This window comes from Capra hircus, chromosome 5, assembly GCF_001704415.2.
Source record: "Capra hircus breed San Clemente chromosome 5, ASM170441v1, whole genome shotgun sequence".
NCBI lineage: Eukaryota > Metazoa > Chordata > Mammalia > Artiodactyla > Bovidae > Capra > Capra hircus.
The window spans coordinates 30,195,730-30,339,908 of record NC_030812.1 but is presented as its reverse complement, the minus strand read 5'-3'; the positions used below and the strand labels follow the sequence as shown (position 1 = coordinate 30,339,908).

At 42.3% G+C, this 144,179-nt stretch overlaps 3 protein-coding genes, 1 long non-coding RNA gene and 1 pseudogene across 4 annotated transcripts; 3 read left to right on the top strand and 2 right to left on the bottom strand.

Annotated features, from left to right (window-relative positions):
* Positions 24,228 to 24,777, bottom strand: LOC102191496 (annotated as a pseudogene).
* Positions 33,575 to 38,000, bottom strand: TUBA1A (tubulin alpha 1a). The gene is made up of 4 exons (XM_018047843.1): positions 37,652 to 38,000; positions 35,404 to 35,626; positions 35,119 to 35,267; positions 33,575 to 34,767 (listed from the first exon to the last, which is right to left on the bottom strand). The coding sequence occupies exons 1-4, from the start codon at positions 37,652 to 37,654 to the stop codon at positions 33,787 to 33,789; spliced, it is 1,356 nt and encodes a 451-aa protein (XP_017903332.1). The 5' UTR covers positions 37,655 to 38,000; the 3' UTR covers positions 33,575 to 33,786.
* On the top strand, positions 37,787 to 90,395 carry LOC106502096. Its single transcript, XR_001918044.1, has 6 exons — positions 37,787 to 37,898; positions 46,041 to 46,146; positions 74,242 to 74,322; positions 76,475 to 76,550; positions 82,103 to 82,256; positions 89,671 to 90,395. It is a non-coding gene; the product is annotated as an uncharacterized LOC106502096 (long non-coding RNA).
* On the top strand, positions 120,243 to 130,521 carry TUBA1C (tubulin alpha 1c). The gene is made up of 4 exons (XM_018047844.1): positions 120,243 to 120,391; positions 124,423 to 124,645; positions 127,209 to 127,357; positions 129,440 to 130,521. Exons 1-4 carry the CDS (start codon positions 120,389 to 120,391, stop codon positions 130,412 to 130,414), a joined length of 1,350 nt encoding a protein of 449 aa, XP_017903333.1. The 5' UTR covers positions 120,243 to 120,388; the 3' UTR covers positions 130,415 to 130,521.
* Positions 135,447 to 142,997, top strand: LOC102178426 (tubulin alpha-1C chain). Its single transcript, XM_018047842.1, is given in 5 exon segments — positions 135,447 to 135,595; positions 139,325 to 139,547; positions 139,690 to 139,838; positions 141,921 to 142,283; positions 142,285 to 142,997. Coding segments are annotated over 5 exon segments (1,350 nt in total). The 5' UTR covers positions 135,447 to 135,592; the 3' UTR covers positions 142,897 to 142,997.

Genomic DNA, 144,179 nt, shown 5'->3' with positions numbered 1-144,179 from the left:
ATTTCTCACTGGTTATAAGTGGTGATTAGAGTATAGTTGCTGGGGCAGGGAGGGATCTGCCTTCCTTTTTTTTTAAAAGGAAGAGATGAAAATAGCAGGAGATGAAATACCTGTGTTAAAATGTCCTCTCTCATACCTTAAGAGAAGTAAAATTCTTATCTTCCTTCTCCCCGCTGGTTATGCAGACTGCAACTGGTGCTACATGTACTAAGAGTCCCTCCTTCAGGGCTTCCTGACTCCATTTAAAATGAGGTTTCCTTTATTTATGTTCACATTTACGACTTCACTTTCACTTTTCACTTTCATGCATTGGAGAAAGAAATGGCAACCCACTCCAGTGTTCTTGCCTGGAGAATCCCAGGGACAGGGGAGCCTGGTGGGCTTCCGTCTATGGGGTCACACAGAGTTGGACACAACTGAAGTGATTTAGCAGCAGCAGCAGCAGTTACCCCTTTTGATCAAGATCTTTCCTCAAAAGCATTGCTGATCAATGCAGATGTAATATAAAGAAAACTTAGTATTATTTCTTATTTGAAAATGCTTTCCATGTAATTTAACATATCAAATAAACCTAATTACTCTAATATCTTTCTTTTTATAAGGAGAGAGAACAGATCCTTTGAGATGCTCCAGGACTCCTCTGGGAAAATGCCAGTTAGTCTAAGGTCAAAAAGGCTTAATTTAGAATTTGATTTTGATACTGTTTGTCAAAAATATTAGAAGGTTCAGACACTTAATTAAATAGGATCACAGTTAATTATGAAATAATATTTAAATATTCATTTTACCCAAGTAATAAAAAGATTTCAAAAGCAATTATAGAAGGTTACATAGCTACAAGAAGCTTTAGTTCTTTTACAAATTGATTTTGGCAAGGGATCTTCTACAGCAATCTGTATTTTTAAGAATGTCTTTTTTCCCTCATAAATCCAGTTAGTTCAAATATTGTCTTCTCAAAAACTTACAAAGCTTATCTAGAGAAGAAATGATGCAAGGCAATTGTTACAGAGTAAGTTCAGGTTTATTCTTGGAGGAGAGCATATTTACCTATATTTGTTTGTGAAGTCGCTTCTTGTGTCTGACTCTTTGTGACAGTATGGACTTTACCTCACCAAGCTCCTCTTTGTTCTCTGGATTTGCCTGACTCCCCATAACTTGCCTGTCCAGGGTATTCTCCAAGCAAGAATACTGGAGTAGGTTGCCATACCCTTCTTCCTGACCCGGGGATCTTCCTGACCCAGGGATGGAACCCTTGTCTCTTACATCTGCATTGGCAGGTGGGTTCTTTACCTCTAGAGCCACCTGGGAAGCCCCATAGGTAAATATGCATTACATTAAATGATTATAAACTCCTACATAATATAGTTAAAATAAGTCATATGCTTTTTGGAAATTACAATGTAGTTTCATTCTGAAATGTCTCTGCTATACTGGGAATGATAGGACAGGGAGGGGCAACAGGATCCCCATGTTATTGCTGGAAAGGGTTGTTCTAATATGAGTAGGCAGAATAAAAGTTTGAAAGGTGGGACAACAATTTCTAAACTGATGGCAGATTTACGAATATCTGGGAAGCTACCAGCAGAGTTCATCAGCCTTGCAAACAGTTGTAAGAAATGGAGGATGTTCTTTTAAAGAAGGACCGCTGCTTGGCTCTAAGTCTAAAAAGACAAGGCAACAAAGTATGGGCCTACCAGAGAGTGACTACAGCTTTGAGTTGTCATCTGCGTATGTATAAGGCAGCAAGAGTGGTGGTTCTTGTTTTAGCCTTTTCAGCTGCCTACATAGACCCTTTTTGTTGCTTAATTTACTGTGGCATAAGAACAGCAACCTTCAAATGAGTTGGATGATTTCACAGTAAGAAATGAAGTGTATTTGTGGCCCAGCACATACTTACGTATATAAAGCCATGTCGGTAACTGAAATGAAAGTTTAATAAGCTGACATGTATCTCCTATTTTTAGTATATGCCATGCATGTATTCTAGTTTGCATTTTATGAAATCATTCTCTTTTTTAAATAGATAATAAATGTAAATCTATCTATAAATTATAGGTAAATTGAAGACACATAGTGTCCATTTGTCTATACAGATAAATATAGATAATATATATATTTTATATTTAAATACATGCTAATCTTAATTCATCAATGTTCCATAATCACAGTTTGAAAAAATAAGGGAATTACAGTAAATCCTGTAAAATCCTCCCACAGTGGTAGGAGAAAACTTTCATGGGCATTCCACTGTTTCTTAGCTTCCAAGGGAGTGCTTGTTGCTTTGCCTTCATTTTCTCAGTATCATTCCACATAGTTTGTGCAGTTAATTTCTGCTTATTACTCTAAATGTTTGACACTTTCTCTTTGATTAATTTTGTATTCTCCGTCCTTTTTCTGACCTTTTAAACTGTTTGTAATCTTTGCTTCCCACTGAAAACTAGAAAGCAGACAGTTGTGAACTATTTATCATATATGAGTATCCTGCAGTAGATTAGCAAACTTACAAACACATTTATAATTTTTATTTATTTGTGCTTGTGCTAGGTCTTCTTTGCTGTGTGCAGGCTTTCTCTCCAGTTGCAGTGCAAGAGCTTCTTACTGTGTTAGCTTCTCTTGTGGTGAGCACAGGCTCTAGGGTGCAAGGGCTTCAGGAGTTGCAGCTTGCAGGCTCTAAAGTGCAAGCTCAGTGGTTAGTTGCCTTGTGGCAGGTGTCCTGAACTGGGGGTCACGCCCTCATCCCCTGCATTGGCAGGCAGATTCTTAACCACTTGACACCAGGGATGCCCATATATACATTTATAAATGCTTCCTCATAATAAAACTTTTCAGTGTGGCATAAAACATTTGTTAATGGACCTAAATGTTTTTTTGTCTCTGTAAAAATTAAAAAAACAAAAGTAGATACATTTATGTTTGCCATTTAATATTTATTTTAGTTGGAAATGATTTAGATGATTTAGATATTCAATGGAAATCCATTATTTTGTTTAGCTCAGTATAAACTTTTATATTCATATAAAATAAGTTGTTTTTAACAGTGATGCTTGGATTAGATGTTAAACAGCTAAATATCATCTTAGATTTTTGTTTTGTCTTTTGCTGTTGACAAATTCTGTAACAGAAATAGCATGGGGAGGAGAAGGAGATGACAGAGGATGAGATGGTCGGATGGCATCACCAACTCGATGGACATGAGTTTGACAAGCTCTGGGAGTTGGTGATGTACAGGGAAGTCTGGCGTGCTGCAGTCCACAGGGTCGCAAAGAGTCAAACATGACTAATTGACTGAACTGAACTGAACAAAAATGGTAAACATAGACTGTAAAAATTCATAGTTCATATTGTACGGTTTTCTTATTCAGATTTGGTGAACGCTTTATCAAATTAGAATAAGAAAAAAAAATATATATATATAAATTTTTTTGCCACTCCATGAAGCATTTGGGGTCCTAGTTCCCCAACCAGGGATTGAACCTGTTCCCCCTGCAGTGGAAGCACAGAGTCCCAACCACTGGACCACCAGGGAAGTCCCTCTAATAATTATTCTTGTGGTCATAAACCTTTAAAATGGTTTCCAAGTCAAAATCCAAATTTGTGCACATGTCTCTAATAGGGTCATAGGAGACAGGAGTGTATTTGAATATTGTCTCACTTTTCTTAAAAGAAGATGGCAAATAATTAGCTTGATGGAAAGATGAGTGTTAGCGAACCACACTGCTGAACTCCGTTTTGCTGTCTGCTCTGGATGAAAGCCATTTGAAAGCAGACAACTTCCTCCTCCTAGCTTTGCAGAACCTTAGAGCGCTCGTTGCAGAAAATATCTCCTGTGGCCCCATATGTTTCCCCAGATACCTTTCTAAAATCATTAGCTTTGCTAACCTTTTAATCTGTGAATTCCCCTGCTATGAATGAGGAAGTATTTGAGTTTGTTTTTTTTTTTTCTTTTCAAGATCCCTGATAATACCTTAGATTTCAGAGAGTAGCAGAGCCATAAGAGACATTTAAATATGATCTTGTCTGGTATCTTTATGCCAGGAAAATTTTGAATAATGCTAAGGTGGTTTATATTGCTACCTTTTAGTATCTGTGAGGAAAGGCTGACTTTTTTTTCTTCTTTTTCACTCATACTAAATTTCCATTCAGTTCCGTCGCACAGTCATGTCCACCTCTTTGTGACCTCATAGATTACAGCATGCCAAGCTTCACTGTCCATCATTAACTCCTGGAGCTTGCTCAAACTCATGTCCATCGAGTCGGTGATGCCATCCAACCATCTCAACCTCTGTCATCCCCTTCTCATCTTGTCTTCAATCTTTCCCAGCACCAGGGTCTTTTCCAATGAGTCAGTTCTTCACATCAGGTGGCCAAAATATCAGAACTTCAGGTGGCCAAAATATCAGCTTCGCCATCAGTCCTTCCAATGAATATTCAATGGACTGATTATTCAAAGGACTGACTTCCTTTAGGATGGATGGGTTGGATCTCCTTGTAGTCCAGGGGACTCTCAAGAGTCTTCTCCAACACCACAGTTCAAAAGCATCAATTCTTCAGCACTCAGCTTTCTTTATGGTCCAACTCTCACATCCATACATGACTACTGGAAAAACCATAGCTTTGACTAGAGGGACCTTTGTTGGCAGAGTAATGTCTGCTTTTTAACATGCTGTCTAGGTTGATCATAGCTTTTCTTCCAAGGAGCAAGTGTCTTAATTTCATGACTGTAGTCACCATCTGCAGTGATTTTGGAGCCCCCCCAAAATAAAGTCTGTCACGGTTTCCACTGTTTCCCCATCTATTTGCCAAGAAGTGATGGGACTGGATGCCATGATCTTAGTTTTCTTTTATTTATTTATTTATATGATCTTAGTTTTTTAAATGCTGAGTTGTTGTTGTTGTTGTTTAAATTTCTGGCTGTGTTGGATCTTAGCTGCGGTGTGTGGGTTTCTCATTATGGTGGCTTCTCTTGTTATGAAGCATGGAAGAGCCCAGACCAGAGCTGGGCTCAGTAGTTGTGGCATATGGGCTTAGTTGCTCTGTGGGACATGGGATCTTCTTGGGCCAGGGATTGAACCTGTGTCCCCTGCACTGGCAGGCAGATTCTTATCTGCTTTACCACCAGGGAAGTCCCTGAATGTTGAGTTTTAAGCCAGCTTTTTCACTCTCCTCTTTCATCAAGAGGCTCTTTAGTTCTTCTTCACTTTCTGCCACAAGGATGGTGTCATCTGCGTATCTGAGGCTATTGATATTTCTCCCAGCAATCTTGATTCCAGCTTGTTCTTCATCCAGCCCAGCATTTCACATGATATACTCTGCATTAAAGTTAAATAAACGAGGTGACAATATACAGCCTTGATGTACTCCTTTCCCAATTTGGAACCAGTCTATAGTTCCATGTCTGGTTCTAACTGTTGCTTCTTGACCTGCATACAGATTTCTCAGGAGGCAGGTAAGGTGATCTGATATTCCCATCTCCTGAAGAATTTTCCACAGTCTGTTGTGATCCACACAATCAAAGACTTTGGCATACATAGTGCAATTTATTTATATTATATATTGATATGTATACTTTGTCTATATTTAACAACTAAATAGTAGTTATCTACCACTTGAATATAAACAGTATTATCTGCTGTCTTAACTTTTTAACTGATTTTGTAGGTCTTTTTGTCAGAGTGTTTCAGGACCTGTAGCTATTCGATCTGAGTCTAATATAGTGGGAAAACCCTGTGTTGCTATTTGAGTCTCCTATCTTTGCTACTTAATATCGTGGCCATTTGCTACTGTTCTAACAGTCAGTAATGGGTGGTGGTGTTTTTTTTTTAAGTCAGTAACATTTTTAATAGTTCCATATTTGGTTTAGACATAAAACTTTACGAAGTATTTTGTTCATTTTACCAATCCTATAAGGAAAGACAAAAATAATAAATAGAAACAAGTTTATAAGCATCAACTATTTTCAAACACTTGACTTTTTATTCTTTTTGTTACAGTGTTATAAATTTATATATGGCATTTTGTGTATTTTCCCCCCCACAGATAGATGTATAGAGGAGAGAAAATTGACTTGGATTTCAGATAGTACTAATTCTGACTTATCAGTTAATAGTGGTATGACTTTAGACTCATTATTATCTTTCTCAAGCTTCATTTATGAATGGAAATGAGTTATTACCTTTGGTGTCATTTTTTCTGTTTGAGGTTGTTGTCTGTTTGTTTTGGAAATGTTTAAATCAGTGCAATGAAACTGAATTTTAGAGACACTGGATGTCATTAATTTGGATATCATTAGTTTATTATAAAAGGAAAACCTGGTAATTATTTACATGAAAGATTTAAAACTTCCCTGGAATTGACAGCTTCACGTGATACCATTTCAATAGTAGTTTATTTCCGTTTACTTATTTTCCAAGAATGTCATCATCTCTAATAAGAAATAATTCTTACTGTCTAGAACTACTTTAATGCCTCCATATTCTGGGGGAAGAATTATCTCTAACTTTATCTCTAAAACCAGAAGCTCGTTTTCTTTAGATCTCCAGCCAACAGCTACTACTGTTGCTTGCAATACTTTTCCTTGAGGTTTTTCTGGAAGCATAATGCCTCCTTCGGTTACAGTTTCAGTTGTGCTCATTTCAGCTAAAATTGGCCAAAGAGAGGAAGAAACTTTCTAAATCCCTGTGATGCCTTGACCAGCCCCCATTGTGATTAGTACTCTGTGCCTCTGCAATGAGGAGAGACTCGCAGTTGAAATCATCTTTTTATCAGGCTGTCATGTTCAGTTCCACTAGTAAATTCTATCAGCTTTACCATCAAAATATGCCCATTACTTTTTTATCACATTGCCTGATTTCATAGCATTTATAGAATATGAAATTACCTTGTTTGTATATTTATGTTTAAAATTTCTCCTTAATTAGAATGCAAGCTCCATGTCTGTTTTTGTGGAAATCAGTTTTGATTGCTGTCTCTGAAACCACTTTTCTCTCTTATTTGTTGCCAAGATAACTCCCCTCTTTTTTTTAAGGGTATGCCTGTGCTCAATCCCAGGGATTGAGGGAACCTTGTTTCACTTTGCCAGATGCTTGCTTTCTCGGTCTCCTTCATAATTGGACCCAGTTCTGGCCAAAGCAACATAAAGGGAAGTCTGCTAGGGTGTTTCTGGGAATGAATTTTCTCCCTGATCAAAAAAGATTGCAACTTGAGGAAAGCCCTCTTGTTTCACTCCTATCCCTTGCTTTCTGCTTTTGGAAATGTTCTGTGAAGGTATGATGCCTGGAGCCAGTTTAAGACTTGAGCTTCTTAATGTAAACAGAATCAGCGATGCCAACTGGTGCTCTAACACTGTGAAGCTGCTTAGCCAATTGTAAAGCCACTTTTCTTCAGATTTTTTACTACATACTAGGTGCTTCGTATGAAATTGGTTGTTGAAATGTTGAACTTGGTGATTGATTGGCTGGACACAGGGTGTGAAGAAAACTGAGAAATGAAGGTTAATTTTCAAGTTCTTGGTTTAAGTAACTGGTTGAATGGTGGTATTTTTCAATGAGATCAGAATCCTGAAGGAAGAAGTGGGTGGGAACTGAAGAAGGGACAGAGGAGAAGCTCACAGTTCAGTGTTTGACACATTTTGAGGTTCAAGTGTCTGTGGCACATGTTCTTGGAGATATTCATTAGTCGGTCATATATGCAGGTATGAGGAGAGAAGAGAGAGGTACAGATTTGAAAAGTTTTCAACCTAAAGATGATAAATAAACCATGAAGATGATTAAGACCAGTCAGGGGAATATATAGAGCTAGGAGAGTCATGGTCTTTTTTTTTTCTTTCCTTTAATATTTATTTACTTGACTGTACCAGGACAAAGAATATTCCAACTACTGCACAATTGCACTCATCTCACATGCTAGCAAAATAATGCTCAAAATTCTCCAAGGTAGGTTTGAACAGTATGTGAACCGAGAACTTCCAGGTATTCAAGCTGGATTTAGAAAAGGCAGAGGAGCCAGAGATCAAATTGTCAGCATCCACTGGATCATAGAAAAAGTAAGGGAATTCCAGAAAAACATCTACTTCTGCTTCATTGACTACACTAAAGACTTTGACTGTGTGGATCACAACAAACTGTAGAAAATTCTTCAGGAGATGGAAATACCAGACCACCTTACCTGCCTCCTGAGAAATCTGTATGCAGGTCAAGAAGCAACAGTTAGAACCAGACATGGAACAACAGACTGGTTCTAAATTGGGAAAGGAGTATGTCAAGGCTGTATATTGTCACCTTGCTGATTTAACTTCTATGCAGAGTACATCATGTGAAATGCTGGAGTGGATGAGGCACAAGCTGGAATCAAGATTGCTGGGAGAAATATCAATAACCTCAGATAGGCAGATGACACCACCCTTATGGCAGAAAGTGAAGAAGAACTAAAGAGCCTCTTGGTGAAAGTAAAAGAGGAGAGTGGAAAAGCTAGCTGAAAACTCAACATCCAGAAAACAAAGATCATGGTATCTGGTCCCATCCCTTCATGGCAAATAGATGAGGAAACAATGGAAACAGTGACAGACTTTATTTTCATGGTGACTGCAATCATGAAATTAAAAGGTGTTTGCTCCTTGGAAGAAAAGCTATGACCAACCTAGACAGTAGATTAAAAAGCAAAGACATTACTTTCCAACAGATATAAGGTCTATCTAGTCAAAGCTATGGTTTTTCCAGTAGTCATGTATGGATGTGAGAGTTGGACCATAAAGAAAGCTGAGTGCTGAAGAATTGATGCTTTTGAACTGTGATGTTGGAGAAGACTCTTGAGAGTCCCTTGGACTACAAGGAGATCCAACCAGTCCATCCTAAAGGAAATCAATCCTGAATATTCATTGGAAAGACTGATGGTGAAGCTGAAGTTCCAATATTTTGGCCACCTGATGTGAAGAACTGACTCATTGGAAAAGACCCTGATGCTGGGAAAGATTGAAGACAGGAAGAGAAGAGGATGACAGAGGTTGAGATGTTTGGATGTCATCACCAACTCGATGGACATGAGTTTGAGCAAGCTCCAGGAGTTGATGATGGACAGGGAAGCCTGGCGTGCTATAGTCCATGGGGTCACAAAGAGTTGGACATGACTGAGTGACTGAACTGAATTGGGTCTTAATTGTGGCACATGAAATCTTTGGCCACTGTTGTGGCATGCAGGATCTTTAGTAGTGGCTTTCAAACTTTTAGTTGTAGTATGTGGGATCTAGTTCCCTGACCAGGGATTCAACCCGGGCCCCCTGCATTTGGAATAGAAAGTCTTAGCCACTGGACCAGCAGGGATGTCCTGAGAGTTGTGGTCTTTAATAGAGAACCTAGCTTTAGCAGAGAATCTGAAGAATGATCTTATTTGAAGTAGAGAAAAGGGTCCTCTAAAAGGAGTCTGGGAAGCAATGATGAGAGAAGGATAACTAGGGGAGTTTCACAATCCAAGGAGAGAGTTTCAGACAGAGAAGTGGCAAAATCTCAAATGCTGCAGAGAAGTTAATTAAAGACTGGAAAGTGTACGTTGTGTGCTTGTAGAAAACAATGTGGTTTCTGTTTTTATTCATTTATGGGACAAATATATATTGAGAGCATATGATGGCGGGTACTCCTTTTAAGTGTTAAGTAGTTATAACCTGGGCTTTCCAGGTGGTTCAGTGGGTAAAAATTCCACCTGCCAATGCAGGAGACATAAGAGACAAAGGTTAGATCCCTGGGTCAGGAAGATCCCCTGGAAAAGGAAATGGCAACCCACTTCAGTGTTCTTGCCTGGAAAATCCCATGGACAGAGGAGCCTAGCAGGCTACAGTCCAGGGGTAACCAAGGGGGTCACAAAGAGTAGGACACGCTAAGGTGACTGAGCATGAAGCACACAGATAAAACAATGAATAAAATGTCCTTTCTTCATGGAGTTTATATTCTAAGAAGGAGAAAGAAAATTAACATATAGCAAAGACATGAAATATGTTAGGTATTAGGTGCTGTGAAGAAAAGTAAGTCTGGAAAAGAGATTGAAGTTAAAGAAGAGTGCTACTTTATTTTAGTTTTTCGAGGAGTGCTATTTTAGATAGAATGATTTGAGAAGGCCTCTCTGAGGAGGCAGTTATTTTAACAAAGACCTGGATGAAATAACAGAGTGGGCATTTCAAGCAAAGGGAACATCAGGTACATAAGCCCTGATGTTAAGCATGTACATCTTTTTTAAGCATCGATAAAGTCAATGAGATCAGAGCAGAGTAAATAAGGAGGAGAGTATTATAAAATGAAGTCAGAGAAGTAGCCATGTAAATAGTCTAGGTCATGTTAGGGTCTTTCATACTAGCCGCAGAAAGACTGTTTTATTCTAAAAACCATGGGAAGCCATTACATAGCTTTGAGCAAAGATATGACATATTCTGCCTTATCTTAAAAGGCTTATTCTGGTTTTTGTGAGAATAAACTATAGGGGGTTAAGAGTGGAGTAAGGAATAGGAGCTAGAAAGGGATTACAATACGCAGATAAAAGATTTCTTGGACCAGTGGACCAGTCAGTGGGGGAGGTGGTAGAAAGTGATGGGTTTCTGGATATATTTTCAAGGTAATGGTGACTGGATTTATTAATGTACTGGATGACGGTGAGAAAGAGAGACACCAATCATGACTCCAAAGGTTTGGGCCTGAGCAACAATGTGAAAGTGGAGAGTGAAAAAGTTGGCTTAAAGCTCAACATTCAGAAAACAAAGATCATGTCATCTAGTCCCATCACTTCATGGGAAATAGATGGGGAAACAGTAGAAACAGTGGCTGACTTTATTTTGGGGGGCTCCAAAATCACTGCAGATGGTGACTGTAGCCATGAAATTAAAAGACGCTTACTCCTTAGAAGGAAAGTTATGACCAACCTAGATAGCATATTGAAAAGCAGAGACATTACTTTGCCCACAAAGGTCTGTCTAGTCAAGGCTATGATTTTTCCAGTCATCATGTATGAATGTGAGAGTTGGACTGTGAAGAAAGCTGAGCGCTGAAAAATTGATGCTTTTGAACTGCGGTGTTGGAGAAGACTCTTGAGAGTCCCTTGGACAACGATGAGATCCAACCAGTCCATCCTAAAGGAAATCAGTCCTGAATATTCATTGGAAAGACTGATGCTGAAGCTGAAACTCCAATACTTTGGCCACCTTATGCGAAGAGTTAACTCATTGGAAAAGACTCTGATGCTGGGAGGGATTGGGGGCAGGAGGAAAAGGGGACGACAGAGAATAAGATGGCTGGATGGCATCACTGACTCGATGGACAAGAGTCTGAGTGAACTCTGGGAGTTGGTGATGGACAGGGAGGCCTGGCATGCTTCGATTCATGGGGTCGCAAAGAGTCAGATACGACTGAGCAACTGAACTGAACTAAACTGAACGCTGGGGAATACTGAAGAAGGAGTAGGTATAGGGAAATGGAAGGAATCAAAAGATCAGTTTTAAGTTTGAGATGCCGTATAGAGACAATGATTAGGCAAAAGGCTAAAGTGCAGAGAAGTCACATTGGAGATAAATTTAGGAATCATCAGAATAGAAGCTGGATGAGGTCACTGAGGAAGAAGTGTAGGTTAAAAGAGGTCCCAGGACTAAATCCTGGAGCACTCCAGCTTTTAAAGGTTAGAAAGAGGATCCAGTAGTTGAAAGTGAAAAGGACCAGATAGTGGTGTAGAAAAAAAATCATTAAGAATGTGGTGTTCTGGAAATCGAATGAACTAAGTGTTTCAAGCAGGAAAGTGATAACCATGTCATTTTTTTCTGGGAATCTGGGTTAGATGAAGTCTCAGAACCAGCTAGAAGATGTGGCATTGTGGAGGTCACTGGTGACTTGGGCAAGAGTGGCTTCAGTGGAAGGAATGGTAGGGATGAATGTAAGACTAATTGGGATGGGTTCAAGAGAGAATGCAAGGCGAAGAAGTGGAGAAAATGGAATAAAATCTGTTTGTTTTTTTTTTAGGAATTTTGCTTTAAGAAAGCAAAGGGTTATATAGCTGGGATAGCTGGATAGGGATGTTCAATAAGGAGAGATTTTAAAAAACATATTTTAGCATGTTTGTTTGCTAACAAGAATAAACAAAAGAGAGGGAAAACTGATGTGTGGAGAAAAGAGGGGATAGTTTAAGGAGCAAAGTTTTAAGTAGTAAAATGGGTGCATGACTGAAGGGGTTAGCCCTGGAGAGAAAGGACTTGGATAGTTCATCCACTGACTTGGGGGGAAACCAGAGTTTATGAGTTTGGATTCAGGTTGGCAGTTAGATTTGGTGGTAGGAATAAGTGGAATTTCTCTTCTTTCTATCTTTTTTTTTTTTTTTTTTTACTTTATTTTACTTTACAATACTGTATTGGTTTTGCCATACATTGACATGAATCCACCACGGGTGTACATGCGTTCTCAAACATGAACCCCCCTCCTACCTCCCTCCCCATAACATCTCTCTGGGTCATCACCGTTCACCAGCCCCAAGCATGCTGTATCCTGCGTCGGACATAGACTGGCGGGAATTTCTCTTCTAATTGCTTCTTTTCTCTCCCCAACCCAGTGAAATAAGATGAGAGGTAATTTGTCCTTATTCTCCCCTCATTTCTTTATAAGAACAGAACCCTGATTTTGTTGAGAGCAGGGTGCTGAGCTTCTGTTCCAACTATTTCATGGACATTCATGTGACTAAATTCTGGTAAGTTATTAGTAGAAGTGGTTTGATGAGGTTTCTGAGAAACAGGATTTACTGAGCTGTTGTATGTCTTTGCCCTTTCTCTTTGTCTTACCTAGAATGTGAACATGATGACTGGAGTTCTAGCGACCATCTATGATAAAATAATCTTAAGCGATTGCTAAGGACAGAGGAAGTTAGACTCTAGGTCCCTGATTACATTGTGGAACTGCTCCACAAACCCTGGATTGCCTACCTCGGGACTTCTCATTATGGTGGAAAATAAAACAATTTGTTTACACTTTACTAATTTTTTTCCTCCCTCCCCCTTCTTTGGGTGTGTGTGTATCTGTTATTTTCAGCTGATCCATAACTGAAGCATAACATCAGTTAATTCATAACTGATGTGGTGGTGGAACCATGTGGAATTTTCCTTCTTAATTTATTTTCCTTTTCTTTTTTAAAAAATAAAATAAGGGGAGAGGTCACTGGCTGTGTGAGGATTGAAGAGGGAGTGTTGGAAGTTTGAGGGGAGAAAATGTATAAATTAGTCATCTGTGAGAGTGGAAGAATAAATTAACTAGGGAAATAGCGTAGAATTTTCAGGTATTGTTGAAGGTATAGTAGGTTTTTTAGGCATTTGTAGTTGTAAGTATAAAATGAAATCAGTCATCCTGCTTATATTTTTCTCTAGTCAGATTCCGCTGCTTAGGTAGAAAGTTGGATTTATCTAGGAACAGTGCTTTGATAAAACGACTAGGTCACCACTGTGAAACAGAAGACAAGGTAGAGTGGAGTCACTGGAAAGGTAGCTGAGTGTCTTAATGGATTTTTAAGAACATGTAATGAAAACAGACTTGAAAACAAAACTTAAACACATTTTTAATAGATAAAAATTTCCATGATTCAAAAATTGAAGAAGTGAGAAGATATATTGAGAAGTTTTGATCCTACCTTGTGATGGTTAATTTTACATGTCAACTTGACTGGGCCACAGGATGCTAAGATAACTGGTTAAACATTATTCTGGGTGTGTCTGTGAGGGTGTTTCTGGAAGAGATAAACATTTGAATTGGTGAACTGAATAAAAGCAGATCACTCTCTGTAATGTGGGTGGGCGCCATCCAATCTGTTGAGGGCCTAAATAGAACCAAAAGGCAGAGAATGGTTGAATTCACTCTCTGCCTGACTTCTGACAGAGCTGGGATCTCCTCCTGACCTCTGTGCTCCTGGTTCTCAGGTTTCGGGTCCAAACAGGAATCTGTATCTTTGGTTCTCCAACCTTTGAACTACATCCCTGGCTTTTCTGGGTTTACAGTTTGTAGATGGACGGCAGAGTGAGACTTCTCAGTTTCTGTAACCAATACTTTTTAAAATCTCTCTCTCTTTCTCTCCTCAGCCTCATTCCCACCTTAACACCAGTTCTGTTTCTCTAGCGAATACTCATTAAAATATATACTCATGTGCTCAGTCATCTTATTCCTACCCACTGTCCACTATTGACAAGCATTTGTATTACTTTGTTGTGAATTCTTTTGGTGTTTCTTTATGAAAGTGCATATTACCAAATGATTAATCTGTTTATTCTTATTTCATTCTGTTCTTACATACAAAAGGGTAGTAGCAAACTATTGTGCATGCTGTTCTATACTTTGCTTTATTTTAGAAAAATTTATTTAAATTTATTTGGCTGCACCAGGTCTTAGGTGCAGCATGCAGGATCTTTAGTTGCCGCCTGTGAGATCTAGTTCCTTGACCAAGGATCAAACCCAGGCCACCTGCATTGGGAGCTCAGGGTGTTAGCCACTGGACCACCAGGCAAGTCCCCTCTACTTTGTTTTTTTTCACTTTCAGTATATGCTAGGTATCTTTTCCTATCAACACCTGGTGAATATTCTCATTATCTTTATTTTTCATCTACAGAATACTCTGTTGTCATAGGTGTATCATAATTTAGTAATATTTTGAAAGCAAGGCCTTTATCTGCAGGAACTAGGTTTTGTTAAGGGTTTGTGGATTTGAAGGAACTAGTGTAGCAGGACTTCATATTTAAAGTTCCTACCAGGATCCACAAAAATGTGAAGAATGCATGATGATGAAAAAAATCATTCTCTCTCCAAAAAGAAGAAAGAATTCAACCAACAGATAGGAAGTGGTGAATCTAAGGCAGAAAGATTAATGTTTAGCTGCTTATGGATTACTGTGACAAGATCCAGTATTCTTATAGCTTACTCGACTGGGCCTTGACCCTGGCCGTTGAGGTGAGGGTAGATTAGCTGGTTGAGGAGATGTTCTAAGCAGATAAAATTTGTGTTTCACTTTCTAGGGTATAGCATGGAGAACTGCAAGTCTCTGAAAGAAGTACAACATAGTGCCTGAGCAGGGAAGTAGCCACAGCTGAGGGAAGTGCCTAGGCAGACTAAAAGCAACCTTACAAATTCCTTCCGCATACCCTACTGTGATGGGCAAAGCAGCTGAGAGATCCCAAGTACCCAGTGGGATGTGGAAGTTTTGAGATGGCTGGCAATCTGAAAGAGACTTCAAACTTGAGTAAAAAGGACTTAGACTAGAGGTCAAGGCAGGAACCTGAGATATCAGCACAGGAAGTCTAAAGACAGGTGTGGTGAACTACAATTCAGCAAAGGCCAGCAAGGACAGAAGACAGTACAGGAGTCAGATTCCCTTCCTCCAATTTAAGAATAATACCCAAGCCCCTCTAGGAACTTAAATCACTTTAGAAAATAAGAGAAAGAGAGGATAGAAGAGTTTAAGCCTTGATTTTGACCAAATATTCACGCAAATGAGACTATTCTAAATAGGAAGTAACTGATTTATCGTAAAAGTAGTATTTAAGTTTTTTTCAGTTGCTGGGGGTTTGTGAGATGATGAATTTCAGTTATAGAGAAGGGAAATCCAGATGAACTAAAAAAAAAAAAAAGGACTAACGGGCATTTGGCAGAGATGTGGGAGCATTTTGAAAATTTTATATGGAAAATCAACCAAAAAAGGAGGCAGTTATGAAATTCTGCAAAACAAAAATTTGTGTGAGGAAGGAAGCATGATTATAATGCACTATTTCTTCAGCAATGAGTAGTACTTAAATAATCATAGTAACATAAACACTAGCTTGTTTAAATCGAAACTTTGTCAGTGAAATAATAGCCAGGAAGCGAAATGTGACAAGTATAAAAGAACTAAGTTCTCAACCAATATGGTGAAAGATAAAAAATGTCTAAAACTGATAAATCAAGATATTCCAGCATAGGCAAATTATTTAGAAAGTGAAAGTGAAGTTGCTCAGTCGTGTCCGACTCTTTGTGACCCCCATGGACTGTAGCCTACAAGGCTCCTCCGTTCATAAGATTTTCTAGGCAATAGTCCTGGAGGGGGCTGCCATTTCCTTCTCCAGAGGATCTTCCTGACCCAGGGATCAAACCTGGGTCTCCAGCATTGGAGGCAGATGCTTTAACCTCTGAGCCACCAGGGAAGACCAATTTAGTTTCTCAGCCACTTAGCTACTGCTTTCTGCTCACCTTCTCAACCTCTTGTTACTACTTTTGAATCAGTAATTCCTTGAAAGGAAAAGAAGCATTGAATGTTAGGCTTATCTCTTCAAACTCCTTTTCTGTCTGAGATTTTAGCCCTCAAGTCCTTGCTGCCTTGGTCCCTCTTTGATATCTACAAATAGATTGTTTTAATTTTAAATTTTGTTTATGTTTTCCAGTTGTTTTTTTGCTGTAAAATTGGTATGCAAGAAACTGCACCCTTACTGAGAACAGAACTCCCTACAGAATAACTTTAAAAATAAGACAACCGATGCAAGACAAGGATACTCAGAGCCTACCTTAAGTTATTTGCCTTTATGTAAACACTACGTCAATGTCAGCAGTTTATGTTCTATTTACCTTTGAGATGCCTTGACTTTTAAGGGCAACAAGTGAATTTTTCCTTAGGAATTTCTTCTCTGGTCTTATTTCTACCATATTTACTGTTTTCTTTGTTCTTTCCCCCACTACTTCCCTCATAATTCCGAGTCTCTATTTGACTCAGGCAAGATGTGTCTGAATTGTTCCATTAAGTTGTATCTGCAGGTGATAAGATGATGGCTCACTGTCTCCCTTTAGCTCTAGAGAATAAGCCAATCATCAATGAGACTGAATGAAAACATTCCTTAGCTTGATTTCCCAATACTAAATCTCAAGTGACCTTTAGTTTTTATATAGTTGTAATAATAACTTGATAGTGTATCTTTGTAACAAGCTTTCATTTAACTAACAAGCCTTTAACAATTTCCTATTCTCTAGAAATATCTAACAATAATAAAATGTATTACATGATCTTGCCCCATCTAGCCAAGGCTAACTGACCCACAGGAGAAATCCTAACCCAAACTGGTGCAGTCCGATCCTCCCTATCAGAAATTTGACATCTGTGACAATTAAATATAGAGATAGAGTTTTTAGAGCTACATAATATAATACACAGCTTCTAAGGTGGGTTCCCCATTGTAGCGCTCCTTCTAGGAGTCATGTCCTTATGTAATGTTTTCCCCTTGACTATAGGCTGGACCTGGTGATTCACTCCTGACAGACTACAGCAAAAAGTAATAAGGTGGTTGTTTCTGAGATTAGATTGGGAAAAGATTTGGGTTCTACTTTGAGGGTTCTTTTTTGCTTGCTCTCTCTCTCTCTCTTTTTTTTTTTTCTCTTTTGCTCTCTTGCTCACTTACCCTGAGGGAAGCCAATTGCCATGTTATGCTGCCCTTTGAAGAGGTCCATGTGTCAAGAAACTCCATGCAGGAGGTCTCTAGCCAAGAGGCAGCAAGGAACTGATGCCCTCGATTGAACAGCTGTCTAGATACTAAATTCTGCCAACAACCATGGGAGTGAGCTTGGAAAAGAATCCTCCTTCAGGTGAGTCTTCAGATTAGACTGCAGCCCTGGCCAACAGCATGACTGAAACCTCATGAGAAATCTTTTCTAGTAGAACCCATCTTGGCTGCACTCATTTTTCTGACACTCACTTCATCTCCTTATCTGCTTGCTGCTCTAGTCTTTCTAGTATGGCATTACAATTGATCAGCTTCTTTGGTTCTTGTTTTCTGTTGTTTGCTTAATCAGAGTTTTCCCCATGAGTTCCAGTATTAACTCATTTGGTATGTTCTCTTGTATATTGTCACTGGGCTGTGTCATTCCTTCTGTGATATGCTACTGCAAGGATTTCTATGAACGCCACCCAGAATCCTGGGTTTGTCTTTCATCTGTAGGTCAGACCTTGGATGTCTTGGCCTTCTCAATATCCTGGATACTTGATGAAACATTTAGCTGTTGTTTTCCTAAATAATGCTTAACACAGGAGCCAGATAGTCTGCCTAACAAGCCTTGCCTGGGTCCCTGATATATTCTCTTTGAACACTCTGGGTACCTTGCCTGATCTTTTCAAGTTTCTTTTTCTAGGGTTAGCTTCTCACCCTGGTGGCTCAGTGGTAAAGAATCTGCCGGCAATGTGAGAGACCCGGGTTTGATCCCTGGGTTGGGAAGATCCCCAGGAAAAGGAAATGGCAACCCACTCCAGTATTCTTGCCTGGAGAATCCCATGGACAGAGGAGCCTGGCATGGGGTCACAAAGAGTCGGACGTGACTGAACGACTAAGCAGCAACAGCAGCAGCTTCTCTTTGCCATATTATCTTGGACCCTTCTGATGCATTGTGCCTGTTATTTGATAGGAACTAGTTGTCTACAATATTACTATTCTCCTTCTAACCCTCTTTATCCCATCTCAGTCATCAGATGGAAACCATGCCCTATGTCTCAGTCAATTTTTACCCAGATTCTACCCAGGTAGGTTGTAGCTCAGTTTCAAATCACACTCACTTCCCACCATGGGTACACTAGTTATGATTGCAGTTGAATACATTTGGCTATTTTATGTATGCAGATATATTTTTACTATACTTTATGATAGAGAACTTTGGTTCATTTGGTTTGCTTTTGTTCATTCCTCTGCATATAATTTTTGTGTGTATTATTCCACATGTTCATCTGTATGTTTTTTAGTAAGGAATTTTGAAGAACTTTAAAGTAGTTCTTGAACTTGTTTCAGAACAGAGGAGGAATGGTCCCATAAGTTTTCTCACTTTTCGCTTTAGCTTGTCAGTTGCATTAGATTGTAAAGCATATGACCTTTCATTTAATTGCCAAATTCAGTAGTTATCATCTACTAATACAGGGCAAAAGATTATAATCTTAAGCACATTGCTGATAATATCTATCAAAAACACTGGAAAAAAAATTACCAGGTGTTTCCTAAAGAATATTCACTCTTTCATTCCTCTAGTGGTTTTAACTATTTTGGAGGATCTAATAAAAACTATGTTTTCTCTCCAGATGTGTGGGTAAGCAGGTTCAGGTATCTATTGCTGTGTAACAAACTACCCCAAAACTTGTCGACTTAAAATAAAAATCACTTACTATTTCTTATGATTAACTGAATTATGTACAGTTCTGTTCCTCATGGTGTCTGTCATCTGGCTAACTCATGTAATAGTTGCATCCAGCTGGGATTTTAGCAGGGGCTGGACTGCTTAGGATGTTCACATTCCCATGTTTGGGGTCTTTATGTTTGCTGTTGGATGGGGTATCCTGTTTTTTTTTCTACATGACCTCTCTGAACAAAAACAAGCTGCCAGACTTCTTAACGGCTTGACCTAGATCTGTCATAGCTTCTCTTCTGTCACCTTCTATTAGTCAAAGCAGTCATAAGTCCGACTGAGTTATAAGCGGAGAGGAATAGACTCCACTTTTTTTTTTTTTTCACTTAAAAAAAAAATTTATAACTGTATCCATCAGCTCACTGGGCCCTATGTAACTAATCCTTGATCTTTTTATTTCTTTATTTATTTTTGACTGCATTGGGACTTCATTACTTTGCACAGGCTTTCTCTAGTTGCTGCAAGCAAGGGCTACTCTGTTGCAGTGAACAGGCTTTAGGGTGCACAGGCTTCAGTAGTTGCAGCACACAGGCTCAGTAGTTGTGGCTTGTGCGCTTTAGAGTGAGCAAGCTTAGACTCCACCTCTTGATGGGAGATATAGCATGTACCAACAGGGATGGGATAAATGGTTAGTGACTATCTTTGGTGACAATCTACCATTAGCATATTCACACAGAATTTTGCATATAACATCAGGGAGTTCATCAACCCATGAGAACCACCTATGAAGTATCTATGCTTGTCAGAGTCCTAGGTTAAGAATCTCAGCTCTAAAATATAAACCAAGTATAGTGTATCCAGAAATGCAAGTTTGGTTTCATATTTAAAAGGCAATGAACCCAGTTCTCTGTATTATTAATAGTAGGATAAAAGAAAAAAACTCGCTCGATCATTTCAGTGGATGCATGCAAAAAAAGATTTGACAAAATCCAATATCCATTTATTAAAAAAAAATCAGCAGACTAGGAATAGAAAGAAACATTAATCTGATAAAGGGCATATATGAAAAACTGACAGCTAACATTATGCCTACTATTGTGAGGTACAGTCTACATTGAAAAGTATATAATATGACTCAAATGGTTTTTTTTTTTTCTTTTTAGATTCTACTTTATTTGGCAAAATTCAGAAAGTAATAACCAATTCATATCCTCCTATGTCCTCTCTGAAGAAGGTAGTTCTCCAGAGACAAAAACTGTGACTTGGAGATCATCTATCATCTTTAAGCTTTACACTCAGGCAGCTGATGGCCTAGTGGTCAGGCCTCCAGATCCAAAGCTCTCAGAGACAATAGAAGAAAGCAAAAGGAAACTCTGATTTCAAAGACACTAAAGCCTTCCCATCCCTCCTTTTCCCACCCACCACCTTCCACACTCCCAACTTAAATAGATAATAGAGGACAGTGTATGAATGTGAAAGATACTCACACACAGACCTTCTTTTCAGTTAAGGAGCTGCAAAATCGTCCCCACCCCCGGCCCCCTCCAGAAGGAGGACGATTGGAAACACCACTCAAGGCTTAGTGGCACAAGGTGAGACTGGTAAAAACCCAGGGAGAGAATATTTTACCTTCAGCCCATTCTCAGGACTCTAGTGAACTTACACTAAAAATAATATAATGCTGGTAGGAGTGAAAACTCGCATCATCAAATAGAATCTGGTATCACATTAGAAAAATGAATAGTCACTGTGATCAAGTGTTTTATACTGGAAATGCAATGATGACTCAGCATTAGAAAAACTTTTAGAATAATTCATTACAGTGTGCTGAAGGAGAAAAATCATGTCAGTCTCCAAATATTACTGGAAACACACTTAATAAGATTTAATATCCAGTCTGACAAAAATTTTTAATATTATGTAAATAATATAGAAATTCTTGCATTGAGATATATCCTTTCCATACATTTGATTTTAAAAATTATAAGACATGTATTGTCTCAAGGCCAAGAGTAACATCCAATTAAAGATAGAGAAAAGGATAAGATGAGTAGTACCATAACCACTATTATTATTATTTTACTTTTTAATATGAAGAAATGTTACATACAGGGTAGTTGTAAAATTTATATGATGTCTCAAGATAAATATTCTTTTTACCATCAATTTAAAAATTTTGATTTTCTCAAGATTGTTGTAACCTAATAGATTAAATAGCTAGATAAATGTATTTTAATATTAACAATGCAATTTAAAAGTGAGCAAAGTACTTTGAATAGACATTTCTCCAAAGAAGATATCCAAATAATCAAGAAGTACATTAAAAGATACTGAGCATCAGTAATCTTTTGGGAAATGCAAATCAAAGCCAGAATGAAGTACCACACCCACTAGAATGGCTACTATAAAAACGAACAAGGGGAATTCTCTGGTGGTCTAGTAGTTAGGATTCCACACTTTCACTGCTGTGGCCTGGGTTCAGTTCCTGGGGGGAGGGGGGGAACCAAACCAGAAAATAACAAGTGTTGGCAAGGATATCTAGAAATCGGAGATTTTATACACTGTTGGTGGGAAAGTAAAATGGTTTGGTCTCTTTGGAAAATAGTTGGGGACTCCTCAGGAAAAAAAAAAAACATACATAGATTTATCATATATTATGATCCAGCAACTCCACTTCTGGGTATAAAACTAAAAAAATTGAAAGCAGCATCTGAACGAGATGTTTATATACCCAAGTTCATGACAGCATTATTCACAATAGCCAAAAGATATTGAAAACCCTAATGTTCATCAAGGGATGAATGGATAAACAAAATAACATTTGCCTTGTCAGAGGTTTATAGGAAAACTGTGACCAGACCTATGTGGACAGTTGCAAGAACAAAGGATTCTGCCACCAAGAAGTTTGCAGTGATCAACCACACCCCCTTGCCTTTCAAAAGAAGCTTGAATTATAACTTGGAGAAAGTGAGTCTTTGGGACAGTAGCTCACTATCTTTTCAGTCTTCTGGCTTTCTGAATAAAATCACTATTCCTTGCCCCAACAACTTGTCTCTTGACTTATTGACCTGGGGTGTGGCAAGCAGTACAAGCTTAGACTCAGTAACACCATTTATGCTACTTTCTGTCCCTATGTTTTGTCAGTAGTTGCGGCCTGTTGACTCTAGAACTCAGGCTCAATAGTTGTGGCAATAGGCTTAGTTGCCACATGGCATGTGGAATCTTCCCAGACCAGGGCTTGAACCCATGGTTCCCTTCATTGGCAGGCAGATTCATTACCACTGGACTACCAGGGAAGTCTCTGTCTTTTTTATTTTTAATATTTGGCCACACCATGTGGGATCTTAGTTCCCTGACCAGAGATTGAATCCGGGCCCTTGGCATTGAAAGTGCTGAGTCCTAACCACTGGATCACCTGGGAATTCCCTTGTTTTTCTCTTTCTGACTTATGTCACTTTGTATGATAATCTCTAGGTCCATCCATGTTGCTGCTAATGGCACTATTTCATTTTGAGGGGATGCTGAGCAGTATTCCATATATACACTACATTTTATTTATCCATTCATCTGTTGATGGGCATTTAGCTTGCTTCCATGTCTCAGGCTTCAGAAGCTTGGACCTCCCCGGTGGCTCAGATGGTAAAGAATCTGCCTCCAATGCAGGAGACCCAGGTTCAATCCCTGGGTCAGGAAGATCCCTTTGAGAGGGGAATGGCAACCCACTCCAGTATTCTTGCCTGGAGAATTCCATGGACAAAGGAGCCTGGTGGGCTATAGTCCATGGGTCAACACACCATGTCTTGGCTAGTGCAAATAGTGCAGCTTTGAACACTGGGCTGCATGTGTCTTTTCACATTAGAATTATCTCTGGATATATGCTCAGGAGTGGGATTGCTGGATTGTATGGCAACTCTACTTTTAATTTTTTAAGGAACCTCCAGTGTTGTCATTGTTCAGTCACTAAGTTGTGTCTTTGTGACCCCATGGACTGCAGCACGCTAGGCTTCCTGTCCTTAACTGTCTTCCAGATTTTGCTCAGACTCATGTCCATCCTGCTTTCCATCGTGGCTGCACTATGAAGGCTTCCCTGTCCTTCACTACCTTCCGGATTTTGCTCAAACTCACCTCTATACTGCTTTCCATAGTGGCTACACCAATTTAGATTCCCACCAACAGTGTAGGAGGGTTCCCTTTCTGCCGTACTTTCTCCAGCATTTGTTATTTGTAGCCTTTTTAATGATGGCCATTCTGACTGATGTGATGTGGTACCTCATTGTAGGTTGTTTTTTTTTTTTTTAATTTTTTAAAATATATTTTTGGCTGCAGTGAGTCTTCATTGCTGTGTATGGCCTTTCTCTAGTAGCAGCAAGCGGGGACTACTCTCTAACTATGGTGTTCAGGTTTCTCATTTCAGTGGCTTATCTTGTTGCAGAGCATGGGCTCTAGAGCACACAGGCTTCAGTAGTTGTGGCACTCAGGCTCAGTTGCCCTGTGTATGTGAAATCTTCCTAGACCTGGAATTGAATCCAACCCATGTCCCCTGCATTGGCAGGCAGATTCTTAACCACTGAGCCACCAGGGAAGTCCCTTCATTGTAGTTTTGATTTGCATTTCTCTAATAGTGATGTTGAGCATCTTTTCAAATGCCTATTGATCATCTATATGTCTTCTTTGGAGAAACGTCTATTTAGGTCCTCTGCTCAGACAGAGGAGCCTGGCAGGCTATAGTCCAAGGGGTCGCAAAGGGTTGGACACGACTGAGCAACTAACTCTTTGGGTTTTTTTTTAATTAAGAGAAAAGGTTTCATTGGTTGGGGGTTGAGGGAGGACACTTACTTTATATAATTCTTAGTAATGGCATCACTAGGAAAAGAGAAGTGGGTCCAGGGAAATCAGATCCCTTTGGGGGATGTGCAAGCTGCCCAGAATCCCTTGTCCCTCCCCACTTTGGGCACTTGGGGTGGGTGTGGGTGAGTCAAGGGAAGAAGCAGGGCATGATTGATAAAGCTTTCTAGGAGGCAAAAGGCGCTGATGGGTTTCATCTTGGGCCTGTGGAGGGAGGGTGTGGGCTGGGGCTCCCAGTAAATCCAGGGGCTCTTTTGCATCCAGGCCTGGCTGCTAGCCCTTTTCCTTCACTTTCTTGGCTTTGGCCTTGGCTTTGGTCTTGGGAGTGCAGGACTTGGTCACATGGATGGTCTAATGGCACTCAGCATTGTACTGTGCCTCCTTCAGGGTGGTGGGCTTTCATGTCTGTTCCCCCATCAGATCCCCCGCAAGGTCTCAAACTTGTACTTGCAGTCAGCTCCAAACTCCTCCTTCCTTCTTCCAGTGCATCCAGGCACCTGGCACCGGATGCACAGAGTCTGGGCCCTATAGGTACCCTGGCAGCAACTGACACTGCAGTCTTTGCTGCTGAGGGTGCAGGGCCTCCAGGTCTACTCCATACACTCGCTCCCTGGGCCTTCCATCTTTACATTGTCTTTCTTTTTGGCCACCTCTGAGGTGAGCACCAGCAGCGTGAGGAGGGCAGGGAGAAGGAAGCCTGGGCACCGCATCCTGAGTGGGGAGCATGGGTCAGAGTCCCCACTGGGGGCCGCAGGTGTGGACCTCCCACCCTTTGCCCCAGTTTCCAGACCCAAAGGGTTGGGCTGCTATTGCAGTGGCAGTGGACTGGGATGGAGGCTGCCAGCCTTGGGCAGCCTGGGCTGCCTTGCTGCCAGCCTGGGCTCACAGCAGGAGGAATCTCCCCAGGGGCCACCTGGAGCCTGAGAGGCAGCTCAGACTCCCACTCCACTTCCAGACCCCAGGTTGTCAGCAGGGGAGGTGCTCAAGTCCCTGCAGGCTCTTTTGGGCCCTGCAGGCTCAGTTGGGTTAGTTTGTTTTTTGTCATTGAGCTGTATGAGCTATTTGTATATTTTGTTCTGAAACTTTTTATCTCTATATGAATAGAAAAGCTTTATATCTTTAAAAGTCAGAGCCTCGAGGATGAGCTATTGTGTCTATTTCAGGATATAGGTAACATTGTTTATTTGCCACATGGCCCAGTTTATGGGATCTTAGTTCCCTGAGCAGGGATTGAACCTGTGCCTTCAGCAATGAAAGCAGAGTCCTAATCACTGAACAGCCAGGGAATTCCCACGACATTTTTAACTTATAGCAAAAGTAGTAGAATACAAAAGGAGAAGGCGATGGCACCCCTCTCCAGTACTCTTGCCTGGAAAATCCCATGGACGGCGGAGCCTGGTAAGCTGCAGTCCATGGGGTCGCACAGAGCTGGACACGACTGAAGCGACTTAGCAGTAGCAGCACTAGAATACAAAGGTTAAAGTAAAAGAAACAGGTTCAATATGGTCCAGATTTGTTCTTTCCTATTACAGTGGTTGCCAGAGGCTGGGGGAGGGTGGAGTGGGAATTGTTTAATGGGTATGGAATTTTAGTTTTGCAAGATGAATCCAGAGATTGATTGCATAACTGTGAATGCACTTCACACTACTGAACTGTATACTTAAAAAATGGTTAAGATAGTAAATTTTATTCTATGTGTGTTTTACCACAATTAAAAATAAAGTAAAACTGAGAGTTCTCTGGGGGTTCAATCCCTGGTTGGGGAACTAAGAGTCTACAATCCTCATGGCAAAAAAAAAAAAAAAAGAAAATTAATTAAAATAAATAGTATATAAAAATAATCAAAGTGTTTTAAAGTTATTTAAATTCTAATATTAAAAGTATTTCCTTATAAATTTATAAAATTTATTTTAAATATATCTATAGCATTGTAGTTTATGTTAAAAGTAGTTTGTAATTGAGAAAATATAAAAGCAAAAGGTTTAAAATATCATTCTTGACGATTTACAAACTGTTTAAAAATGCTTAGTCATCTTCAGTGTGCTCCTGCTAACATCTATATTTTGTTCATTTTTCCCCTCCGTTTTTGTTGTTCTGTTTCATTTTGGATACTGTTTATTGTTATGTCTTCAATTCATTGACCTTTTCTTCTGTGGTGTCTAATCTACTGTTCAGCTGTTTTTTTTTGTCACACTGTATAGTATGTGGGATCTTCATTCCCCCACCCTTCCTCCTGCAGTGAAGCTCAGAATCTTAACCACTGGGCCACGAGGTAAGTTCTCTGTTTATCCCATTTACTATTTTTTTTGAAATCTCAGATATATTTTTCATCTCCAGAAGTTTTTTCTGTATCTCTACTTTCTCATATAATTATAATTACTTTTAAGATTTTTGTTTGATTTAGGTCATACCTGAATGGTCTAGTAGTTTTCCCTACTTTCTTTAAGTCTGAATTTGGCAATAATGAGTTCATGATCTGAGCCACAGTCAGCTCCCGGTCTTGTTTTTGCTGACTGTATAGAGCTTCTCCATCTTTAGCTGAAAATATAATCAATCTGATTTTGGTGTTGACCATCTGGTGATGTCCATGTGTAGAGTCTTCTCTTGTATTGTTGGAAGAGGGTGTTTGCTATGACCAGTGCGTTCTCTTGGCAAAAGTCTATTAGCCTTTGCCGTGCTTCATTCCGTACTTCAAGGCCAAATTTTCCTGTTACTCCAGGTGTTTCTTGACTTCCTACTTTTGCATTCCAGGCCCTTATAATGAAAAGGACATCTTTTTTGGGTGTTAGTTCTAAAAGGTCTGGTAGGTCTTCATAGAACCGTTCAACTTTAGCTTCTTCAGCACTACTGGTCGGGCATAGACTTGGATTACGGTGATATTGAATGGTTTGCCTTGGAAACGAACAGAGATCATTCTGTCGTTTTTGAGATTGCATCCAAGTACTGCATTTCGGACTCTTTGGCTGACCATGATGGCTACTCCATTTCTTCTAAGGGATTCCTGCCCAAAGTAGTAGATATAATGGTCATCTGGGTTAAATTCACGCATTCCAGTCCATTTTAGTTCGCTGATTCCTCGAATGTCGATGTTCACTCTTGCCATCTCCTGTTTGACCACTTCCAATTTGCCTTGATTCATGGACCTGACATTCCAGGTTCCTATGCAATATTGCTTTCTACAGCATTGGACCTTGCTTCTATTGCCAGTCACATCCACAGCTGGGTATTGTTTTTGCTATGGCTCCATCCCTTGATTCTTTCTGGAGTTATTTCTCCACTGATCTCCAGTAGCATATTGGGCACTTACCGACCTGGTGAGTTCCTCTTTCAGTATCCTATCATTTTGCCTTTTCATACTGTTCATGGGGTTTCCAAGGCAAGAAGTAGTTTGCCATTCCCTTCTCCAGTGGACCACATTCTGTAGACCTCTCCACCATGAACCCTCTGTCTTGGGTGGCCGCACATGGCATGGCTTAGTTTCATTGAGTTAGACAAGGCTGTGGTCCGTGTGATCAGATTGGCTAGTTTTCTGTGATTATGGTTTCAGTGTGTCTGTCCTCTGATGCCCTCTCGTAACACCTACCATCTTACTTGGGTTTCTCTTACCTTGGACATGGGGTATCTCTTCACGGCTGCTCCAGCAAAGCGCAGCTGCTACTCCTTACCTTGGACGAGTTGCCCTTCCTGACCTTGAACGTGGAGTAGCTCCTCTCAGCCCTCCTGTGCCCAAGCACCCGCTGCTCCTTGGACGTGGGGTTGCTCCTCTCGGCTGCCACCCCTGACCTCGGACGGAGGTTTGTGACATTGTACAGGAGACAGGGATCAAGACCATCCCCATGGAAAAGAAATGCAAAAAAGCAAAATGGCTGTCTGAGGAGGCCTTACAAATAGCTGTGAAAAGAAGAGAAGTGAAAAGCAAAGGAGAAAAGGAAAGATATTTCCATTTGAATGCAGAGTTCCAAAGAATAGCAAGGAGAGATAAGAAAGACTTCCTCAGTGATCAATGCAAAGAAATAGAGGAAAACAACAGAATGGGAAAGACTAGAGATCTCTTCAAGAAAATTAGGGATACCAAGGGAATATTTCATGCAAAGATGGGCTCGATAAAGGACAGAAATGGTATGGACCTAACAGAAGCAGAAGATATTAAGAAGAGGTGGCAAGAATACACAGAAGAACTATACAAAAAAGATCTTCACGACCCAGATAATCACGATGGTGTGATCACTCAGCTAGAGCCAGACATCCTGGAATGTGAAGTCAAATAGGCCTTAGAAAGCATCACTACGAACAAAGCTAGTGGAGGTGATGGAATTCCAGTTGAGCTATTTCAAATCCTGAAAGATGATGCTGTGAAAGTGCTGCACTCAACATGCCAGCAAATTTGGAAAACTCAGCAGTGGCCACAGGACTGGAAAAGGTCAGTTTTCATTCCAATCCCAAAGAGAGGCAATGCCAACGAATGCTCAAACTACTGCACAGTTGGACTCATCTCACATGATAGTAAAGTAATGCTCAAAATTCTTTAAGCCAGGCTTCAGCATTACATGAACCGTGAACTTCCAGATGTTCAAGCTGGTTTTAGAAAAGGCAAAGGAACCAGAGATCAAATTGCCAACATCTGCTGGATCATGGAAAAAGCAAGAGAGTTCCAGAAAAACATCTCTTTCTGCTTTATTGGCTATGCCAAAGCCTTTGACTGTGTGTCTCACAATAAACGGTGGAAAATTCTGAAAGAGATGGGAATACCAGACCACCTGACCTGCCTCTTGAGAAACCTGTATGCAAGTCAGGAAGCAACAGTTAGAACTGAACATGGAATGACAGACTGGTTCCAAATAGGAAAAGGAGTCCATCAAGGCTGTATATTGTCACCCTGCTTATTTAACTTCTATGCGGAGTACATCATGAGAAACGCTGGGCTGGAAGAAGCACAAGCTGGAATCAAGATTGCCGGGAGAAATATCAATAACCTCAGATATGCAGATGACACCACCCTTATGGCAGAAAGTGAAGAAGAACTCAAAAGCCTCTTGATGAAAGTGAAAGAGGAGAGTGAAAAAGTTGGCTTAAAACTCAACATTCAGAAAACGAAGATCATGGCATCTGGTCCCATCACTTCATGGGAAATAGATGGGGAAACACTGGAAACAGTGTCAGACTTTATTTTTTTGGGCTCCAAAATCACTGCAGATGGTGATTGCAGCCATGAAATTAAAAGACACTTACTCCTTAGAAGGAAAGTTATGACCAACCTAGATAGCATATTCAAAAGCAGAGACATTACTTTTGCCAACAAAGGTCTGTCTAGTCAAGGCTATGGTTTTTCCAGTAGTCATGTGTGGATGTGAGAATTGGACTGTGAAGAAAGCTGAGCACCGAAGAATTGATGCTTTTGAACTGTGGTGTTGGAGAAGACTCTTGAGAGTCCGTTAGACTGCAAGGAGATCCAACCAGTCCATCCTAAAGGAGATCAGTCTTGGGTGTTCATTGGAAGGAATGATTCTAAACCTGAAACTCCAATACTTTGGCCACCTTATGCGAAGAGTTGACTCATTGGAAAAGACTCTGATGCTGGGAGGGATTGGGGGCAGGAGGGGAAGTGGACAACAGAGGATGAGATGGCTGGATGGCATCACCGACTCGATGGATGTGAATCTGAGTGAAATCCGGGAGTTGGTGATGGACAGGGAGGCCTGCCGTGCTGGGATTCATGGGGTTGCCAAGAGGCAGACATGACTGAGCGACTGAACTGAACTGAACTGAACTGAAGATTTTTGTTTACTAATAACATTAATGAATTATTTAACTTATTCTGGTATATAATACTTTCTAAATAACAATATCAATATTATTAATAGAATATGATTACTGAAAGCAGATTTTTTTTTGGAGTTCCTCTTTTTCCTTATACTATATACTTAAAATGGATATACAACAAATTATTTCTTTTTTCTGGCCACCCCCTGCAGTGTGTGGGATTTTAGGTCCCCCAAACCAGGGACTGAACCCTGGGCCCTTAGCAGTGAGAACATGGACTTCCAATCACTGAACTACCAGCAAATTCTGAAAATACTGTGATTTAAAGTCACTTGAAATAATCCTCCAGTTTGTAAATAAGCCACCAACTTCATACTTGGTTAGATTGATTTGTTTCATTTTGCTTTTGATTGGTAGATATTTTTTCCACCTTGATTTAATTCATTTGTATAATACATAATACAGTTACATGTTTCTACAGTCAAATGATACAAAAAATACATTCAAAGAAGACTGGCTAGACCATATTCCTTTCCCTTACAGGTAATTTAAAAAATTTGTTTTGGTTTATGCTTCCATTTTTAGTTTGTTTGTTTAATCATGGTGAGATATTACAAATATTAAATGTACTATTTTAACCTTTTAAAAAACTGAAATATAGGTGATTTACAATATTATAGAAGTTTTAAGGGTACAATGTAGAGATTCAGTATTTTTATACATTACACTTCATTTAAAGTTATTATAATATTATATCAACTATGTTGTTTTTGTTGTTCAGTTGCCCAGTCATGTCTGACTCTTTGTGACCCCATGGACTGCAGCATGCCAGGCCTCCCTGTCCCTTAGCATCTCTCAGAGTTTGCCCAAGTTCATGTTCATAGTATTGAGTGATGCCGTCCAGCCATCTCTTTCTCTGATGCCCTCTTCTCCTTCTGCCTTCAATCTTTCCCAGCATCAGGGACTTTTCCAATGAGTCTTCTGTTCACATCAGGTCCAAAATACTGGAGCTTCAGGTTCAGCATCAGTCCTTCTAGTGAATATTCAGTGTTGATCTCACTTAGTATTGACTGGTTTGATATCCCTGCTGTCCAAGGGACTCTGAGGAGTTCTCTACAGCACCACAGTTTGAAGTCATCAATTCTTTGGCTTTCAACTACACTTCACTAAAAATAAAAGTTATTATGAAATAATGGCTATATTTCTCTGTGCTATATAATATATCCCTGTTGCTTACATTTTAACCTATATTAAATGTCCAGTTGAAATTGTAGCATTAAGTACATTCACATTGTTGTGCAACCATCACCACTATTCATCATTCCAAACAGATGAAACAGTGTATCCTTTAAACAATAACTTCCCATTATATGCTCCCCCCATGCCCTGGGAACTCTTATTTTCTGTCTCTATGAATTTGACCGTTCTAGTTACCTCATAAGTGGAATGAGACAAGATGTGCTTTTTTTAAAACTTTATTTATTTTTGGCTGTGCTGGGTTTTCATTGCTGCATGTGGGCTTTCTCTAGTTGTAGTGAGTGGGAGCTATTCTTCGTGTGGCTTCTCATTGCAGTGGTTTCTCCTGTTGCAGATCACCGTCTCTAGGCAAGCGGGCTTCAGTAGTTGCGGCTCTCTGGCTCTAGAGCTCCGTCTCAGCAGTTGTGCACACGGGCTTAGTTGCTCCGTGGCATGTGGGATCCTCCAGGGCTCAAACCTGTGTTCCCTGCATTAACAGGTGGATTCTTATTCACTGCGCCACCAGGAAAGTACCAATATTTGTTTTTTTATGTGTCTGGCTTATGCATGATGTCCTCAAAATTCATTCATGTTATAGCATGTGTCAAAATTTCCTTCTCTAAGACTGAATGATATTCCATTGCCTATATTTTGTTCATTCATCAATTCATGAATATTAAGGCTGCTTCCACCTTTTGGCTATTGTGAATAATGCTGCTATGAGCATGGTTATACAAATATCTGAGTCCCTGCTTTCAATTCTTTTGGGTATTTCTGGAATTTCTGGATCATATGGTAATTCTATTCAATGTTTTTAGTAATTTTTTAGATTAGTTTTTTAAAGCTCAACAAAAACTATAATGAGTTCATGGATTTTAACAAATTTTGTACAGTTAAATCCATTGCAGTCACTATAGTTTTCAGTACTCACTTTGTATCATCAATGAGAGCCTCTTCAACTGACTCCTGTGTCTTTTTGGTTTGAATTTGGTCTTTTATATTTTCCCTGCTTTCTGGAATGAGAAAAAAAAAAAAAATGAGGCTGAACTTGTGTATTTCATGCTCCAGGCTTGGAATCAGTCATTTCTCTAAAATGTCCTGGTTCTGATATTTACGATTGAGGTTAAGATCACAGGGCTTTTAACTCTATGATTTTTATATTTGTTCCTATTTTATCTTACACTTTACTCTTCTAGCCAATGACCATTTTACATCTACCGTGTATCATATTTTGCTATATGCTAGGAATGTAAATTAAACGCTGACATTTGATCTTGTTTCCACACTAGTTTTTTATCTGAATGAGCAAAACCTTTTACTTCTGTGCATCAGGTCTGTTTCCATTAGCTTTAGTTAAAACTGCCGAGCAGAAGTCCCCTCTTGGTCCAGTAGCTAAGACTCTGCGCTTTCAAAACAGGGGACCCAGGGTTCGATCCCTGATGAGGGAACTAGATCCCACATGCTTCAACTATGAATTTACTAAAGATCCCCCATGCAATTAAAGATCCCACATCTACAACGAAGATCGGAGATCTCGAGTGTCACAACTAAAACCCAGCACAGCCAAACAGATAAATATTAAAAAAAAAAAAAAACCCTGCTAAGGAATACTGAATTGATTTTCAAATTAGTTGATCTTATTTCTTTTTTTTATTTCTATCAACTTACACTAAACTGATTATAGTACTACAATACTATTACACCCTTTAGTTTGCAGTGCCAAAGAAAAAAATAGATTAGGTAGTTAATACCAGAAAGTCATTTCATCATCACTGGGTATTATCCCAGAACAAGGTAGCATGATGGCCCAAGACAGCTTGCTGCTCCTGGGCTCTTAGCCTTTTCGTCAGGTGGACTGGCAGCTGGCCTCTGTTGCTGAAGTCCTTAGTCCAAAACGGTTTCTTTCACCATGTTGGTTGTCGCCTACAATTACACTATTAGAATTCTGTCTTTTGAAGTTATTGGCTCATATTAAAATAGGAAAATCCTTTGAGAGTTAAAGCTCAGATATATAATTAATACATTAGAGTGAATAAATGTATCAGGCTTTTCTGATGTGATATTCAGCTGAAAATAAGTTTGGAGAGAAGTAAAGAACGAGGTCTAGTATAGTAGGAAACTGCTTGGAGAGAACATCTTTTTAGAACCCAGGGCAGAGGAAGCATGATGGCACTAGACACTTGCCAAGGAGATGAGGCACATGAAAATAGGCTCATAAGCCCTCCATGATGCATTTGGCATATTCACCATTTTATCTGTTTAGTTGCATGAGACTCAGCAGTCAACCAGATTTTAGTTGTGCATTAGATATAAATTCTCAAAGAACCAGGAATTTAACTATTATGGTTGTCAAAACTTAAGAGTAGCATGGATGTTATCTAATGGTATTCTTCACCTTTTTTAAAATCAATTTTTAAAGTTGAAGTACAGTTGATTTACATCTAATGATAATTCTTAGATATGTATTTATATTTTGTTTTTAATATACTAGGACAATTTAAAATTAAAAACCAAGTTGCTGTGTAGAATATGTATAAACCACAGTCAATAGTTATTCTTTCTTCTCAATGTACTGAATAAATGAAAATTTTCTGGACACCTGAATAGAAAACACAAGACTGAGCTCATTTAAGACAGGGAATACTTTATTCAAACCCATCAGAGAAATGGATAGCTTGGGTCTGTAACAAAGCATCATGTTTTAAAGCATAGGTCAGTAATTGTATATGAGCGTATACACTGCAACATACAAATTAACTGATCAGACCACAACTTTTCAATGTTTGAAACAGAATAAGCTTCCCTGTAAAAGCAGCACCTTTGTGACATTTTAACTTTAATATTCCTCTCCTTCTTCCTCTCCCTCTCCTTCCACAGAATCCACACCAACCTCCTCATAATCTTTCTCAAGGGCAGCCATGTCCTCACGGGCCTCAGAAAACTCGCCTTCCTCCATGCCCTCACCCACGTACCAGTGAACAAAGGCACGCTTGGCATACATCAGGTCAAACTTGTGGTCCAGGCGAGCCCAGGCCTCAGCGATGGCTGTGGTGTTGCTCAGCATGCACACAGCTCGCTGTACTTTGGCCAGGTCTCCACCAGGTACCACAGTGGGAGGCTGGTAATTAATGCCAACCTTGAAGCCAGTGGGGCACCAGTCCACAAACTGGATGGTACGCTTGGTCTTGATGGTGGCAATGGCAGCATTGACATCTTTGGGAACCACGTCGCCACGGTACAACAGGCAGCAGGCCATGTATTTACCATGGCGAGGGTCACATTTCACCATCTGGTTGGCTGGCTCAAAGCAAGCATTGGTGATCTCTGCTACAGAAAGCTGTTCATGGTAGGCTTTCTCAGCAGAGATGACAGGGGCGTATGTGGCCAGAGGGAAGTGGATGCGGGGATAGGGCACCAGGTTGGTCTGGAACTCTGTCAGATCCACATTCAGGGCACCATCAAACCTCAGGGAAGCAGTGATGGAGGACACAATTTGACCTATCAACCTATTCAGGTTAGTATATGTCGGGCGCTCAATATCGAGATTTCTACGGCAGATGTCATAGATGGCCTCATTATCTACCATGAAGGCACAATCAGAGTGCTCCAGGGTGGTGTGAGTGGTGAGGATGGAGTTGTAGGGCTCAACCACAGCTGTGGAAACCTGGGGGGCTGGGTAAATGGAGAACTCCAGCTTGGACTTCTTGCCATAGTCGACAGAGAGGCGTTCCATCAGCAGGGAGGTGAACCCAGAACCAGTTCCCCCACCAAAGCTGTGGAAAACCAAGAAGCCCTGAAGACCTGTGCACTGGTCAGCCTGTTAAAAGAGGAACAGGAAAAACATAGTTATTGCTCTTTGTGATGTCATCATAGTAAAGATTTTCACTTTTCATATTAATTCCAAAGAATGAGATTGCATTTTGACAGAAACTTTAAAAATGTAGACCTTCCTTAAATTACTCAGCATTTCTTTATTAAAATTATCTTCATGAATATTTATCAAATGACATCAAATAGGCCATATTTTAGTTGAACTTTAAAAAAACTATAAAGGAATAATTAACCTCACTCTTTATTGCATTTCAGTTGTGTTTGAAAAAAAAAAGAGCATATTTCAAATATCTCTCTTAGGTTCATTAATTTACTTTATTCTTGAGAATATACATACCAGTTTCCGAATTCGGTCCAAGACGAGGTCAATGATCTCCTTGCCAATGGTGTAGTGACCTCGGGCATAGTTGTTGGCAGCATCTTCTTTGCCTGTGATGAGCTGTTCAGGGTGGAAGAGCTGGCGGTAGGTGCCAGTGCGAACCTCATCTGGAAAAGGAAAACGAAGCAGCCACCCATCAATGACCCATACAAGCTCCACCCCAGGGTATCAGTGGAGCCCAAAGGACACACCTCCTGTCACAGACCCCCAGGATTCTCATTGAAGCTACTGAGGTCAACTCACCAATGACTGTGGGTTCCAGGTCTACAAACACTGCCCTGGGCACATGCTTGCCAGCGCCTGTCTCACTGAAGAAGGTATTGAAGGAGTCGTCTCCTCCCCCAATAGTCTTGTCACTTGGCATCTGGCCATCAGGCTGAATGCCGTGTTCCAGGCAGTAGAGCTCCCAGCAGGCATTGCCGATCTGGACACCAGCCTGGCCAACGTGGATGGAGATGCACTCACGCTGTGGGAAGGAAAAGAGAAAAATTGTAAAATTAGTTATATTAGCATTTTCAATTTTCAATAAATTTCCAAAATGATTTCTAGTAATATACAAGTATTCTTTGAATTTATTTGAGGTCATATTCCTAGCATAATAGAAACAGTTAAAGAAAAGCACTTGCTACAAATGCTGCAGATGGGTGTGGTCTGAATAAGGCTGCACTGTTAAGCACATGGTGCAAGCCGATTGTTCCAACAGCCATACTTGAATAGAATAATTTTTCATATTTAAAAAATAGTCAAGCACAAAATTTTTGTAAAATGAAGTAATTTCAATCACTAGTTAATTGCAATCATTATTACTGCCTCCTTCACCTTTAAAGATGAACATTTTTTTTGATAGGACTTGGTATTTCAATATGGACATCTGTACTGTAGCTGAGGCTAGAAGCCACACCCTTCTGCAGTCTATCTGCAGAATCCATCAGTATTAGGGGGTAGAAGCTAAACAAGGACTGTCTCCTGCACTGCTGCATTTGCTGTGCCTGGTGCCAGCCTGTACTGTCTGCTACATTATTTAACAGAGCAAGCTCTATTTCCAGCAACTGCCTACATGATCTCATTGTGCTATCTGCCAGTTTTCCTCTTCTGACCCAGCCTGGGACCATATGCCTAAACTGAAATGAATTAATGAAGATGCACTAGAACAAAAGACAGCTACACAAGAGTATAAGTCTTCTTTGTCTGCAGCATTTTCATTATTTAAAAAAGTTTTCCCAGAATCTTCTCCTCTGCAAAAAACTGAAAAAGTATTAGTATCTTTAAAACAACAGTTCCTAAACTAGAAATAAATAGAACATGAAAAGCTACCAAGCTTAAAGCCCAGTGAAATAATGAAATAGTTATATAAAACAACAAAATAATGTTTTCATTCTGAAATTTCGTACCTACCACAGAATACTCATGCTCATTACATTCAGTAGGGTGTCCCCTCCGTAGCCTTTACGGTTACAACTTCCTTTGTCTGTCCATTGTCTAGTCACTGACAAACGGGGGCTGGGGGCGGGGAAGGGCGTTTCCCTGGGTCCTCTGCATTAGAGCACCCTGGCTCACAAAATCGGCTTTTTCTCTCGCGGAACATGCGATCAAGACAGACACACAGGAGTCAGCCAGGGCGGGGCGGCCCCAGACCAGACGTTAAAGGGCTTGTCATGTGAACTGTGACTTTGCTCCTCAAAAAAAAAAAAATAAAAATCTAAGTTTTGACAGTGAATGAAAAACCTTTTAACGCCTACGGTTCTGCAAAGATGAAAGGCTTGTTAAAAGTCTTTCTGACAGAGGAGGCTTAGTGAGGACGAACCCCGCCCAGCGGCTCCAAGGCGAGAGAAGCAGAAACAAACAACTCCGCCCCTGCGCCGCCTCGACGCCGGCCGCCACAGAAACTAACCATTTTGCCTGTTAATACATGGGTGTCTTTCTAAAACACCAACGAACTGGCGAGGGATCCTTTTTTTTTTTTTTTCTTTTCAAATACTAACCTCAGGCTCCGCTTTGTCCCTTTCCTTCTCTCCCCGAGTCTTCTTCCCAGCTACACCCACCGACCCCTGTCTTTTCGGTCGACGAATCCTCTCCCTGTCCCTGGGGAACAACGCGAGGAAGGGCCTCTCCGAGTCACACGACTATCGTGCGCACACGGGGGCCGAGCAGGCGACGCCAAGACCGCCCTGCCTGCCCCAGCCCCCTTCTTGACCGACAGATGGGCTGCTGCACGCGGCTGCCAGGGACTCGGGTAACAAAACCTCCCTAGGCGCCGCCTTTGTTCCCCCTCACGGCTCAGCGGCGCCCTGGACTCAGTCGTGGTGGGGCTCCTGCACCCCGCACTGCGGCGGGGAGTCCGGCCGCAGACAAAGCCAAACCTCGCAAATAAAATGTAAAGCTACTCTTACCCATCGAGTTGTAAAGGACAAAGGTTTTAAGATTTTCCAAGGAGACCCTGGGGAGGCTGACCCCACCCAGCGTCACAAAGAGCCGGAGGAGACACTCTTACCATAGTTGCTGTTTTGCGGCTGCCGAGCAGATGGCGGAGAGGAGAAGAGGTTGTTACTTCTTACAGCGCGACTCTTAGGCGGTCGATGTAAGAGAACCTGCGGCACATGGGCGTCTGAGGCTCCCTATATACAACTCGGTCACCATGGGGATGGGCTGGGGCCTTTTCCTGTTGGTCCAGACCCCTCAATCTGCCCAGAGGAGCCGCGACAGAAGAGTGGTGATTGGTGCATGCGACATGGGATGAGGTAATCTCTCCCCCACCCCTTTTCCCCTAGCATCCATAGACTGCTTGCATCCTTCAGACAAAGAGACCGAGCAAAAACAGTCAGCCGAGCATCCATTACCGGGTGGGGTTGGGAAGGGGTGGGGGGAGGGAGGGAAAGAGAACTGGAGTTGGGTGACTTTTTATTGTTTAAACCTCAAACTGCTGTTAAAATCATCAATGTAAAGGTTTTCCTCCCAGCATTTAATCGCAGAATTTGAGATGAAATATTTTAATGGAAAATTACTTTCAGCTTCTCCCTCAGAGTATGCTAAACCCACATTTGGTGAAGATTCAGTATCTCTAGTGCTTTAAAAATAAAGTAGAAGAGAAGATGGGAATGATGCTTAAAATGGCTTGGGTAAATGTGTTTTGTTTTGTTTTGTTTTTTTAATTAAAAAATTATTCAATAACCATCCAAAATGGTTTCTCAGGTTCAAGTAATTTTTTTTCAGACCTTCTTTTGCCACCCTCTCCCTAAAAGCTAAACAAAAACACTAGATGAAAAGAACAATCATACTATGGAAGCACACAAGTAGTTCTAACATGAAGATAATTCAGATCTAATGAACATACCATACTTACTCTACTGGAATTATTCCAGAAGTCTATGTTAATATATTTTATGTCGTGTATTGTTGCTTAAAATGATCATCTTGTCTAATATAGAATTAAGAAAATACAAGGAGAGAGAATTGAGTTTAGACGCTAGTACTACCTGTGCATGCAGTTATATTCTGCATTGTTCTCTCTTCTGGAAAGAGAAAATTACTGGGATACCACATTAGAAAGGAAGAGAGTTGTATAGTGTAAAAAAGAGGACTATTTTGTAATATTGTCTCCTTCCATAGACAACTGTGTAGATGTCACCTCAATGACTGCATTTTTTTTTTTTAATGTAAATCTTATGTGAATTCAGTAAATTCTCCTCCTCTAAGATTGGGCTTCAAACTGTGGGAATTGTAGCCAGCCTCATACAGCTGCTATTCAGTCAGAGACACTGGTGGTTGCTCAACTGCCTCTTGGGACAAAAGGCTTTGCTTAAGGAAGTGGACTGCAGTAACATTCTTTTGCTACTCAGAAAGCTTCCATTATCAACAAGGATGTACAGTGCAGAATATGACTCTGGACTGGGTACCATTTGACGTTGCTAATGAAATTTCAGAGGTAAAGAGGTTTGCTATGGCCCCTGAAGTTGAAAATATGCATTTTGGCAGATAATTTTTCCTTTTGGCTTTTAGCAAGAGATTTTCAGGGTCTGCAGCACCATTTATAGTGCTCTGCAGAATCCATTCATTCCTGCTGGGCTGGCAGGCAGTGCTTGGGCGTGGGAGGGAGGGACTTGAGACAGCTGCTGCAGGTTGTGCTGTGACAGTGGCAGCCATGGATTTTTCTAGCCTGCCAGCCCCAGCTCTGCTTTACTTGTTCAAATTTGCTGCAGTAGTGTTCTCTAGGAAGAAACAAGCCCTGACACAAGTAATTTTACCTATTTCTTGCATATTTTATAGGAAAAATAGTCTCTATTATCTTATCTTTATACATCCCTTTTGCAAATAGAAGTATATTTCAGTAAAGAGACAGAGGATTAAGGATGACTTGGAGCTTTTTTTCTCAATCCAGAGATACACTTAACAAAAATAGGAATTAAATGTCATAGGGAAGAATAAGGATTAATAAGTAGCTCATTGAAAATACTTCTTTCAAAAATTTAATAATGAAATAAATCACACACTTTTGGATCATGATACAGTATAAAAATCTCCTTTTTTGGAATGAGAGACACCGTTTTGAATTTGATTATCTTTATAATATGAAAGAAATATGTCATTTCCCCAACAGCCTCCGTTCTTTATGCAATTTACAGAGGATTCAATAAGAGAGGGGCGGGTTCATGCAATTGATTCTTTGTAATTCTATCTCAGAAACATTCATGAAATGCGGCTTTTTTCCCCCCTCCTCTTGGCCATAAGTAACAGTAAGATCTAGGTCAGAAATCAAATATATGAATACCGTTAATCTTAAATATATAAATGGAAAAGGAGGGGAAATAATAATCTATTATTTTTGTTCCTCATTATCTGGCTTAATAGCATGCAAACTATGGGAAACAAAAAACATTTTTTTACTAGATCATTTTTTATATTTACTGTCAACTTCTTTAACTTACATCAGCATGCATGTATAAATATTCTGCTAATGTATTATTTCTCATCGACAGTAAAATTAGCATAAAACATTTTTCTTTCATAGTATTTTTGGAATTTAAATTATTTATTGGATGGTCTGTATCTCTCCTCCATTACAATGTGAATCTGAGTCCTTGACAAATTGCCTAGCATATGGTAGTCATTATATACATGTTTGTTGAATTAAATGAATGATTTCTTTCTGTGCATATTTTCATTAACTTTTCATGGTTAGTAGTTTAGAGATTTAATAAAGCATTTTCCTTTTTTATTTAATAAGCATTTACTTGCTGTCTACAATAAGCCTTGGACCATCCTATATAGCTTAGAGAATTCAAAGGTAGTAGAAAGGTCTCTTTTCTCTAGATTCTTCCAATTAAAGAAATAAAACAAGTACATGTATATAAGTTTGAGAATGGCATGTGTTTCTGTGTGTGTATGGGGAGGAGCCTTGTAGAATCCATTGAATGGCCCCAAATATCATAACTTCTGTAGGAAACAAGGGAGTTATTTATCACTTCTTTTTCCTACTTTTTTTTTTCTTTTCTACTTCTCACCACCTATTTAACCCTAAATACATTTCAGTCTGGATTCTGCTCCCACCACTCCTTGAAACCAAATGCCCTCTCTGTTGCTGAATCCATTGGGCACTTTTGGGTTCTTGTTGACCTGTGATAAGCTTTCTCACAGTTGACTGTTATCTGTTTCTTGAGACACTTTGTGTGCCTTTGGCTTCAAAATTCTCTTATTTTCTGGGTTTCCCTCCTACATTTTTTTGTTTCTTTTCAGTTTCTGATTCTTCTTCTTCTTTTAGTCTTTAAATATTGGAGCTCCTCAAGGTTTAGTCCTAGACTTTTTCTTCATTTTATACTGTGGATCCTACTCTGGTGGATGGTAAGTGCGTTCATTCCCAAGATTGCAGATCCTTTCTGCGTGCCGATGACTTCTTGACATCTCCGTTTAGATCCAGATCTTATAGTAAACTTCCAGTCTCTAGCTAGGTTTCTCACATATATACCGAATTGAACTAGTTCAGTTCAGTTCATTTCAGTCTCTCAGTCGTGTCCAACTCTTTGCAACCCCATGAATCGCAGCACACCAGGCCTCCCTGTCCATCACCAACTCCCGGAGTTCACTCAAACTCATGTCCATCGAGTCGGTGATGCCATCTAGCCATCTCATCCTCTGTTATCCTCTTCTCCTCCTGCCTCCAATCCCTCCCATAGAATAAGTTAAATCCTGATAAGTCTATGTCCTAGATATCTCTCAAATATTATTATTTTCTCTGCATCTCTATTGTCGCCACTCTAATAAGTATATCATCTCTTGCCCAGACAACCTCAGTGCCCTTCTAGATCTCCTCTACCTTCGCTCCTGCTACTGTCTAGTTCAATCTCCACACAACAGCTGGAGTGGTCTTATTGTGATACATATCACTGATAATGTCACATGTACAGTTGTAGTCTGTTAACACTACAACTATGTAGTATGTTAACAGTACAGACTCAAGAGTTCATAAAGATATCCCTACAGAACAAAAGAAAAATTTAAAAAGATAAAAGTGAACTAAAAATAATGTCATCTTTGCACCATTGGAGATAACAAGGGCACCAACTCCATTCTCTATACATTGGCATATAGTAAAGAATTGAGCATTTGTCTTGCATTGCCTGTATTTCAAGGTAACCAGATGATCCTCGTTAACTTGAGAAAATCATTCTTTATAGAGTAATGCCAGCTTGTAAATATAGAAGTAATAATAGAGTTAGAATAATCACTCTTTACATCCTCTAGCAAAATAATTTGTTCAGGAAAAGAGTATCAGTGGATGAAAAATAAAATATTGATGGGGAATGTATTAATAGGAGCATAGGCTGTTGCCATCTGAACTCCTTAGTCAATCACAGCATTACTAACAGTGAGACAGTCACACCTCTTCAACCTAAGATGTGATCCCATAGGAAGTACACAGCATCACTGGTGAAGCGATCTATCAGAAGCAATTGTGCTGAATCTAATTAAGCCTTTAGAGCCCACTTCCGTTTATAGGAAATATAGGAGCTAGAGGAACAAGTCAGTTGATAACTCAAGAAGGAAAACATAGACAACTGGAGAGTGTAGGACATTCTACAGGACAAATTATCTTGTTTTGGCAACAAATCAATGGTGGAATGGGTGGAAAAGGTGGGAAAGGGGGACAGCTCTAGATTAGAAGAGTTTTTGGAGACTAACTACTAAATATAACAACAGATGTTGTTTGGATCCTGATTCAAATAAACCAAATGTAAAACATGATGGAGATAACCAGGGAAATTTGAATATGGGCTAGTTATTATATAATAGCAACAAATTATTATTAATTTTATTAAGTGTGATAATGGTAGTATGATTATGCAAGAAATTTTCTATAACTTTTAGAGATGCATGCAGAAGAGTAGTAGGTTAAATAAATAAGGTCTAAGATTTGCTTTAAAATACTTCAGCAAAGAAAAAGGGAAAACATGATAGATAAGAGATTGTAGCAAAAATCTTGATAGTTACTGAATTTTAGTAAGGGGTAAAAGGAGTTCATTATATTTTTCTGTACTTTTGCATATGTTTGAAAATTTCTTAAAGGATTTCTAAAGAATATATAGAAAGAGGAAACTGTGGATGCTCTAAACAAATTTTATCTGTAGAATTTATTCTGTACTGCCTTGAATGGAAAATAACAGAAATTTCAGAGAGGGAAAAAGTCTTTATATTATGATCTATGGTTTATCATGGAAACTTGTTTTTGGAATAGTGGCTTTTAACTGAATGGGATAGTAGTAGAGTGAGTACTTAAATAATATTTAAGGAAAATAATATTAGCGAAGACATAATAATATGATATGGTACCTATATAAGGGAGGGCAAAGAAATTTACTTGATTAGGGCATGCAAGAGAATTGTGGGTAATGTGTTATATAGGGAGAGTGGAGCTAGTTAAGCATTTTGAACCCCAGTCTGACGAAGGAGTTTGGGTTGAGTTCACACACATGGACAATGTGAAGCTGTTGTATTCTCATAGAAAGGAATGAAGGGAAGAGAACATTTCTGTAAAATTAATCTGACAGGTTAATGGAGTAGGGAAAGAGATTGCAGATAAGTGGACCAATAACAAGGTTATTGTAATAATCTAAGCAGAACGTGTCGAACCATTGTAATCATCATGGGAATGGGTAGAAAGGAATAATAGAAGCGACCACCCAAAGGATGAATCCCGGTGGTGATTGATCGGACATGAGGTAGAAAGGAAAGAGTCAACATTGACCCCTGAAGTTTTCAACTTGGAGAAGTGAGAGAATGAAATGCTAGTTGTGCTCTTTACAGAAACGGGGAAGTTGAAAAGGAATGCCTGTTTAAGTAGGAAGTGCGTTTGTGTGTTTTTAAAATATTTATCTATTTTATTTTGGTTGAGCCAAGTCTTAGTTGTGTAATGCAGGATCTTGTAGTTGCAGCATGTGGGATCTAGTTCCCTGAGCAGGGATCAAACCTGGGTCCTCTGCTTTGGGAGCACAGAGTCTTAGCCTCTGGACCACCAGGGACGTCGCTGTATATGTGTTTTGAGGAGGGTGTTGAGGGTGCGTGTGTTCTCAGTCACTTCAGGTGTGTCTGACTCTTTGCGACCCCATGGACTGTAGACTGCCAGACTCCTCTGTCAGTGGGATTTTCCAGGCAAGAATAGTGGAATGGGTTGCCATGCCCTCCTCCAGGGAATCTGCCTGACCCAGGGACTGAACCCGCCTCTCCTGAGTCTTCTGTATTGCAAGTGGATTCTTTACTGCTAAGTCACTGGGGAAGCCCATTGAGGGCAGGACCCATCAGTCAATGTGATCTTACAAGTCGAACGTTACCCTGTTTGAGGTGGTAGGTGAATCAAGTGGAGAAGTCATAGAGGCCACAGGGAATCTGTAGTTGGCACTGCTCAGAGAAAGGTCAGTATTAGAGGGGTGACAATATATATTTGGAACCTAATGACAACAGTATTATGTGCCAGCAGTATGGTATAAGAGTAGAATTCTCCAAGTGTAACCCAGAATTTCAAGTTATGCTGCTAAACAGGCAACACAATTCAGGTACAGTTATGTTCACCAGGTGAAAAGACTTCCTTTTTTATTCTTTGATTTGAGAACTTTTTATTGAAGAATAACATACATACATAAATTTTCATCATGTCCGAGTCTTTGCAACCCCATGGTCTGTCCATGGAATTCTCCAGGCAAGAATACTGCAGTGGGTTGCCATTCCCTTCTCCAGGGGATCTTCCCAACTTGAGGACTGAACATGGGTCTCCTGCATTGCAGGCAGATTCTTTACATTGTTCTCATTTCTATGTAATACCCCATTGTATGATTATACCATAATTTACTTCTATTATACCATAATTTACATCTATTTCCCAGTGTCGATGGATATCTGCTTAGTTTCCTATTTTTTTGCTAATACAAATGGCATTGCTATTAGCATTCTCGTACACGTGTTTGGGTGAATATATTTACAAATTTCTGCTGCTGTATACCTAGGAATGGAATTGTAGGGTGATAATATATGTTCACTTTAGTAGAAAAATGCTAATTTTTCCAGAGTGGTTGTGATTATGTACATTCCCACCAGCAGTATGGGAGAGTTATTCCTCATCCTCTTTCACTGTAGCCATTCAGTGAGAGTGTATCATGTATCTATCACATAATGGATTGGAAGCATTTCAGATGAAAGACAAGGAGACTAATTTGTAGCTCATACCATAAAGAATCTGCCTGCAATGCAGGAGATCCCAGTTTGATCCCTTGATTGGGAAGATCCCCTGGAGAAGGGTATGGCAACCCACTCCTGTATTCTTGCCTGGAGAATCCCATGGACAGAGGAGCCTGGTGGGCTGCAGCCCATGGGGTCACAAAGAGTTGGACACGACTGAGCAACTAACACTTTCACTTGGAATCATCCAGGCTTTAGGATGAAAGCCATGGGGATAGAAGGAACGATCTTCATTGCAAGAAAAGTGATACACGTGGTGGGTATTTTGGAGGTTGACTTACCAGATTTGGGAATAGACTTAATAAATTAAAGACAGTAAAGGACTTTGAGAGAAAGAAGTGTCATAAAAGGAAACACTGATGCAGTGGCCAAGAAGGAGGAGAAAAATCTGAAGACATTGATGTTACAGAGACAAAGGAAGGACCACATCAGGATAGAGTGCTGAGTAGCATCAAATACTGGATTTGGCTACCAGGAAATGAGAATGTAGTAAGGGCTTGAAACAAAAGACAAAACGTGCTTTCTGGCCAGAGTTCAAGGTCCTGAGGATGGAAACTATGTTGAGTGCTGTGAGAGAGGTCAGTGCAGGAGCTTTCAGACACAAAGAAGTGTGTCACATTTCCCCACTTCATCCTGCTGTGGTGTGCCCTGTCTCTCATGCCAGGTCATCACTGCCTCTGCATCCTTTGTGAAATGAAAATACCTGTCACCTCATGCTGCCTCCCTCATGCAGGTTAAAAAGAATTTGTTTTTTCTATTTCTTTATTATTTTTGGCTGTGCTGAATCTTCATTGTGGTGTGCGGAGTTCTCATTGGGGTGGTTTCCTTGTTGCAGAGCATGGGCTCTAGATGCTCAGGCTTCAGTAGCTGTGATACATTTGCTCAGTAGTTGTGGCACATGGGCTTAGTTGCCCCACGACACGTGGGATCTTCCCAGACCAAGGACAGAACCCATGTCCCTTGAATTGGCAGGCAGATTCTTAAACTACTGGACCATCAGGGAAGTCTCCCTCAGGCAAATTTGATTGTAAATGGATAAATTCAAACAAGTAAATTTCCCTTAAATTCTACAACAAAAACATACCTCAAATTTTAATTGAAGCAAGGAGATGAACATGATTATGCTGACATGTTGAATTTACATTTATCTTTATTTTCAGGTTCAGCACTGATCAATATATTGAGTGAATTGACTGTTACTAAGTATGGCCTTTAAGGAATATCTACTGCATCCCCCTTGGCCAGATCTTAACGTTAAAAGTTTAGGTAAGAATATGACCCCACATCTGAATTCAGAATTTTATTTAAAGCTTAACATTCACCTTTTCAACCTCTTGTCAACAAATGCACTATTACTAAATAATAGTTTTTTTCTGGATAACAATGGTAAGAATTATCTGTGGTGATTCTGGTAACTGAGTTTCATCTATTTTGGGGAGGACTTTTGTGTGTATAGCAGAGATAAATAAATATTAATGAATTGTTATTCCAGAAGTAAGACTTGTAACATAATAACATAATAAGTACATGTACTCTAAATATGAAAAATATACCTCTGGTATTGTAATGCAATGCTTTGAGGTCATTCACTGATGTTCAGTTATTTACTGAACCACTCTTTTAAATATAATATTTATGTACTGAGATACAAATTTTAATTTGTAATTTTGCTGTGGTACATTGAAGAGGTGGTTTCCCCACATCTTGTCAGATGAAATCTCACATTTGGAAAAAGGGACAAAACTTGGAAGGGGCTCAAAGGCATCCTGAGAAGAGAAGGAGAAGGAAGTATAAGACAGTGGATAATCTCAGTTTTCCATGAAACACAATTTATAATTTAGTTGCATTTCATTAACCCCAATTACATATACTCACAAGAATGCACATTGAACTGCCTCAGTCCTGCCCCTCCTTTCACTCAAAGCAGATGGAAATTAGGTGGCAGACTGGGAACGTTGCCATGGTGTACTGGCTTCAGGGATTTAATAGCAATCAAAAGAAGCTCCAGGGTCCCTTCCCCCAGTCATCCAAGTGTGTGTTTCTCCTCCTCTCAAGTCCTTGTCTTAATTAACTCCATGTAATGGATAAATCAGGATGAGATTGATTTACTAGTGAGAAACATATTTTACTGCCTCCATAAGTGTTTATAGATGCATTGATACTGTTAGAAGTAAAATACTGATGAATTATCACTGGTTCATTTTTATGTAGTGCTAGCCACACACAGAGTAAGAATTTATTTTTTAAGTGTTAAAAAAAAAGTATTATTTTTAAGTAATATTTTTAAAGTATTGTACAATACGCCCCCAACTTTGAGATTTATTTTTCTTATTTGTTTTTATCCCCCTGGATAACATGCAGGCATCTCAAATTCAATATATCTAAAGGAAATTAATTATTTTTCTCCATTATTATTCTCAGTATTCTATACTCTCAGTTGTTCTGTATTCTCAATATCAGTTCATTGTCACCATCCTTCCAGTTGATCAAATTAGTTTAAAATAATAATAACCTTATATAATATCTACTATGTGTCAGGCTCTGTCCTTAGCACTTTATGTATGTTATTAACTGATTTAAGTTAATCCCAACTAATCACTAAATTCTGTCAATTATATTTCAAAATTGTCTTAATATTTGCAGAATGAAGAAATGACTAATTAAAAACTTGACCAATTTTATTAGCCAAAGGGCCCAGTTGAAAGGGAGGATGTGGCAGAATATTTAGGACTTGGTCTTTGAATTTTCCTCTTAAGCGTTACATGTATAAATCCAAGAGCGAGAACAGTAGAAGCTAACCCTTTGTAGCATATGGAAACCATCCGCTGCATCAGTGTTTCCTGATGTTCTGAAGTAACTAGGGTGCTAGTTCCTGAACTGAAGAATCTGATGCAGTAGGTCTAATTCAATAAATAATAACCTCTTGTAATTAATAATTTACCATTTGAAACTAAAGAGTTTTAATGCTTTACAGTAGTGTGATTCAGTTATTTCTAAATTTTGATAGCTCCTGGATAAATTGACAGAGAATTACTCTTCAGACAATTGTAATCCTGAAAAACACAATCCTCAATGATATCCAGCTGAAAAAGGTTTTGGGAAACATTTCCCCATCTTCCTTTAGATTTACAAATCAATTATACATGTGCAGAAGAGAGGAAAGGCTGCGTTTTTCTTCATCTGCTCAGCCTAAAAGATCATTTCTCCATTCTCCTTAACACTGATTATGCATGTGTTGAAGAGAAAGGATTAGAAAATGCTGCAGGTTTAGGGTTTTTTTTATCTGCTTATAAGAACAGCAATCTTTTATTCTTGTATATAGATTATAAGATGTAGAGATATACTCAAGATATCATGGCCTTAAATAAGACCCTCCTCATGGTAAGAGTATCTCTGAATTTTGTATATTTTAGTAAATGAGCCCAGGATTAATATTTTTAAATGATTTCAATATTTTTAGGTATGTAAGACAGATTTCACTCTCACCCTTCATGTTACTAAGCAACGTATTATACAGTTGCTAGGAGACAGGCTGGCAAGCTTTGGGGTAGTTCAGTTTTCCCTTATCACCTTGCAAACCACATGATTATACACTAGAGAGTTTTACAGCCTTAGAGAAAAGAAAGAAAAGTTAATGGCCCATGGGAAGGATGGAAAAAGAGATCAGGATGAAGGAACAGAATAAAGAAAACAGCAAGGTATTTGAGAAGAGTATGTGAACTTGGCTGAGGAAGGCTATTATGCAATTTCCTTGAATGAGTCATGAAAAAACCTTAAATTGCTCATATTCTTTGTCCTTCTATCTTTTCTAAAAACAAATGAGACAGTAAACTTGGAGAAGATCTTTCAAATATTATTCCTGAATATTTTCAGAAGGGTGGATATCAATTGTAACTCTTACAGAAGACTGACAGTTACAAACACATTAAACAAGTCATACATTATTTAAAATTCCAAAGTCAGATATACAACAGTATTTCCTTCCATTTCTCCCTCAAAATAAAAAGGATGTTACTGAGAGGGAGATTATAGTATAAATGTTCTCAGACAAACTTAGAAACAAGATGGTCATTTAGGCTCCTGGGCAGTATATATTTCTGTACAGAATTAAACAGATCTAATATAAAGAGGGGAAAGAAGAAGCTATTGTGCTCTACTTTGAGGACTCTGTTGTGTCTGAAATAAGAAACCAGGCTCTAGGTTTCATTGTGCGCATGTGAAAGGTTGAGTCTTTGTGTCTCTGTGGTATTTACTGTTGCTGGCAACCAGGAAGCTCCCTAGCGATTGTTGCTAGGTCCTCAGTGCCTCTGTTTGCCTGAAACCTCAATCAATGCCAAAAAGACCAGAGATAGAAATCATTGCACAGATTCCAGTGCCTGTTGTCCCCAATGATCCTGCTGCAAACAGTCCATCTTGTGTTCAGTGAAAATCAGTATAAAATGGAGACCTCACACAAAGAATTCATCCTCAGCTTCCTCTTCATGACTGCTAGTGCTCTCGGTGCAGAGCACTAAAGCACACTGGGGGATGGTTTAATTAAAATAAGTTTATATTCTGGTGTCACCAGCTTTGACTAAATATGCAATGAAGAGACTGAGACAGGGAATGCAGACAAGAATGATTTTGATAGATTTAGATGACTTCCTGCACTGAGGTGGGATGGTCCCTTTAATGTTTGCTGACAGCATGACACTGTAGTGCCCACAAAAGCCATGGTACAAATAATGGCACCATTCTAAGTTGAAATCTGGAAGATTCTGACAAAGATCCATGCCAGCTATATTCAGTATCTTGTAAGAATATGTGTGTGTGTGTGTGTGTGTGTGTGTATCTGAATCACTTTGCTGTACACCTGAAACATTGTAAATCAACTATGCTTTAATTAAAACAAACAAAAAAAAGATCCATGTCAGCATCATCCCCAGAATAACTGACATCTTCTCTTGAAATTAACCATCAGCTCTTAGATGAACCTCATACTAATACATCCGACTTGCTCAAGGCATCCTATACAGATGCAGGCTTTAAATTTTCTTTCCCGTCCAACTCCTGCCCAGTCATAGACAGTTTTAGCTCTGAATTTACCTGGAAACAATTATAAATCTGGGGTGAGATTTATTATGATGCTAAGACATAGTATCTACTTAAATAGTATAGTATCTACTACATCAGGCATCTAGCTTCCAAAAGTAGGACTGAGATTTATTTATTATTGTTATTAGTACTAATTTTTGAGCACCTAATCAAGGCTAAGTACTTTATATGTATTATCTAACTTAATCCTTAAAGTAATTCTAGGAGGTAAGTACAGTTATATTCCCTTTTTTCCTCAAGTGAGGAAATTGAAGTTCAGAAAAGTTAAATAATATGTTCAAGGTCTCTCACAGCTAATAAATAGCAAAATGATAATTCACACCGGGACCTATTCTGCTCCAGTGTTTGGCTCTGATTTGTTGTTCTATGTTTTCATTTAATAGCAAATGCTTTTTTTATGGAAATAAATTGTGGTGGTTCAGTTGATAAAGAATTTACCTGCAATGCGGTCAACCTGGGTTTGATCTCTGGGTTGGAAAGATCCCCTGGAGAAGGGCATGGCAACCCACTCCAGTATTCTGGCCTGGAGAATCCCGTGGATGGAGGCGCCTGGTGGGCTGCAGTCCATGGAGTCACAAAGAGTTGGACAGGACTGAGCAACTAAGCACAGCACAGCACATCATTGTGTCAGGGCGAAGGATGTAGGTTCTGGAATTCTTCTATCCCTTAGTAGGGCAGTTGAAACTCGAATGTCTGCTCCCTCTCTGATTGGCTTTGTCATAATGGCTCTTCTAGGACAGTCCTCCAGAACCCTGAACTTCTCCATCCTATGTTTCCCCAAATCTAGGTTATTCAATATGTAATAACACCTAGTGGGATCTTTAGATGGATGGTTCAGATTGAGCTCTGCAGTCCTAGTCCAGTCAAGCTGGCAGTTCTTTTTCAGTGTGAGGCAGACTTGCCCCTACAGCCTTCCTGCATTCATCTGATCGCCTATTCTCATTTCCTTATCTAATAAGAACAGGAGATCATTTTTAGGGGCTGTTTGGTCTGAATTCTGATTTAGAAAAGAAAACTTTTCAAAAGAACAATCTGGAGAGCTGTAACATTTTACATTATTCAAAGAGTGGTTCAGTGTCTTGGAGTCACATTGTCTCAAAATCTTCATTCCAGAATAAATCTTTCCTTTCTCTTTGCAGGACCAAGGAGTCCATTGATTTGATACTTCAAAACAAAGAAACATTTGACGGTTAAAAAATATTTTATCTAAAAGTCCTTTCATTCTTCCATACACAAAAAGACATTAAACAGTTACATGCAGGTGGTGGTGTCTTGTAAAAGCTCATGAGAACTGACTGTATACACCTGTTCCCACAGTTCTGCATTTTTAGTAATTCACATTGGTAGCTTGAAATTGGTCATAAGGGAAGTACTTATACCATGGTAATTGGCTAGCACTACAAATCAGGGCTTTTTTCCCACTCTGAGAGCTAGTTGTTAAACATTTGCTAGAAAATCACTAAGAGAGAAGTTCTCAAAGAGCAGTGCATCAGCTGTTTAACTTCAGTGAAACCTAGCAATCCTTGTGTTATTGGCATTATGTTGCTGGACTCCCCCTATATTGTATAAATGAAGGAAGTCCTCAGCTCAGTGATGTGCACAGTACAGGTTTTAAATGAGGGCATACAGCTTGTGCCCTTCGATCACAATACTTGGCAGAGGAAATTCCATGGCAGTCCAATGGTTAGGACTCCCGCTTTCACCGCCATGGCTGAGTTCAGTCCCTGACTGGGGAACTAAGATCCCACAAGGTGTGCAGTGTGGCCAAAAAAAGAAAAGGGCTTCCCTGGTGGTCCTGTGGTTAGAAATCCACCTGCCAATGCAAGGGACGCAGATTCAGTCTCTGCTCTGGGAAGATTCTGAGATGATTGCCCAAAGAGTCTTTATTGAAATCTATAAATGACAGGCCTAGTCTATAGATGATTGGCCTATGTGTGAGAAGCCTCTGACCTGACTTAAAATGGTACGTGTTAGAAACATAGAATTTTAAAATCCTGATTTCCATTACTAAATGATGTGAGAATATTTATAATAATGGCTGCTGCTGCTGCTGCTGCTAAGTCGCTTCAGTTGTGTCTGACTCTGTGCGACCCCATAGACAGCAGCCCATCAGGCTCCCCTGTCCCTGGGACTCTCCAGGTAGGAACACTGGAGTGGGTTGCCATTTCCTTCTCCAATGCATGAAAGTGTAAAGTGAAAGTGAAGTCGTTCAGTCGTGTCCGATTCTTCGTGACCCCATGGACTGCAGCCTACCAGGCTCCTCTGTCCAAGGGATTTTCCAGGCAAGAGTACTGGAGTGGGGTGCCATCTCCTTCTCTGATAATAATGGCTAACATTTCTTAATTTATTACTCTGTGCCAGATTCTGTTCTAGATGCTTTTTGTGCTTTTTGTATTAACTCATTTATTCCTCTTTATAACTCTCACAGAGAGGTAGTATAAATATGCTTGCCCATTTTACAGATGACTGAACTGAGACACAAAATATTTATAAGTTGCTGAAAGGCACCAAGTAAATATTAGAGTCAGAGTTCAAACCCAAGAAGCCTGAGTTCTAGTCCTTTATAGGCCTTCTGGTATGTTTTTCATGTTAGTTATAGATCAAGATTAACATTTAGGTTGAAAAGAACGTATAGAATACACTAGTTCAGTGTTTTCAACCTTTGACCATCAATCCATTGTAAAAAATACATTTTGCATTCATATTATATATCCAAAACAGAATAATATGCTTGCTATGCATAATATCATCTAGTATTTTCTACCTAAAATTGTAATCTACTTCACTTTTTGAATGCTGGTCGCAATTCACTAAATTGACTTCTTGACTTACTAACAAACAGTAAACCTACTCTTTGAAATTCACTGCACCAGAACTTTGAATATGTGGCTCCATGCCATGGCTCAGTTCGCTACTGGTGTCTAATTTTAAAATGGAATTTACAGTATTCTCATTCCCTTTCCAGTTACCCTATGGTCTCGTATTAATAGCAAAGTCATTAATAGCAAAGTATTAATAGCAAATAATCAAAGATGAACACATGATTTTAAAAGATCCAAGAGGTAATAAAATCTAAATGAGGCTGATGGCAGTGAAAGTGGAGAGGAAGAATCTGACATGAGAGATTTAGAGGCAGATTTTCAGGATTTGAAAACGGATAGGACTTGAGTGTCTAGTGTCCCCTCCCCAGATGATACAACGTCCTAAGTGTGTCATACTGTCCTCAGTGTTCTGGCTGGGCAGAGAGATGAGGTAATAGCCTGACTCAGTGGCCCATCAAGTCTCCAGGCAAGTAGAGTTTAGGAAGTCACATTCTAAAGCTGGAATGCTAAATCCAAATGGGCGAAACAAGAGGGGAGGCAAGATGTGAGGGAAACAAGATGGAGACCCAGAAGAACCCCTACCAGCAGAAATTCTCATTATCTGAGATGACAACAGAAAAGTGAATCTTGAGGGAAAAGCAGGCAGATGATTCTTATCTGTGGTCTGAGTGCTCCCTGAGAGTTTAGGGAAAGGAGAGGGTGGTGGTAGGCACACTATGTGCTGGACACTATCCGGGACGTAAAGAGTAATGCATGGTTTCACTTCTTCAGGGGTTCAAAGTCCAGTGCAGCATCTTATAAACAACATAGATGAACTTTGAAAACATTATGCTAAGCGAAAGAAACAAGACATAAAGAGCCACATTTTGTGTGATTTCATTTGTATAAAATGTCCAGGATGGACAAATCCATCCATACCTAAAGCAGATTGATAGTTACCTGGAGCTGGTAGGGAGAAGGGGGTATGGGAAGGGTTGGGGGAATGGAGAGTGACTTCTAATGAACACAGAATTTCTTTGTGGGGTGATAAAAATAATCTAAAGTTGATTTGCCAATGGTTGTACAACTCTGTGAATATACTTAAAATTGTTAAATTGTGCACTTTAAGTGGGTGAATTGTATGGGTTAGATATAATTGAATGGGTTAATTATGCCTAAAGTTTTAAAAAAAATTATAACCATAAAAAATTATTTCCTGGTTCTGTTTACTGAATAGGTCTAAAAATAATTATATACCAGTAGCAAAGAGCTCCCTTAGCACCAAGATTGTTAAGTTTGAGAAACTATCCCCAAAACGTTTAGGAGGTCAGAGAATCCTAGAATAGAATGTGATGAAAGAATTTAGCTGTATGGCAAACATATGAACCAACCTGTCTGAAAAGGATGGGGAGAAAAGGTGCTGACCTCAGTAACTTTGGAAATGGGTGGAGTCTGTATGACTAAAAGTGAAAGGAATTATACATAATAAGTACTGTACTCTAGTCAATAAAGATGCTTCCCTCAATGGTACAGATGAACAATTCTGAAACCAGTATACATCCATACTGGAACTGAACAATCAAGTAAATGGATGGAGGATGGTGAGAGTAAGATTTCTTTCTTAGTGTTGGAGTTGGAAGTTACAGAAAAGCAAGAAGAAGCAGCTAAATGATCCATGTGATAATGGATTAGAGTTGGGGACATCAGTGTGAACCCATTTTTAGCTTGATATAGATATAATGGTTATATATAGAAATATTAATAAATATGTCCATGTGTATATATAAAGGTTAGTATACATACATGTATTTTCTTTCTCTGTTAGCTGAGAGTGCCTAGAAGCAATGACACACCCCAATAGCAGCAAGCACCCCTATCTTGTATTTCTAATATTCTCCGGGAGAAGGCAATGGCACCCCATTCCAGTACTCTTGCCTGGGAAATCCCATGGGCGGAGGAGCCTGGTAGGCTGCAGTCCATGGGATCGCGAAGAGTTGGACACGACTGAGCAACTTCACTTTCACTTTTCACTTTCATGCATTGGAGAAGGAAATGGCAACCCACTCCAGTGTTCTTGCCTGCAGAATCCCAGGGACGAGGGAGCCTGGTGGGCTGCCGTCTATGGGGTTGCACAGAGTTGGTTAGCAGCAGCAGCAATAACATTCTCCAGTAAAAGGAACCAGAGCTCTTTGGAGAAATGGCTGATTCTAACACTAGGGCAAGAAATATACAAGGTGACCCTAGAGCATCTTATAGTGCCAGAAAGTAGTGTAGTGTTCAAGAAACCTGCAATGGTAGAATTATATCAAAGGGACACAGGTGCCAACTGAAAGAGCTCAATGCCCCCAAACTGGAGCAACTTGAGACAAATAAATAAAGCTATATTGGATTAAAACTCAAGATATAAAATCAATATATGTGCGCACATAGTGTTATAAATAAATAATTGAATGAATGAATGGAGGAGTGTAAACAAAGTTGTCATGCAGAAGAATTCCAAATAATTTATACAGACACTCCCCCTTTAAGGAGAAGGAACATACCTTACTCCATAAGTGTGGGTTGTGCATAATTACTTCCAAAGAGCACAGAATGAAGAGGGAGGAGAGGAGTAACTTTACAAGTGGAAAAACCTGACAAGTATTACCTCAGCCTGGTGATCAAGGTTAACGTCACTGCTGATAAATCATGTTGATAGCATGAGCCTCTGATAGGATGTAGTGAGAACTGTATTTTACCTCTGTGATCTTCCTCCCCAAGCCACACAGTCCCAGGGCAATTATGAGAAAAACATCAGACAAATCCCAGTTGTTGGACAGTCTATAAAATGTCTGACCAGAATTCCTCAGAACTGTTAAGGTCATCACAAAGAAAGTCTGAGAAGCTGACTGAGTCAAAAAAACCAGCCAAGAAAAGCCTGAGGAGACTTGTTGACTAAATGTAATGTGGTATTATCGTTGGGATCCTGGAACAAGAAAAAGATTACATAAAAGCTAAGGAAGCCTGAGTAAAGTATGGGCTTCAGTTAATAATAAAGAAGCAGGGCTTCCCTGGTGGCTCAGTAGTAATGGGCTCGATCCCTGATATGGGGAGATCCCACACGCCTTGGAGCGTGTAGGACTGTGCAGTGCAACTGTTAAGCCTGTGCTCTGGAACCCAGGAGCTGCAGCTACTGAAGTGCACGTCTGTGACCTGCGCTCCGCAACAGGAGAAGCCACCACCATGAGGAGCCTGCGCACTGCAGCTAGCGAGTGGCCCCCACCCACAGCAACCAGAGAAAAGCCACCCAGCATGAAGACCCAGCACAGCGATAAACAAAGAACAGCTATAAATAAATAATAGGCAAAATTATTTTTTAAAAATGCAGCAGTATTGGTTCATTAATTGTGACAAATATACCACTCTGATAATGCTAATAATGAGGGAAACTGTATGGTGTATATGAGATTTTTCTTTGTATTATCCCCACAATTTTTCTTTAAAACTATTCCACAACAAAAAGTTTGTTTAAAAAAACCAATTTCCCACTAAAAAGAAGCAGAGCTTTTTGGAGAAATGGCTAATTCCTGGTATGAGGAATAAAATGTACAGTAAAAGCCTGAAACATCTTGTTATTCTAGGAGGCAAGTATGTTCTCAAAAAAATCAGTTGGATTATGGGAGCTGGCACAAAAAGACTTGGTAAAAAAAACTGGCCACCATAAGCATTCACAAGAACATTTACAGCAATTGATGGAAATGCACTTATCATATTTTTCAAATCATGATCTCATAAGAGATTTTACAGACAGAAAGCGAAAAACATTCTTATGTATTCTGAAAATTGGCAATATAAAGGGAAAGAATTACGCTTTATCCTATCTTTTCCATATGGACTGTTTCAGGCAACCAAATGGCACTTCTTCACTCTTTGTTACCTGTGGTCCTTGAACCTGGATCTAAGCAAGCTTTGCTAAATCACTTCAGTCGTGTCTGACTTTGTGTGACCCTATAGATGGTAGCCCACCAGGCTCCCCCGTCCCTGGGATTCTGCAGGCAAGAACACTGGAGTGGGTTGCCATTTCCTTCTCCAATGCATGAAAGTGAAAAGTGAAAGTGAAGTTGCTCAGTCGTGTCCGACTCTTCGCGACCCCATGGACTGCAGCCTACCAGGCTCCTCCGCCCATGGGATTTCCCAGGCAAGAGTACTGGAGTGGGGTGCCATTGCCTTCTCCGAAGCAAGCTTTAGAGCTAACTTAAAATTACAGGAAATGTGGAGGATAGAGGAACAAGTTAAGTGAACCATTAAGAAGCAAATAAATAAGAATGGCTCACGCTCTTAATTATTCAACAAGACAATTGCATAGGGAAAAGGAAGGACTTTAGATTCAAAGAAATGTGACGTAACCAAAATAACATGTTCCCCTTATATAGATCCTAATTAAAACAAGCTTATTAGAAAAATGAATTTTTAAAGATGATTAGGAAAATCTAAATATGGACCAAGGAGTTGTTATTGGTTTATTTGGTATGAAAATGGCATTGAGGTTCTGTAAGAAAATTTTCATATGTGTTAGAAATGGATATTGAAGTTGCAAGGATGAAATGATATGACGTCTACTTCAAAGTAATGAATCAAAAAAGAGAAAGGGGTAGATGAAGCAAGTGTTGCAAAATCTTGATAATCAAAGTATCTAAATAATGGGTTGTTTTTGTTGTTTAGCTGTTAAGCTGTCTCCAACTCTTTAGGCTCCTCTGTCTATGAGATTTTCTGGGCAAGAATACTGGAGTAGGTTGCTATTTCCTTCTCTAGGGAATCTTCCCAACCCAGAGATCAAACCTACCTCTCTTGAACTGGCAGGCAAGTTCTTTTATCACTGAGCCACCAGGGAAGCCCAATAGATATATAGCTGTTAATTATACTCTTCCCTCTATTTGGAATATGTTTGAAAATAATCATTAACCTTTTTGAAGAGCAAGTTGCAGAAGACATACACCATACTCCATTTTTGTAGCCAGTGTGGTGGGCTCTGTGATACACTGCCCGGATCTCCCTTTACTGAGGATTTGTTACCCTGGCTGATGCCCTCAGGTGTCAGCCCCTTCAGAGATTGCCTCAGCTGTAGAGACCTGCCTTGACAAGGGTCATACCACTTTTTGAGGTGGCAAGTTCCAGTGATTGACTGATGTGGCAGTATAAAGCCCTGGCCCTTTCAGCCCAACTTAGTACAACTCTGAAGGGTCATTCTTGCTCCAGAGAACCCTGTGGGATTGGCTAAGGCAGTTGTGGGGTCTGCATGATGACATGACATCCCTCTACTGATCCTGTCTGCTGCCTTTCTCCAGATGTTGACCCCAAGGACAAGTCTCAATAAACACTGTGCATTAACTATTTACAAAACTCAAGACATGGAAGCAACCTCAGTGTCCATAGACAGAGGAATGGATACAAAAGATGTAGTATGTGTGTATATGATGGAATACCACACAGCCATAAAAAAGAGTGCAATGATGCCATCTGCAGCGACAAGGATGGACCTGGAGACTGTCATACCAAGTGAAGTAAATCAGAAAGAGAAAGGCAAATACCATATGATATCACTTATGTGATATCAAGGGGAACCTCAAATATGGCACAAATGAACATATTTATGAAACAGAAATATATTCAGACATTGAAAACAGACTTACGGTTGCCAAAGGGAGAGAAGGAGTGGGAGAGGGATGGATTGGGAGTTTGGGATTAGCAGGTGCAAACTATTATATTAATATATAGAATAGATAACAGGTCCTACTATACATAATACAGGGAACTGTATTCAATATCCAGTAATAAAGCATAATGGAAAAGAATATGTGTGATAACTGAATCACTTTGCTGGACAGTAAGAACTGACACAACATTGTAAATCAACTATACATCAATAGAATAAATTTAAAAACAAAAAACAGGGCTTCCCAGGTGGCTCAGTGGTAAAGAATCCTCCTGCCAATACAGAAGACTCCAGTTCAAGCCCTGGTCTGGGGCAATCCCACATACTGTTGAGTAACTAAGCCCGTGTGCCACAACTACTGAGCCTGTGCCCTAGGGCCCATGTTCCACAGCACGAGAGTAGCCCCTGCTCACCACAACTAGAGAAAAACCCTCACAGCAATGAAGACCCAGCACAGATCAAATAAATAAATAAAATTATTTTAAAATAAATAAAAATAAGAAAAAGCACTGTGCATGATAAATTCCATCTCAGAGTCTGCTTCCCTGGGAATCCTATTTGTGGCAGTCTGATGTCACAAATTGGGAAAACTCAGCAGTGGCCACAGGACTGGAAAAGGTCAGTTTTCATTCCAATCCCAAAGAAAGGCAATGCCAAAGAATGCTCAAACTACCACACAATTGCACTCATCTCACACACTAGTAAAGTAATGCTCAAAATTCTCCAAGCCAGGCTTCAGCATTACATGAACCGTGAACTTCCAGATGTTCAAGCTGGTTTTAGAAAAGGCAAAGGAACCAGAGATCAAATTGCCAACATCTGCTGGATCATGGAAAAAGCAAGAGAGTTCCAGAAAAACATCTCTTTCTGCTTTATTGACTATGCCAAAGCCTTTGACTGTGTGTCTCACAATAAACTGTGGAAAATTCTGAGAGAGATGGGAATACCAGACCACCTGACCTGCCTCTTGAGAAATCTGTATGCAGGTCAGGAAGCAACAGTTAGAACTGGACATGGAACAGCAGACTGGTTCCAAATAGGAAAAGGAGTACGTTAAGGTTGTGTATTGTCACTCTGCTTATTTAACTTCTATGCAGAGTACATCATGAGAAACACTGGGCTGGAAGAAGAACAAGGTAGAATCAAGATTGCCGGAAAAAATATCAATCACCTCAGATATGCAGATGACACCACCCTTATGGCAGAAAGTGAAGAAGAACTCAAAAGCCTCTTGATGAAAGTGAAAGAGGAGAGTGAAAAAGTTGGCTTCAAGCTCAACATTCAGAAAACGAAGATCATGGCATCTGGTCCCATCACTTCATGGGAAATAGATGGGGAAACACTGGAAACAGTGTCAGACTTTATTTTTTTGGGCTCCAAAATCACTGCAGATGGTGATTGCAGCCATGAAATTAAAAGACGCTTACTCCTTGGAAGAAAAGTTATGACCAGCCTAGATAGCATATTCAAAAGCAGAGACATTACTTTGCCAACAAAGGTCCATCTAGTCAAGGCTATGGTTTTTCCAGTGGTCATGTATGGATGTGAGAGTTGGACTGTGAAGACAGCCAAAATTCTTCAGCTGAGCGCTGAAGAATTGATGCTTTTGAACTGTGGTGTTGGAGAAGACTCTTGAGAGTCGCTTGGACTGCAAGGAGATCCAACCGGTCCATTGTAAAGGAGATCAGTCCTGGGTGTTCATTGAAAGGACTGATGCTGAAGCTGAAACTCCAATACTTTGGCCCCCTTATGTGAAGAGTTGACTCACTGGAAAAGACTCTGATGCTGGGAGGGATTGGGGGCAGGAGGAGAAGGGGACGACAGAGAATGAGATGGCTAGATAGCATCACCGACTCAATGGACATTAGTTTGAGTGAACTCCGGGAGTTGGTGATGGACAAGGAGGCCTGGCATGCTGCAGTTCATGGAGTCGCAAAGAGTCGGACACAACTGAGCGATTGAACTGAACTGAACTGAACTGATGGGCTGGATTGTATCCCACTCTAAAATTCATATGTTGAGGTCCTTACCTCCAGTAGCTCAGAAGGTGATCTTTCTTAGAGATAAGGTCTCTAAGCAGGGTTAAAGCAAGATCATTAGGGTGGGCCCTCATCCCCTGGGATTCTTATGAAAAGGAGAAACTTGGACATATCTGATTTGTGGGAACACGTACAAAGTTCTGTTGCAGAGTTTGGCATTACAAGAGAAGGAAGTATGGGGACTTCCCTGGAGGTCCAGCAGTTAAGATTCCATGCTTTCACTGTTGGGGGCGCAGATTCAGTCCCTGGCTGGGAAGTTGGGGAACTAAGATTCCGCATGTCTCACAGCACAGCCAAAAAAACAGAGGACAATAACAGCAAGAGAAGGAAGTATGGGCAAACACAGAAATCTGTTTCCTTTTATAAGGACTGAAGTGCACGTAGGAGACTTTCTTTGGTAACTTTCACTTCTGGTCCTGGGCGTCTTTAATGGCCAGTGGAACACAACATGGTGGGAGGGAACTCTGCTTCCATTCACAATGCTTCAGCAAACAGGTTGCTCATATGAACTTAATGATGAATCACCTGAAATGACTCATTTATGTAATTTTGAGAAGAGATTCCGAAGATTTCTTTAATTCCAAAATGTTCACTCGCAGTGGAAAACAACGTGATTGACCTCATTCTCCATCTTGCCAGAAAATAGGATTAGTGTTTACCTCAGAACAGTACTATGAGGCTTAATGTTTCAGAGGAGGTTTTTTGATGAGTGGTATTTAAGAAATTCAACCTGTTTGAGCTGCAACTGAGGTTAACTGTTTTCTTGTTTAGCTAAACAGGAATTCTATTTTGTTCTTCCTTTAGTACTGGTCTGAGTGCCTGGTACTCCCTCAGAGGCCAATAGTCCTGGCCCTCTCACCTTCTGAAGGTGATAATGAGGCTTCCTGAAGTCATAGCCAGGCAGGTCACTGCCCCTCTGCCCCTTGCGTGGTTGCCACTGGAGGGTATGCCTTTCCTGCTCTGGGGTCCTGAGCCCTTTTTCCACAAGGAACACTTTCCATACCCAGGAGGGTCACTTAGGGCTGAGCAGCTTCAAAAAGGCAATTAACATTAAGTGGGAAAGCAGTCCAGTCTTAAAAACTTGGCAGCTAGCGGACTGCAGCTCAGATCACACATCTAAACATTGGGAGTAGGGAACAATGAAAAGGAACAATTGCTTAGCGGACATTGAAAACCTATTTTCCTAAGGCTACAATCATGTCTCTTTCTTTTAACTCCAAGATAAAGGACACGGTTGAAGCTCTTCTCAGAAAGCAGGTGGGACTGAGGAGATTTATTTGTGACTTACTGGAATCACAAACAGAAGCTTTTATTGTTGATAGCTAGGCTGGGTGGCTGCCAGGAGACACATCACAGAGAAGCTGGGCTGCCAAGTCCTGACACACAAAGAGAGCTGACCTAGTCTTTTTTTATGCTGACTGCCTACTCAGAAATTATATCAGAGAACGGTATTGAAAGACCCAGTGATTTAAGACAATTATGGAGACTTTAGAGCAATCCTAATTCTAAGGGACCATTTAAAGGGAAGTGGTGAAGCGATATAATCATTAGCTTTATGCAGAACCCCTGTTCAGTTTCTGTAGAGAAACTGCCCTGAGACAGCTCTACATGGCCAGACATTCAGTACCATCATCTTCCTCCTCCTTGGAAACTACAGATTTAAGTTCAAACTTTCAGCAAATGCCTCCTAGAAACCTCCAGGGGAAAACATTTTAACCAGTAATTACAGGCTAGGGAATATTTTTCAGATTCTGAAATGTAAGTCAGAGGGAGAAAGGGACAGTGTGTGCATGCTGAGAGGTTTGGGAAAGAAAAAAGAGAGCAGGGGAGGGGAGAGAAAGATCAAGTTTTTAGGTGAAGAGTAAAAGCAGAGACATTACTTTGTCAACAAAGATCCGTCTAGTCAAGGCTATGGTTTTTCCAGTGGTCATGTATGGATGTGAGAGTTGGACTATAAAGAAAGCTGAGCGTCAGAGAATTGATGCTTTTGAACTATGGTGTTAGAGAAGACTCTTGAGAGTCACTTGGACTGCAAGGAGATCCAACCAGTCCACTCTAAAGGAAATCAGTCCTGGGTGTTCATTGGAAGGACTGATGTTGAAGCTGAAACTCTGTTATTTTGGCCACCTGATGCGAAGAGCTGACTCATTTGAAAAGACCCTGATGTTGCGAAAGATTGAAGGCAGGAGAAGGGGACGACAGAAGATGAGATGGTTGGATAGCATCACCGACTCAATAGACATGAGTTTGGGTAAACTCCAGGTGTTGGTGATGGACAGGGAGGCCTGGTGTGCTGCGGTTCATGGGGTCACAAAGAGTCGGACATGACTGAGCGACTGAACTGAACTGAACCTACAATATGGGCTTCCCTGGTGGCTCAGCAGTAAAGAATCTGCTTGCCAATGCAGGAGATGTAGGTTTGATCCCTGGGTCAGGAAGATCCCCTGGAGGGGAAATCTTGTCTGGGAAATCCCACGGACAGAGGAGTCTGGCCGGCTGTAGTCCGTGGGGTCGCAAAAGAGTTTGACAGGACTTAGTGACTAAACAATGGCAAATCTACAATGTGGAGTAAGACATAGGTCTTCTTAGACACAAAGAATCCTAAGATGGCGGGGCTAGAAAGAGCTCTAGAGATGATTTTCCTGTCCCTAACTGGTCATTTTACTAATGAGGAAAAGTGGAGTGACCTGTCCAAATAGGAAGTGCCAAGTGGTGGCACAACAGGGCTGGAAGGCAGCTGCTCACTCTTGTCACAAAACCCTAACTTCCCATCCATCTGTGTTTGATTCCCACCTTGCCTGACAGCTCTGGCCCCTCATCCATCAGCGGTTTTAGACAAAGGGCACAGTTAGCAGGTGGGATTCTGACTCAGTACAATTACCTTCCAGCCTGTCTTATATTATCTCATCCTAAAATAAGTAAATGAATTGTTTTTCCACCAGCTCTTATTTTCTTAATATTTCATTTGGAAGATATGACACTTAAGTATAAAAGAAGAGGAATAGCCCTAAAGGATATTTTCACAAAGCAATTCACATTCTATGATCTTTTATTATGGTATGGATCCACACATGTCTCATACTTGTAGTATCATCTGCTGCAGGCTCATGTCCCCTCCCCACCTGCAAAAAGTTTGTTCTTTGTAGTAACCTGAGTCCCAAGGATTTTACCAGGATGCAGTCCAGGGACCGCAAAGAACTTAAGGTATTGGCTCTTCCAGATAAACTGATTGAAACCATTTAATTTGTAGAACACTGGGGGAGGGGCATGCATGGTAATGGGTATAATATAAAACATAATAATAGTGTTTGTCTAGAGCTCAGCCTTGGGTCTTTAATTACCTTCTTCTTACCTTTATTATCATCTTGTACTCTACTAGACATGCTGTCGCCTCAACTACCAACAGGCCAATACAGTAATGTATGTTTATTTCTTTGAGGTACACACAGTCAAAAACAAGAATGACACGAATGGGGACTATTTAGTTTGGATTCTTAGCAGATGGCTGGTACCTAGCACCCAGAATCCTCCAGGCATTTGAGTTTTAGCTTGTCACCCAATGCTTATTCCCTATTTCCTTATAGAGGAAGGGAGGTAATCCTCTTGCTTTCCTCACCTGGTCTCCAGGACCTAGGTGAGGGCATATATGGGGAAACAATGAGATAGTCTTCAAAACTGGAGAAGTGAAACTGTCCACATAAATGTTTTAAAATGATTAATGTCTGTATAAATACACCCTTTTACCTCAACACAAGAATTTCTGATTCTTTTAGGAATCTAAAAGAAATGTATGGGACTTCGCTAGCGGTCCAGTGGTTAGGACACCATGCTTCCGCTGCAGGGGGTCCAACTTTGATCCCCGACCCGGGAACTGAGATTTCACATGTCACATGGCCGAAAAATAAAAGAAAATAAAAAGAAGAAATTTACATATGAACAACTAAGTCAGCAAAAATTAATTTTTAGGCATCTACCTAAAGAATCTGCCTGCCGATGAAGATCCCCTGGAGAAGGAAATGCAGCCCACTCCAGTATTCTTGCCTGGGAAACCCCTTGGACAGAGGGGCCTGGTGGGCTACCATCCATGGGGTCACAAAGAGTTGGACATGACTGAGCACGCACTCAGTGACGCAGTGACTCAATGTTCAGTGATACGCCTAGTAGCATGGAGGTTAATAGTAATAGATGATGTTTACTGAGTTCTTACAGCGTGCCAAGCATCAGCTGAGCATTAGCATGTGAGTGGCCTCATTTACCCTTATAGCCACACCTATGAGATAGGTCCCGTTACCATGTCCATCTTAAACATTAGGAACTAAGGCACAGAGAAGGTAGTCATTTGCCCAGTGTCATACAGCTAGCAAGTGGGACAGCCAGGATTTGAGCATAGTTTGATTTCAGAATTTATGATCTTAAGGAACTATACAGCTTCCCTGGTGGCTCAGAGGTTAAAACGTCTGCCTGCAATGTGGGAGACCTGGGTTCAATCCCTGGGTTGGGAAGATCCCCTGGAGAAGGAAATGGCAACCCACTCCAGTATTCTTGCCTGGAGAATCCCATGGACAGAGGAGCCTGGTGGGCTACAGTCCACGGGGTCGCAAAGAGTCGGACACGACCGAACGACTTCACTTCACTTCACTTAAGGAACTATACATCATGATTCCCACTTTCAGTAAATTTATAGTCTACTTGGGTGAAACATGTCTAACACACATTAAAATGACTGTAAATTATGTTAGATGCACATATATAATCTAGTGCTAAATTAGATGCTATCAACTGTGAATGCTTCAGAAGTTCAGGAGGCACAGGGAGCCATGGATCAGGCAGGCAGGGTTTCTTGAAGCTGAGCCTTGAACTGTCTCTGAAATGTGCGCAGAGAAAAGACCACCTTAGGCAAGAAGGAGGCAAAAGAGCTGGAAGCAAGAGTGAGCAAGACCTGTGCAGGAAGAGGAAGCACTCAGCCTGACCACAGCTGTGTGGGGCTGAAGGGAGGGGCTGGACTGGCTATGAAGTCCTTTAAAGCAGAGCAGAGTTTAGGCTTGTGCAGCAGCAGGGAGGGAGTCATTAAAGGCCCTGGATCAATAAAGCAATGTGGGGACATCCCATTAGAAAAGTTTAAGGAAGATGTGCTTGGCAGGATATAGAAGACTCCTCTTATTAACATCCACCAATTGAAGATTGACATAGAGCTTAGAAAAACATGTTTGAAATTACTCTAAATTGTTACCCATTCTTATTCTCAAGTTCACTGTTTATTCTGTATAATCTTTATGATATATTTTATCCTTATTTCACATGAGCAAGTCCTACCAATTCGATCTTTACAATACTTTTCAAAGTTGTCCATTTCTCTATGCTTCCTTGCCATTACTTTAGTTTGGCTACCATCTTAAGGGAGAAGGGAGGCGTCAGAGAAGCCTTCCTGGAAGAGATGACATTTTTCCAGAGTTCTGAATATTTAGTAAGAATTAGCCAGGTATGAAGGAAAGAAAAGCAAGAGAGTTCCAGAAAAACATCTATTTCTGCTTTGTTGACTATGCCAAAGCCTTTGACTATGTGGATCACAATAAACTGTGAAAAATTCTAAAAGAGATGGGAATACCAGACCACCTGACCTGCCTCTTGAGAAACCTATATGCAGGTCAGGAAGCAACAGTTAGAACTGGACATGGAACAGCAGACTGGTTCCAAATAGGAAAAGGAGTACGTTAAGGCTGTGTATTGTCACCCTGCTTATTTAACTTCTATGCAGAGTACATCATGAGAAACACTGGGCTGGAAGAAGCACAAGCTGGAATCAAGATTGCTGGGAAAAATATCAATAACCTCAGATATGCAGATGACACCACCCTTATGGCAGAAAGTGAAGAAGAACTAAACAGCCTCTTGATGAAAATGAAAGAGGAGAGTGAAAAAGTTGGCTTCAAGCTCAACATTCAGAAAACGAAGATCATGGCATCTGGTCCCATCACTTCATGGCAAATAGATGGGGAAACAGTGGAAACAGTGTCAGACTTTATTTTTTGGGTCTCCAAAATCACTGCAGATGGTGACTGCAGCCATGAAATTAAACGACGCTTACTCCTTGGAGGGAAAGTTATGACCAACTAGATAGCATATTAAAAAGCAGACATTACTTTGCCAACAAAGGTCTGTCTAGTCAAGGCTATGGTTTTTCCAGTGGTCATGTATGGATGTGAGACTTGGACTCTGAAGAAGGCTGAGCGCTGAAGAATTGATGCTTTTGAACTGTGGTGTTGAAAAAGACTCTTGAGAGTCCCTTGGACTGCAAGGAGATCCAACCAGTCCATTGTCATCCTAAAGGAGAGTAGTCTCCTGGATGTTCATTGGAAGGACTGATGCTGAGGTTGAAACTCCAATACTTTGGCCACCTCATGCAAAGAGTTGACTCATTGGAAAAGACCCTGATGCTGGGAGGGATTGGGGGCAGGAGGGGAAGTGGATGACAGAGGATGAGATGGCTGGATGGCATCACCGACTCAATGGATGTGAGTTTGAGTAAACTCTGGGAGTTGGTGATGGACAGGGAGGCCTGGCGTGCTGGTCGCAAAGAGTCGGACACGACTGAGCAACTGAAATGAACTGAACTGAACTGAAGGAAGGAGGTAAGAATGGGGATGGGATTGAGAAGATGGGAACAAGATGGAGGGGGAGAAGGGAATAGCATAATGGGCAGAAGAAAGCAAAAAACAAAGTAACAGGCACAGAATTTAGTGCTAGACCTCAGGTGATGCAATAAGAAAAATTAAAGGTGGTGTTAACTTAGTGACAGGGATCACTAGTGGGTCGTGAGGGCCCAAAGATTTCAGGCTGGAAGGCTGATGACCTTGTTATGTGGTATCTAAACATTTGATCAAGATGTCACTTCTTAGGACTTCCGTGGTAGTCCAATGGTTAAGAGTCCACCTGCCCACGCAGGGGACACAGGTTTGTTCTCTGGTCCGTGAGGCAACTAAGCCCACATGCCACAACTACTAAAGCCTGTGTGACCCAGAGCACATGCTCCACAGCAAGAGAAGCCCCTGCAATGAGAAACCCATGCACCGAAAGGAGAGTAGCCCCTGCCCCCTGCTCGAAACTAGAGAGAAGGTCTGCACATAGCACAAAGACCCAGTACAGCCAAAAATAAGTAAATACATAAATTTCTTTTTAAAAGTCACCTCTTACACCCTGAAGACAGACCGCCTCCAGTGTGGGGGATACAAAGGGCCCTTGAAGAGATGATGTATGAGCCAGGCCTTAAACACACAATTTGGCCTTCTCAGTGGAGGGAACAGTCTTGGCAAAGGCACCATGTCTGGTGGCAAGAACAAGGATCCTAAATGCCAGACTAAGCTCTGGGAAGATTAATCTCTTTGAGGGTATGGGGTGCTGGGAAAGATACCTAAGTAGGGATAAACTAAAGGATAAGATCCATTTGGAAACTATGTATTATTTTAGAGATATGTTGAAAAATAAAGTAAACAATTTAAATTATCTTTCAGAATCCAGTGAGAAGTTAGTGCTAGATTTTTTAAAAACAGTCTTCAGTTCAGTTCAGTCGCTCAGTCGTGTCCGACTCTTTGCGACCCCATGAATCACAGCACGCCAGGCTTCCCTGTCCATCACCAACTCCCGGAGTTCACTCAGACTCACGTCCATCGAGTCAGTGATGCCATCAGCCATCTCATCCTCTGTCATCCCCTTCTCCTCCTGCCCCCAATCCCTCCCAGCATCAGAGTCTTTTCCAATGAGTCAACTCTTCACATGAGGTGGCCAAAGTACTGGAGTTTCAGCTTTAGCATCATTCCTTCCAAAGAAGTCCTAGGGCTGATCTCCTTCAGAATGGACTGGTTGGGTCTCCTTGCAGTCCAAGGGACTCTCAAGAGTCTTCTCCAACACCACAGTTCAAAAGCATCAATTCTTTGGTGCTCAGCCTTCTTCACAGTCCAACTCTCACATCCATACATGACCACAGGAAAAACCATAGCCTTGACTAGACGGACCTTAGTTGGCAAGGTAATATCTCTGCTTTTGAATATACTATCTAGATTGGTTATAACTTTTCTTCCAAGGAGTAAGTGTCTTTTAATTTCATGGCTGCAATCACCATCTGCAGTGATTTTGGAACCAAAAAAAATAAAGTCTGACACTGTTTCCAGTGTTTCCCCGTCTATTTCCCATGAAGTGATCTTATTGGGATATAATTCATATACCATACTATTCATATTTTGAAAGCGTACAATTCAGTGGTTTTTTAAATATATTCACAGGGTTACACAAACATTGCCACAATTAATTTTAGAACACTTTTCACCACCTCCCCAAAGAAGCCCCTTTCTAACCTTTCTGCCAACTCCTGGTAATTTACTAGCTTACTCCTATCAGTGTGGGGTTGTTTACTTTGGACATTTCATATAAAAGGATTCAGAGAATATGTGATCTTTTGTGACTGACTTCTTTTATTAATGCTAGATTTTATAAATGCTAGATTTTTCATGATTTGTTATTAAATAACCAATGGTTATACATTTTCAATTGTATTAGGAAGTAATAATAGTAAATATTCAGAAAACAGTCAGTGGGGCAGGACAGTAGTGTAAGGATAAATACTCCAGGCCAGGAATCAGGAGCTTTGAGTTCTTGTCTTTTTTCTGCTCTTAACCAGGTGTGTGATCACGAGAAAGGCAGCACCTCTCTGGGCCCCAGGTCACTATCTGTAAGATAAGAGGAATGGGGTTAGAACAGCCATTCTTAACCTTTAACATACAGTAGAATTGCACGTGAAGCTTTTTGAAAAGTAAGCAATCCTGGGATCTCATCCCAAGATATTTCAAAAGCTTCTAAGGTGAGTCTGTTGCTTGACAGGCATTAGGAATTTCAGGGCTTACATGTTCTTTAGGTTTCCTTCTAGATCTGGCATCCTATGAGGTAAATTTATTTACCAGTGCACTTTGCCTAGACCTATGCCTGTGGCTTTTGGTGAAGTCCCTCTGTCTGTGGTCAGTCATTACATCAAATGTGAGGTCCTTGTGATGATGCTCTGGGTACAGCAGTTGCTGGTGGCAGTGGTCCTGGGCACCTGACTTGAATTCATCGTGAGTCATAGTAATAACCAAGAGCAATTTGCCTTCCCAGATACTTCCCTCTCTACCGAGGACAGAAATAACTGAAAATAAGGAACAAGCTATGTGAGTAAATAGCATACTTATGGTGTATTGCTAAGCACTGAAATCTGTGAATGTGTGTGTGTGAGAGAGAGACAGGGAGAGAGAGGCAGATGGAGAGAGAATGCTTGATGTTTTAAAAGCTCATTTTCCCCTAGACAGCTGGTCAAATTCCTAACTTGTGAGGCTACTTTAAACAAGATGGGAAGAGATACTGAACACTTTTAGGGGAAGTCTTGAGTTCCGTACTTTCTGTTTACAAGAAAAATGTAGACATTTGACCTTCTCCTTGAGTATTAGCAGTTCGTCACTCCCATTCCTTTCTATCTCTCTTCAGCTGCCAAACTCCTTCTTAAAGTGGGAGAAGGCGAAGCTAAAATTATAAGCCTGGCCTCTACTTAAGAAAAAGTAGAGAAAGAAACCTCACAAATGTAAATGAATTAACACTCACTATTACCTAACATGCAGTGTTCAAAACAGCCAGGGGGAGTTGCTTGCTTCCTGATTTAGTTTAGTTACGAAATCAGTCTTCAGCGCGTGGTTTTGTGGCCATCTTCTGTGCGTGTGTGCTGTCCCTTCAGTCTTGGCTGACTCTTTGTGACCCCATGGACTGTAGCCCGCAAGCCTCCTCTGTCCATAGAATTCTCCAGGCCAGAATACTGGGTTGGGTAGCCTTTCCCTTCTCCAGGGAATCTTCCCAACCCAGGGATTGAATCCAGGTCTCCCTCATTGCAGGTGGATTCTTTACCAGCTGAGCCCCAAGGGAAGCCCAAGAATACTAGAGTGGGTAGCTTATCTCTTCTCCAGCTGATCTTCTGACCCAGGAATTGAACCGGGGTTTCTTGCATTGCAGGTGGATTCTTTACCAACTGAGCTATCAGGGAAGCCCTTAAATCTCATAAGTCTTACATTATTTTTGTGAAACTATTTGACATTAATGTAATTCCAATAGCACTCTGACATATATATTCATAAGAAGTGACACATAAGTCTACCTTATTTTAATAACTATATAACATTCTATTCTCTGAATAGAATTTTATTAGCTAGTCCCGATTGATATTGCAAATAATGTTCAGATAGACATGCTTTGTATACTTACCTAGTTATTTCCCTAGGATGCATTTCTAAAAGCAGAGAATGATTACTTGTATTACTGGTATAATGCAGCAAGCTTTCCTCTCCTCTCCCTGGGTTTTCATGTGATAAATGGGCTCTAAACCTTTATTTCCAGTTCAGTGATGATCTTTTCCTTTCTCTTATTCATTTTTTTTTTTAGTGGAGTAAAACATACAGCATAAAGTTAACTATTTTAACTATCTTTCTGTGCACAGTTCAATGACATTAAGTGTATTCACGTGGCTGTGAATGCATCACGGTTATCCATCTCCAGAAGGGTGATCAGATTGCACTGTAGAAGTGAGTAACTGCTGCTCCTCACAACTTATTTATCTATGAAACATACATTTGTTGAATAGTCTCATTTGTCAAGTAGTGTACTTGTTACCCATAAATATTAGTGAAGGTGGTTTTGTTGCAAATGACAGAAAACCCAACACAAACTGACAAGCAATAGTTTTCTTTCCAAACATAGCTGAACTCAATTCTGTTTCCATCACCAAGATTTTGTTTCTCTCTCTTTCTCTTGGTTGTCGTCTCTCCAACTAGTGCCTTTATTTTCAAACAGACTTATCTCTTGTGGTATGAAAATGACTGTAGCCCTGCGCCCTACTGACCATGTGCGGAAGAAAGAGGGAGAGAAAGAAAAGAATTCCTCTTCTAGTAACTGAAGAAAGTCCTGGGATTTACTATGATTGGAAAGACTCAGAGCACATGGCTCCCCTAAACCAGTTAGGCCACCGGAAACAGGACAATAACTGGCTGATTTAGGCCTGTGTCTTTTCCTCCACCCTGGGACAGGGTGTTGGGGAAGCCCCATCCAGATCACAAACCTCAAGAGCAGAGAATTCAGGGAGAAAATCAAGCCTGTTGCCAAAAGAACAGGAAGGGACACCGTGGTGACAAAAATAATGGCCACTTCCATCCAGGAGCAGAGCGAAGATGTCATAGAAGAAACCATGCCACACATCACATAAATGTACTTTAAGAAGAGAGGACGTGAAGTTTTGTTCAGTATGGTGGTAGTTTAGTCGCTCAGTCGTGTCCAACTCTTGGGGCCCTGTGGTTCCTTTGCCAGGCTCCTCTGTCCATGGGATTCTCCAAGGAAGAATACTGAAGTGGCTTGCCATTTCCTTCTCCAGGGATCTTCCCAACCCAGGCATCGAACCCAGTCTCCTGCATTGCAGACAGATTCTTTACTGACTGAGTTACAAGGGAAGCCCTTTGTTAAGTATATCAGTTTTTAAAAAGCATATATAATGCCTTGTACTGTACTGAGTACTGATGCTATAATATGTTAAAAAAAAAATTCAGCCTTGGCCAGCAGGAAATTTATATTCTAATGAGGAAACAGACATATAAACAAGTCTAATAGGCTGAGTGTCAGGAGAGGTGGGCTTGCTGCAGAAGCCCAGACAGGGCACCCACAGCCTGAGAACCCAGGAAAGTCTTCCTAGAATAAATGACACCTGAGCTGAATCTTGCTATATGACATGAAGAAGGTGGAAAGAGACTTTAGGGTAAAGAAAACTGAATGAAATGGTTAGAGGGGAATTATAAATGGTTCAGTATCCCAAAACTAACATCTGTGGAATGTTACTATATGCTAGATACTTCTCAGCCCTTTTCCTATAATATTTCATATAATTGATATATTCAGAGAATATCAAATAACCTAGCATCCTAGAAGGAAGGTGCATGAGAAGAAAAATAAAACATAGCAAAAACAAGCAAACAAACACCCAAAGATCAGGCTGATAAAAACAGGTTGGAATCAGATTATGGAAGGGCTTTCAATATCTGTATTAAACCTAAGTCAGTAGGTATTAGGAGCTAATGAAGATTTTAGGGCAAGGGTTTGACCTGACCAAAGCTATATACTTTATAAACATTTTCCAGATTCAATACGTCCAAGATGGCAGAGAGCAGAAAGGATTATATATGGACGACTGTTGAAGAGGTTGCAAAAGTATGCCAACCAGAGGTCAAGAGTCCCCTTCTGCCCCCGTGACTCTCAGACACTGCTGATCTGCTTGAAAATGCTCTTCCTAATGCCATCTAAAATCTTTGCTTTATTGGACCAACCCGACATTCTTAATCTCTACAGAAAATACCCTTCTCTTCCTTGCCTTAACTAAAAGTTGTTTTTTGTTTTGTTTTGTTTTCTTCTCTCAAGAATTCCCTTCTACTGACCCCCTTGAGCAGAGGTAATTGATCATCCCACTGGACTAGAACTAATCCGTTTAAAAACCATTTCTAGCCCTCTTCCCATGAGGACCATCCAACCCTCCCCGTCGTCTTCCAGGCTTCTCTTATTCTCCCCTCTTCAAATTATACTCTACTGAATGTTCTTTGGCAGTTATCATCTAGATGCTAAATCCAATGGGTTTCATGTTTTTAACTTGGGACATTTGATTCTATTGACCCACTGTTTCTTCACAGATTCTCCAGAAATTATTTTTCCCTGTTTCTCCTCATACGCCTCTGGCCATTCTTCTCAATCTCTTTTGCAAGTTCTTCCTATCCCCACTTCTTAAACGGAAGTATGCCTTGGGCTTCTTCCTCCGCCATCTTCCCTTCTCACCTGCCATGCTCCTTCAATGCTTTGAATCATCACCCACGTGCTGGTGAGCTGACAGCTCACAAATCCACACCACCCACCCCAGGTGCTCTCCTTAGCTTTAAAGATCAACGTGTCCAATTGTCTACGACACAGCACTAAGTTGATGTTTCAGTGAAAGTCCAATTCTGCATCCCTGAAAGAGTAAACTCCTATCTCCCCACCCACCCAAGCGAAAAACTGGGAGTCACTGCAGTTCTTCAGTTTCACTAGCCACTTATAATCAGTCACTGAGTACTGTTCGTTCTGCCTGTTTGGTATCTCTCATAGCTCTCTTCTCTCTATTCTCATTATAATTTCTTTAATTTAGCACCTCATTGTTTATTTGCCAAATTGTGTCCAACTCTTTTGTGACCCCCATGGATGGTAGGTAGCCTGCCAACCTCCTCTGTCCGTGGGATTTTCCAGGCAAGAATACTGGAGTGGGTTGCCATTTCTGTCTCCAGGGGATCCTCCCAACCCAGAGATCAAACCTGCATCTGCATTGGCAGGTGGGTTCTTTACTACTGGGCCACCTGGGAAGCCTTAGCATATTATCATGATCCTTTACCAAAATGTTAGCTCTTTATTTTGAAGATTTTCAGCTATAAATGGAGTGTAATAAAACCCTACATATCCATCATCTGAGCTGAATAATTATTAACTTTCTGCCGTAGCTATTTCATCTATTATTTCTACCATGTTTTAGAGCAAATCCAGACACCATGACATGTCACTCATAAACAATTCAGTATACTGTTGTGTTATACTACCACAGTAGCATTTTCACACCTAACCAAGTTAACAAGACACCTTAATATTATCTAATACTATGTTTTTCTTCCAGATGTTCTGTTTGGAGCTGGCCTGTTTGAATCAAGATCCAGACAAGGTCCACACACTGCATGAAGTTGAAGCCTCTTGGAAAGTAAAACAGTTCCCCTTCCTTGATCCTTCCCACTGAAATATTTTTAAAATTAATTATTTTTTTGACCACACCTTGTGGTTTGCAGGATCTTAGTCTCTCCACCAGGAACTGAACCTGGCCGCCTGCACTGGAAGTGTGGAGTCTTAACCACTGGACCACCAGGGAGTTCCCCCTCCTGGCTCTTTAAAGAGATTGAATTAGCTGTCTTGTCTCACCTAAATTTTTGCATTGTCTTTCTGTCTTGGGTCTTGCTTCTTCCTACCTCTTCCCATTCTATCTTCTACGCTGCCGTCAGAGCCATCTTTCAAAACCACAGTTTGGATCACGTTACTCCCCTGTTTGGAACTCTTCAAAGGTCCCCATGAGCTGCCACAGTAAAATCTAAACTTCTTCATTTGTCATATAATGTTTTCACTGATCTCTACCTAAATTTCCAGTTTAGTGCGATGCTTCCTCATACTAAGCAGACCAAAAAACCCCCGCCCTCCCCCCTCCCCACCCCGGCCCCACCAAGCACCAGACTCACTGTCTATCGGAATGCCATGCACTCGCCTCACTCCACTTGGAAAATAACCTTCATTTCCCAAAGCTCAGCTCAAGTGTTACCTCTTCCATGACATTTTTCTGATTCCTTAAACCCCCACCAAGGTAAATTGACCATCTCCTCTTCCATCCTGGTTCCCACCATGCTCCACTGCACCTAAGCAATTTACACTTCTGGTTCTTTCTAAAGCTCCTTGAGGCTGGGTCCTACTCATTGTAGTAGTCTTATCAGCTTTCAGGGGATTAGCAAAACATGGGCTTTTATTAAAAGGTTGTAAGTGAATGAATGATAAATGAAGGGATTTACATTCCAACCTAGAAACACTAGATTTGTTCCAAGAAGAAATTCCTGACAGTCTCTACTGCGCACAGTTCTCAAGGCTGTAGGCACAGCCAGGCTTAGGTCAAAGACAGGCCCACTCCTATTTGAGAGCAGGGCCCCAGACCTCAGCCTACTGAGTGTCAGCCTGGGCCACTGTGAGAGGCAGGTGGCATTGGTGACTCAGGTTCTATTACAAGACCATTGGGTTGGTTCTTAGTAAAGGGACGCATTTCTGAAAACATAGCTCTTGGGTGAGGGGAATTTCTTCCTTGGAGAAAGAAAGTTGCTTTCCTGGCCAATAAAGCTTCTTATCAAGCATAGGCTAAACCCGGAAAAGGCATGTTAGTGACAAAGCTGATTAGCAAGCTATTGTTCGGCACCATGTGTTTAAAGCCTGTGAACTAATTTCATAATACTACGTCTGTCGCCTCTTTCTTTTAGCCTGTGTTTTTCAGTCTTCCAAAGAAAGATACTAGACTAGATGATCTCTTAGATTCTTTCCAGTCATAAGATTTTATTATCTAATTCTTATATAATACCAGTGTAACTTAATATGATAAAGGTTCAAGAATTATCAATGGCATTTTACAGATACAGAAACTGAAGGCAGGGGGTGAGGGATTTGCTTCAGAAGCATGGACGCAGTGCCAGGGCCTGAATCCTTCTAGAGCTCTGTCTTATGAAGCAATGAGTATTTGCTGCTTCTGGGTAGAACTGCAGTGTCTTTCCCTTTAGTAAGCTGGTCTGTTTTCCCCCCAGGCCTGCAGGAGAAAAAAAAAAAAAAAAGAGAGTATTAATATGAAAGATATAAATTAAATGTTAGTGTACACTTATTCCACTCACACAGCCTATGAGGGTTTGAATCTCACAGTATTGAAAGTAAGAAAAGTCAGCGGTGCTGAGACTGCCAGGGGCCAAGTTAGAAGGAGGCTAGAGGGGAAGGAGAACAGATTTGAGCGGCTGGGGATGCCTTTCTGTGTCTGTGGACTGGGAATGGGGGTGGGGAGCTGACTCCAAGGGCATAAAGACAAGGTTGGCCTCATCTCTTCCTCTCCGTTCTTGGCAATAGCCAGTCTAGCTAGGAAGAGCAATCTGTCAAGTCTAATTAGAGTGGAAGAAAGTGAACAATGAGCGCCCACCTCTAAAATGACAGCCCAGTTTAATGGTGTGGAGGAGCTTGGGAGGGAGGCGTGCTTTGTCTGCTTGGAACTGGTTCCTTTAAATATGAATCCCTTCTGAACTCAAACTGCAAAACAACTTAAACTGGATTCTTACTTACTTCACTAGAAATCTTCAGGTCCCTGCGCCTTTGAACACAGGCACATCCAGCAAAAGCAGATGAGAACCTGGCTCTGTTTCAAAGGTGAGGCTGTAATTGAAAACAGTTAGATCATGCGGCGTGCTGCTGTGGTAGGCAACTGATATTTATTAATGTGTTCATGTTTCTCTTTTGTGCTTAATTACATTGGTGATAGTATTTCACTTATTATTTTTGCAATCCTTTTTATTATAAGGTTTATAATTGGCTACTCAAATTTCAGAACAGCCTGAAATTTTAGTAGGACCACAAATAAGCACATTTTAAGATGCAAAAAAAAAAAAAAAAGTGTAATGCATTTTTGGCTTATACTTTAAATGGCCTCTCTGTTCGGATATTGTAGTTTTTGTATCAAAAGTAGGTTTTATAAGAAAAGAATATATTTTATAGATGGAATCAAACAGATATATTCCTTAAAATAAATACATGAATACAGGTTATTTAAGCTTAAAAACTACACATGAGCATAACTATAGCTTCAAGTAATGGAGGCTTATTATTAGCAAATGTTATCTGAAGATTAATGGTTTGTTAATTTAGCTCTGCCTCATTGTGGGGCATTCAGACATCTAAAGGTACATAAAACAATCATTGTCTGAATTAGAGGAGAGAGAACGGGAAGGAAAGCACAAACACATTGATAAATGTCAGTCTGCATGACTTTGCTGTTCTTTCCTGAGCATTATTTCACTCACTCCTCAAAGCACCCTCTGAAGTATGTCACTATTATCTTGATAGATAAAGAAACTAGGGCCCTGAGAAATTAGCCCAAGGTTACAGAGAAATGCAGAGTCAGGCCTTGTACCCAGTCATCTGGCTCCAAGCCTAGTGTACTTCGCAGCCCTGTAGTGCTGGTAGAGTCAGGAAACATTACATTTAAAAAACCATACAACTGATAATGAAAATGCTGGCACGAGGAATCTCTTCTAATCTATTGGTCTCTTAGGGACATGAATGAGGTAGTGGATTTTAGTTTGTGTATTTGTATCGTTTACTTTTTGTTGCTAACCTTTCATTTTCTAACAGTATCACTTGTTTCTTTTCTGTCCTTTTTTCTCTTATATACACATTAATTTAATAAAAAGATAACAAAGAAGTCTGCCAATACTATGCACCTCAGCCTGGACCCAGTCCTCTCTCCGGATAAACCTATTATCAATTTGAGGTGTGACCAATTGTTTCCTGTGTGTGTTTGCATAGATGTGTGTATATTCGTATTACACTGTTTCGTATCTAAAACATAAATGGCACCATGGTTGTACTTTTTATTCTACAGCTTGCTCACCTTGCTTTCTTTTTTTAACTTACTATGCCTTGTGGAGATCTTTTCTTAGCCACGTATTTAAATCTAATTCATTCTTTTTGTTACATCACATAGCATTTCCTTTTACTGTTTCCTCTCTACCTTGCCTTAGCTTTTGAAATGGCTTATTCCATAGTGAGTCAACATTTAATTGTATCTGCATTTATGGGAGAAGTAGAGACAAGCATAAGCTTTACGGCTCACTGGAGTGTTAGTAAAAGAGGAAAGAAACATAAGAACTCATACCAACACTCTCAGCGGAGGTGAGATGCTTAGGGCAAGGACAGTGTTATCAGATTTGTTGCCTCTCAGCTAAGAAGTTTAGCATTTACTTTTTAAAAAATCAGCCTGTTCTCCAGAGATATATTCCTTATATATAAGAGACAGTAGCAACATACTTGACAGTGCTATGGGGATTTAATGAGATAACATATAGGAAAGAACATCAAAACCACACAAACTGAAATGTGTACGTTATAAACTGTGTTTGCTTACTTTCCTCCCTCTCTCCCTCCCACTCCAGATATTATGCTATGAGGCAGCCCCTCAAAGAAGGTAGTAAATGGAACTAGAAGTGTCGTTATTAGATACTCTGGAGCAGGAACGTACTTCAGAGCACGCACCTTGGAGCTGGATCTCTCTCTAGATTCAAGTCCCTGATGTGACTCTCTATTAGTTGTGTGGCTTGAATAATATCTTGTCATATGTAAAATAGCGATAGTAATAATAATAAACCAAGCCTGTTGGGCTGTGGTGAGGTTTAAATGAGATGATTTGTGTGACGTATTTACACAGTTTCTGGTCTAGGAAAGTCAGTTGCCATGGTCATTATCAGAGAAGCTGCAACATCCGCACTTGCATTTTCTGTCCACAAAGTACCACTAGCCATTTTCTTCAGTGTGACAAAAAAGGCAGGCCTAATCTCAGGATTAAAGCACAGCCTATATATATATATATATATATGTGTGTGTGTGTGTGTGTGTGTGTGTGTATATATTTTTTAAGATAGAATTCCCTGAGCACCTACTGTCTAATACCTGCTGGCCACACTGTGCAAAACATAAAGGAAGTGCAAGCAAGACATGGCTCTTGCCCCCAAAGTGCTTATTAGTTGTTAAATTGCAATGCCTTAATGTATGAGCTTAACACTGGAAAGACCTTTGAACCGGTCAGATGAAAGGCATTCTGTAATATACCCTCTGGGTAACAGGTAATAACCTAAACACAGGGTAGTATTATGACTATACATGCCCAGTGCTATTTTATCCAATTTTTCTGTTAATTACAAAGGTATATATAATCCTTTAACACCTGCTCATTCATTTCTTGTCTAGCTTCAGAATCATTTTAGAAGCTTACCTGTAGAACTTGGGCCATCAGATCACGTACTTACACTGGGCTGCTTCCCTGGCTGGAGGTTGTTCTCACTTCCTCGCTTCCTGAATACAAATGTGCAGATATTCTGTTACTCTGGACAAAATACCTGACATTTAGTGAGTACATAAAATCTCCAAAAGTTGGAATTGTCTTAAAGAGCCTGAGGATGCCACTTGAAGGGACCGAAGGTACTTTATTTTGGGAGGAAATGAACCTACAGCATTTCCAAAATATTAGGCTAGCCCTCAGCCCATTAAGCTTCCTCTGACCAACAGAGCCCATTTTCAAACAGAAATTCCAACTGGATATAAAAGGCCACCTCAGCTGTCAAGCACGGAAGCCATGTGTAGCTTTGGTTTAAGAATCAGTCCAGGGAGCAGATGCTCTGAGTGCCTGGGGTGTGGCAGGCCTATTCCTGATACAAGAACAAACATCCTTTCTCTTAATTCCACACGTAAGTCAGACAATACTGAATGTCTTTATCTTTAAAGGAGCTATATTAAATCATTCTTATGAGAAAAAAAATCACTTGTAATATAAAAAATGTGACTTCTCAGAGAGCCCTTATTTCTTAGCAGACAAAGGAATATGCTCATTAAATCATGAGGAAGAAATTATTAAGAATAGAGTGCACGACATCTATTATTAGGTTGAGAAGGATTCAAAGCACTGTCTCTATCACCCCTTTCTGAAGATGACCTTTTTATTATATTTTCATTTGATAAGGAGGGGCACCTTTTTGAAATTTTTGCCTAGAAACCCAGAATAAAACTTACAGCATGTTAGAATTGTAATGAGTTTGCCCCTGTATTTCACAGTCAGAGTTCAGGGCTCTGAAAAATATGCTGTCCAAATTTTTATTGGGAATTAACTTTTTTTGCCTTCCTCTGAGAGATGAAAGCAGCTGGTTATGAGACTTAAGAGAGAGCCTATTTTCCAAGGAAGAACAAAGAGAAAGCAGGCACCCCTCCCCCTCGGAAAAGCCACTTTGCCTTGTCGGAGCCGACTGCCCGCTGAGCACTGTGACAGGAGAGGCTCAGAGCTGTGTCCTTGCCGATTGGTTTACTAACGCATGGTTCAGCAGTCCTGGGGATGGGGAGGTGTGTGCCCACACAGTGTTAATGTTATCAGCTGCCCTGTTCCTGCGTCCTCTCCCCAAGGACACTTTTGTAACACTGAGGGAGACAGCTCCTCCTTTACTCCTGTTTCTCTGCAGATAAACAATCGTCAGGCATGTCTTGGACCCTGTCCCTGACTCAGTCAAGTTACTGTATATCCATTACTCTTCTTTGTACTCCAGACACTGTGCTGTCAGTGTTCCTTTGGTTGGATCCAGATTGTGAAGGCTACAGTAGTCATAAACAGGACTTGGGGGCCCAGCTTTCCTTCTTTCTGGACCCTCATGAAGCTTCTCCTTCAGTCAGGTTCCTAATTTCTGGTGCTAATGCTCAAAAGAGAGGGCCTGCTTTGAACCAGAGCCTATAATAAATGCCTGCAGCTATGCCTTGATGGGAGATGGAAATTTTCATGTCAAGAGAACATCGATCTGATAAACAGCATGACTAATCTAAATAAAATTGTCCACCTATGGGTCTTCACTCCCTTAAAAGAAGACAAAGGGGGGGTGTACAACTCTTAGGCTTAATGCACTGAATCTCTGCAAGTAGAAGGGAGGAGAAGGTTATTAGCACACCATCTGGGCAAAGTGAAGGACAGGGCTCTGTAGGGGAAAGCATCAGCTTAATGAAGGGCAACCTAAAACTCTATACAGCATAAAAGGAGGGAGGCTGCACTTTGGCATCATCTTGCAGGTGAACAGTTCCCAACAATCGCGCTGGGTCAGGAGCAGAAACGCAACCGTCATCTTCTATCCGCGGGCTTCAGCCATAGGGGGAGGAAGGTGGTACCACACTTTTCTCCCAGTGGATGACGATGACGTATTCTAGGCCGATGACTGCGGAGGCTCCTGTCAAATGAGTGAAGAGAAAAAGGAAGTGGGGAGAGGAGGAGGGACTCTAGAAATGAAACTGCAACAACCCTGGAATAAAAATGAGGGGCCACAATGAGAAATGATAGGCACAATCACCTTGAAATTCAACCTTCCGCCCGTTTTTTTCCAATTTGCTTCTGATCACCTCTTTTATTATTTTGTAAATAAAGCAGGGTGGGATAAATGAAAGAGAGCACCTATAGGGTTCTATTTTTCACTCTCCTTTATGAATTGCTTTAAATAACAATTATACCATAATAATAAAATCCACCATTTTTGGCTTTAGGAAGTGTTAACAGTGAAGGTCTTTGAAACACTGTATTCCCAAACCACAACGGGCCTCTAAGATTTCTCTTCTCTACGGAAAGACTTATCTGGTTGTGCCCATTACTTTCAGCTTTGTTGGGGAAGGGGCATAACGTGCAGCATCTTGACTGTAAATGTCTGTGGGGAGTAAGTGTCCAAGGAGCCATGCCGCAGCCTCTGGCAAGATCCGAGCTTTTTCTCTTTAGACCAGCAGGCGGCGCTGTTTTCCACGGCCACCGCCCCGCCCGCCTGTAAGGTCACTTCCGCTGCGGCCCAGCGAGGCTCTCCCCTGCCCCTCCTTGTTGGTCTTTTTGAGGCTGCGTTTCTTCACCTAGCACACCTTGCTAGCGTTTCTGAACCACTGTGCTCTTGTGACAGTTTATGCTACTTGAGAGCTTCCTTCCTGAATCATTTGTGAGAGTGGAAATTCTTAAGAAAACAAAACAACCCCCCGCCCCCAAACCCCGTATTTGGTATTGCGTCATCGCGGATTTTTTTTTAAACATCTCAAATGCATTTCAATATAAGTCAAATAAAAAAAGCTTCTGACTCAACAAAGAAGGCAATATATGTTGAAACAGAATGCTTTAAAAAACAAATTCCCCTTCCTGTTTATTCCAGACGCTTCTCCTGGTTTAGAGAGCGGGTCGCGAAAATTCAGCTGCGGCGCCATCTGCTGGAAGCGCCGCGACGCTGCAAGGAGCTTGCGGGGAAGGAGGAGACGAGTTGCAGGTGAACGTTCGACCCTTTGCCCAGAGAAAGCCCTGACACCAAGGTAACAGTCAAATACAGTCCGTTTGTCTAAAAAGAGACCAAATTGACCCTGCAAGAAAATGGCCCCAGTTTTGAGGAGCCCTCCGGGCCTAAATGAACTGGCATATGGTATATGGGTGTTAGGAAAACCTGGGGCTTCCCGAGAAGAGGAGGCTTAATTCATTTCATTACCCAGCCGCCAGCCTGCCATGTTCTCAGGTGCAACGCTGAAAACTAAAACCGTATTTTCCATCAGTGCACATGAGGAGGTATAAGGTGCACAAGTCACAATGTATTTGTTCTGTTGAATGGAACTGATTTTGCTGAATGGAAGGAATTTTAAAAGATGAAGAGGGTGACAGAAATTAAATTAATGTGGGAGTGGGGATGTGTTGGAATGTGGCCTTGGCCATGGTTTGATACAAGGTCACTAAGGCACACTACCATTTCCAAACTCTTAAGTCAGTTCTGATTTACTTGATGATTTTTCTATTTAGGAGACTGCAGGTTTTTTCCACACCAGGATCTAAACCTATTTGCAAACACATTTATATACATACTCCAAAACAAACCTCAATTTACCATTGCTGGGAACTTTGTTAAAGGCCACAATCAGAAAACTCCTGGGGAACTGGAAGAAAGCAGGATTTAGAGCAGAAATACAATTGGCCCACCCATCTGGAAAAATATGGTGTCACTGATAGGAAACATTTGTAATAGGAAAGTGTTATCAATCATAGTCCTCACCCTCCAGAGCTTGATAATAACATTCTAACAAAAATGAGTTTTTGTTTTCTGGAATGAGCTCATAATGGGTTTCCTGAAAAAGATGAAGTAGCTTTACCAACAATATAAACCTGTTGGAATCTAACTGGTGATGTAGTTCTTGGGGTCCATGTCATGTCACTTTCGTATGCAGTCAGTGTTTTATAGAGACATCCTTTGGTGCTTGTATATCTAAGCCCTCATGTATGAGACCTACCTGATTCTACTGCCATAGTGAATAGTGTCACAGAGAAAATGTTAACCCTCCAAATGGATGCTGGAAGAAAATAAACTAGGAAATCAGGATGAGAAATAAAGTGACACTCCACTGTGATGATGTAAGAAATGACTGTATCAGAGAAGATTCAGGGTATTTTCTATTTTGAATGAGCAAAGAGTTATTGAGTGTCAAATTGTCACCAGTAGAGAAATTCTTTAGTGGCTGATGCCGCATCTGTTAGACTTTGCTTCTACTATGGCATTTGTTGAGGAGCGTCTTTAATAGAAATCAACAACTTATAACACATCAGTAGAGTGCGTGGTGACATGCCGTGGAATTGAGCGTCTCTTGGTGAAGGTGCTTTCACGGTCTCTGGGTTGGAACAGTGCAGGAGGGCAGCGGAGGTGGAGCCCTGAGGCCCAGGCAGTCTAAGCCCTCTTGGTCCCTTCCTTGTGCATGGCACAAAGCAGCCCCTAGAAACTGAATTTCTTCTATGGTGTTTCTTCTTTCGTTAACTTGTTTGTTTAGAGGGTGCCTGCACCCTCAGAACAGAGCCACATGTACAACCTGCCCTGGCCTTCCTCACAGATGTCTCAAGAGTATTCATTGGGCACTATTTCTGGTGAACCCAATATAAAAAGTCTACCCATTCCCCCAGCAGTTGAGCTTGGGATTCACATATTTTGTGTTTGGGAAAAAAAAAAAACCACACACACAAGGGAAATTTTTTCTAGAGATGACCTCTCCCTTGACTTTCAGCCTGTTCTAAATTGGGGTTTTGAGAGAAATGTGATCCTTCGTTCAAAGACACGAAAGAGGTTGAGCTTAGTAGAAGTTTCTACCTGGACCTTAGGGTTGGGTAAGTGTGTCTCTTGTGATGAAAATCCTGACTTCACAGAGGACTTGCCTTAACAACGTCAGTTCAACTCACGGTTGTTCTGTCAGCACCAGTCAGTCGTCTTCTCCTCCCTCCCTGCAAAATGCCAGGCTAACTCCCGCTCATCAGTGGGTCTTGTCCTTCTGGCTGCTTCCTCCAGGATTTCCTTGACTTCCCCAGGTGAAGGGAGGGTGCCCCTGCTGAGCTCCCTTCACCCTGTGGTTCCCCATCATAGCTCTGTCATGTACTGTCATTGCTTATCTGTCTCCCATTACAGACTCTTACATCCTGTGAAGACAGGGTTAAGGCTATTATTATGTTTATTTTGCATCCTCAATGCCCTAATTAGTGCTTCAGATCAAGCAGATAATTAGATAGGATTTCAGCATATAGAGACGACAAGGAAGGGTATTTCTGATGGAGGGACTAACGTGGACACACACAGGTATAGACTTGGAAGAATGGCCAGAAGCCTGAGTGTGGTTTGGCCAAAGCCTGAAGCCCCTAGCTCCATTTTTAAATTAAAGGCAAAGGCTAAGAGGAGATTAGGTGGGAAAGAGTCTGAGGTGGTTAAGAATATTGTGAATGTTTGTTTAAGGCAGTGGTCATCAGAAGTTGGAATAGTTGCGAATGATGACATTTCTGGTGTATTGTCTATCAGATAAGTACTGTACGTGTATTTTCATCAGCAAGGAGGAGTCACAGAGCTAGCCCATTTTATTTATGAAAAATACCACTACGTTGGCAAAACTGGTCTACATGATCAAACTAGGCAGTTAAGCAGGCTTATTTTCTATTAGGAAAAGTTAGCCTCCATTAAAAAAAATTTTTGGTAATTGTTTATTTTTGGTAGTGCTGGTGGGTCTTTGCTGCTGTGAGGGCTTTCTCTAGTTGTGGTGAGCAGAGGCTACTCTAGTTGCAGAGAGCTGGCTTCTCATTGCGGTGGCTTCTCTTGTTGCTGAGCACAGCCTCTAGAGTGTGTGGGCTTCAATATTTGCAGCACGTGGGCTCAGTAGCTGGGCTCCTGGGCTCTGGAGCACAGGCTCAGGAGTTGTGGTCACAGGCTTAGTTGCTCTTTGGCATATGGGATCTGTCCGGATCAGGGATCGAACCAGTGTCTCCTGCATTGTCGAATAGATTCTTTACCACGGAGCCACCTGGGAAGACCCTAGCTCTGTTTTTAAATTAAGAACACTATATTACTTTAAGGTCTTCCAGCACCTCACTTGTGACTTCTAATTCTAAGACAGTCACTGTCCAGGGCACAGAGGGTTGATGGGAATCTGTTCAGGGGATGAAATAAGGCGCTGCCCTTTTTGGCATTTCTTACCGGGATCTCAAGAGACTCTGCCTCGGGCATAGTCCATTCTCAAATCATCCCTTCCTTTGGTAACAAATCAGAGTTCAGGGTGGCTGAGGAGTGCCTTTCTCTTGTGAGGGGTCAGAACAGTTGGAAAGAGGAGGCTGGAAAAGAGAAGTCAGCTCCATGTCAGCCGTGCCCCGACAGATCACTTCCAGGAGAGGACACATTTGGTAGCTCAGAATCTGGAAATGGAGCCTCTTATACCATCTGTGCTGTGTACCCTAAGGGTACCTAGATCCCAGCTTGAAGGCTGTGTTTCTGTTTTCATTGTTATTTTAGTTATTTATTTGGCTATGCTGGGTGCTAGGTCTTAGTTGTAGCACGTGGGATCTTCCTTGAAGCATGCCCGATCTTTAATTGGAGCATGTGGGTGGGCTCTTAATTCCCTTACCAGGAATAGATGGAAGTTGGGCCCTCTGCATTGGGAGCGTAGGCTGTTAACCACTGGACCACTGGGGAAGTCCCTGAAGACTATGGTTTTTTAAAAAACCTGGATTTTATTCTACAGAAAAGTGGTCTCCAGAGTAGAGTATATAAAAGGTACAGAAAAGAAGTATTACAAATTCTACTTGTTAAATGTCATCCTCTTAAACTCTTTATATTGGTAGATGTTTATGATTTATAGAAAATAGAAGTATAATGCTACTGCTAAGTCACTTCAGTTGTGTCTGACTCTGTGCGACCCCATAGACGGCAGCCCACCAGGCTCCCCCGTCCCTGGGATTCTCCAGGCAAGAACACTGGAGTGGGTTGCCATTTCCTTCTCCAATGCATGAAAGTGAAAAGTGAAAGTGAAGTTGCTCAGTCGTGTCTGACTCTTAGCAACCCCATGGACTGCAGCCCACCAGGCTCTTTCGTTCATAGGATTTCCCAGGCAAGAGTACTGGAGTGGGGTGCCATTGCCTTCTCCAAGAAGTATAATAGTGTATAAATAATTTAAAAATAACGTGTGTGTGTGTATCAGAGGACGTGCAAACATTAGTCCACCGATAGGCACAAGCAATTTAAAAACGCCTGTGGACTACTTTTAGGGACAGTGAAGAGTCACTGAAGGTTTCCAAGTGAGGTAGTGAAAATGAGCGCCGTCGTTGCCTACATCTGAGAGTGAGGAGCAGTGTCTGGCATCCAGGGAAACACGTGGAGGTACTCCCTCCTTCAGAGCTGGCAGCCTGGCTGACAGGTGCAAGAGCAAGTAACGATAGTGAGTGCTTGGCTAAGCAAAGGGAGGACCAAAAGGCATCACTTTACAAGAATGTGGAGGGGCTTCTCTGGTGGCTCAGTGGTAAAGAGTCTGCCTGCTAATGCGGGAGACACGGATTCGATCCCTGACTTGGGAGGATTCCACATGCCTCAGAGCAGCTAAGCCTGTGTGTCGCAACTGCTGAGCCCACGCACTCGGAGCCCACGCTCTGCAGCTAGGGGGCCACCAGAGCAGGAGGCCTGAGCGCCGCAGCTGGAGTGGCCCCTGCTCCCCCAGCGAGAGAGAGCCTCACAGCAGCAGAGACGCCACTCAGCCAGAAATAACAAATACATAAGTTTTTAAAAATAAAAGCATGTGGAAAGAGCAATTGTTTTTATTGTTCTTAAAGATGTATTTCCTACAGAAAGAGCTGAATTTTCAGTAAAGCCCTAAGATGGTGATAGTCTTGCCTTGCTATTTTCATTTCAAATTCCAAGCATTCTATTTAGTCTTTCCTTTTTCTCTGTCTTGAACCACCGCATTTATGTTTTATTTCTGATTGGGGCGGGGATCGTGCTCTTCTGTTCTTAGAAGAAGTACCTAAAAGCTGAGAGTTTGTAATTAAGACGGGTTTATCTATTGTGTTGGTCTTTCAGAAGATATCAACATAATGGTTAAAACGTCCAGGGAAAAAGGAAGTTAGGGGAATAATTTCAGTAGCTTCTCCATATTTAGAGATTCTACTGTGATCAGAAGTTCCCAGAGAGAGAGGCATTTTTAAAAGTTCCCAAAGAACATCATAAATAAGGCATAATGATACCTTAACAGTTGTGTATAATAGATGCACTCTCAGAGGATTTTCATGGTATTATCCTTGCATTCTCACCAGTTATGTCTCTGTTGAGTGTGAGGATGATAAAAGAGGTCTGAAAGAGTCCCAGGCTCCATCTGGATGGAAGCTTAGACTTCCTGAAAAACAAAAACACTGTTGGAAAAGAACCCTGAAACATTCGTCTAGATGCTTACTCCTATCCCTCCCTACTCACAATAACACCATAGGTATTATTTTTTTAATGATATTGATTTTATTGCATCATTTTACTGATTAGAATGCCAGATATAGTGGATATAAATATGAAAAGAATCAAATTCTTACAAATAATACTTTGTTGCTACAGTATTGAATAATTAGTGGAGGTTGCAATTATAGTACAGCTTTAAATAACATTTTCATAATGGATTTAACACAACGAACCAACCAGGGCCTAAGGTTTAAAGTTTCTGCAAAGAGAAATCTGGGACAGTGTGAAAACTCAGAAAGTTCATCCTTCAGCTACTTGCTTCATTTAACCGTAAATCCAGCAACAGAAACATTCACAAAACTTGCAGCGACCCCTGATGAGAGATCTTTTAAGAAACAGGCAAAATAATAATACAGAAATTTCCCAGGTAGATTCATTCCATCCCATCCCTGTCTAGTCCTATCCTTCCTACCCAAGAACTCTGTATCTGAAGTGCCTTATTATGTATCCATAGGCGTTGTTTCAGCCATTTAACAGAAGAAAAACAAGACTTGGGCAAGATAAATATACTTCCTGAGTACACAGTTGCTAAGTGGCAAACTTAGAATTCAGCTGATGTCTGTTTTACTCAAAGCCTTTTGACTGCCTGGGAGGCAACTGATAATTTTTGATGGGAGAGTCTCAGTAGTGTGGCAGAGTAGAAGACAGATAACACAGGGCTTGCTGCTGCTGCTGCTGTTAAGTCGCTTCAGTCGTGTCCAACTCTGTGTGACCCCATAGACGGCAGCCCACCAGGCTCCCCGGTCCCTGGGATTCTCCAGGCAAGAACACTGGAGCGGGTTGCCATTTCCTTCTCCAACACAGGGTTTAGTCACTCATTATTCAGTTATTTATTGAGAAGGGTGGGACTTCTAGGTGTGGTAGAATGAGGAGGCGGGCAAATCAACTCTCCCAAAAAGCAACTACAAAGCTGGAAAAAATTGATGAGGACAACCATTTTAACTCCCTGAATATCGACGAAAGGCATAGAATAATCTGAGAAGTGTTTGTGTTTGAACAATTGCTGAAATGTAGTAATAACAGTGGGAATCTGTGACACGCTTGCTTGAGGATGCTCCCATTTTCCAGCCCTGCTGCCAGCCTTGTCACCATGGAGATTTTGCCTGAGGTGAGGATGCTGTGAGGACTGGCAGTTTTGCTGCCAGAGTCAGAGGGCTCACTTAATAGGGAGCAGGAGAGGACCAATGGTTTTACTAACCCAAGGTTGTAATTGTGGTTAGGAGAAGAGTATTCCTGGCTGAGGTGTGTACATTTGCAGCTGAGAACGGGGCCTAAGATAGCCACATACTCCTGGCTGACCACAAGGATTTGTACATGGAGGAGCTATGAAAGGGCCCAATGGAAAGTAAAAGTAAAAACTCAAATAGTATTGAAAACAGCCTGAACTTGAAATGTGCTCCCCTGCCCACACACCCATTACCAGAGGACAGAAGCCAATTTCTGTTTGAATACTAGCTAACCATTAGGCTACTTAGACACAGGGATGACCCCTAGGAAGCCAGACTTAAAAAGTAAAAACAAGAGAAAATAAACTGAGCAGAGATATCAATAGCCATACCCTCCAAAGGGGACAGATTTAATTGATTTAAGCAACTTACTTAACACACAAACACAGAAGATAGCCTGGAGGGAGAAAAGGAATCCAGAGTTGCTAAACACAGTATTTAAAAACTTAGCTTTCAAATAAAATATGCAGAGATAGGAAAGTATGACCCGTTCTGAGGAAAAGCAAAAAACTCTCTCTGAATGTCCCCAGAAGTTGGATTTAGCAGGCAAAGATATCAAAGCAGTTACGTTCAAAGAACTAAAAGAAATTGTGTTTAAAGAATCAAGGGAAAGTAGGACAGTAATATTAATAAATTAAGATACTCAATAAGAAAATACATTATTTTAAAGTTTAAAAATGATTAAGAATGTAGAAATAAGCAATACTTGAAATTTTTTTCCAGGGGTAGAAATAAGTGATGCTTGAAAAATTCACTAGAAGGGCTGAAAAGCAGATTCAAGATAGCAGAGAAAAAGAAGCAGCGAATTTGAAGAGAGAGCAACAGAAATTATCTACTGAAGAACAGGAAGAATGAGAATGGAACAAAAGTGAATGGAGCCTCAGAGACCTGTGGGACAACAGACCGACATACATGTAATGGAAGAGGAAAGGAAAGGTTAGAAAAAATATTTGAAAAAATAATGTCTGAAAACTCGGCAAATTTGATTGAAAACATTAATCTACACATGCATGTAGCTCAACAAACCCAACTAGGATAACTATAGAGATCCACACCTAAACACAGCATGCAAACTGTTAAACAACAAAAAGTCTTTAAGGCATCAAAACCACCATCGTGTACAATGGAACATCAGTGTAATTACTAATTTCTCATCTGAAACAGTGAAGGCTAGAAGGCAGTAGAATGGAATTTTCAAAGTGTGAAAGACAAAACTGTCTACCAAGAATTCTTTTTCAACCAAGAATTTTATATTCCACAAAGCTGCCTTCAAAAATGAAAGAGAAACTAAGACATACTCAGATTAAACAATTTTGAGGAAACTGCCCTCAAGAAATGCTAAAAGCATTTCTTCAGGCTGACAGGAAACGATATCAGATGGTGTTAATAACAAATCCAAAGGAAGAAATGAATCAGTAAAAATTTTTTAAAAAAAGAAGAGCACTGGAAATGGGTTAATAAAAAGGATTATATAGTGCTATAGCTCTGTACTCAATATTTTATAATATCCTATAAGGGAAAGGAATCTGAAAAGGAATATATATGTATATTTCTGAACCAGTTTGCTGTCCACCTGACACTAACTCAACATTGTAAATCAATTAGACTTGAATGAAAAAAAGACAATATAAATATATATTTCTTGTTTCTTCACAAAACATCTTTTAAAAATATGAAATTGTATGAAGCAATAATTATAACACTATATTCATGAGTCATAATGTGAAATAATATAATACCTAATAATATATTGGGTAGTATAGATATAACTATATGACAAATAATATTAAGTTTTAATATGAAGATATATTTGAGATATTTATATTATAGCACAAAGGAAAGTGTGGGTAGAGTTATATTGGACCAAAGTTTCTGTATTTTCCTGAAATTAAGTTAGAATTAATCTGCAATAGATAGTAGTGGGGAGAAGGCAATGGCACCCCGCTCCAGTACTCTTGCTTGGAAAATCCCATGGATGGAGGAGCCTGGCAGGCTGCAGTCCATGGGGTCGCTAAGAGTCGGACACGACTGAGCAACTTCACTTTCACTTTTCACTTTCATGCATTGGAGAAGGAAATGGCAACCCACTCCAGTGTTCTTGCCTGGAGAATCCCAGGGACAGGGGAGCCTGGTGGGCTGCCGTCTATGGGGTCGCACAGAGTCGAACGCAACTGAAGCGACTTAGCAGCAGCAGCAGCAGCAGCAGATAGTAGTGAGTTAAGATGTAGTTTATAATCTGTATAGTAACCATTAAGAAAGTAATTTTAAAATGTATGGTAAACCTACATAAGACTTAGATGGCACACTAAATATATTTATTTAACACAAAAGTGGCACTGGTTCAGAGTGGCTATAGTGGAGATAATGAAAAGTGGAAATATAGTAGATATATTTCAAGATAGAGCTAATGGGATTTGCTGACATACTGTTGGGAGTGATAGTAAAAGACGAGTCAGTGATGACTCCAAAGTTTTGGGCCCAGGTGACAGGAAAAATGACATTGCAATTAATTGAGATGGGAAAGGGAGGAGCATGTTTAGGCAGAAGATTAAGAATTTAGGTTTAAGAATCTATTAGATATCTAAGCATAGAATTCCAACAGGCAGTTGGATATATGGGTCTGCAATTCCGGAAAGCGTTCTAAGTTGGCGACTTACATATCCATCGGTGTTCAGTTCAGTTCAGTCACTCAGTCGTGTCCAACTCTGCAACCCCATGGGCTGCAGCACGCCAGGCTTCCCTGTCCATCACCAACTCCCAGAGCTTGCTCAAACTCATATCCATCAAGTCGGTGATGCCGTCCAACCATCTCAGCCTCTGTTGTCCCCTTCACCTCCTGCCTTCAATCTTTCCCAGCATCAGGGTCTTTTCCAATGAATCAGTTCTTCGCATCAGGTGGCAAAAGTATTGGAGTTTCAGCTTCAGCATCAGTCTTTCCAGTGAATATTCAGAACTGATTTCCTTTAGGATTGACTGGCTTGATCTCCTTGCAGTCCAGTGACTCTCACAGTCTTCGCCAACAGCACACTTCAAAAGCATCAATTCTTCAGCACTCAGCTTTCTATATAGTCCCAACTCTCACATCCATAAATGATTACTGGAAAAACCATAGCTTTGACTAGATGGGCCTTTGTTGGCAAAATAATGTCTGCTTTTTAATATGCTGTCTAGGTTGGTCATAGCTTTTCTTACAAGGAGTCTTTAATTTCATGGCTGCAATCACCATCTGTAGTGATTTTATCACAGACAGAAAACAAAGTCTGTCACTATTTCCATTGTTTCCCCATCTATTTGCCATGAAGCAATGGGACCAGATGCTATGAGCTTAGTTTTTTGAATCTTGAGTTTTAAGTCAGCTTTTTCATTCTCCTCTTTCACTTTCATCAAGAGCTCTTCAGTTCCTCTTCACTTTCTGCCATAAGGGTGGTGTCATCTGTATATCTGAGGTTATTGATATTTCTCTTAGCAATCTTGATTCCAGCTTGTGCTTCATCCAGCCTGGAATTTCACATGATGTACTCTGCATAGACATTAGATAAACAGGATAACAATATAGAGCCCTGGCGTACTCCTTTCCCAATTTGGAACCAGTCTGTTTTTCCTTGTCTAGTTATAACTATTGCTTCTTGACCTGCATACAGATTTCTCAAGAGGCAGGTCATGTGGTCTGGTATTCCAATCTCTTGAAGAATCTTCCACAGTTTGTTGATCCACACAGTCAAAGGCTTTGGCGTAGTCAGTAAAGCAGAAGCAGATGTTTTTCTGGAACTCTTGCTTTCTTGATGATCCAGCAGATGTTGGCAATTTGATCTCTGGTTCGTCTACCTTTTCTAAATCCAGCTTGAACATCTGAAATTTCTCAGTTCACATACTGTTGAAGCCTGGCTTGGAGAATTTTGAGCATTACTTTGTTAGTGTGTGAGAGTAGTGCAATTGTGCAGTAGTTTGAACATTCTTTGGCATTGCCCTTCTTTGGGATTGGAAAGAAAACTGACCTTTCCTGTCCTGTGGCCACTGCTGAGTTTTCCAAATTTGCTGGCATATTGAGTGCAGCACTTTCACAGCATCATCTTATTAAGATTTGAAATAGCTCAACTGGAACTCCATCACCTGCACTAGCTTTGTTTGTAGTGATGCTTCCTAAGGGCCACTTGACTTCACATTCCAGGATGTCTGGGTCTAGGTGAGTGATCGAACCATCGTGGTTATCTGGGTCATGAAGATCTGTTTTTGTATAGTTCTTCTGTGTATTCTTGCCACCTCTTAATATCTTCTCTTCTGTTAGGTCCATACCATTTCTGTCCTTTAGTGTGCCCATCTTTGCATGAAATGTTCCCTTGGTATCTCTAATTTTCTTGAAGAGATCTCTAGTCTTTCCCATTCTGTTGTTTTCCTCAGTGATCAGTGCAAAGAAATAGAGGCTTTCTTATATCTCCTTGCTATTCTTTGGAACTCTGCATTCAGATGGGTATATCTTTCCTTTTCTCCTTTGCCTTTCACTTCTCTTCTTTTTTTAGCTCTTTGTAAGGCCTCCTCAGACAGCCATTTTGCCTTTTTGCATTTCCTTTTCTTGGGGATGGTCTTGATCACTGCCTCCTGTACAATGTCAGGAACCTCCCTCAAAGCGAGAGACTGGAGTCACTGGACATAGAAATGAAAGGAGACCTTGAGCCCTTGACATTAGGAGTTTAGGAGGGACTTTCTTGATGATCCAGTGGTTAAGACTCCACACTTCCACTGCAGGGGCCACAGGTTTGCTGCCTTTTCAGAGTGCTAAGTTTCCGCATGCCATGTGGTGCAGCTAATAATAATAATAATAATAATAATAATAAATTGTTTGAAGAGTTTAGGAGACTAAGAAGGAAAGAACAATAGCAACTGAGAAATCACAGCCAGGAAGAAAACCAGAAAAAAAACCTAATGAAGAAAGTGTTAAGTGAAGTGTTTCACAGTGTCAGATGATGCTGATATTTTAAGTAAAATAGCTAGGAACTGACCATTAGATTTGGTAAACTTGGGGTCATGGGTGACCTTTGTAGAAGTGGTGAGGGTTAAAGGCTGATTCCAGTGGGTTCAAGGAATAAGGGGCGGAAACTGGAGGTATTGGTGGTACATAATTTTTTGCTATGATGATAAGGAGAAAATGGGATAATAGCCACAGGCAGAAGTGAAATCGAGAGAGGTTGTTTTGCAGATGGAGGAGCAGGTCTTAATGCTAAAAGGAAACAGACTAGAGGTGGGGAATTGATGCAGAAGACAGAAAAGAGAATCACTAGAGTAAAATCCTTGAGTGGGCAAAAGTGGATGGGATGTAATGTTGTTGTTCAGTTGCTAAGTTGTGTCAGACTCTTTGTGACCCCGTGGACTGCAGCATGCCAGGCTCCCCTGTCCTTCACTGTCTCCCAGAATTTGCTCAAATTCGTATCCATTGAGTTGGTGATGTTATCTAACCATTTCATTCTCTTCCACCCTCTTATCCTTTTGCCTTCCGTCTTTCCGAGCATCAGGCTCTTTTCCACTGAGTTGGCTCTTCACATCAGGTAGCCAGAGTATTGGAGCTTCAGCTTCGGCATTAGTCCTTCCAATGAGTATTCAGGGTTAATTTCCTTTAGGATTGACTGGCTTGATCTCCTTGCTGTCCAAGGGATTCAAGAATCTTCTCCAATACCATAATTCAAAAGCATCAATTCTTCAGTGTGTAGCCTTCTCTATTGTCCAATTCTCACATCTATACATGACTACTGGAAAAACCATACCTTTGACGATATGGACTTTTGTCGGCAAATTGAAATCTTGGCTTTTTAATATGCTGTCTAGGTTGGTCATAACCTTTCTTTCAAGGAGCAAGGGTCTTTTAATTTCATGGCTGCAGTCACCGTCTGCAGTGATTTTGGAACCCAGAAAAATAAAATCTGTCACTGCTTCCACTTTTCCTCCATCTGTTAGCCATTTAGTGATGGGACTGGATGCCATGATCTTAGTTTTTTGAATGTTGAGTTTCAAGCCAGCTTTTTCACTCTCTTTTACCTTCATCAAGAGGCTCTTTACTTTTTCTTTGCTTTCTGCCATCAGAGTGGTGGTATCTCCGTATCTGAGGTTGTTGATATTTCTCCTGGCAATCTTGGTTCTAGCTGTGGTTCATCCAGCCCGGCATTTCACATGAGGTACTCTGCATAGAAGTTAAATAAGCAGGGTGACAGTATACAGCCTTGACGTACTCCTTTCCCAATTTGGAACCAGTCAGTTGTTCCATGTTCAGTTCTAACTGTTTCTTCTTGACTTGCATACAGGTTTCTCAGGAGACAAGTAAAGTGTTCTGTTATTCCCATCTCTTTAAGAATTTTCCATAGTTAGTTGTGATCCACACAGTCAAAAGCTTTAGTGTAGTCAATGAGGCAGAAATAAGTGTTTTTCTGGAATTCCCTTGCTTTCTCTAGGATTCAATGAATGTTGGCAATTTGATCTCTGGTTCTTCTACCTTTTCTAAACCCAGCTTGTTCATCTGGAAGTTCTTGGTTCACCTACTGCTGAGGTCCAGCTTGAAGAATTTTGAGCATTACCTTGCTAGCTTGTGAAATGAGCACAATTGTGCAGTGTAGTTTGAACATTGGCGTTGCCCTTCTTTGGGATTGGAATGAAAACTGACCTTTTCAGCAGTGGTCCTGTGGCCACTGCTGAGCTTTCCAAATTTGCTGGCATATTGAGTGCAGCACTTGAACAGCGTCATCTTTTAGGATTTGAAATTGCTCGCTTTATTTGTAGCAGTGCTTCCCAAGGCCTACTTGACTTCACACTCCAGGATGTCTGGGTCTAGGCACAGACCCAGATCACACCATCGTGGTTATTCGGGTCATTAAGACCTTTATTGTTTAGTTCTGTGAATTCTTGCCACCACTTCTTAGTCTGTTCTGCTTCTTTTAGGTCTTTACCATTTCTTCCTTTACCGTGCCCATTCTTGCATGAAATGTTCCCTTGATCTCTCCAATTTTCTTGAAGAGATTTTTAGTCTTTCCCATTCTATTGTTTTCCGCTACATTTTTTCATTCTTTATGTAAGAAGGCCTTCTTATCTCTCCTCGCTATTCTCTGGAACTCTGAATTCAGTTGGGTATATCTTTGCCTTTCATATAGAAGTGGAAATATTGACCTTGAATAAGAGCATAGACAGTTTATTGTCAGAAGCTAGAAGACAGGCAGGAATGCGTGGGACAATCACAAATAGGTAAGTGGTTAAGAAGAATTATCCCAAATTTTGAAATTGTGCTAACAGGATTGCCGAGTGTCTTTTTAGTGAAGAGCTGGGCTCTGTCCAGCAGGTCCTCTGGGGATTGTCTCATTTTCTAAGGGCAGCCACCTTTGCTTGACTTTCTACTTATTACTGATTAGGATTGTTTTTTTTAGATTTTTTTAAAGGTATATTTATTTATGTTTGGCTGAGCTAGGTCTTCGTTGCAGTGCACCGGCTTTCTCTAGTTGCGGCAAGTGGGGGCTACTCTTTGCTGTGTGCAGACTTCTCATTGGGATGGCTTCATTTGTTTCGGAGCACAGGCTCTAAGCAGGTCGGCTTCAGTAGTTGTGGTGCACGGGCTTGGTTGCCCTTCAGCATGTGGGATCTTCCTGTATCAGGAATCAAACTCGTGTCCCCTGCATTGGCAGGAGGATTCTTGTCCACTGGACTACCAGGGAAGTCCTGATTAGGATATTTAACAATCCTGTTTGTTATAGAAAACTTACGGTGATGCACACAGTGTTCATCTGAGAGAAATACAAATGGTTTTTGCCCTATGGAAAAGATAGCCTCACAGGTTAGGATTTTTTTGTTTTCTCTTGAAGGGCATTATCAGTTTTGTTTCTACCTAGCAGTCTTATTCTAATATTTTTAAGGTGCCTTTCCTGATGAAATATAACTCTTGTTCCTTAAATGTTCTTTGCACCAACTTTATCATTTTACTGGTTCCTTAGTCAGTAAATCTTGAGCACGTTTAATTCTCTATATATATGTTATGATTTTAACTTTTTAAAATATACTTATTTGGCTGTGCCAGGTCTTAGTTGCAGCATGCAGAATCTAGTTTCTCAACCAGGGATTGAACCCAAGCCCCATGCACTGAGAGCTTGGAGTCTTAGCCACTGGACTACTAGGAAGTCCCATGATTTTAACTTTTTGAAAATTATGTTTTAGCAAGGAAAGCATAATATTGGGAGCTTGTGGACAGCCTCTTTTGATTGCTTCTATTTTCCCAGTGAATAAAGATGCAAAGTTATGAACTGAGAGTGAGAATGGGAAGAACTTTGGAGGGTTTAAGGATCCTGAAGAAGACGTTTAAAAAAATGTTTAGGAGAATGGGAAAGTGAAGGGACTTAGGGAAATACAATATTACTGCTAAGCAATGGAAGGCCCTCTGGAGGTTAGTGATCATGAATTTTAAGTGGATCTGTCAGCCTGCCACAGCCATGCCTGTAGGCATGGGGTAGGTAGAGATTTAATTAGGCTTAAAGTTTTGCTAAGTGAACACGACAAAAAAAATGGAACTAGGGAGTTGGCAGGTGTAAGCAAGAGTGCAAGATTATAGTGATGGACTGTGCGAGGAGAGGTGTGAAGACATGGAGGGTAAAGGACAGTGAAACGGTGGCAAGGTTGACGTCTCTCAGTCTCCTTAAGGGGAAGGATTGTTGGGATTGGTTTTCTCTTACTGGAAAGGTGGAGATGGTAATTGGATGATGGGATGCTTAAAATGGAAAAATTGACCCCACTGGGGTCAGTGGGATGGGGATACTTATTAAAGCTAAGAAGTAAATGGGCAGATGGAAATACCCACAAATTTGAATAAAAGGGAAGAGATATAGGGTAGTAATTCAAACAGGAAGTGACACTGTGGTGGTTTAGGAGTAATTTGTGTAAACAAAGAGAATTAAGGGTCAAGCAAACAGGTTAATTAATAAAGCAAGTTCCCAGAGGCTGTCAGCAGGAATATAAACGGGGCCCAAGTGGGTGGGATTAGTATTAATAAAATTGGAGGGGACTTTGGTGAGAAAAGTGGGAGGATAATATAAGGAACAAGACAGTTTGTGGAGGATGGTGTGAAAGCTGTTGGAGCTCAGATTGAACCCTTTAATTTTATCACTACATTAGGAATCTAGGTTGTCTGCTGGGACTGAGCAGGTAAATGAAGACTAGGAGCTTGAAGGATACAGAAGCAATTGGGAGCACCTCTTTCCTTGGGAAAGGAGTAAAAGATGGTTAAGAGTCATACAGCAGTGAGGGCTGAAGGCAGAGAAGTTCAAGTCTCTGAAGAAGGTGATAGATTAGCTTAACTTCCTGTGTCTCTCTGTAAAGGTGGAAAGCACAATGAGCTACTTCTATGGGTTGATTTATATAATGTAACAGGTAACAAAATTGATCACATAGAAACAATGGTACTTTAAATCATTCTTGAACTCCCTTACTTACTAAATCTGCTTGTTTGTTCTGATGGTGTCCAAAACACTCTACTGGAAGGCCAAAAGCAATCTAGCTTTAGCCTCTTATAAAAATAAATAAATAAATAGACAGAAGTAACCCTGACCCCCACCTCCTCTGGTATTGCCTATTATGATTGCCAACCGAGGCTCCAGAGATAGGAAATTCAGAGCCTTTTCCTATCCCTCACTCTCCAATCTAATTAGACACTAATTTCTACAAATTCTACATTGTAAACACCTCTAAAAGTTTGATGCTCCTATTGGGATTACTTATAAACTGTTGTGAAATAACGTTCATATTTTATGTCACGACAAGAAAAATCTGAACATAAAAACGTCTTTCTGCCTGTTGTCCTCCCCTCCCGCTGTGCATTTTGTATCTACATCATGACTGACTAAACCTCCCCCATCAGCAGCAATACCTGCTCAACCATAAAGAGAAACCTTCTCCTAGCATTAACAAGACAACTCCTTAAAAGATAACATTCCTTCTTGAGCTTGTAAGGGGTCACATGACCCACCACAATGACACCTAGATCCAGATCATGTAAACTGTCAGTAATACTTCATTTCGTGTACAGCCCTCTGTCTCAAAAAACTTACATAACTGTGCATTGACTTCTAATGGACGGAAGAGTTCTCAGAGCTTTCTGAGCTGTGCTTTCTGGGTTATGGTCCTCAAATTTGGCTCAAATAAAATTTTCCATTCCTTTCTTAGATTGATGGATTAATTTTTCATTGACACTGTCCAGAATCTTAGGTGTGCATATGCCAAATTGGGACATAAGGGAATGAGGTAGATTAGTTATGTTCTAACTCAAGCATAGAGGAAACTAGCTCAGATCAAATTCTTTGGATGGCTAAACTGTAATGGGCTTACAGCCTCCAGTTCCAATTTGTACAGGAGCACAATATGTGGTCTCATATCAATCCATGGGGCCTTGGCACTTCCCTGGTGGTCTAGCAGCTAACACACTAAGTTCCCAATGCAGGGAGCCCAGGTTCGATCCCTGGTCAGGGAACTAGATCTCATGTGCCACAACTAAAAATCCTGCATGCTGCCACTAAGACAGTGGCAGCCAAAATAAATACTAAAGAAAGAAAGGAAAAAAAAAAAGAAACAGCAACATACACTTAAAAAAAAATACTTGAAATGCATTAATACTTGAAATGTCTTAAGATGCATCTCTAGTCTAGACTTCTTTCCTCAAGACGGTTTTGAGTCTCAGTATCCTTTTCTGCCACTTGGCTGCCACTGGGCTGTTGTCAAGCACTCCTAGTTCTACTGAGGCTAGATTCCCTAATGTAAGAACTTGAGGATTTGTGTTGGAAGTCCTGGTCCCTTTCCACCCTAGGATTCTTATGCATTTTGATTTCATTGCCCCCTTAAGTTCTCCACTTGTCATTGGCATCTCATCCTCACCGTGTTCAAAGCAAATCATGAACTTCCTGTTCCTTACCACCCTGAGACCTGCTCCTTCCAAACTGTTCCTCATGTTAGTATCAGCTCCACTTTTCCAGCTGTTCAGACCCCAACCCTTGGGGTCATTCTTACAGTTTTACAGTTTTATTTTATATGTTTATTTTTGGCTGCACTGGGTCTTTGTTGCTGCGTGGGTTTTCTCTAGCTGCAGCGAGCAGGGGCTCCTCTCTAGTTGCAGTGAGTGGGCTTCTCATTGCGGTGGCTTCTCTTGTTGCAGAGCATGGGCGCTAGGGCCTGTAGGCTCCCCAGCTGTGGCTTGAGGGCACTAGAGCATGGGCTCAGTAGTTGTGGCACATGGACTTAGTTGCCTGTGGCATGTGGGGTCTTCCCAGATCAGGGATCAGACCCGTGTCCCATGCACTGCAAGGTAGATTCTTAACCGTTGGACCACCGGGGAAGCCCCGATTAGGGGGGATCATTCTTGAATGTTTTCTCACAACCCACATCCAATCCATCAGAAACTCCTAACCAGAATCGGGCCACATCGCATCATCTCCTCTGCTGCTGCCCTCAGTTCCTGCTCAGATTACTACAGTAACCGCTTAATTGGTCACCTGCTTCCATTCTTACCTCCCTAGAGTCTATTCTAAGCATAGAGGCCTGAGTGACCCTGTTAAAACAAAAGTCTTATTTTATCATGACGTTGGGCCAATGACTTGCAACCTAATGCAGAGAAAAAGCCATATTCCTTATGGTAGCCTCTAAGGACCTGCACAGTCTGGACTCGACTCTCTCTCTAACCTTTCTGCTGCTTTTTCCTTTGTTCTCAGTCTCCAACCATTTCCTCTGCCTGGAATGCTCTTCCCCCAGACAGTCACATGGCTCAGCTCTTCCTTCAAGTCAGAGAGGCCTTCGTGCCACATTAGCTAAAACAGCACTCATTACTCTCTAGCATCCTCCCTAGATTTCATTTTTCTTCCTACCTCACTTCTCTTCCCCAAATGCATATGATCTCCTCAGAGGCTTTGTCTTTTCCTTAATTCCTAGTACAGTGCTTAGTATACAACTAGGGGCCAGATAAATATATGTTGTGTAAAATAAAGAATAATGTAATTTTGCATTTCTAGAAAATCTTTATGTTTTCAGGGTACTATGTAAAGAAACTAAATTATATAAGGAAACTTAGAAGCTATGTTTTATTTTACAAATGATGAAACTAAGATCCATTCAGTAAGTTGTGCTAGAACTAGAATCTGGATCTCCCAACCCTCAATCCAGGGATCTACTTATTCAGAGATCTGTTTTAGATCAGTCATTATCCTCACACTGCCAGTGGGGAAACTCAGATGCAATACAGGAAGGGACCTTACCAAAGGGCATGTTATCTATTCACACTAGAAACCAGAATTCCCAGTTCCTAGTAGTTATAATGGCTTTGACAGTTTACATTCTTGTCAGGGAGGAGTCAATAAAATTGTTACTTCAGTAGGTTGTTATTCTCATTTTTTGCCTCCCCAACCTGACAGCATCTCTCACTTTGCATTTTACTCTGTCTTTGTCTCTAGAGGGCAGAATGATTCTGTTGCTGTCTCAGTTCAGTCGCTCAGTCGTGGCCAACTCTGCGACCCCATGGACTATAGCATGCTAGGCTTCCCTGTCCATCACCAACTCCCGGAGCTTACTCAAACTCATGTCCATCCAGTCAGTAATGCCATCCAACCATCTCATCCTCTGTCGTCCCCTCTCCTGTCTTCAATCTTTCCCAGCATCAGGGTCTTTTCAAGTGAGTCAGTTATTCACATCAGGTGGCCAGAGTATTGGAGTTTCAGCTTCAGCATCAGTCCTTCCAATGAACACTCAGGACTGATCTCCTTTAGGATGGACTGGTTTGATCTCCTTGCAGTCCAACAGACTCTCAGGAGTCTTCTTCATCACCACAGTTCAAAAGCATCAATTCTTTGGCGCTCAGCTTTCTTTATAGTCCAACTCTCACATCCATACATGACTCCTGAAAAAACCATAGCTTTGACTAGACAGACCTTTGTTGGCAAAGTAATGTCTCTGCTTTTTAATATTCTGTCTAGGTTGGTCATTGCTTTTCTTCCAAGGGGGAAGTGTCTTTAATTTCATAGCTGCAGTCACCTTCTGCAGTGATTTTATCACAGGAAATAAAGTCTGTCACTGTTTCCATTGTTTCCCCATCTATTTGCCATGAAGTGATGGGACTGGATGCTATAATCTTAGTTTTCTGAATGTTGAGTTTTAAGCCAGCTTTTTCACTCTCCTCTTCCACTTTCATCAAAAGGCTCTTCAGTTCTTCTTCGCTTTCTGCCATAGGGTGGTGGTATCTGCATATCTGAGGTTATTGATATTTCTCCCAGGAATCTTGATTCCAGCTTGTGCTTTATCCAGCTCAGTGTTTCACATGATGTACTCTACATAGAAGTTAAATAAGCAGGGTGACAATATGCAGCCTTGATGTACTCCTTTCCCTATTTGGAACCAGTCAGTTGTTCCTTGTCCAGTTCTAACTGTTGCTTCTTGACCTGCATACAGATTTCTCAGGAGGCAGGTAAGGTGGTCTGGTATTCCCGTCTCTTTCAGAATTTTCCACAGTTTGTTGTGATCCACACAGTCAAAGGCTTTGGCATAGTCAATAAAGCAGAATTAGATGTTTTGCTTTTTCAGTGATCCAGTGGATGTTGGCAATTTGATCTCTGGTTCCTCTGCCTTTTCTAAATCCAGCTTGAACATCTGGAAGTTCTCAGTTCACGTACTGTTGAAGCCTGGCTTGGAGAATTTTGAGCATTACTTTGCTAGAGTGTGAGATGAGTGCAATTGTGTGGCAGTTTGAACATTCTTTGGCATTGCCCTTCTTTGGGATTGGAATGAAAACTGACCTTTTCCAGTCCTATGGCCACTGCTGCGTTTTCCAAATTTGCTGGCATAATGAGGGCAGCACTTTCACAGCATCATCTTTTAGGATTTGAAATAATTCAACTGGAATTCCATCACTTGAACTAGCTTTGTTCATAGTGATGCTTCCTAAGGCCCACTTGACTTTGCATTCCAGGATGTCTGACTCTCGGTGAGTGATCACACCATCGTGATTATCCAGGTCGTGAAGATCTTTTTTTAATAGTTCTTCTATGTATTCTTGCCACCTCTTCTTAATATCTTCTCTTCTGTTAAGTCCATACCATTTCTGTCCTTTTATTGTGCCCATCTTTGCATGAAATGTTCTCTTGGTATCTCTAATTTTATTGAAGAGATCTCTAGTCTTTCCCATTCTGTTGTTTTCCTGTTATTGCTGCTGTCTAAGCATTAATAAGTAACCACTACTTTCAACCTAGACAGCATATTAGAAAGCTTTAGAGACATTACTTTGCCAACAAAGGTCTGTCTGGTCAAAGCTATGGTTTTTCCGGTAATCATGTATCAATGTGAGAGGTGGACTATAAAGAAAGCTGAGTGCCGAAGAATTGACACTTTTGAACTGTGGTGTTGGAAAAGACTCTTGAGAGTCTCTTGGACTGCAAGGAGATCCAACCAGTCCACCCTAAAGGAAATCAGTCCTGAATATTTCCTGGAAGGCCTGATGCTGAAGCTGAAGTTCTAATACTTTGGCCACCTGATGCAAAGAACTGACTCATTTGAAAAGACCCTGATGCTGGGAAAGATTGAAGGCGGGAGAAGGGGACGACAGAGGATGAGATGGTTGGATGGCATCACTGACTCAATGGACATGAGTTTGAGTAAACTCTGGGAGTTGGTGATGGACAGAGAGGCCTGGTGTGCTGCAGTCCATGGGGTTGCAAAGATTTGGACAAGACTGAGCGACTGAACTGAACTTTTTCTTGTACTTCATCTTCTTTGACTTCCATACAATGAGCTTGGGCTTCCCAGGTGGCACTAGTGGTAGAGAACCCTCCTGCCAGTGCAGAAGAGACATGGGTTCAATCCCTGGGTCAGGAAGAACCCTTGGAGGAGGATATGGCAACCCCTCTAGTATTCTTGACTGGAATCCCCTGGACAGAGGAGTCTGTGGCCTACAGTCCTTGGGTCACAAAGAATTGGACATGACTGATGTGACTTAGCACACACACAACAATGTGCTTGGGGTTAGGCTGTGGCTTTGTTCAGTCTGCTCTAACAAAATCCCATAAACAGAGTGGCTTATTAACAACAGAAATTTATTTCTCACAGTTCTGGGGGCTGGAAGTCCAAATTCTGGGTGCCAGCGTGGTCAAATTCCAGTGTAGACACTCTTCCCAGTTGTAGACTGCCATTTTATCCTTGTATCCTCTTAAGTGGCAAGAGAGCTCTCTAGGTCCCGTTTATAAGGGCACTAATTCCATTTATGAGAGCTCACCTCGTGACCTAATTATTCCCCCTTAGCCCCACTTCCAAATACCGTTACAGTGAAGGTCAGGATTTCAACATATGAATTAGGTCGGGGTCGGTTGAGGGAGAGGGGCAGGGAACGGAATTCATTCAGTCCATTGCAGGCTCCCTGGGCCCTGAACAGAGGCCATGAATCCCCTCAATTCAGTTAAGCAAACCAGCGTCAAGGAAACAGGTTTCATAGCTTGTTAGGTGACCTACATTCCAGGTTATTTTTTTTCCCTCTTTGAAACAACTGTGGTTTACTATCAGTTGTTTCAGGCACAATAAAGGGAAAGAGCAGCCTGAATGTAAAATTTGTTTCTTTGTTTTGAACACAAAGAATTTCCTCCTTCTCTTTTTCTTTTTCCCAGTGTGTGAACCTGGCTCTGTCCCTTGGGTTCAGTACAAATAAATGGAGCTGCTGAGGGAACAGGGTAAGCAAGCTGATTTTTGTAGTTACAGGCTGTTCCACATAACCCATTTACAAGGTCAGTAGGGACCACAGCTTACCAAAACAAAGAGGTATGTAATTTTAAATGAGGAACTCTTGATCGATCAGACACAAGCAAAGACCTTCAGGGTTTCTAAATGGTTTATATTCCTGACTGTATTGCAACAAAAAATTGCTGGAGGGTAAGGAAAAAAGAACACAGACTAGAGGATCAAAATATTAAAGTGCTGTAAAAATAGAGTTCTGAGTACGGCCCGTGTCTGTTAGAACTCTGTACCAGCCTCTTTCCTTCATTGTGTTCTTATAATTGAATGGGATCATTACAGGTTTGGATGATTTGGAGAAATAAACATGTAATTAAAGTTGTAGATATAAAAGTGGGTTCATATGGATGTTGTTAGAGAGAAGAATAGTGGTTAAGAAATGAGAGCCTTAAAACCAACCTCCTGAGGAAAGGGCTGAGGATCCCAGTGAGGAAGACTGGACTGCAGGCAGCATGGGCCGGCATGTGCCTTTTAGATAAGTTACTTCAACCCATGAGCCTCAATTTTCTCTTCTGTAAAGTGAAGGTAACAGTAGTTTCTACCTCATAACCTCATAGACTTACTGTGACAGGCAAACAAGTGAAGGTATGTGAACTCTTCATCCTGAGGGTGGAAGCTGAGTGGAGACACCAGTCCTGGAGGTGGGATGCTGGGATGGAGTGTGGCTAAACAGGAGTTGGGGACCTTTCTAATCGAAGAAATAAAAGCATTGGAAAAGAAGGTGTTGATTGGGATTGGAGGGGCTAAGAAGTAGTAACCCTTCCGTAATTCCGAAAGCTGAAATTGGGAGGAGAAGCTAAGCTGGGCTTCTGGGCTTTGGCTGGCTATGAGGAGAGCACTGAATCAAGCTCTGAGACCAAAAAAAAAAAAAGTTCTTTTTTTTTTTTTAATATCAGAGTTCTAAAGAACTAAGAGAAATGTCCCGATTTGGACTAGAGTGGAAGTAGGGGCAATGGAAAATGTTTTAACAACCAGCTGGGAGTGGAGATGAGAGCCTAATTTGTAGTATTCACCAATTTCCATGATGTAAATACATCCATCATTGCTTATTTCAAGCTGCCGAAGCGATGTCTAACTGGCTCACCAAATTTCTAAAAATGTAAAATGTTGGCTCTAGTGGGCTCTCTCACACACCAGTGAGTAGGAGGATTAGTATTACAAAAGAATCATATGGGGTTCAGATTAGGAAGCAGCCCACTGACTTGAAGTGGGAGAAACAGACACTGGAAAAGGCCAGATGCTTTTGGCCAAATTAAACTAATTATGGACTTCCTGCTGGCTCCGACGGTAAAGAATCTGCCTGCAGTGAAGGAGACCCGGGTTTGATCCCTGGGTTAGAAAGATTTCCCTGGAAAAAGGAATGACAACCCAGTCCAATATTCTTACCTGGAGAATTCCATGGACAGGGGGGCCTGGTGTGCCGTAGTCCATGGGGTCTCACCCTGTCACTTCACTTTTTCACCTGAGTACCACCAGACTGTTTTACCTCTAAATTTCCCAACTGTGTACAATTTATGCAGTGATACTCCCTCAAATTGAGGTACTGCTGGACTGATTAGGTAGGAAAAAACAAGGGCTTGGTGTACTTGAATATGGCCGGCTCTGTGTCTTAGGAGGAGGTAAAAAGATACCAGGAAAGTGAAAGAGGAAAGATTATCCTAAGATTCACAGTCTCTGAGTAAACCCACCTACCATCTCAGCTGCTGGAAGGAGCTACAGACACAAAGAAAGAAGTTTCTCAGGGGCCTTTCCACTTTGGGCTGCCAGGGGCTTTTTAGGTACATGAGTAAATAAAATTATTAAATAAACATTGCTATAAATAGAAAAGAGTTCCAGACTCCAGGAAATGGCCTACTTACTGGAATAATAATGTAGATGATTAGAGAATGTGAGTAGTTCTTTTTAATTTTCTGCAAGAGTATATTACCCGTCTATCCTGAAGGGACAGGGGAGGAGAATCATGGAAATGGTTTTTAATTACAGGAAAGATCAGAAAAAGCTTAAGAAGGATTGGCTCTGGGATATAAAGTGGGAATACAGGGGAAACACAACCTACTCAGTTGCTTCTTTCAGTCACTGTGAGGAAACAACCCCCAAATACAGTATTTTTAGGGATTATAAGGCAAGTTCGAAAAAGCCATGTGATGTCTCAGTGGAAATAAAATGTGAACTTTCAGAAATGAAAGCCAGTCTTCTGGGGTAGTCTCGCAGAATGGAGCTTGCATTTCACATAAAGTCCTAATGGAAGAGAAGGCCAAAACCCTGCTCCCGTCATGAGGAAGGAGAAATTCAAAAGAAAATATTTGCAGAGAACAGTAAGTGAAAGTTAAAGGATCTGAGGATTATTTTTCCCATATTATCTAGAAGATAATATCCTGCTCTTCTCTATTTACAAGGGGTAAAGAGAAGAAGGGGAAAAAATGCTTCAAAATACATATATTTTATTGTATTATTATTTTATGCAGAGGGATCCCATGCCCCCTGCATTGGGAGCACAGTCTTAACCACTGGAGGGCCAGGGAAGTTCCAGGATTTTAAAAATGCTTATCATAAAGAAGGTGGCTGGACATAACTTGAGAGGAGTCTTAGCTGTCCTTTGGAGGTCTTGAAAGTAGGACAGATTCTCTTTTTCTTATTATATTAGCCTTGCCTTAAGAAAAATTCAACAAATGACTTCTAGGACTTTCTTTCCTTGTGAACTAGTGCCAGTAGCAGGCTAATACGGGGCCAAGAAGTAAAAGAGGCAACTACCATTTTAGGCGTTTGTTCTGGGTTCCACCTCTTGTGGTTCGGAGTGAATTATTTCAAGTCTCAAGACCTTATTTCCCACAGTTCCAAATAAATATCCTTGTTAAAAACTTATTTTTGAAAACTTTTCCAAGGCACTATTCAGTTCAGTTCAGTCGCTCAGTCATGTCTGACTCTTTGTGACCCCATGGACTGCAGCTTTCCAGGCCTCTGTCCATCACCAACTCCCATCTCATCCTCTGTCGTCCCCTTCTCCTCCCACCTTCAATCTTTCCCAGCATCAGGGTCTTTTCAAATGAGTCAGTTCTTCGCATCAGGTGGCCAAAGTATTGGAGTTTCAGCTTCAGCATCAGTCCTTCCAATGAATATTCAGGACTGATTTCCTTTAGGATGGACTGGTTGGATCTCCTTGATGTCCAAGGGACTCTCAATAGTCTTCTCCCACACCACAGTTCAAAAGCATCAGTTCTTCTGTGCTCTGGACATGGAACTGGACATAGAGCAACAGACTGGTTCCAAATAGGAAAAGGAGTGCGTCAAGACTGTATACTGTCACCCTGCTTATTTAACTTCTATGCAGAGTACATCATGAGAAACGCTGGGCTGGATGAAGCACAAGCTGGAATCAAGATTTCTGGGAGAAATATCAATAACCTTAGATATGCAGATGACACCATCCTTATGGAAGAAAACCAAGAAGAACTAAAGAACCTCTTGGTGAAAGTGAAAGTGGAGAGTGAAAAAGTTGGCTTAAAGTTCAACGTTCAGAAAACGAAGATCACGGCATCACATCACTTCAAGGCAAATAGATGGGGAAACAATGGAAACAGTGGCTGACTTTATTTTTCTGGGCTCCAAAATCACTGCAGATGGTGACTGCAGCCATGAAATTAAAAGACACTTGCTCCTTGGAAAAAAAGTTATGACCAACCTAGACAGCGTATTAAAAAGCAGAGATATTACTTTGCCAACAAAGGTCTGTCTAGTCAAAGCTATGGTTTTTCCAGTAGTTATGTATGGATGTGAGAGTTGGACTATAAAGAAAGCTGAGCACTGAAGGCACAATTGGAATAGGAAATATTTTGTTCTAAATTGCTATATGAGCACAAAATATCCCTATACATTACCTGTAACATGTAATTTGTAACTGGACAAAAATAAGTTCTTCAGAATTATTGCTAGCCTAACAGTTCAGTTCAGTTCAGTCACTCAGTCGTGTCCAACTCTTTGCGACCCCATGAATCGCAGCACGCCAACCCTCCCTGTCCATCACCAACTCCCCGAGTTCACTCAAGACTCACGAGTCAGGGATGCCATCCAGCCATCTCATCCTCTGTTGTCCCCTTCTCCTCCTGCTCCCAATCCCTCCCAGCATCAGAGTCTTTTCCAATGATTCAACTCTTCACATGAGGTGGCCAAAGTACTGGAGTTTCAGCTTTAGCATCATTCCCTCCAAAGAAATCCCAGGGCTGATCTCCTTCAGAATGGACTGGTAGGATCTTCTTGCAGTCCAAGGGACTCTCAAGAGTCTTCTCCAACACCACAGTTCAAAAGCATCAATTCTTCGGTGCTCAGCTTTCTTCACAGTCCAACTCCCACATCCATACATGACTACTGGAAAAACCATAGCCTTGACTAGATGGACCTTTGTTGGCAAAGTAATGTCTCTGCTTTTCAACATGCAATCTAGGTTGGTCATATCTTTTCTTCGAAGGAGTAAGCATCTTTTAATTTCATGGCTGCAGTCACCATCTGCAGTGATTTTAGAGCCCAAAAAAATAAAGTCTGACACTGTTTGCACTGTTTCCCCATCTATTTCCCATGAAGTGATGGGACCAGATGCCATGATCTTCGTTTTCTGAATGTTGAGCTTTAAGCCAACTTTTTCACTCTCCACTTTCACTTTCACCAAGAGGCTCTTTAGTTCCTCTTCAATTTCTGCCATAAGGGTGGTGTCATCTGCATATCTGTGTTGATTGATATTTCTCCCAGCAGTCTTGATTCTACCTTGTGCTTCATCCAGCCCAGCGTTTCTCATGATGTACTCTGCATAGAAGTTAAATAAGCAGGGTGACAATATACAGCCTTGACATACTCCTTTTCCTATTTGGAACCAGTCTGTTGTTCCATGTCCAGTTCTAACTGTTGCTTCCTGACCTGCATACAGATTTCTCAGGAGGCAGGTCAGGTGGTCTGATATTCCCATCTCTCTCAGAATTTTCCACAGTTTATTGTGATCCACACAGTCAAAGGCTTTGGCATAGTCAATAAAGCAGAAATAGATGTTTTTTTGGAACTCTCTTGCTTTTTCCATGATCCAGCAGATGTTGGCAATTTGATCTCTGGTTCCTCTGCTTTTTCTAAAACCAGCTTGAACATCTGGAAGTTCATGGTTCACATATTGCTGAAGCCTGGCTTGGAGAATTTTGAGCATTACTTTGCTAGCGTGTGAGATGAATGCAATTGTGTGGTAGTTTGAGCATTCTTTGGCATTGCCTTTCTTTGGGATTGGAATGAAAACTGACCTTTTCCAGTCCTGTGGCCACTGCTGAGGTTTCCAAATTTGCTGGCATATTGAGTGTAGCACTTTCACAGCATCATCTTTCAGGATTTGAAATAGCTCAACCGTCCCCATGGAAAAGAAATGCAAAAAAGCAAAATGGCTGTCTGAGGAGGCCTTACAAATAGCTGTGAAAAGAAGAGAATCGAAAAGCAAAGGAGAAAATGAGGAAAGATTTAAGCACCTGAATGCAGAGTTCCAAAGAATAGCAAGAAGAGACAAGAAAGCCTTCCTCAGCGATCAATGCAAAGAAATAGAGGCAAACAACAGAATGGGAAAGACTAGAGATCTCTTCAAGAAAATTAGAGACACCAAGGGAACATTTCATGCAAAGATCGGCTTGATAAAGGACAGAAACAGTATGGACCTAACAGAAGCAGAAGATATTAAGAAGAGGTGGCAAGAATACACAGAAAAACTGTACAAAAAAGATCTTCACGATTAAGATAATCATGATCACTCACCTAGAACGAGACATCCTGGAATATGAAGTCAAGTGGGCCTTAGAAAGCATCACTATGAACAAAGCTAGTGGAGGTGATGGAATTCCAGTTGAGCCTAGTAGAGACAACACTAAAAAACCCAAGATTTGGTTTTATCTGAATTCACTTCTCTCTGCTATATGTGGATCCTATATATGGTGACATAAAGCCCAGGCTTCCCTGAGCTGGAGTAGGGATTTAGCACTTGTTTCCCTAAAGCATTGTAAGACTCAAACAAACGTCCAATATATAAGAATGTATCTAATGTACTGGTGATTCCAAGAAGACCCTGACTGAAGCATGTTTTCAACTTGGCTCATTTTTGTACAACTCACATGTACAGCAGAAGTCTCAAGTCAGAGTATTTCAGAATATTTGGGCTGGAAGAGGCCTTAGAGATGATCCTGTCCATGGGCCTCATACTGCACACACAAAGCCTGGGCTCCAAGGAGCAGGAGTCCCTGTCCAAAGCTATAGCGCCAAAAATGGCAGAGCACTGGCTCTCTGTTAATAACTCAATATGTTTGTGACCAGTTCTGGAAACTATCAGCTAGAAAGTAAGCCTTTCCTTACTCAGTAATTTTTAGATCCATAAAGGCCTGTTTACATAAAGGTTAAAATTTTAACTGTCCACTCAGGAAAGATTCCCCATCCCTCCAAAAATAAAATCCAGCAGGGGGCAGAAAACTTAAATGTGGATCCTAACTTAAATATGGATGCTTAAACTAATTTTCAAATGCAAGAAGATGCAGCGTCATCTCTGGATTTGTCTGCCACCATCACCACCTTAGTACCACTTGGTGCTTTACTGGGTGTATGTACTCTGTATTATGTATCTCAATTAGTCCCTACAACAGTGTATCGACCTATTAGTTATACATTATCCCCATTTTATAAGGGAGGTAATTCAGAGATATTAAGAAATTTGCTGAAGCAAAATTTGCTAGAAAGCAAAAAATGCCAGAATCCAAAACAAGGTAATCAGGACTATAAAGATAGTGTGATTCCTCGGGGGCAATCTGCTTGAATGTGAGGAGGTAGGGAGTTAGAGGAAGAAAAATAAAAGTAATTTGTTAATGAATCATATGAAAACAGAATCTAAAAATAGAATGCCTATTAAATTTTTAAAAAACTTTTTATTTTGTATTGGGGTATAGCCAGTTAACAAACAATGTTCTGATGGTTTCAGGTGAACAGGGAAGGGATTCAGCCATACATATACATGTATCCATTCTCCCCCAAACTAAATGTCTATTATTTTTCAATCACCACACTGAACTATTCCCATCCAGGTTACTAGTGACTTCTGTGTGGCTAAATTCTTGGTCATTTTTGAGTTCTCATCTTGTTTGGCCTACTGGTAGCATATGACGCTGCTGACCATTCCTTCCTTAGTTTCCAGGACTGCACACTCCCAGGTTTCCTCCTCACTCATTGACTGTTCCTTCTCAGTGTCCTTCATGGGATCTGCCTCCCCTCCCAGAGCTCAATCCTTGGTCCTCTTCTCTCCTGTTTCTATACTTATTTCCTTAGTGATCCCGCCCCATGTCATGCCTTTAGGACGGCACTTAGATGTATATCTCTACCCAGATCTCTCTCCCCTGAGATCCAGACTCTCACATTTAGCTATGCCCTGAGCATCTCCACCTCGACATGGACATCTCAACGGCTGGATTTAACATCCCCCAAGACAAACCCCTGATAACATCCCCTTCCAAGCCTGCCCCATTCCCAACATTTTTCATCTGTTGATGGCAAAATCATCTCTTACTCATTCAGGCTAAAAATCCTGGAAAAATGCTTGGCTTTTTTTTCCCCCTCATATGTGAGCCTTCAGGAAATCATTTTGGCCCTATCTTCAGAAGGTAACCAACTGTAACCACTTTCTGCGACTTCCTCTACTACCAGTCTGGTCTGAGTTTCCATCATCTCTAAAGGGCACTGCAGTAAGTCACCATCCTGCTTCTCCCTGTGCCCTCCTATAATCTGTTCTCCACACACCAGAGGGATCTCAAAAAAAGGTAGTCAGGGCATGTCACCCCTGTTTGGGACCCTACACTGGCTCCCTGTGTCGGGGTTAAAACCACGGGACCTTTTTTTTCCTCGGTTTGTTGCTTTACATACTGAATAGCAAAATCAATCAGCCATGCATATACATATATCCCTCCCTTTTGGACTTCCTTCTCATTAGGGTCACCACAGTGCATTAAATAGAGTTTCCTGTGTGTTGAGGTCCTTTAATGGACCAGAACCTGGTGGTCCGGAGTCGATAAGAAAGTAAAGGAGAGAAAGAGGCTGATATTCCTTGGTTTACCCAGAAAGCCAATAAAGCCCCTGCATGGGGCTTGCTCTGTTTATGAAGGCCTCAGGCGCCCTCTCGATGGGGTGAAGCTCTCGAGAGGGTCTTAGAAGCCCAGGCAGGAAAGTGAACTCAGAGAGCCTCTTTTCTCCAGGGGATCAGCCTGAAAAAGAGAGAGAGAGAGAAAGAAAGACAGACACGGGGACCAGAGCTCTGATGGAGCAAAGGTGTTTTATTCAACATTGTGTAGGTATTTATACTGTCTTACAAGATAGCTATTTTCAGCAGAACTAAAATCAAAACTTAAAAGTTATCAAGAAAACATGAGCTCATCCATATGAAAGAGAGAGTTGTAAATAACCACTTTTACAAAAGAGGGTACTGATCACTGTATAGGAAAACTAACGAAGGAAATGCCTGGATTCCTCAGTTCCAGGAGAGTCTTGCCTCTCCTCTTAATTCGGGAATATTCAGGAATTAATAAGGAACAAAGAATTCCTGACGGACCCAAAACAGCACACAGGAAGCCCCCTGTTAAATGCTTCCTGACACCTGTGCTCTACAGTATGTCCTCACTGGTTCCCTATTTTATTCATAGTATCAATAGTGTATATGCGTCAATCCCAATCTCCTAGTTCCTCTCACCTCGCCCCCTTTTCCCTTTCAGTTCAGCTCAGTTGCTCAGTCGTGTCCGACTCTTTGTGACCCCATGAATCGCAGCACGCCAACCCTCCCTGTCCATCACCAACTCCTGGAGTTCACTCAGACTCACATCCATCGAGTCAGTGATGCCATCCAGCCATCTCATCCTTGGTTGTCCCCTTCTCCTCCTGCCCCCAATCCCTCCCAGCATCAGAGTCTTTTCCAGTGAGTCAACTCTTTGCATGAGGTGGCCAAAGTACTGCAGTTTCAGCTTTAGCATCATTCCTTCCAAAGAAATCCCAGGGCTGATCTCCTTCAGAATGGACTGGTTGGATCTCCTTGCAGTCCAAGGGACTCTCAAGAGTCTTCTCCATCACCACAGTTCAAACGCATCAATTCTTCGGCCTTCAGCTTTCTTCACAGTCCAACTCTCACATCCATACATGACCACTGGAAAAACCATATCCTTGACTAGACGGACCTTTGTTGGCAAAGTAATGTCTCTGCTTTTGAATATGCTTATCTAGGTTGATCATAGCTTTCCTTTCAAGGAGTAAGCGTCGTTTAATTTTATGGCTGCAATCACCATCTGCAGTGATTTTGGAGCCCCCAAAAATAAAGTCTGACACTGTTTCCACTGTTTCCTCATCAATTTGCCGTGAAGTGATGGGACCAGATGCAATGATCTTCCTTTTCTGAATGTTGAGCCTTAAGCCAACTTTTTCACTCTCCTCTTTCACTTTCATCAAGAGGCTTTTGAGTTTCTCTTCACTTTCTGCCATAAGGGTGGTGTCATCTGCATATCTGAGGTGATTGATATTTCTCCCGGCAATCTTGATTCCAGTTTGTGTTTCTTCTAGTCCAGCGTTTCTCATGATGTACTCTGCATAGAAGTTAAATAAGCAGGGTGACAATATACAGCCTTGACGTATTCCTTTTCCTATTTGGAACCAGTCTGTTGTTCCATGTCCAGTTCTAACTGTTGCTTCCTGACCTGCATACAGATTTCTCAGGAGGCAGGTCAGGTGGTCTGGTATTCCCATCTCTCTCAGAATTTTCCACAGTTTATTGTGATCCACACAGTCATTTTGTTCTCTGTCTCTGTCTCTATTTCTGCTTTGCAAATAAGATCATCTATACCATTTTTTCTAGATTCCACATTCTCTTCTGTTCAGTCCCTCAGTTGTGTCCGACTCTTTGCAACCCCATGGACTGCAGCACACCCAAGCTTCCCTGTCCATCACCAACTCCCAGGGCTTACTCCAACTCATGTCCATTGAGTGAATGATACAATCCAACCATCATATCCTCTGTTGCATCCTGCCTTCAATCTTTCCCAGCATCAGGGTCTTTTCCAATGAGTCAGTTCTTCACATAAGGTGGCCAAAGTATCAGAACTTCAGCTTCAGCATCAGTCCTTCCAATGAATATTCAGGACTGATTTCCTTCAGGATTGACTGATTTGATCTCCTTGCAGTCCAAGAGTCTCTCAAGAGTCTTCTCCCAACACCACAGTTCAGAAGCATCAATTCTTTGGCGCTCAGCTTTCTCTATGGTCCAACTCTCACATCCACACACGACTCCTGGAAAAACCATAGCTTCGGCTAGATGGACCTTTGTTGGCAAAGTAATGTCTCTGCTTTTTAATATGCTATCTAGGTTGTTCATAGCTTTTCTTCCAAGGAGCAAGCATCTTTTAATTTCATCACTGCAGTCACCATCTGCAGTGATTTTGGAGCCCAAGAAAATTAAGTCTGTCACTGTCTCCATTGTTTCCCCATCTGTTTGCCATGAAGTGGTGGGACTGGATGCCATGATCCTTGTTTTTTAAATATTGAGTTTTAAGCCAGCCTTTTCACTTTCCTCATATATGTGTTACTATACAATCCCTGATGGCTCAGATGGCAAAGGGTCTGCCTACAATGTGGGAGACCTGAGTTCAATCCCTGGGTTGGGAAGATCCCCTGGGAAAGGAAATGGCAACCCCCTCCAGTACTCTTGCCTGGAAATCCCGTGGAGGGAGTATCCTGCTAGGCTACAGTCCAGGGGGTTGCAAAGAGTCAGACATGACTGAATGACTTCACTTTCACTTTATACAATGTTTATATTTCTCTTTCACTTACTTCACTCTCTATGACACTCTCTCTAGAACCCCAGGACTTTGCTCTTATATGAAGCCCAGGACTTTGCTCTTATATGAAGCCACAAGAGCTGGCTTCCATTGCCTCTCTAACCCTCACCTCCTACTGTTCATCTCTTCCAGTCAAGATGGCCTCCTGCTCTCCTTCCAGGAACACTGAACTCTCACCCTTGCCTGGGGGGCCTTGGCTCCAGCTTCTCAGTATTCTGGCACTGCTCTTCTCCCAGGGTCCTGACTAGCCCCTCAGGACAGTCAACTCTGTTCACATCTCACTTAACATTAAGGCTAACCTTGACCATCTTGCTTACATTGCAGCCTCCTCCCACACTCTCCCCTCCCAGCACCCTCATTCCGCTTTACTTTGCTCTGTTCTTCTATAGTTTACTTATGTTCACTGTTTATCTTTCTTCCCTATGCTGCTCTAGAACATTCACTCCATAACACAGAGACCTGTTTTGTTCACATACTTATTTCCAAGCACCTAGAAACTCTGCTAAATATATATTTGTGGAATGAATTTAAAAATGGGAAAGCACTACTAATTAAGACTAAAATATCTAACAAGACTAAAGTGCTAGTTATTCCAGATTTCAGAATACCTTGCCACACAATAGGTGCTCAAGAAGCATTTGATGAATGAAGGAATTATGTACTGTAATTTGAAAAGGAATCTCTGCACACATTTCCACAGCATCCATTTTGTGTGTATGAGTTGGAGTGTATCTTGAGTTCTACCTATTCAGTATCTGAAACTCATTTTGCCGTTTTCTGCTTCAGGAAAAAGTCCTTTAACATATTCTTCTACTATTCAGTAGGATATTTCTTTTTTCAATTGAAGTACAGTTGATTTACAGTGTTGTGTTAGTTTCAGGTGTAAAGTGATTCAGTTTTTTATATATATATATATATATATATATATATATATATTTCAGATTGTTTTCCCTTACAGGCTATTGCAACATATTGAGTATAATTCCCTGTACTGTACAGTAGGTCCTTGTTGATTATCCGTTTTGTACATAGTTAAAGTGTTAATCTCTCAGTCCTGTCCGACTCTTTGCCACCCCATGGACTGTAGCCCAGCAGGCTCCTCTGTCCATGGAACTCTCCAGGCAAGAATCCTAGAGTGGGTAGCCATTCCCTTTTCCAGGGGATCTTCCCAACCCAGGGATCAAATCCAGGTCTCCTGTATTGCAGGCAGATTCTTTACCGTAGTGTGTATATAATAATCCCAAACTTCTAATTTGTCCTTCCTCTCCCCTCCCCTTATGTAACCATAAGTTTGTTTTCTATGTCTGTGTCTGAGTATTTCCATAAATTCTATCACTCAGAGGTGGCTGAGGAATTTAAGAATTAGGAACATGATGAAAGCGTTGCAGGAAGGGGAACCCCTTCCAGCAGTCTAACACTGAGAAATGAATCATCCAAGGAGACACATGTACTTATTATTGAAAGGTAGAGTCTGGCTGCTCACTGCCCAAAAGTCAGTAAACAGGCCTGGTCGGTGGAAAGGAAAGTTTGCTTTATTTCAGATGCCGGCAACTGGGGGTTGGGGGGAGGGGGTGCGGGGCGGACATCTGTCCAAAGGCTGATTCCGCCCCCTGACAAACAGGGGGAGAAGCTTTTATACACAGAGTAGGGAGGGGGGTTGGCTACATACAGAAACAGCATAGTCAGCTCTGACAGTCATCTTCATATTGGTCATTGGTAGTCTGACTAGCATCATCTTGATTGTTTTAGGTACAGTTAATCTTCAGTTCCAGAGTCTGTCTGTTCCCATTTGTTTGAGAACAGTTCTTGGCATTGTGGCAGCTCATGTCCTGGTACAGTCCGGTCATCATGCAGTTAACTTTTCCACCTGGGGTTTCAGTATCTGTAAGACAGCTCACAGAATATGGCTCAGAATATTACCTGTAATCCTTGAGAAGGAACTAAAGGTCCTTGACTATGCTTAGTGACTACATTATTATTCTTTGATCTCCTTTGACTGTTTTCCTATGTTTCTGCATTTCTCACTTCTCTGATGAAACGTATTCTTTGCTAAAGTTTTCCACAGACAACAGGCAGGCAGAGGACATGGCTGGGGGGAAGGACCATAGGGTCATGCTGTTTCATGCTGATAGAGCAAGAGATTTTACTGAGAAGGGGTGCCTGGGCAGAGAGCAGGAGGGTAAGGGAGCCCAGGTCTGCTCTGACACATGGCTCACAGCCCGGATTTTATAGTAATTGGATTAGTTTTTGACTCAGGGTCCTTCCTGGTGGTGGGTGTGCATTTCACACAGTCAGGATGGGTTCCAGCAAGGAGGAGCTTGGGAGGTTGGTAGGACAGGAGGCATCTCCTTTTGAACTTTCCTGAATTCCCCCGGTTGCTGGTGGCTCCTTAGTTTCCTGTTCCTTACCAGGACCTCCTGTGGTAAAGTAATTCACATGAATGGTTACTATGGTTTCTGGCCAGGATGGGTGGTTCCCTTAACACCTCCCCACTCAGACAGTGCATACTCAAGATGCTTCTTGGTAATCAGGGCAGAGGTCTCTTTTCTTCTGTAATTACTCCCTGCTGAGATTCTTTGCCAACTGACCTGGGGCTTTCCAGGTGACTCAGTTGGTAAAGAATCAGCCTGCAATGTGGGAGACCCAGGTTCTATCTCTGGGTGGGAAAAATCCCCTGGAGAAGTAAATGGCAACCCACTCCAGTAATTTTGCCTGGAAAATCCCATGGATGAAGGAGCCTAGGGGCTACAGTCCATTGGGTCGCAAATGGACTTTATTTCTACTTTATTTGTAGAAAACAGAAAAAAGTCTCCCAGGCCTTCCTTGAGTGACAAAGAGCAAGCCCAAGCAGTTACTGATTAGGACACAGGACTCCTGGTTCTTCCTGAAGCCATAAAGATAACAACCTGATGCATTATCTTTGAGTGGTTCTACAAAAACTAAGACCCTACCACCCAGGAGGATGTAACTACAAGTCCACCACAAGCATACAGACTCCAGACTGGTTGGAACCAAAAGGTTGAGATTCTGGAAACACCACCCTGTTACCTCACCACCAAACAATGAGAAGGTCCAGGAGCTGGTCAAGCAATCTATGACCCATTTGGAAAACAGTCTTAGCTGAAAGTGATTGGAGGGTTCAGGTCTTTTGTACACCCAACATCTATTCTTGCTTTTAGCCTTTGCAATAAATCTTTCTCTGCTCCACACTCCCAAGTTCTGGATTGTTTGCTTCAGTGTGCCAGGGACACAGGAACTTGGGTTCCATAACAAAGAGTGGTATACTTAGGGTGAGGCAGTGCAAGGCAGTGAGGGCCTAACTCGCTCCAGCTGTGTGACCTGCAACTAGCTGAATTACTCTCTCTGGCTCAGAGGGTAAAGCGTCTGCCTACAGTGCAGGAGACCCGGGTACGATCCCTGGGTCAGGAACATCCCATGGAGAAGGAAATGGCAACCCACTCCAGTACTCTTGCCTGGAGAATCCCATGGACAGAGGAGCATAGTGGGCTACAGTCCATGGGGTCGCAAAGAGTCGGACACGACTGAGCGACTTCACTTCTTCTTCACTTCTTCTAGTTTCTTTATCTGTAAAAACGGGGGTAAGACACAGCATTTGTCTAATGGATGACGTGATTAACATTGTCTGAAAAACAAACAACTCTGCATAGTAAGCAACTGAAAAGTGAAAGCTATTATATGCATGTGTACTCAGTCATGTCAGACTCTTTGAGACCCCAAGGACTGAAGCCCACCAGGCTCCTCTGTCCATAGGATTCTCCAGGCAAGAATGCTAGAGTGGGTTGCCATTTCTACTCCAGCGGATCATCCCCACCCAGGGATCAAACCTGCTTATCTTGCCTCTCCTGCATTGGCAGGCAGATTCTTTACCACTAGCGCCACCTGGGAACCTGGGGTTAGTATAGTTAATTCCAGGCGGGGGGAAAAACGGCTTTTGCACCAGATGCAAGGAGTTTGCTGTTAGGAACCAAAAGGTTCATTTAAAAGGAGGCAGGAAAACAAGGAAAGAAAAGCAACAAAAAAGGTGAGATTCAAGATTTCAACTTGGTTTGTGGTGATTAGAACCTGGAATGGGGAACCTTAGGGCTTCCCTCTTGGAAGTCCCTCAACTGCGAGAGCTGCGGGCGCCGGGGTTACCCGCGGTGGAAGCAGCCGGATCGTGTGGGAGGTCCTGACTGGGGGCTGTGCGGCTGGAACTTGCTGAAGGCCACCTAGGCCGCCCTCCAGTCCAGGGTCGGGGGTCTGGAGCCCGGCGACCGGGCGGGCAGCGAGAGGAGCCGCGCCCCCAGGGCTCCGCGGCGGCGCCTCCCTTTAGCTGGCGCCCCTCCTCGCTTACGCGTCGCCCACTGCCGTCCCCACCCTTCGCCTCCCTTCTCTTTCCCGTCGCCGAGTGCATCCTCTCCCTCACCCCACCGGCCCATTCTTCGGCCCCTGGATGCCTCCTCCCTTTTCTGGTTCTTCTGGCTGGTTCCGTCGAGTTTGGTTTGAACTTTTGAACCCACCAATGAGCGCCGCGCGCCCCTCCTCTCTCCGCCGGGAGGGTAAAACCCGGTGTAGGGCTGGGAGGCGGGGCCGCGGAGGCCGGGGCGGGGGCGGGGCGGGGGCGGGGGCGGGGCGGGGGCGGGGGCGGGTCCCGCCCTCTTGACACGTGGCCGGGGTAGGGGTTTATAGGATCCCTCCCGGCCCCGGGCCTCTCCCTGCTTCTCCCCCGGACTCCTTAGTAGTCTGTCAGTGGGAGATCTTCGCGGCCGGCCCCTCCCCTGTTCCAGCCCCGCAGAGCCGTCCAAGTCTCCGTCATGGTGAGTGGGGGTCCCGGGGCGGTGGTGTGGGGGCAGAGTGCGGAGTCCGAAGGGGCGTTGGGACCCCAGTGCGAGTGCAGCCACGTCCACGCCTCCGGGCAAACTGGTTTCAGGTGGCCAGGTTGGGAGAGTCGAGTTCACCTGGCTGACTCCTCGTCGGGCTCGAAGTCGCGGCCTGGGTACTGCCTTGAGTGGAAGTGGAAAAGCCACTTGATCCTAGAGCGGGGCCAGTCGTTGATTCCTTCGGGGCCGCTACTGCCCCAGGAAGGTGGGAGAACCTTCGCACTGGCTCCCAAGGACTTGTGAAGCCTACAGATCGCTCCCATTTCCTGAAGTGACCTCACCCTCCCACAGCCTTCCGCAAAGGATCCCTGGAGCATCTCGTGTGCTCCAGCATAGTAGGTGCAGACGTTTCCTGGCGACCCCTCTCCTGTGCCCTGTGATTTGGTGCTGAGTCCACCTGTGGCCAGACTCTGGGAAGAGTTTCCAATTGCACCATCGTCCCCTGTGGCCGGGATGGGGGTGGGTGGGCGGGGGCAGATCTTGCATTTGCGCCAGTCCACCTGAAGGATGAAGGCAGGCTCCTCCTCTGAAGGAAATGACTGTCCCGTGTTTATCCCTGCATTTCTAGTGTTTCTAGTGTTAATTTAGTGGGGTGTTTAGTAGCTGAAACTTTCTTCTTACAGGTTTTTAAAAGTCCACAAAAGAGATATTTACTTATAAAGTCACAGAGTAATCTAGTACTGACATAGTAGTCTTGCTTTTAAAGAAACATGAAATTACACACAACTTGAGTATTTTCTATTTAGCTGTCAGAGGTTTTGGAAACAAGTATCTTAGGAATCATCCGTTGGAGGTCTACCTAAAGCAGGCCATGAGTATCAAATGTATCAAAATATCATTTTTAAAAAAGGAATATAGTGAATAAATAGTTACCCTTTTTAGGGACTACCAGAGTTACCAAAGGATGTCTGACTGTAACACTTGGCTTGAGTGCTTTTTACTAAGCCAGACCAAAGGACACTGGTAAATGTGTTATGGAGAAAATAGTGGGAGTGTTTAAAGGGCAGGAAATCAGCAGTAGCAGCAAACCTATTAAGACATACCCTGGTTAGACTCGTGTTTCACAAGGGACAGGTGCTGATTATGCCGTTTAGGCTAGACTAAGTGAAGTGACACCATCACCGGTATCTCACTTCATCTCCCAAGTGGCCAGGGGAGAGTGGAGGACAAGCAGTGGCCACAGTGTGAGCCATACTGTTGCACAATATGAAAAGGTTTTAATTCAAAAACTTCATTAGAAATGCTTCATTAGGATGGCAGGGTCTTCTCAGATACTTTTATCTCTTTGGACCTGGGACTGTCATGGGCAAATATCTGGTTCTTTCCTGGTTTCTAGGGCTGTGAAATGTCCAGAGTCCAGTTAAAGGTAAACATGATGCAGTGGTTAAAAGTCATGGGTTCATTAGAACAAACTCCCCTTGCTCCCACAGCCTTAGAGCTGGGCAAGTAGATGCAGGTAGTAGTGAGCTTGCTGATGAGGTCACCAGAGCGTAATTGCTTTATGGGGAGTATGGTGAGAAAGAGGGAACCATAAGTCAAAGGTTATGAGTAACTGGAGGTTTTGTCTTGTGGTTATGAGACTAGTCCCTTTGACATCATAGGTGATGTTGAATTTTCTTTAGATTCCTATTGTTCAGTTGCTAAGTCATGTCCGACTCTTTGCGACCCTACAGACTGCAGAATGCCAGGCTTTCTGGTCCTTCACTGTCTCCTGGAGTTTGTTCAAACTCATGTCCATTGAGTTGGTGATGCTATCTGAACATCTCACCCTCTGCCACCCCCTTCTTTTGCCTTCAGTCCTTCCCAGCATCAGGGTCTTTTCAACTGAGTCAGCTCTTTGTCGCAAGTGGCCTAAGTATTGGAGCTTCACCATCAGTCCTTCCAATGAATTACTACTACTAAGTCGCTTCAGTCGTGTCCCACTCTGTGACACCCCAGAGATGGCAGCTCACCAACCTCACTCCGCTGTCCCTGGGATTCTCCAGGCAAGAACACTGGAGTGGGTTGCCATTTCCTTCTCCAATGCAGGAAAGTGAAAAGTCAAAGTGAAGTCGCTTAGTCGTCTCGAATCTTAGCAACCCCATGGACTGTAGCCCACCAGGCTCCTCCGTCCATGGGATTTTCCAGGCAAGAGTACTGGAGTGAGGTGCCATTGCCTTCTTCCAAAGAATAGTCAGGGTTAATTTCCTTTAGGTTTGACTGGTTGGATCTCCTTGCAGTCCAAGGGACTCTCAAGAGTCTTCTCCAGCACCACAGTTCAGAAGCATCGATTGTTCCATGCTCAGCCTTCTTTACACTCCAACTCTCACATCCATACATGACTATTGGAAAAATACAGCTTTGACTATGTGGACCTTTGTTCGCAAAATGATGTCTGCTTTTTAATATGGTGTCTAGGTTTGTCATAGCTTTCCTTCTAAGAAGCAAGCGTCTTTTATTTCATCGCAGTCACTGTCTGAGGTGATTTTGGAACCCAAGAAAATAAAAGCAGTCACTGTTTCCACATTTTCCCATCTATTTGCCATGAACTGATGGGACCGGAGGCCAGCTTTTTCACTCCTCTTTACCCTCATCCAGAGGTTCTTTTCTTTCGTTCCCATTCACTTTCTGCCTTTAGAGTGGTGTCATCTGAGGTTACTGATAGTTCTCCTGGGAGGCTTGATTCCAGCTTGTGATTCATCCAGTCTAACATTTTACATGATGTATTCTGCTTAGAAGTTAAATAAGCAGGGAGATAATATACAGCCTTGACATACTCCTGTCCCGGTTTTGAACCAGTCCATTGTTTCATGTCTGTTTCTAACTGTTGCTTCTTGACCTGCATACAGGTTTCTCAAGAGACAGGTAAGGTGGTCTGGTATTCCAATCTCTTAAGAATTTCCCACAGTTTGTTGTGATCCACACAGTCAAAGCCTTTAAATTCCTATTAGCAGCTTTCAGAACCCTGAAACCCTTATTTGGAGAACATGTAATAAGAGATATTTGATGTGGATACTTGAAAGACTCTGTCTCAAGCAGCTAATTTGATTTATGATGGAAATACAATAGAAATCCTCTTTGTTTTCCTCTTAAGTCTGGGTTTAGATTCTGTGTTCACTGTCTTATTTTACCAAGCAGGAATGAGTTTGGTAACTTATAAATGACCTTGTTCAGCAAGTAAAGGAAAACAAACGCTTGCCTAAATCATTAAATTTATGAAATTATAGACTCTTCTTCTACAATGCCAGAGCGAGATGTACATTTTGCTAGAAAAGAGCTGATTTCTTAAGCTATTAGCGAAGTCTTGGTGGCACTTCTTGCCTTTGTTACCCTGTCTCCATCTGCCCACCCTCCCCCACTCTCCCCTCAAGGTGTGTGGACAGTGAAGGAAAATGTTTTTCCCTAAGATTAAATACTTCCACAAGGATAAAAGGATGCCTGTGACCAGTTTTTAAAGTCCAGGTAACTGCTGCTTATCTGCTGTTTTCTCCATGAGTCATACAGCTGTAGTTTGCTGGTTTAAGCTGGTTTTAAAGGGAGAGGCAGAAGCTGTTTAAAGAATAGAATTAAAGAGGGATGGGAATGAGCTGTAGTTACACACTCACACAGGGAATGAATCAGAGCTGGAAGGAGGAATTTTGCATGCCTCAAAGGAGTCAGCAGGCATATTTCCCAGGAGTTGGGGAAAATCTATTGCTAGAGTAGCTTGTGTCATTCTGAAGGTAGAAACCTGACCATGAATATCTAATGTGGCTGTAAAGCCAAAGTCTGGTCTCTGGCCTTGTCTAGTAGTTCATTAACGTATCTGTGGTTTTCCAAAGCCTTTCCTCTGAATTGGCCTGTTGTTTGTGAAATAGTGCCTGGGCAGGCATGGCCTCCAAAAAGGTGCTGATTTGTCTTGAAGGTTAATAGTCATTTCCGTGTGAATCATTCCTGAATGTCCCATCCGATGCGTCACATTCTGACACTTCCTGTCTTCCTTCCCACAGCGTGAGTGCATCTCCATCCATGTCGGCCAGGCTGGTGTCCAGATTGGCAATGCCTGCTGGGAGCTCTACTGCCTGGAACACGGCATCCAGCCCGATGGCCAGATGCCAAGTGACAAGACGATTGGGGGAGGAGACGACTCCTTCAACACCTTTTTCAGTGAGACAGGCGCTGGCAAGCATGTGCCCAGGGCAGTGTTTGTAGACCTGGAACCCACAGTCATTGGTGAGTTGACCTCAGTTAAGTTTAGTCGCTCAGTCGTGTCCAACTCTTTGCGACCCCATGAATCACAGCACACCAGGCCTCCCTGTCCATCACCAACTCCTGGAGTTCACTCAGACTCTGTCCATCGAGTCAGTGATGCCATCCAGCCATCTCATCCTCTTTCGTCCCCTTCTCCTGCCCCTAGTCCCTCCCACCATCAGAGTCTTTTCCAATGAGTCAACTCTTCGCATGAGGTGGCCAAAGTACTGGAGTTTCAGCTTTAGCATCATTCCTTCCAAAGAAATCCCAGGGCTGATCTCCTTCCGAATGGACTGGTTGGATCTCCTTGCAGTCCAAGGGACTCTCAAGAGTCTTCTCTAACACCACAGTTCAAAAGCATCAATTCTTCGGTGCTCAGCTTTCTTCACTGTCCAACTCTCAAATCCAGTGCGACCACTGGAAAAACCATAGCCTTGACTAGATGGACCTTTGTTGGCAAAATAATGTCTCTGCTTTTGAATATGCTATCTAGGTTGGTCATAACTTTTCTTCCAAGGAGTAAGCGTCTTTTAATTTCATGGCTGCAGTCACCATCTGCAGTGATTTTGGAGCCCCAGAAAACAAAGTCTGACACTGTTTCCACTCTTTCCCCCTCTATTTGCCATAAAGTGATGGGACCAGATGCCATGATCTTCATTTTCTGAATGTTGAGCTTTAAGCCAACACTCTCCTCTTTCACTTTCATCAAGAGGCTTTTTAGTTCCTCTTCACTTTCTGCCAAAGGGTGGTATCATCTGCTTATCTGAGGTTATTGATATTTCTCCTGACAATCTTGATTCCACCTTGTGCTTCTTCCAGCCCAGCGTTTCTCATGATGTACTCTGCATAGAAGTTAAATAAGCAGGGTGACAATATATAGCCTTGACGTACTCCTTTTCCTATTTGGAACCAGTCTGTTCTTCCATGTCCAGTTCTAACTGTTGCTTCCTGACCTGCATATAGGTTTCTCAAGAGGCAGGTCAGGTGGTCTGGTATTCCCATCTCTTTCAGAATTTTCCACAGTTTATTGTGAGACACACAGTCAAAGGCTTTGGCATAGTCAATAAAGCAGAAAGAGATGTTTTTCTGGAACTCTCTTGCTTTTTCCATGATCCAGTGGATGTTGGCAAAATGATCTCTGGTTCCTCTGCCTTTTCTAAAACCAGCTTGAACATCTGGAAGTTCATGGTTCACATATTGCTGAAGCCTGGCGTGGAGTGTTTTAAGCATTACTTTACTAGCGTGTGAGATGACTGCAGTTGTGCGGTAGTTTGAGCATTCTTTTGCATTGCCTTTCTTTGGGAATGAAATGAAAACTGACTTTTTCCAGTCCTGTGGCCCCTGCTGAGTTTTCCAAATTTGCTGGCATATTGAGCGTAGCACCTTCACAGCATCATCTTTCAAGATTTGAAATACCTCAACTGGCATTCCATCACCTCCACTAGCTTTGTTCGTAGTGATGCTTTCTAAGGCCCACTTGACTTCACATTCCAGGTTGTCTGGCTCTAGGTGAGTGATCACACCATCGTGATTATCTTGGTTGTGAAGATCTTTTTTGTATAGTTCTTCTGTGTATTCTTGCCACCTCTTCTTAATATCTTCTGTTTCTGTTAGGTCCATATCATTTCTGTCCTTTATCAAGCCGATCTTTGCATGAAATGTTCCCTTGGTGTCTCTAATTTTCTTGAAGAGATCTCTAGTCTTTCCCATTCTGTGGTTTGCCTCTATTTCTTTGCATTGTTCGCCGATGAAGGCTTTCTTATCTCTTCTTGCTATTCTTTGGAACTCTGAATTCAGATGCTTGTATCTTTCCTTTTCTCCTTTGCTTTTAGGTTCTCTTCTTTTCACAGCTATTTGTAAGGGCTCCTTAGAGCCATTTTGCTTTTTTGCATTTCTTTTCCATGGGGATGGTCTTGATCCCTGTCTCCTGTACAATGTCACGAACCTTAGTCCATAGTTCATCAGGCACTCTATCTATCAGATCTAGGCCCTTAAATCTATTTCTCACTTCCACTGTATAATCATAAGCGGATTTGATTTAGGTCATCCCTGCATGCTCTAGTGGTTTTTCCTACTTTCTTCCATTTGAGTATGAATTTGGTAATAAGGAGTTCATGATCTGAGCCACAGTCAGCTCCTGGTCTTGTTTTTGTTGACTGTATAGAGCTTCTCCATCTTTGGCTGCCAAGAATATAATCAATCTGATTTTAGTGTTGACCATCTGGTGATGTCCATGTGTAGAGTCTTCTCTTGTGTTGTTGGAAGAGGGTGTTTGCTATGATCAGTGCATTTTCTTGGCAAAACTCTATTAGTCTTTGCCCTGCTTCATTCCATATTCCAAGGCCAAATTTGCCTGTTACTCCAGGTGTTTCTTGACTTCCTACTTTTGCATTCCAGTCCCCTATATGAAAAGGACAGTAACCCCAGTGAGATCCCAGGGATCTGGGACAGGAGGTGCGTCCTGGGAATTCCACTGATGCCCTGGGATGGAGCACACTTGTGTGGGTTGTTAATGATGGGTGGCTGCTTCATTTTCCTTTTCCAGATGAGGTTCGCACTGGCACCTACCGCCAGCTCTTCCACCCTGAGCAACTCATCTCAGGCAAAGAAGATGCCGCCAATAACTATGCCCGAGGTCACTACACCATTGGCAAGGAGATCATTGACCTCGTCTTGGACCGAGTTCGGAAACTGGTAAACAAAGAACTTTTTTAAAACTAGGATGAGCGTTTTCTCTTAGAGTTTTGAGAGACCAGACTATGGGAATCATTCTTTGTGCACTGGAATGAGCTTTACACTGCCCACTATAACTGGACTTCTAAACCAAACGGTCCTGTGCAATGGGACAACTTTTTGAGGCTGAAGTCGGTGCTGCTTGGCCTCCTCCTATGTCTTCTAAGGCAGATTTGGGCAATTGCTCACTCAGGGAGGGCAGTTTACCTGAAGTCAAGTGAGTACCAGGAAGCCTTAACAGTTTTACTGACACTTAAGCCCATTAAACATCCTTGTTCACCTTAATCAGGCAGCTTCCTGCCACCAAGCTGAGGCATCCCATTTTAGGTCATCTTAGTCACAGTGGTAGGTGGCTGGCTCTGTATGTAACTAATTGATCAAACTCATAAAAACTGGACAGCTGCCCTATGTTGCTCCAGAAAGTTACAGCAAAAGAAGCCGATGGAATACCGACCTGAACCAGCTGCCATTGGGAACTTCAGCAACACTGAAAATGGAGTCAAGGGAGCTCCCTCGACACAGAAGCAAGTATAAGTCACTGGAACTTTGAAAGGATTAAGATAGAACCCCAAAAAGCGGTACCCTTGCTTTTCTACTAGAGCTCAGGGCAGTGTAGACTAGCCTTGAGGCCGATAAGTCTAAGGTAACTGTATTCACATCGGTAAGGTTGATAAGGGTTCTGTTCAGATCATTTTAATTAAGAGTCTGGCAATCAGATGAGTCTGTTCCTTAGGCATCCAGGCAACTTGTAAGTAATTAAAATCAAGAATGAGGGCCTGAGCACCATAGCGTGTCAGGAAAATCATATAACACTAAGCCCAGCAACAACAGGTCTATTTTCAAAAGAATGGCCTTACATCATTCTTGACTTCATACTTTTTCAGATGTTTATCGTAGTCTTCACACCAAAATTGGGCTAATGGTTCCTCTGTTTGCAAGTGAAGCTTCAGCTACAGGCACTGACTTGGAAATCGGGACCTGCCTTAGGGACAAATGAACTAGTGAAAGTCACTGAGGGTTCTGGAGTGAAGTTCTTTAACCACCAGAACAATTGCACCTGTCCCTGGTGTTTATTACTGTGTCCACAAGAGCCTTAATGGGTGGAAACTGGTAAATAGAATGTGCCCCTTGCTTTGATCTCATTCAGAGGGTGGACCCATAGAAGTGACTAAGGCTCAGTAGAGGATGTCCACAATCTTGGAGCACCTTAAAGTGAAGACTGTCCGGAGAATACTCTGTTGGGTTAAGATCACCCTTTCACAGAGTAGCAGTTTGTTAGGCAGGAGAGCTCAGTTAAGTGGTGGAAAGCCCCCGTGACACAAGGACATGGATTGCTGACAGCAAATCACCTTTCCCGGAATGAACAGACTTGCTGTTAACCTGTGCTGACGGTGCCAGGCACTGTTCCAGTACTCATTTAATTCCTAGCAACCTCAAGCAGATTACTGTTCTCCTCATTTAATAAATGAGAACACTGAGACTGAGACAGGAATTTGGTCACAGGCACATGGCAAGGAACTGGCAGAGCCAGAGCCAGCCTTATTCTAGCACCAGGGCACTAGCTCTTCACTCTGATGCTGCATTCTGGCTCAGAAGGCAGCTGCCACAATTTCTGTAGACATCCATTGTATGGGGCCAGTGTGGTCTCAGGCCTGCTGGTGGCAGCTCTCCAACTGATAAGAGGTTGCCTTTGCTCTGTGGTCATGGCACGGGCAGCAGAGGTGAGCCTCCCGGTCCCCAAAACTTGGGCCCTGCATCCATTCCAGACTTGGTGATTCCTCTGCCTGCGGAAATGAAAATAATTCACTTTAAATAGCCTTTTCACAGATCCCCTCCCTCCAGGCCTCAAGAGATGACTGTGAAAAGTTTCTCTGAATCGGGTAGCACTTAAAAGCTCTTTAAGTGTCTGCTTTCTTAGCAAGTATTGTTCAGAAGTTTTCTTTTTTTTTTTTTCTTTTAAGATCTTGATCAGTGTGATTATGGATTCAAAGACATCACTGCAGCTGTCACCAAAGCTAAAATTAAACTTTTTTCTTTTTTCAGGCTGACCAGTGCACGGGTCTTCAGGGCTTCTTGGTTTTCCACAGCTTTGGTGGGGGAACTGGTTCTGGGTTCACCTCCCTGCTGATGGAACGCCTCTCTGTCGACTATGGCAAGAAGTCCAAGCTGGAGTTCTCCATTTACCCAGCCCCCCAGGTTTCCACAGCTGTGGTTGAGCCCTACAACTCCATCCTCACCACCCACACCACCCTGGAGCACTCTGATTGTGCCTTCATGGTAGACAATGAGGCCATCTATGACATCTGCCGTAGAAACCTCGACATTGAGCGCCCGACCTACACGAATCTTAACCGCCTCATGAGCCAGATAGTGTCCTCCATCACTGCTTCCCTGAGGTTTGATGGTGCCCTGAATGTGGATCTGACCGAGTTCCAGACCAACCTGGTGCCCTATCCCCGCATCCACTTCCCTCTGGCCACATACGCCCCTGTCATCTCTGCTGAGAAAGCCTACCATGAACAGCTTTCTGTAGCAGAGATCACCAATGCTTGCTTTGAGCCAGCCAACCAGATGGTGAAATGTGACCCTCGCCATGGTAAATACATGGCCTGCTGCCTGTTGTACCGTGGCGACGTGGTTCCCAAAGATGTCAATGCTGCCATTGCCACCATCAAGACCAAGCGCAGCATCCAGTTTGTGGACTGGTGCCCCACTGGCTTCAAGGTTGGCATTAACTACCAGCCTCCCACTGTGGTACCTGGCGGAGACCTGGCCAAGGTACAGCGAGCTGTGTGCATGCTGAGCAACACCACAGCCGTTGCTGAGGCCTGGGCTCGCCTGGACCACAAGTTTGACCTGATGTATGCCAAGCGTGCCTTTGTTCACTGGTACGTGGGTGAGGGCATGGAGGAAGGCGAGTTTTCTGAGGCCCGTGAGGACATGGCTGCCCTTGAGAAGGATTATGAGGAGGTTGGAGCCGACAGTGCAGAGGGAGATGATGAGGGTGACGAGTATTAGCATATCCGCTGCAGTTTCATCCTGGGACTGTATTACTTGTGTTCAGTGGAGCTGCCCACTGTCGCCCTATCTTGACAATAAAGGTGATATTTCCACTTCCAAGGTCACGCTGTATCATAGTAAATGTTTACTTATTGAAAGCCAGTTTGTGATGGAGGAGGCTGGCAATTCCATCTGATCATTTGCTCAACATTTCAAGTGGTTTCTGTGTACTGTGCTAAGAGGTTTGTCTATTTCACTAAGACCTGCAACGATGACTGGTGATAAAATCATAAGTTAGGCACCAGGCTCATTGGGCCAGTGCTTTTCAATATTTAATATGGATGTGTATCTCCTGTAGATTTTAAAAAGGAGACCTGAATCTGTAGGTCTGAAGTGGAGTTTTAACAAACATACTGCATTATTTTTCTTTTTTCTTTTTTTGCCTTTGTTTTTTAAAGCTCTCAGGTTTTCTTTTTAATTGGAGGATAATTGCTTCACAGTATTGTGTTGGTTTCTGCCATACATCACCATGAGTCAGCCATAGGTGCACATATGTCCCCTCCCTCTTGAACCTCCCTCCCGTCCCCCCCCCACCACCACCACCCCGTGCTACCCCTCTAGGTAGTCACAGAGCACTGGGTTTGAGCTGCCTGCATCAGACAGCAAATTCCCATGGCTGTTTTACATGTGGTAACGCATGTTTCACTGCTCCTCTCAACTCATTGCTCCCAGGTATTCTTGGTCTGCTGTGACCACATGTGGAGTAGCAAGGGGTTAGGTAACACAGCTAATAAATGGTGGAGCCATAACTCAAGTCGCCAGGCTGACTGCCAGAACTCCTGCAGTCTTTATTTCATAAAGTGTTGGAATCACATGGGAAGGGCTTGGAATTGGACTGATTCTTTGTCCTTGGCCAAAATCTACAATGGCAAACTAGGACTGTGCTTTAAGAAGTCACTACTTGGAGATAGGAGAGCAGGCTAAGACACAAAGTACGGTAGTCTCAGGTTGTTATGGTATTGGTCCTTGACCCAGTGTATGTCGCGGGGAATATTTGAAGTAGGGGAATAATAAGGAAAATTGTAGGAGTATGTATGTAAAAAAGTTTGAAGACCAGAGCTCCCTAACTTGGATGCTTTTCTCAGCACCTGCTGGAAGCTGTGTGGTTCTTGAGCGGGGCAGGAGGCCACTGTGAGAAGCTGAGGGTGGGGGAAAAATGTGCAGGTGGCTGGAGAGCTCGGTGCTCAGGGACCAGTGGTGTGGCCTCTGAGGATGAACTGAGCAATGAAAGGACAGCGATCATCAGAGGGCCAGGGCATGCGGAAGGGAGGAGCCAGTTTTGAGGCTTAGGTCCTGGCCTGAGTGGGAAGGCCAAGCAAGTGGCAGGAGGTGAGGGTGGGTGCAGGTCTGCTCACCTTTGCTCCAGGACTGAGCTTGCTAAATGGCGCTCAGCTTCCATCTTTCTTTTCCCACTGGTGTTTTCACCTCTTACTCATTGCTCACCTCTGCCCCCTTGCTCTTTAAGGAGAGCATTTTAAACATGCACATTCTGGGAATTCCCTGGTGGCCCAGTGGTGCTTTCAGTGCTGAGGGCCCGGGTCCAATCCCCGATTGAGGAACTAAGATTCCACAAAGCACATGGCACAGCAACCCCCTCCCTCAAATGCACATTCTGTCTTGGGGCACAGCTTCCAGCCTGAGCTCTCTCAGCTTTGTGCTTGGAAGAGTTGTCATGAGAACAACCATTGTCTCATGCTTTAAGGGCGATGCCCAACCCGCCCCATCCTTGAGTACAGCCAGCCACTGCTATTCAAAGTGATGGGCTAGATCCCTTCTGCTGCCTGAGCATGGGCGTCCTGGGCTGAAACAGTGAACCTCGGAGAGGCTGGCCACTCCAGCTGCACTCAGACCTTCCCAACCTGGGTTTTCTGCCAATTGCTACAGTGGGAGCTCTCGAGGGAACAGGACATCCAGGTGAGAGAACGAAGAAACAGATCATCAGCTTCAGCTGAGCACAGCACCCCACGACACCTGAAAGAAAGGTCCATTCTCGTAACCTGCATGTCCCAAGCTGGAGACCCTGAGAATGGGGTTCAGGGCTTGTCTATTATCCTCCTCCTCCCTCAGCCTTCAGGAGAGCCTGGCAGCACCTGCAGAGCCTGAAGCCCCGGGGCCAGTGCACACCCCCACCACCACAGTCCCCTGGCCAGGAGCAAGCCCCTCCAATTACCTCTATAAGCCTTACAGTAGAATAATCTGCCAAGATGTGGAACGGGCTGGAAACCTTTAAGCAGCTGCAATGGTGTGGGGGTGAAAGAAGAGTTTAGCTGAGAAGAAAACCGTTCCAGTAGAACAGAGCCTGGGGAATTGGAAAGGGCAAAGAGCTGGAGCTTGGAGAGGGATCTGTCCTTGCAGTGATGATCTCCCCCACCCCTGTGCTGGCGAGAGAGTGAATAGAAGTTAGCCTGCAGCAAGAACAAATATACCCCAAGGTCTGTCACTGCTTTGTGGCTGACAATCATCCCATCTGCCCTTGAGCACAAATGGAAAGTCTGCACTCAAAACTGCCACCAAGGCTGAGGCCATGGGGCTTGATGGGGATAGATGGAAAAAGCCTAAGAGGGTGCAGCCCCAAAATTGGCTGGCACCCCAGACTCTGGGCGTCCCTGATAGCTCAATCGGTATAGAATCTGCCTGCAATCCAGGAGACTGGAGTTTATCCCTGGGTCGGGAAGATCCCCTGGAGAAGGAAATGGCAACCTACTCCAGTATTTTTGCCTGGAAAATCCCATGGACGAAGGAGCTTATCGGGCTACAGTCCATTGGGTCGCAAACGGTTGGACACAACGGAAGCAAGTTAGCACAAGTGGGCATAGGCATGTGCCTGAGGCCTAACAAGGCCCCAAAAAGGCAGGCAAAATTTGTGGTGAATTTTGAATGTGGTGGATGCAGAATGTGTCGCTTTCTTCTGATTGGTTGGTGGTGAGGTAATAGGGCAGTGCTGCAGGAATCTTGTGCTCAACCTGAAGTTACCATCCTCCACCTGGGTAGGGGCCCTGGTACTACAGAACTTAGAGACACTGTTACGCATATTCCTTGAGTAGGAACCAGGCTCCAAGGCTGTACAACCACTTGACTTCTCCTATTTCTGCATCCCCTCCCTTCCCTGATAAGCAACTGTTCGAATCCGCCCTTTGGATTTCAGGGAAGGTCAAGGAGGCTGAATGAAGCCTATATCCTCCGGAACAAGAAAAGCAAATGAAATAAAGGATGCTTCTGAGGAATAAATCCTTGCATGGAAGTCAGAGTGAAACTAAGCCAGGCCTTGCAGGTCCTGCCCAATTTCAAAAGGCCCTCCATGTCCTCTGTATCTTATTTGTAGAAAACAGGGAAAAAAAGTCTCCCAGGCCTTCCTTGAGTGCCATAGAGCAAGCTCAAGCAGTTAGTGATTAGGACAATAGAGTCACAGGACACCTAATTCTTCCGAAGCCATAAAGATAACAACTTGATGTATTATCTTTGAGTTGTTCTACAAAAACTAAGACCCCACCACCCAGGAAGATGTAACTACAAGTCCACCACAAGCATACAGACTCCAGACTGGTTGGAACCAGAAAGTTGAGATTCTGGAAACACCACTCTTACCTCACCACCAAACAATGAGAAGGTCCAGGAGCTGGTCAAGCAATCTATGACCCTTTTCCATAACAGTCTTGCCTGAAAGTGATTGGAGGGTTAAGTCTTTTGGGCACCGGACATCTATTCTTGCTTTAGCCTTTGCAATAAATCTTTCTCTGCTCCAAACTCCCAGGTTCTGGACTATTTGGCTTCAGTGTGCCAGGGACACAGGAACTTGGGTTCCATAACAAAGAGTGGTATACTTAGGGTGAGGCAGTGCAAGGCAGTGAGGGCCTAACTCGCTCCAGCTGTGTGATGTGCAACTAGTTGAATTACTCTAAACTCTAGTTTCTTTATCTCTAAAAACGGGGGTAAGGCACAGCATTCCTTTAACAGATGACATGTGATTAACACTGTCTGAAAAACAAACAACTCTGCATAGTAAGCATCTGAAAAGTGAAAGCTATTATATGCACGTGTGCTCAGTCATGTCAGACTCTTTGAGACCCCAAGGACTGAAGCCCACCAGGCTCCTCTGTCCATAGGATTCTCCAGGCAAGAATGCTAGAGTGGGTTGCCATTTCTACTCCAGCGGATCATCCCCACCCAGGGATCAAACCTGCTTATCTTGCCTCTCCTGCATTGGCAGGCAGATTCTTTACCACTAGCGCCACCTGGGAACCTGGGGTTAGTATAGTTAATTCCAGGCGGGGGGAAAAACGGCTTTTGCACCAGATGCAAGGAGTTTGCTGTTAGGAACCAAAAGGTTCATTTAAAAGGAGGCAGGAAAACAAGGAAAGAAAAGCAACAAAAAAGGTGAGATTCAAGATTTCAACTTGGTTTGTGGTGATTAGAACCTGGAATGGGGAACCTTAGGGCTTCCCTCTTGGAAGTCCCTCAACTGCGAGAGCTGCGGGCGCCGGGGTTACCCGCGGTGGAAGCAGCCGGATCGTGTGGGAGGTCCTGACTGGGGGCTGTGCGGCTGGAACTTGCTGAAGGCCACCTAGGCCGCCCTCCAGTCCAGGGTCGGGGGTCTGGAGCCCGGCGACCGGGCGGGCAGCGAGAGGAGCCGCGCCCCCAGGGCTCCGCGGCGGCGCCTCCCTTTAGCTGGCGCCCCTCCTCGCTTACGCGTCGCCCACTGCCGTCCCCACCCTTCGCCTCGCTTCTCTTTCCCGTCGCCGAGTGCATCCTCTCCCTCACCCCACCGGCCCATTCTTCGGCCCCTGGACGCCTCCTCCCTTTTCTGGTTCTTCTGGCTGGTTCCGTCGAGTTTGGTTTGAACTTTTGAACCCACCAATGAGCGCCGCGCGCCCCTCCTCTCTCCGCCGGGAGGGTAAAACCCGGTGTAGGGCTGGGAGGCGGGGCCGCGGAGGCCGGGGCGGGGGCGGGGGCGGGGGCGGGGGCGGGGGCGGGTCCCGCCCTCTTGACACGTGGCCGGGGTAGGGGTTTATAGGATCCCTCCCGGCCCCGGGCCTCTCCCTGCTTCTCCCCCGGACTCCTTAGTAGTCTGTCAGTGGGAGATCTTCGCGGCCGGCCCCTCCCCTGTTCCAGCCCCGCAGAGCCGTCCAAGTCTCCGTCATGGTGAGTGGGGGTCCCGGGGCGGTGGTGTGGGGGCAGAGTGCGGAGTCCGAAGGGGCGTTGGGACCCCAGTGCGAGTGCAGCCACGTCCACGCCTCCGGGCAAACTGGTTTCAGGTGGCCAGGTTGGGAGAGTCGAGTTCACCTGGCTGACTCCTCGTCGGGCTCGAAGTCGCGGCCTGGGTACTGCCTTGAGTGGAAGTGGAAAAGCCACTTGATCCTAGAGCGGGGCCAGTCGTTGATTCCTTCGGGGCCGCTACTGCCCCAGGAAGGTGGGAGAACCTTCGCACTGGCTCCCAAGGACTTGTGAAGCCTACAGATCGCTCCCATTTCCTGAAGTGACCTCACCCTCCCACAGCCTTCCGCAAAGGATCCCTGGAGCATCTCGTGTGCTCCAGCATAGTAGGTGCAGACGTTTCCTGGCGACCCCTCTCCTGTGCCCTGTGATTTGGTGCTGAGTCCACCTGTGGCCAGACTCTGGGAAGAGTTTCCAATTGCACCATCGTCCCATGTGGCCGGGATGGGGGTGGGTGGGCGGGGGCAGATCTTGCATTTGCGCCAGTCCACCTGAAGGATGAAGGCAGGCTCCTCCTCTGAAGGAAATGACTGTCCCGTGTTTATCCCTGCATTTCTAGTGTTTCTAGTGTTAATTTAGTGGGGTGTTTAGTAGCTGAAACTTTCTTCTTACAGGTTTTTAAAAGTCCACAAAAGAGATATTTACTTATAAAGTCACAGAGTAATCTAGTACTGACATAGTAGTCTTGCTTTTAAAGAAACATGAAATTACACACAACTTGAGTATTTTCTATTTAGCTGTCAGAGGTTTTGGAAACAAGTATCTTAGGAATCATCCGTTGGAGGTCTACCTAAAGCAGGCCATGAGTATCATACGTATCAAAATACCCTTTTTAAAAAAGGAATATAGGAATAAATAGTTTCCTTTTTTACGGACTACCAGAGTTACCAAAGGATGTCTGACTGTAACACTTGCTTGAGTGCTTTTTACTAAGCCAGACCAAAGGACACTGGTAAATGTGTTATGGAGAAAATAGTGGGAGTGTTTAAAGGGCAGGAAATCAGCAGTAGCAGCAAACCTATTAAGACATACACTGGTTAGACTCGTATTTCACAAAGGACAGGTGGTGATTATCCCATTAAGGCTAGACTAAGTGACACCATCACTGGTATCTCACTTCATCTCCCAAGTGGCCAGGGGAGAGTGGAGGACAAGCAGTGGCCACAATGTAAGCCATACTGTTGCATAATATGAAAAGTTTTTGAACTCAAAAGGCTTCATTAGAAGTGCTTCATTACGGTGGGTCTTGACCTGGGACTGTCATGGGCAAATATCTGGTTCTTTCCTGGTTTCTACGGCTGTGAAATGTCCAGAGCCCAGTTAAAGGTAAACATGATGCAGTGGTTAAAAGTCATGGGTTCATTAGAACAAACTCCCCTTTCTCCCACAGCCTTAGAGCTGGGCAAGTAGATGCAGATAATAGTGAGCTTGCTGATGAGGTCAGCAGAAAATAATTGCTTTATGGGGAATATGTTGAGAAGGAGCGAACCATAAGTCAAAGGTTATGAGTAACTGGAGGTTTTGTCTTGGGGTTATGAGACTAGTCCCTTTGACCTCTTAGGTGATGTCAAATTTTCTTAAGATTCCTATTGTTTTTCAGTTGCTAAGTCATGTCCGACTCTTTGCAAACCTATAGACTGCAGAATGCCAGGCTTTCTGGTCCTTCACTGTCTCCCGGAGTTTGTTCAAACTCATGTCCATTGAGTTGGTGATGCTATCTAAACATCTCACTCTCTGCCACCCCCTTCTCCTTTTGCCTTCAATCTTCCCAGCATTAGGGTCTTTTCAAATGAGTCGGCTCTTTGCCTCAAGTGGTCAAAGTACTGGAGCTTCAGCATCAGTCCTTCCAATGAATAGTCAGGGTTAATTTCCTTTAGGATTGACTGGTTGGATCTCCTGGCAGTCCTAGGGACTCTCAAGAGTCTTCTCCAGCACCACAGTTCAGAAGCATCGATTCTTCCATGCTCAGCCTTCTTTACACTCCAACTCTCACATCCATACATGACTACTGGAAAAATACAGCTTTGACTATGTGGACCTTTGTTGCCAAAATGATGTCTGTTTTTTAATATTCTGTCTAGGTTTGTCATAGCTTTCCTTCTAAGAAGCAAGCATCTTTTAATTTAATGGCTGCAGTCACCATCTGCAGTGATTTTGGAGCCTAAGAAAATAAAATCAGTCACTGTTTCCACATTTTCCCATCTATTTGCCATGAACTGATGGGACCGGAGGCCAGCTTTTTCACTCCTCTTTACCCTCATCCAGAGGTTCTTTTCTTTCGTTCCCATTCACTTTCTGCCTTTAGAGTGGTGTCATCTGAGGTTACTGATAGTTCTCCTGGGAGGCTTGATTCCAGCTTGTGATTCATCCAGTCTAACATTTTACATGATGTATTCTGCTTAGAAGTTAAATAAGCAGGGAGATAATATACAGCCTTGACATACTCCTGTCCCAGTTTTGAACCAGTCCATTGTTTCATGTCTGTTTCTAACTGTTGCTTCTTGACCTGCATACAGGTTTCTCAAGAGACAGGTAAGGTGGTCTGGTATTCCAATCTCTTAAGAATTTCCCACAGTTTGTTGTGATCCACACAGTCAAAGCCTTTAAATTCCTATTAGCAGCTTTCAGAACCCTGAAACCCTTATTTGGAGAACATGTAATAAGAGATATTTGATGTGGATACTTGAAAGACTCTGTCTCAAGCAGCTAATTTGATTTATGATGGAAATACAATAGAAATCCTCTTTGTTTTCCTCTTAAGTCTGGGTTTAGATTCTGTGTTCACTGTCTTATTTTACCAAGCAGGAATGAGTTTGGTAACTTATAAATGACCTTGTTCAGCAAGTAAAGGAAAACAAACGCTTGCCTAAATCATTAAATTTATGAAATTATAGACTCTTCTTCTACAATGCCAGAGCGAGATGTACATTTTGCTAGAAAAGAGCTGATTTCTTAAGCTATTAGCGAAGTCTTGGTGGCACTTCTTGCCTTTGTTACCCTGTCTCCATCTGCCCACCCTCCCCCACTCTCCCCTCAAGGTGTAGTGGACAGTGAAGGAAAATGTTTTTCCCTAAGATTAAATACTTCCACAAGGATAAAAGGATGCCTGTGACCAGTTTTTAAAGTCCAGGTAACTGCTGCTTATCTGCTGTTTTCTCCATGAGTCATACAGCTGTAGTTTGCTGGTTTAAGCTGGTTTTAAAGGGAGAGGCAGAAGCTGTTTAAAGAATAGAATTAAAGAGGGATGGGAATGAGCTGTAGTTACACACTCACACAGGGAATGAATCAGAGCTGGAAGGAGGAATTTTGCATGCCTCAAAGGAGTCAGCAGGCATATTTCCCAGGAGTTGGGGAAAATCTATTGCTAGAGTAGCTTGTGTCATTCTGAAGGTAGAAACCTGACCATGAATATCTAATGTGGCTGTAAAGCCAAAGTCTGGTCTCTGGCCTTGTCTAGTAGTTCATTAACGTATCTGTGGTTTTCCAAAGCCTTTCCTCTGAATTGGCCTGTTGTTTGTGAAATAGTGCCTGGGCAGGCATGGCCTCCAAAAAGGTGCTGATTTGTCTTGAAGGTTAATAGTCATTTCCGTGTGAATCATTCCTGAATGTCCCATCCGATGCGTCACATTCTGACACTTCCTGTCTTCCTTCCCACAGCGTGAGTGCATCTCCATCCATGTCGGCCAGGCTGGTGTCCAGATTGGCAATGCCTGCTGGGAGCTCTACTGCCTGGAACACGGCATCCAGCCCGATGGCCAGATGCCAAGTGATAAGACGATTGGGGGAGGAGACGACTCCTTCAACACCTTCTTCAGTGAGACAGGCGCTGGCAAGCATGTGCCCAGGGCAGTGTTTGTAGACCTGGAACCCACAGTCATTGGTGAGTTGACCTCAGTAACCCCAGTGAGATCCCAGGGATCTGGGACAGGAGGTGCGTCCTGGGAATTCCACTGATGCCCTGGGATGGAGCACACTTGTGTGGGTTGTTAATGATGGGTGGCTGCTTCATTTTCCTTTTCCAGATGAGGTTCGCACTGGCACCTACCGCCAGCTCTTCCACCCTGAGCAACTCATCTCAGGCAAAGAAGATGCCGCCAATAACTATGCCCGAGGTCACTACACCATTGGCAAGGAGATCATTGACCTCGTCTTGGACCGAGTTCGGAAACTGGTAAACAAAGAACTTTTTTAAAACTAGGATGAGCGTTTTCTCTTAGAGTTTTGAGAGACCAGACTATGGGAATCATTCTTTGTGCACTGGAATGAGCTTTACACTGCCCACTATAACTGGACTTCTAAACCAAACGGTCCTGTGCAATGGGACAACTTTTTGAGGCTGAAGTCGGTGCTGCTTGGCCTCCTCCTATGTCTTCTAAGGCAGATTTGGGCAATTGCTCACTCAGGGAGGGCAGTTTACCTGAAGTCAAGTGAGTACCAGGAAGCCTTAACAGTTTTACTGACACTTAAGCCCATTAAACATCCTTGTTCACCTTAATCAGGCAGCTTCCTGCCACCAAGCTGAGGCATCCCATTTTAGGTCATCTTAGTCACAGTGGTAGGTAGCTGGCTCTGAATGTAACTAATTGATCAAACTCATAAAAATTGGACAGCTGCCCTATGTTGCTCCAGAAAGTTACAGCAAAAGAAGCCGATGGAATACCGACCTGAACCAGCTGCCATTGGGAACTTCAGCAACACTGAAAGTGGAGTCAAGGGAGCTCCCTCGACACAGAAGCAAGTATAAGTCACTGGAACTTTGAAAGGGTTAAGACAGAACCCCAAAAAGCGGTACCCTTGCTTTTCTACTAGAGCTCAGGGCAGTGTAGACTAGCCTTGAGGCCGATAAGTCTAAGGTAACTGTATTCACATCAGTAAAGTTGATAAGGGTTCTGTTCAGATCATTTTAATTAAGTATCTGGCAATCAGATGAGTCTGTTCCTTAGGCATCCAGGCAACTTGTAAGTAATTAACTAAAATCAAGAATGAAGGACTGGGCGCATAGCGTGTCAGGAAAATCATATAACACTAAGCCCAGCAACAACAGGTCTATTTTCAAAAGAATGGCCTTACATCATTCTTGACTTCATACTTTTTCAGATGTTTATCGTAGTCTTCACACCAAAATTGGGCTAATGGTTCCTCTGTTTGCAAGTGAAGCTTCAGCTACAGGCACTGACTTGGAAATCGGGACCTGCCTTAGGGACAAATGAACTAGTGAAAGTCACTGAGGGTTCTGGAGTGAAGTTCTTTAACCACCAGAACAATTGCACCTGTCCCTGGTGTTTATTACTGTGTCCACAAGAGCCTTAATGGGTGGAAACTGGTAAATAGAATGTGCCCCTTGCTTTGATCTCATTCAGAGGGTGGACCCATAGAAGTGACTAAGGCTCAGTAGAGGATGTCCACAATCTTGGAGCACCTTAAAGTGAAGACTGTCCGGAGAATACTCTGTTGGGTTAAGATCACCCTTTCACAGAGTAGCAGTTTGTTAGGCAGGAGAGCTCAGTTAAGTGGTGGAAAGCCCCCGTGACACAAGGACATGGATTGCTGACAGCAAATCACCTTTCCCGGAATGAACAGACTTGCTGTTAACCTGTGCTGACGGTGCCAGGCACTGTTCCAGTACTCATTTAATTCCTAGCAACCTCAAGCAGATTACTGTTCTCCTCATTTAATAAATGAGAACACTGAGACTGAGACAGGAATTTGGTCACAGGCACATGGCAAGGAACTGGCAGAGCCAGAGCCAGCCTTATTCTAGCACCAGGGCACTAGCTCTTCACTCTGATGCTGCATTCTGGCTCAGAAGGCAGCTGCCACAATTTCTGTAGACATCCATTGTATGGGGCCAGTGTGGTCTCAGGCCTGCTGGTGGCAGCTCTCCAACTGATAAGAGGTTGCCTTTGCTCTGTGGTCATGGCACGGGCAGCAGAGGTGAGCCTCCCGGTCCCCAAAACTTGGGCCCTGCATCCATTCCAGACTTGGTGATTCCTCTGCCTGCGGAAATGAAAATAATTCACTTTAAATAGCCTTTTCACAGATCCCCTCCCTCCAGGCCTCAAGAGATGACTGTGAAAAGTTTCTCTGAATCGGGTAGCACTTAAAAGCTCTTTAAGTGTCTGCTTTCTTAGCAAGTATTGTTCAGAAGTTTTCTTTCTTCTTTTTTTTAAGATCTTGATCAGTGTGATTATGGATTCAAAGATATCACTGCAGCTGTCACCAAAGCTAAAATTAAACTTTTTTCTTTTTTCAGGCTGACCAGTGCACGGGTCTTCAGGGCTTCTTGGTTTTCCACAGCTTTGGTGGGGGAACTGGTTCTGGGTTCACCTCCCTGCTGATGGAACGCCTCTCTGTCGACTATGGCAAGAAGTCCAAGCTGGAGTTCTCCATTTACCCAGCCCCCCAGGTTTCCACAGCTGTGGTTGAGCCCTACAACTCCATCCTCACCACCCACACCACCCTGGAGCACTCTGATTGTGCCTTCATGGTAGACAATGAGGCCATCTATGACATCTGCCGTAGAAACCTCGACATTGAGCGCCCGACCTACACGAATCTTAACCGCCTCATGAGCCAGATAGTGTCCTCCATCACTGCTTCCCTGAGGTTTGATGGCTGCCCTGAATGTGGATCTGACCGAGTTCCAGACCAACCTGGTGCCCTATCCCCGCATCCACTTCCCTCTGGCCACATACGCCCCTGTCATCTCTGCTGAGAAAGCCTACCATGAACAGCTTTCTGTAGCAGAGATCACCAATGCTTGCTTTGAGCCAGCCAACCAGATGGTGAAATGTGACCCTCGCCATGGTAAATACATGGCCTGCTGCCTGTTGTACCGTGGCGACGTGGTTCCCAAAGATGTCAATGCTGCCATTGCCACCATCAAGACCAAGCGCAGCATCCAGTTTGTGGACTGGTGCCCCACTGGCTTCAAGGTTGGCATTAACTACCAGCCTCCCACTGTGGTACCTGGCGGAGACCTGGCCAAAGTACAGCGAGCTGTGTGCATGCTGAGCAACACCACAGCCATCGCTGAGGCCTGGGCTCGCCTGGACCACAAGTTTGACCTGATGTATGCCAAGCGTGCCTTTGTTCACTGGTACGTGGGTGAGGGCATGGAGGAAGGCGAGTTTTCTGAGGCCCGTGAGGACATGGCTGCCCTTGAGAAGGATTATGAGGAGGTTGGAGCCGACAGTGCAGAGGGAGATGATGAGGGTGACGAGTATTAGCATGTCCGCTGCAGTTTCATCTCGGGACTGTCTTATTTATTTGTTTTGGTGGGGCTGCCCACTGGCCCTATCTTGTCAATAAAAGTGATATTTGCACAGCAGAGCTGAATCTGTAGGTTTGAAGTGGAGTTTCAACAAACATACAGCCTTTTTTAAAAATTTATTTTTTTTTGCCCTTGTTTTTTAAGCTCAGGTTTTCTTTTTCTTTTTAATTGGAGGATAATTGCTTCACAGTATTGTGTTGGTTTCTGCCTTACATCACCATGAGTCAGCCATAGGTGCACATATGTCCTCTCCCTCTTGAACCTCCCTCCCGCCCCCCACCCCGTGCTACCCCTCTAGGTAGTCACAGAGCACTGGGTTTGAGCTGCCTGCATCAGAGAGCAAATTCCCATGGCTGTTTTACATGTGGTAACGCATGTTTCACTGCTCCTCTCAACTCATTGCTCCCAGGTATTCTTGGTCTGCTGTGACCACATGTGGAGTAGCAAGGGGTTAGGTAACACAGCTAATAAATGGTGGAGCCATAATTCAAGTCGCCAGGCTGACTGCCAGAACTCCTGCAGTCTTTATTTCATAAACTGTTGGAATCACATGGGAAGGGCTTGGAATTGGACTGATTCTTTGTCCTTGGCCAAAATCTACAATGGCAAACTAGGACTGTGCTTTAAGAAGTCACTGCTTGGAGAAAGGTTGAGCAGGCTGAGACACAAAGTACAGTAGTCTCAGGTTGTTATGGTATTGGTCCTTGACCCAGTGTATGTCGCGGGGAATATTTGAAGTAGGGGAATAATAAGGAAAATTGTGGTGTGATCACTCATGTAGAACCAGACATCTTGGAATGTGAAGTCAAGTGGGTTTTAGAAAGCATCATTATGAACAAAGCTAGTGAAGGTGATGAAATTCCAGTTGAGCTATTTCAAATCCTGAAAGATGATGCTGTCAAAATGCTGCACTCAATATGCCAGCAAATTTGGAAAACTCGGCAATGGCCACAGGACTGGAAAAGGTCAGTTTTCATTCCAATCCCAACGAAAGGCAATGCCAAAGAATGCTCAAACTACTGCACAACTGCACTCATCTCACATGCTAGTAAAGTAATGCTTAAAATTCTCCAAGCCAGGCTTCAGCAATACATGAACTGTGAACTTCCTGATGTTCAGCATGGTTTTAGAAAAGGCAGAGGAACCAGAGATCAAATTGCAAACATCCGCTGGATCATCAAAAAAGCAAGAGAGTTCCAAAAAAACATCTATTTCTGCTTTATTGACTATGCCAAAGCC

What these genes read in the sequence shown, in the direction of transcription:
- TUBA1A (XM_018047843.1), bottom strand. An exon ending in CCTGGAACCCACAGTCATTG is followed by an intron (nt 35,268 to 35,403) that starts GTGAGTTGACCT and finishes TTCCTTTTCCAG; the next exon opens with ATGAGGTTCGCACTGGCACC. An exon ending in TGGACCGAATTCGGAAACTG is followed by an intron (nt 34,768 to 35,118) that starts GTATGTATATTC and finishes CTCTTTTAACAG; the next exon opens with GCTGACCAGTGCACAGGTCT.
- TUBA1C (XM_018047844.1), top strand. An exon ending in CCTGGAACCCACAGTCATTG is followed by an intron (nt 124,646 to 127,208) that starts GTGAGTTGACCT and finishes TTCCTTTTCCAG; the next exon opens with ATGAGGTTCGCACTGGCACC. An exon ending in TGGACCGAGTTCGGAAACTG is followed by an intron (nt 127,358 to 129,439) that starts GTAAACAAAGAA and finishes TTCTTTTTTCAG; the next exon opens with GCTGACCAGTGCACGGGTCT.